The sequence below is a fragment of the Ranitomeya variabilis genome, chromosome 7, assembly GCF_051348905.1.
Source record: "Ranitomeya variabilis isolate aRanVar5 chromosome 7, aRanVar5.hap1, whole genome shotgun sequence".
NCBI lineage: Eukaryota > Metazoa > Chordata > Amphibia > Anura > Dendrobatidae > Ranitomeya > Ranitomeya variabilis.
This window is the reverse complement of record NC_135238.1, coordinates 189,085,654-189,197,318: the sequence shown is the minus strand read 5'-3', so window position 1 is coordinate 189,197,318 and position 111,665 is coordinate 189,085,654. Positions and strand designations below refer to the sequence as shown.

The 111,665-nt window shown below is 46.0% G+C and overlaps 1 pseudogene; it reads right to left on the bottom strand.

Moving 5' to 3' along the window:
- Positions 1-200: 200 nt before the first annotated feature.
- On the bottom strand, positions 201-82,826 carry LOC143784358 (FAST kinase domain-containing protein 1, mitochondrial-like; annotated as a pseudogene).
- Between the last annotated feature and the right edge of the window lie 28,839 nt (positions 82,827-111,665).

The window sequence follows — 111,665 nt, the reverse complement described above, 5'->3', positions numbered from 1 at the left end:
GTCACCTGCTCTGCTTGCTTCTCAATTCGACAGTGAACGGAGCAGAACGAACCCAATCTGCTGATAATATCTTGGTGCCAGATGCCAGCCATGTTTTTCTTACGTTATACAGCTATGTTTATTGACCTTTCGCCAAAAATCATGTTGTGCAAGTACTGCTCCTTTGTAAGAGAACACACATATATGAATGAATAAAAAAATATACTTTATTTACAGGGTGGCACAAAACATTTCACAGTTCACTAGCAAAAATCTTCTTCCGGAGGTAGTTAATCCACGTTTCCTTTGTTCCAAGGTCCATTGAATTCCATTCAAAACTAGGGATCTGTAATAGAGAACTAACATGTAACTGCGGGAAGTCATCTATAGAAATTGTCTCAGAGAAAATTATATATATATATATATATATATATATATATATATAGTGCCTTGCTAAAGTATTCGGCCCCCTGGAACTTTTCAACCTTTTCCCACATATCATGCTTCAAACATGATTTGAAGCATATGTGGGAAAAGGTTGAAAAGGGGCCTGAATACTTTCGCAAGGCACTAATATATATATATAAAACACACAGACTGACATAGGAGAAGATACTATTATACAGACATGAGGAACCCATCATGATTAGTGTTGAGCATTCCGATACCGCAAGTATCGGGTATCGGCCGATACTTGCGGTATCGGAATTCCGATACCGGGATTCCGATACTTGCCGCCTATCGGATACCGGAATCGGAAGTTCCAAGATTCAAAATGCAGAAATTCAGCCAATGAGAATGATTCCAAGTGTGGGCACATCCTGTTTAGCATGGAGGGCATGAAACTACTGGCAAGGCTGTGATTGGCTGCTGAAATGATGTCATGATGCAGTTTAAAAGTCGCTGGCGCCATTTTGCGATCACTCTGCTGTGAATTCAGTTAGTGACAGGACGCTGTTTGCTGACTGAGGGACAGTTTAGTGATAGCGATTTGCTTCTTTGTGCTTTCCAAAGGCTAATTTAGCAACCGCTGTGTTCACCTACTATTCACCTTGCTTTTGCCTTGTAGCGCTGTTTTCACAGCGATCTGCAAGGTCTGTGTGTGTGTGTGTGTGTGAGTGCAGCCCACTCTCTAGTCTGAGTGCAGCCACATAGGCCATCCATAGCTGGTTGTATTCAGTTCAGGGAGGGTGGTTCATTGCCTCATACTGTTCTTTTTTTTTTTTTTTTTCAAGTAGTGTAGTCTGCTGCTAATTTATTCAAAAAAATCCTATTAGTGTCTTTCCACCCGTCTCCAGCTAATTTGTGGAAAAACACTACATAGGATAAAGTAGGAGGGTTTTTGGGCCTTGCAGCGCCGTTTACGGCTGTCTGCACGGTCTCCGTGTGATTGCAGCTCGCCCTGTAGTCTGTGAGCAGCCATAGCCTGGTTGTCTCCAGCTCAGGGTTCTTCACTGCGTCATACCGCCAAATCAATTTTCATTTTGTTTTAAGTAGTGCAGGCTGCTGCACATTTTTTCCAAAAAATCCTATTAGTGTCTTTCCACCCGTCTCCAGCTAACTTGTGGAAAAACACTACATAGGATAACGTAGAGGAGGGTTTTTGGGCCTTGCAGCGCCGTTTACGTCTGTCTGCACGGTCTCCGTGTGACTGCACCTCTATCTGTTGTCAGTTCAGCCCCCCAAAGAAGAAATAAATAATAAAGTTCACCAAACACACCAGTTACACCACTTTACATTTGTGTAGGCCACATTAGCTCATATTAAAGTCTAGTCCACACTTTAGAAAATTAGTGTTTCTTATACCTGTTAGGAGGAGTTGCTCAGGAATAAGCACACAAATCCGTTAGTACTTTTCTGCTTATCTTTATCAGTCAACCAAGATGAAGAAGGCAGTGAGTAAGGCACGTGGGCGTGGGAGCCGGCGCGGAGCAGGGAGGGGACGTGGGGATTCTGTGCCTGCTGCGGGCACCGGTGACTCATCAGCACCCACTTTCACCAGGCAACAGTCATTCATGCGCAGCTTTGTGTCAGAGCGCCATACACCGCTGCTGCGTGAAGAACAAATTGAAGCTGTTGTCGGATGGATGGCAGCTAATGCATCAACTTCCATTAGTGCCACATCCTCTCAGACACAGAGCACTGGAGAGCAGCCATCTGTCTCTTCACCACCTGCCAAATTGCCCAGGCAGACAGAGAGCCCAGGACAGGACTTCTGTTCTCTGAATCTCTTGGCTTGGAAACAGGGGGCCAGCCAAGCAGCATTGGAGAAATGGAAGAAGAGGCAGGGTGCAGTGATGCCCAACAGCTTTTTCTGTCTTCCTCTGAAGAGGCGGGTGGGCCAGTGGCTCCGGTCACCACATCGCAGGCCGCATCAGCTGATGATGACACTCAGGTGCCACTTACTGGTGCGTGCTCTGCTGCTGAGACTACCCAGGAGGAGCAGTTGGGGGCAGAGGGTAGTGTAGATGATGAGGTCCTTGACCCATCTTGGCGTGAGGGACAGGAAGGTGGTGGGAGCAGCTCTGAGGAAGAGATTCCCCGTACGGCCCAAAGAGGGAGAGGGAGGGGGAAGACTGCGGATCCTGCAGCCTCCGCTTTGGCACCCGTTAGGAGCATGTCTCTTCCAAAAGCAAAAAAGGGCGCTCCCAAGACTTGCAGTGCCTGGTCCTTTTTTGACACAGTTGCAGATGACATTTGCTATGTCAGATGCAAGGTGTGTCATCAAAAAGTCAAAAGAGGTCGAAATGTCAGCAACCTCAATACCTCCAACATGTGGAAACATGTGTGCAACAGGCACCCGGCGGAGTTAGAAAAACACACTGAAGAGGTAGGCCAACCAACAGCGGCAGCTACCACCTCTTCAGCTCGTGTTGCCTCTTCCTCTAGCTCACACGCAGCTGGTTCGGCTTCCTCCCAGGATCGCCGTGGAAGAACCTCTGGCCCTGTTCTCCAGAGACCCGCTGTAATTCCACCCGCAGCACCACTTTCCCAGTCATCCACACACTCCCAGCCCAGTCTACAGCCATCGGTAGTACAGGCATGGGAGAAAAGGCGGCCTTTCTCGTCAAACCACCCACGAGCACAGGCTCTGACTGCAGGCATTGCCAAACTTCTGTCACTGGAAATGCTGTCATTCAGGCTGGTGGAGACTGACAGCTTCTGTGACTTGATGTCATTGGCAGTCCCACAGTACAATGTGCCCAGCCGCTTTTACTTCAGCAGGCAAGCCGTCCCTGCCCTGCACAAGCATGTGGAGGGACACATAAAACACGCGCTACTGAACGCCGTCAGTAGCAAGGTCCACCTCACCACCGATGCGTGGACCAGTCAACATGGACAGGGGCGATACCTTTCCCTCACTGCCCATTGGGTTAATGTCGTTGAGCCGGGTACAGACCGTGCGAGTGGCGCAGGACGTGTCCTGCCCACTCCAAGGATTGCAGGAATCCATTCTGTACGCATTGACTCCTCCTCTTACACCAGTTCCTCAGAATCATCGCTGCAGGAGCCGTCACAGTCCACCTCCACATGGACCCGTGATGAACGTGTACCTGTTACGACCGACATGAGCACAGCCATGGCCAAACGTCAACAGGCCGTCTTGAAATTAATTTTTTGGGGGAATCGTAGCCACACAGCGCAGGAGCTCTGGAATGCCATCAAGCAGGAGAGCGATGTGTGGTTTGTGCCAGCGAATCTCCAGCCAGGCATGGTAGTGTGTGATAATGGCCGAAATCTGGTGGCAGCTCTGGGCCTCGGCAACCTCACTCACATCCCATGTCTGGCACATGTGCTCAATTTGGTCGTGCAGAGCTTTTTGAGGGACTATCCGAATCTTGATGCACTGCTGCACAAGGTCCGCCTAGAGTGTGCTCACTTGCGGCGTTCCAGCACGGCAAAAGCGCGCATTGCGGCTCTGCAGCGCCGACACCGCCTGCCGGAACATCGCATCATATGTGACCTACCTACCAGGTGGAATTCCACGTTACATATGTTGGAGCGGTTGTGTGTGCAGCAGCAAGCTGTAATGGAGTACCAGCTGCTTCAGGCGCAAAGAAGTCGCAGTCAGCGCCGTACAGACTTCACAACCACAGAGTGGGCCACTATGAATGACGTCTGCCAGGTTTTGCGTCCCTTTGATTATTCCACGCTGATGGCAAGTGCAGATGATGCACTAGTCAGCATGACTGTCCCCCTTATCTGCCTGCTTGAAAAATCACTGCAAGCGCTAAGGGATGATGTTGTGGAAGAGGTGGAGGATGAGGATTCACCATTTCCATCATCTTCTGGACAGTCAGCGCCACGTGGTTCCTCACAAACGCGTAGGCAGGGGACAGTTTGTGAGGAGGATGAGGAGGAGTCAATGGAGGAGGAAGACATCCGTCCAGAGGAGGGAGTTACCGAATTGTCCAGTACTCAGTGTGTACAGCGAGGGTGGGGTGATGACGAGCGGGCAGAGATCACGCCTCCAGCAGGGGACAGCGTTTCTTGGGCAGTTGGCAGTCTGCAGCACATGGTGGATTACATGCTGCAGTGCCTGAGAAACGACCGCCGCATCGCCCACATTCTCAACATGTCTGATTATTGGGTGTTCACCCTCCTCGATCCTCGCTACCGGGACAACGTAGAAAGCCTCATCACACCGTTGAACCGGGAGCGAAAAATGCGGGAGTACCAAGACACACTGGTCAATTCCATCATCTTCTCCATTCCAACTGAGAGAAGTGCTGCTAGTGCATTCCAAAGCAGCTCAGTGCGTCCAGGCAGTGGTGGAGGCTCTGCACAAAGAGGGAGCAGAAGCAGTGCCTCTGCCCAAGGCAAGACCAGTATGGCCCAACTGTGGCACAGTTTTCTGTGCCCGCCACAAAAGTCTACACCATCACAGACGGCTCCAGTCAGCAGGAGGCAACGGTTCCGTCAGATGGTGACAGACTACATGTCTTGCCCTCTTGCTGTACTCCCAGACGGCTCTTCCCCTTTCAAGTTTTGGGTCTCAAAGCTGGATACATGGCCAGAGCTAAGCCAGTATGCATTGGAGGTGCTGTCTTGCCCTGCGGCCAGTGTATTATCGGAACGTGTCTTTAGTGCTGCAGGTGGTGTACTAACTGACCGTCGCATGCGACTATCCTCCGATAACGTTGACCGGCTTACTTTCCTGAAAATGAACAAGGCCTGGATCTCGCAGGAATTTGCCACTCCTCCTCCTGATTAAATAATTAGGTCACTGTATACGTTATCCAGGTCTCCTGTTGTGTTCATCTTTCTACCACCTGAACTTAAATTCCTGGGCTCCAACACCGCCAGTTGAGGCTCAGAAGTGCCGTCTGCACAGTCAAAACATACGACCCAGTGTTATTGGGTTTCAGTAACGTCAGCTGATCGACAGCTGTGTAGCCGGCAATGTGTCATGCGACCGCCACGCTGACACAACAACTGAAATGTAAGGGAATCTGTCCCCCCCCCCCCCCCCCAAGGCGTTTGTTACTGAAAGAGCCACCTTGTGCAGCAGTAATGCTGCACAAGGAAAAAGGTAGCTATTTTGGTTTTGCTCCTTGCACACGCAAAACTTAACACTTATTAAATGTGTTCACTGATACCGTAAAACCGTCCTGGAGGTGGGACTTTCCTTCGTAATATAATTGAAAAGAACCTAGCACTCAACTTAATGCTTAGAGTGAAGTTTATTGTAGTGGTACTCAAAACGTTTCGGTCCTACATATGGACCTTTGTCAGTAACTACATGTGGAAAAACAACCAAAGTGAAAATCATAACAAAAAATAATAATACAAATAAAGTATGTACATGGGTATTCAGAAGAAATTTAACAGCATAAATACATTATATCTGGTCTATTGTATATAAGAAATATATGCCGGGTAAGACTCAAAGGATCTAGGCGAAAAAACGTTCCACTGTAGTTAGAGCGTGAGGCAAACCACCCATACAGCAAAGTGAGTGAGAAAGGAATGGTTACATACCGTACTAGAAAATAGACAAAGGACGACAGGGTCAAATGGCTCTAAGGAGCGGCATCTGTGGGTGTATAGAAAGTCCCCTATGTATATGAGATTCCTTTCTACTTAGTGCACAGATAGTGTGGGGAGTTACACAAAAAGCTGTACCTGGTATATGGTCAATTGAAGCGGTACTGTTGATATAAGGTGAAACATTGAGAAAAAGAGATTACCGAGTGGTGATGGATCAACAGAGTAAGGTATGCGCTGGTGCGGGTATTACCTGTGGAGACCGTACATAGAAGAGCTGTGGCAGACGCGGATTCCACCGCTGGTCTGTCTGAGTGTGTGAGTGCCGCCGTGAAAAGGGGAAGAGGCGGGACAGAAGACGCTCGTAAGCCAATCAGCGGCCGGGCCACTGACCGGAAGTGACGTGGTGTGCGGTCCGCCGCAACTTAGTATGTAGCTGAAGAGTCCTGTGAGCGGAAGTAGCGTCACGTTGCTATGGAGACTGTCCGATGCTGGATGGTAGTTGGTGCACAGAGTAGGAGGAAAAATAATAAAGAAACTAAATACATAGATGTGGAGATAATGCGTAGATTGCGGGACCGGGTGACTAAGAGCTGGGGTGCCCAAAGCGAGATCTCTTAGAAGGTGGACGGAATCCTGGTGTTGGTGCTCCTATGTCCTAGCATTTTGCTCCGTGACCCGATAAGTAGGAGTGTGACATACGGAGTGAATGAAATTTCAGTATAGGCGACTCTAATGAAAAGGAAAAAGAGAATTAGATCACAGTATAAAATACATACAGTATTAGAGCAATAACTTAAAAGGAGTCCAAGATGACCTGTAGGAGAAATCACGTAATGCCACAATAATAAGTAATTAGTTTCAGAGAAAAGAGGCTAAATCATAGTCTCTGTTGAGCCCCCGGGGTTGGAGGGTCTCCAGTGTGTGAATCCAAAAAGCCTCCCTTCGTTTTAAACGGGCAACCCGATCACCACCCCGTCGAATGGGGGGGATATGCTCTATCACCTGAAATTGTAACTGTGAAACTTTATGGCCTTGATTATGAAAATGAAGGGGGATAGGTAATAATAAGTTCTCTCGGCGTATTGTGGATTTATGTTTAGAGACTCGATCTCTGATCGGTTGTGTAGTTTCCCCTATGTATAGAAGTCCGCAAGGACACTTGATTAGGTATATAACCCACGAGGATGAACATGTAAAGAACTCGGGAATACGAAATGACTTGCCGGACCGGGGGTGATGAAAAAAGGAGCCTTTGAGGACGTTGTGACATTGGGCACAACTAAGGCATGGGAAAGTGCCAGTCCGTGGGCTTTGTAGAAAGCGTTGGCGGGGAACTGAAACACCTGATCCCAGGTCAGCATGAACTAGAGAATCCTTGAGATTAGGTGGACGTTTAAAACAAGGAAGGAAAGGATTCTGGAACTCCGGTATTTTGGGGTATCCCTGGGATAACAGGTGCCAGTGTCGACGAATGGACCTATGTAAAATGTATGTGCATGGATGATATGAATGGACGAATGGAATACGGTTGGAGGCTCTGTTAGGTCGTGGAGTAGGGGGAACAGCAGCTTTTTCTAGTATAGAAGATGGGTAACCCCGTTGGGTAAATTTGGAAGCCATTTCTTGGAGGCGGACTGGTCTAAGGTCGGTGTTTGATACAATTTTGGAGACCCGATGAAATTGTGATTTGGGTACTGAGTTTTTGGTGGCCGGGGGATGGAAACTTGTGAAGTGCAACAAGCTGTTGCGATCCGTACTTTTTACATAGAGGTCTGTCTCTAATGAACCATCTGGTTGGAGAGTGACAAGAGTGTCAAGAAAATTGATTTTAGTCGTGCTGTGAGACATGGTGAAAGAGATTCCAGGCCAGGCTGTGTTGAGCCAATCAAAGAATACCGTGAGGGCTTCCAATGAGCCCCCCCATATGCAAAAGACATCATCTATATAACGTTTCCACGTTATGACGTTGTCGTGAAAGAGAGAGTGGGGGTATATCAGACTCTCCTCGAAGTCAGCCATGTAACAATTTGCATACGGGGGTGCTACATTGGAGCCCATCGCGGTGCCACGGATCTGTAAATAAAAATCGTCCTGAAAGAGAAAGTAATTCCTGGTAAGAATGATAGTTAGTAGTTCTGTACATAGTTGAATCTGGTTGGGTGAAAGGCCGGAATGGGTCAGGAGTTTGTGGACTGAGTTGATGCCCTCTGTATGAGGGATGGATGTATACAGGTCCCTTACATCCATGGTGACAAGTATGGAATGTGAGGGAATAGGACTTATATCCTTCAGGATGCCGAGAAAAGAGCCTGTATCCAGAATAAAGGATCTAGATGACTTGATCATAGGGGTGAGGATCTTTTCTAAGTAAATGGCCAACGGGGAGAGGATAGAGTCGGTGGATGCGACTATGGGCCTGCCCGGAGGTTTCTCCAAGTTCTTGTGGATCTTTGGAATAGTGTAGAACACTGGAGTAATGGGATAAGATTTGGTAAGGAAGTCTCGTGTTTTATGATCAAGGACACCTAACTCGGTGTATTTCATAAGTGTGTCCGAGATAATTTGCCGAGTTATTGGTAAGGGATCCTGTTTTAACAGTGTATAGACCATGGGGTAATCGAGTTGGCGTTTTATTTCTTGAAGGTAATCACCTCTATTCATTATTACGAGGGCGCCCCCTTTATCTGCAGGTTTGAAGATGAGATTATTATCATTTTGTAAATTCCGAAGGGCCTGACGCTCAGTGGGGGAGAGATTCGGGGGAAAGAAAAGTTTACCCTTTCTAATGTCATCACATAGTGAGTTAAATGACTCTTTCACAAAGCCAATAAAAGACTCCATGGCATGTGAGCCTTGTGGTGGTCTAAAATAACTCTTAGTGTAGAGGCCTAAGTTTCGTGCCGAGAGGGGACCATCAGGAGAAGCTGTTGTAGTCTCAGTGGAGGGTGGTGCAGGGGAGGTGGAAAAAAAGGCTTTTAATCTAAGGGATCTAAAGAATCTTTGAAGATCCATTTCTAAGTCAAATGTATGACATTGGTAGGAAGGACAGAATGAGAGGCCCTTCTGTAGAACCCTATATTCTGCAACACCCAATAGTCTGTCGGAAATGTTAATTACCAACGGGTTCGTACACACCCCACCTGAGATCTCGTGATCCTCACTTGAGCCGGATCTCCTCCTCCGTCCATGGCCGCGCCTCGTGGCCTTCTTCTTGGGAAGCGGTGTCGTTGGCCTAAAAAACGTGGTGGGAGGGTAGCAGTGGTGCCCAACTCTTGTTCTGAGCCCGACGTTGAATAATCGGGGGAGGTACGTGAAACCTGGCGAGATGTATTTCGGCGACCGGAGAAGGAGTCCTGCCATCTGTATACCTGTTGGCGCTCGTAGTCCTCCGTATCCCTGTTGAACTTGCTGCGTTTTCTATCCTGTGTTTCCCGTCGGTGTTTGTCAATGTTCTTGGTTATTTGATCCTTAAGGGTGGTGAGTTCCTCGAGAGATCCAGAAGTCGACAGTTGAGCCTCGATGGTTTTGATGGTCTCGGAGCTGGCAGTAATCGCCTTCTGTAGATGCTCGATTGTCAAGGTAATGATATCAAAAGAACACTTGTTAAGTATTTGTTCGTACTTAATACAATATTCCGGAGAGTCCCGAAAGAGTGTGGGACGGAGTGAGACACGTAGACCCCTGGGGATCCGTTGTGCTCGGAGATATTCAGAGAGTGTAGCACAGTGAAGTTCAAGGTTTGTGAAGTGACGAAGTTCCCGTTCTAGATCTCTCCCTCTTGCCTCTTTAGGGGGGATTTTCAGAAAATCACTACTAAAAGTGGAACGTGCCAGGATACTAGAGGTCTCCTCAGCATTATATGAGAATGTGGACATGACCCGTCAGTGTGCTCCACGTAAGGGCAGAGATAATTGTACAAAATACCGTGTGCACTACTGGAAAGAATGGTGCTAAGGTTAGGTTCCCACACCTTGTAGAACTATAATTGAAAAGAACCTAGCACTCAACTTAATGCTTAGAGTGAAGTTTATTGTAGTGGTACTCAAAACGTTTCGGTCCTACATATGGACCTTCGTCAGTAACTACATGTGGAAAAACAACCAAAGTGAAAATCATAACAAAAAATAATAATACAAATAAAGTATGTACATGGGTATTCAGAAGAAATTTAACAGCATAAATACATTATATCTGGTCTGGTTTAGAGTCGCCTATACTGAAATTTCATTCACTCCGTATGTCACACTCCTACTTATCGGGTCACGGAGCAAAATGCTAGGACATAGGAGCACCAACACCAGGATTCCGTCCACCTTCTAAGAGATCTCGCTTTGGGCACCCCAGCTCTTAGTCACCCGGTCCCGCAATCTACGCATTATCTCCACATCTATGTATTTAGTTTCTTTATTATTTTTCCTCCTACTCTGTGCACCAACTACCATCCAGCATCGGACAGTCTCCATAGCAACGTGACGCTACTTCCGCTCACAGGACTCTTCAGCTACATACTAAGTTGCGGCGGACCGCACACCACGTCACTTCCGGTCAGTGGCCCGGCCGCTGATTGGCTTACGAGCGTCTTCTGTCCCGCCTCTTCCCCTTTTCACGGCGGCACTCACACACTCAGACAGACCAGCGGTGGAATCCGCGTCTGCCACAGCTCTTCTATGTACGGTCTCCACAGGTAATACCCGCACCAGCGCATACCTTACTCTGTTGATCCATCACCACTCGGTAATCTCTTTTTCTCAATGTTTCACCTTATATCAACAGTACCGCTTCAATTGACCATATACCAGGTACAGCTTTTTGTGTAACTCCCCACACTATCTGTGCACTAAGTAGAAAGGAATCTCATATACATAGGGGACTTTCTATACACCCACAGATGCCGCTCCTTAGAGCCATTTGACCCTGTCGTCCTTTGTCTATTTTCTAGTACGGTATGTAACCATTCCTTTCTCACTCACTTTGCTGTATGGGTGGTTTGCCTCACGCTCTAACTACAGTGGAACGTTTTTTCGCCTAGATCCTTTGAGTCTTACCCGGCATATATTTCTTATATACAATAGACCAGATATAATGTATTTATGCTGTTAAATTTCTTCTGAATACCCATGTACATACTTTATTTGTATTATTATTTTTTGTTATGATTTTCACTTTGGTTGTTTTTCCACATGTAGTTACTGACGAAGGTCCATATGTAGGACCGAAACGTTTTGAGTACCACTACAATAAACTTCACTCTAAGCATTAAGTTGAGTGCTAGGTTCTTTTCAATTATAGTTCTACAAGGTGTGGGAACCTAACCTTAGCACCATTCTTTCCAGTAGTGCACACGGTATTTTGTACAATTTCCTTCGTAATATGACGCAGCACAGCCGTCATTCCTACCCCCCGGCGCCGCGCCCCGGCTCATCAGCGTTGTTTGATTCCGTCCCGGAGCCTGCGCTGTTATGTTATCCCGTGGCCAGGCACACTTAGCGCTGCCCGTCTTCTGGCATCATTTGGTTTCAGGCTGGCTGCGCCTGTTCTGCCGCGCTGGCCGAGAGCCCGCCTCGCAGTGTCTTCTGATTTAATCCCACTGGGGGCCTGGGATCCATGGACATGCGCAGTGCATATCTGAACCTCCACCTCTCACTCATCTCCCTATGGCTTCTTCAGACTGTTCGGTGTCAGCTGGTCCCTAATAGCATGCCACGGCCGTGACACCGCACAGTCTTAAGAAGCCGTAGGGAGGGGAGTGAGAGGCGAGGATATGCACTGCGCATGGCCATGGATCCCAGGCCCCCAGTGGGATTAAATCAGAAGACACTGCGAGGCGGGCTCTCGGCCAGCGCGGCTGCACAGGCGCAGCCAGCCTGACACCAAATGATGTCAGAAGATGGGCAGCGCTAAGTGTGCCTGGCCACGGGATAACATAACAGCGCAGGCTCCGGGACGGAATCAAACAACGCTGAGGAGCCGGGGCACGGCGCCGGGGGGGTAGGAATGACGGCTGTGCTGCGTCATATTACGAAGGAAAGTCCCACCTCCGGGACGGTTTCACGGTTTCAGGGGACACATTTTATAAGTGTTTAGTTCTGTGTTTGCAAGGAGCATGATGAAAAGAGCCACCTTTTCCTTTTGCATCTTTTGTGCTGCACAAGCTGGCTCTTTCAGCTACAAACGCCTTGGGGGGGGGTTAAAGGTTCCCTTTCGACTTTCTCAGGCTTCGGCCTACATTGTGTTCCTCTGCTTTTCCACCTGCCCCTGGGCTCCAACACCGCCAGTTGCCGTCCAGAAGTGCTGTACGCACAGTCAACAGTCCCTCCTCTGTTATTGGGGTTCAGTAACGTCAGCTGTTCCCCTGCTGTGTGTGTGGCAATCCCTCCTACCTCCTCCTACCTCCTCCTCCTCCTCCACCTGTCCCTGGGCTCCAACACCGCCAGTTGCCATCCAGAAGTGCTGTACGCACAGTCAACAGTCCCTCCTCTGTTATTGGGGTTCAGTAACGTCAGCTGTTCCCCTGCTGTGTGTGTGGCAATCCCTCCTACCTCCTCCACCTGCACCTGCCCCTGGGCTCCAACACCGCCAGTTGCCGTCCAGAAGTGCTGTACGCACAGTCAACAGTCCCTCCTCTGTTATTGGGGTTCAGTAACGTCAGCTGTTCCCCTGCTGTGTGTGTGGCAATCCCTCCTACCTCCTCCTACCTCCTCCTACCTCCACCTGCCCCTGGGCTCCAACACCGCCAGTTGCCGTCCAGAAGTGCTGTACGCACAGTCAACAGTCCCTCCTCTGTTATTGGGGTTCAGTAACGTCAGCTGTTCCCCTGCTGTGTGTGTGGCAATCCCTCCTACCTCCTCCTCCTCCACCTGCCGTCCAGAAGTGCTGTACGCACAGTCAACAGTCCCTCCTCTGTTATTGGGGTTCAGTAACGTCAGCTGTTCCCCTGCTGTGTGTGTGGCAATCCCTCCTACCTCCTCCTACCTCCTCCTCCACCTGCCCCTGGGCTCCAACACCGCCAGTTGCCGTCCAGAAGTGCTGTACGCACAGTCAACAGTCCCTCCTCTGTTATTGGGGTTCAGTAACGTCAGCTGTTCCCCTGCTGTGTGTGTGGCAATCCCTCCTACCTCCTCCACCTCCTCCTCCTCCACCTGCCCCTGGGCTCCAACACCGCCAGTTGCCGTCCAGAAGTGCTGTACGCACAGTCAACAGTCCATCCTCTGTTATTGGGGTTCAGTAACGTCAGCTGTTCCCCTGCTGTGTGTGTGGCAATCCCTCCTACCTCCTCCTCCTCCACCTGTCCCTGGGCTCCAACACCGCCAGTTGCCGTCCAGAAGTGCTGTACGCACAGTCAACAGTCCCTCCTCTGTTATTGGGGTTCAGTAACGTCAGCTGTTCCCCTGCTGTGTGTGTGGCAATCCCTCCTACCTCCTCCTCCTCCACCTGTCCCTGGGCTCCAACACCGCCAGTTGCCGTCCAGAAGTGCTGTACGCACAGTCAACAGTCCCTCCTCTGTTATTGGGGTTCAGTAACGTCAGCTGTTCCCCTGCTGTGTGTGTGGCAATCCCTCCTACCTCCTCCTACCTCCTCCTCCTCCACCTGTCCCTGGGCTCCAACACCGCCAGTTGCCGCCCAGAAGTGCTGTACGCACAGAGCCAAACACCTCGCCAATGTGTTAGTGGGGTTCAGCACCGCCAGCTGTTCCCCTGCTGTGTATACGGCAACGTGTACTGCGACCGCCACGCAGGCACAACAAGTTAAATTTAAGGGAACCTGCCCCCCCCCCCCAGGCGTTTGTTACTGAAGGAGCCACCTTGTGCAGCAGTAATGATGCAAAGGGAAAAAGTGCCTCTTTTCGTGGTGCTCCTTGCACATGCTGAACCTAACACTTATGAAATGTGTCCCCACACAGCGTTAAACCGTCCGGTAGGTGGAACTTTCCTTTGTCGTGTGACGCAGCACAGCCATCATTTTTACCCCCTTGGCGCCGTGCGCCGACTCCTCAGCGTTGTTTGAATCTGTCCCGGAGCCTGCGCTGTTAGGTTAGCCCTTGGCCATGCACACATGTTGCGCTGCCCGTCTTCTGACATCATTTGGTGTCAGGCTGGCTGCGCCTGTGCGGGTGCGCTGGCCGAGATCCCGCCTCGCAGTGTCGTCTAATGTAATCCCACCGCGGGCCTGTGATCCGTGCCCATGCGCAGTGCATATCCTCGCCTCTCACTCCCCTCCCTACGGCTTCTTCAGACTGTGCGATGTCAGCTGATCCCTAATAGCATGCCACGGTAGTGACACCGCAGAGTCTGAAAAAGCCGTGGGGTTCAGCACCGCCAGCTGTTCCCCTGCTGTGTAGCCGGCAACGTGTCCTGCGACCGCCACGCAGACACAAGAACTGAAATTGAAGGGAACCTGTCCCCCCTCCCCCAGGTGTTTCTATGTTTTACAGCTACCTTGAACAGCAGTAATGCTGCATGTGTTCAAGGTGGCTCAGAAACTTATTCTCCTTGCCCATGTTGAAGTGAACACGTCTAAAAATGAGTCCTCTGCGACCATTAAAACGTCCCTCAGGTGTGATTTTCCTTTGTATTGACACACGCAACAAGCTCCTTGGTAGCGCTGCCCGTCTTCTGGCATCATTGTTTGGCTGGCTGCGCCTCTGCGGCCGCCTTGCCCCACACAACGCCCCTCGGTGTCTTATTTATTTGTACTGCGAGGGTGTGATTGATGGGCATGAACGGTGCATTTCTTCGCCTGTCCCTCATCTCCTTCCGCCTTCTTCGGACTGTGCGTCTTCATGGCCGTGGCATGCGATAAGGGATCAGCTGACGCCGCATAGTCTGAAGCGGGTGTAAGAACCCAAGCGAGAGGCGAACATATGTACTGCGCCAGGCCATGAATCCCAGCCCCGCAGTGTTTTAACAATGTTAAGACACTTGGGGGCTGGGATTCATGGTCATCGCAAACCGCAACAGCCGACATAACATGATGTCAGAGGATGGTCAGCGCTAACAGCGGAAGGCCAAGGGATAACACAAAAGCGCAGACTCCTGTGCAACAAATAACGATGCTCAGGAGGCCGCGCAAAGCACCAAGGTGGCATTTTTGCCAGCTGTACTGCGTCTCTTTACGAAGAGAACTCACGCCTCCAACACAGTTTGACTGTATAAAGGGCTAAATGTTATACGTGTTTCATTCAGCGTGTGCAAGGAGAAAAATTAAAAGAGCAACCTTTGACTTGTGCAGCACTACTGCTGCATAAGCTGTGGCTCTTCTACTTTGTAACCCCTGAGGGGGGGTTAAAGGTTACCTTTGAAATTGGTTCAATTAGGCTTCGGCCTACACTCTGCTCCCCCTGCAGAGCCCGGGCTCCAACACCGCCAGTTGGTGCCCGGTACTGCTAGCTGCACAGAGAAAAACACCAGCCAATGTGTCAGTGGGGTTCAGCACCGCCAGCTGTTCCCCTGCTGTGCAGCCGGCAACGTGTCCTGCAACTGCCACGCAGGCACAACAGACCCAAAGCTGCCGCCAGTGCAGGCTTCGGCCTACACTCTGCTCCATCTCCTCCTCCTGCTGACCCCGGGCTCTAACACCGCCAGTTGGGGCCTGGTACTGCTAGCTGCACAGAGAAAAACACCAGCCAATGTGTCAGTGGGGTTCAGCACCGCCAGCTGTTCCCCTGCTGTGCAGCCGGCATCGTGTCCTGCAAAAGCCACGCAGACACCAGAACTGAAATTGAAGGGAACCTGTCCCCCCTCCCCCAGGCGTTTTTACGTTATCCAGCCACCTTGTACAGCGGTAATGCTGCATGTGTGCAAGGTGGCTCATAAACGTATTCTCCTCGCACATGTGGAACTGAAAACACGTCTGAAATGTGTCCTCTGTGTGACCATTTAACCGTCCCGGTGGTGTGACTTTCCTTTGTAATGACACGCTGCAACCCCCTTGGTAGCGCTGCCCGTCTTCTGGCATCATTGTTTGGCTGGGTGCGCCTCTGCGGCCGCCCTGACCCACACAACGCCCCTCGGTGTCTTATTTATTGGGACTGCGAGGGTGTGATTGATGGGCATGATCGGTGCATCAGTTCGCCTGTCCCTCATCTCCTTCCGCCTTCTTCGGACTGTGCGGCTTCATGGCCGTGGCATGCGATAAGGGATCAGATGACGCCGCACAGTCTGAAGCGGGTGTAAGGACCCGAGTGTGAGAGGCGAACATATGTGCTGCGCCAGGCCCTGAATCCCAGCCCCGCAGTGTTTTAACAAATGTTAAGACACAGAAAAAAACAAAGTAAACACTGGCGCTCACCCAAACAAGTACCAACTCCTTAAGCTGCGAGCTTCAAATCCGGGTAGTGCCCACCCGCATATACATAAAAAATAAACAAATAAACTAGAAACCGCGCTTTAAGGAGGGGAGGGTTCACATGCAATATCGGATGCAGACACAGCTGCTGCTGTACCTAAAAATATCTGTAACAATACTCTGCCCGTCTTTTGTTAGCTAAAGCACAGAATTCTCCAAGAGTAAAAAATATAGCTATTGCGCTTACCTATAAAAATGTGTCAGTGAATCCCGGAGCTTCCAATTATATCCACGGTGCGTGACACGAATGACTATCTGTAATATCTGTCGAGCGCTGTATCAGATGTGGAGGCACACTGCGGCACCAGGAGCGCCCCGGCCGGTAGCGCTTCCTGGACACCACGAGGAATGAAGGGAAAGCGAAAGTGGAATGGCTGGTAGGCTCCGCCTACTAGTGACGTCACTAACAGTACGGATCGCCGTAGCGCTCCAAAGGAAGGGAAGAGGAAGGTTAAACCAACGCGTTTCGAAGAGACTAAGCTCTTCTTCATCAGGGTTACCTGGATACCTCGCCCCACTAGATTATATACAGCCATACTCACATCCCGCCCCTCCTATTTAACCCCGGGCTTCCCAGTGTTAAATGCCACACATGTGCGCACAATAGGATTGTTGGTAGTGTATTATATTGTGTACAGAATCTTTAAGCCACCATACATGCACTAATTGCCATGATAATACTATAATTATACTGTGATTAAAACCATAAATCTTTATTAGATAAAAATTAAAAACATAAATAGCACCTATTAAAATCAGAGTACAAACTACTAAAGTCCCGCATAAAATCCACCTATACCCCAACAAGGGAAAATAGTCCTTGCCCAATAAATGACCTAAAAAATATATATAAATGTCCGAGGACCTAAAAACAAACCCAATATGTACTCCATGTTAAGTTAAATCAAAATAAAGATCCTACTGTTCTGCACTGTAAGTATATTAGCATCATTGGCAAACCCCTCTAAATTCACCCCTGTGCAGGAGTTTTCTAGTGCCTTCCGCACGTTTGATACATTGGTGACGGCGGACATTAGGAAAATGGGGAGAAAAAAACGCTACAATAATGTGACCCATAACCTCACTATGCATGAAAGAGTAGCCATAAAGGCTTTGCAGGACAATAATGACATCATAGTACGGCCGGCAGACAAGGGCGGGGGTATAGTGATTTTAAATAAATCTATGTATCGGGAGGAGTCCATGAGAATACTTGGGGATGAAGTGACATACAAGAAATTGGGCTCTGACCCAACTTTATATTTCGTTAAGAAATTGGACATTTTGTGTTCAAGAGGAAAATCTTTGGGTATCTTGAGCAAGAAAGAATTTGAGTTTGTAATGAACCGTACCCCGAGCATAGCAGTCTTCTACCACATTCCCAAACTGCATAAAGATCCAATATGCCCCCCTGGGAGGCCAATCATTTCAGGAATCGGTAGTCTTACCTCCAATCTCTCCAGATATGTTGACACCCACTTGCAGAAGTGTATGTCCCTAATCCCGGCCTATTTGAAGGATACGGGTCATGCGTTACAAATTTTAGAAACAGTGAAGTGGAAACCTAATTACATTCTAGGAACGTTGGATATTAAGTCCCTGTATACGGTGATAAATCAGGATAGGGGCTGTGAGGTGGCCGGGTATTATTTAGAGCTATTAGGCATCTATACCCAAACCCAGACCCTATTTATTCAGGATTGTATTAGATTTATTTTACATCATAATTATTTTCTATATGAGGATCAATTTTTTTCTCCAAAGCTGGGGCACGGCTATGGGGACTCGGTTTGCCCCTAGCTATGCAAATTTATATGTGGCCAATTGGGAGGAGTCAAAAATTTATTCAAACGGACAACTCCATGAGGGCTTGATCCTTTGGCGTAGATTTATTGACGACATTTTGTTTGTATGGGAGGGCACACAAAATGATCTTGACATGTTCATATTGAACCTAAATAAAAATGAATATGGCCTGGAATTTACCCCCACGGTCAGCAGTACCAATGTTAATTTTTTGGACCTCAACATTTTTGTTGAGGGCAACCAATTGTGCACTAAATGTTACCGTAAAGAGGTGGATGTGAACAGCTTTATCCACGTTACTAGCTGTCACCTCCCTATATGGCTCACTAATGTCCCTAAGAGCCAGTTCACCCGCATAAAGCGTAATTGTACAAAGGAGGCGGACTATAGAGAAGAGTCGGAGATTTTGACCCAACAGTTTCTCGAAAAGGGTTATTCACCCACCCTATTGGAGCGAGCTAAAAGGGAAATGGCATTGATACCAAGGAAGGGGTTAATTTACCCGACTAGACCAGCCACTTTGGAATCAGGCGGTATTAGGGACCAAATAGGTCAACTACCATTTGTCACCCAGTTCTATATGGGGCACTCTCATTTTAGAAAAATAATTGAGAGACATTGGGCAATTCTACGTAATGATAGACTGGTGGGGGAACACCTGCCCACTCACCCACGGTTTATATTTAGAAAAGCCCAATCCTTGGGCCTTATGCTGGCCCCTACTACCAAACTGGCCATAGGGAAGGGGTTAAAACGATCTACCACATCCTCTCAAGTTAATGTTGGTTTTACACCATGTGGTACCTGTTTTGGGTGTATAAACACCAACTTTAAGAAAGAGCGACAACTAACATTTAGGGACACATGTGACAGTAGGGAGTTCACCATCAAGGAGAACATCACCTGTTTCTCAAAAGGGGTTATCTATTTGATTCGATGCCCCTGCAACAAACTGTATGTGGGGCGGACCAAAAGGTGCCTAATGACCCGAATCAGGGAACATCTGAAAAACATTCAAAAGGGCCACCTAGGTCATCCTTTATCAAAACATTTTGTGGATAAACATAATGGACTGATTAAAGGGGTATTCTTTATGGGTATAGCAAAGGTTTATCATAATCCGAGAGGGGGGGATTTCATTAGGAAAATGTCGAGGGTGGAAACACAGTGGATCTTCACCCTGGACAGCCTGGCCCCGGGGGGTTTAAATCAGGAACTAGAATTATTTGCATTTTAATGACAAAGTTTTTTGGACCGTACCCCATTGGGAATAATAGTGACACCACGGCACTATTCTTAATAATTCAATTACTTTTTAATATTGATGCTAATATACTTACAGTGCAGAACAGTAGGATCTTTATTTTGATTTAACTTAACATGGAGTACATATTGGGTTTGTTTTTAGGTCCTCGGACATTTATATATATTTTTTAGGTCATTTATTGGGCAAGGACTATTTTCCCTTGTTGGGGTATAGGTGGATTTTATGCGGGACTTTAGTAGTTTGTACTCTGATTTTAATAGGTGCTATTTATGTTTTTAATTTTTATCTAATAAAGATTTATGGTTTTAATCACAGTATAATTATAGTATTATCATGGCAATTAGTGCATGTATGGTGGCTTAAAGATTCTGTACACAATATAATACACTACCAACAATCCTATTGTGCGCACATGTGTGGCATTTAACACTGGGAAGCCCGGGGTTAAATAGGAGGGGCGGGATGTGAGTATGGCTGTATATAATCTAGTGGGGCGAGGTATCCAGGTAACCCTGATGAAGAAGAGCTTAGTCTCTTCGAAACGCGTTGGTTTAACCTTCCTCTTCCCTTCCTTTGGAGCGCTACGGCGATCCGTACTGTTAGTGACGTCACTAGTAGGCGGAGCCTACCAGCCATTCCACTTTCGCTTTCCCTTCATTCCTCGTGGTGTCCAGGAAGCGCTACCGGCCGGGGCGCTCCTGGTGCCGCAGTGTGCCTCCACATCTGATACAGCGCTCGACAGATATTACAGATAGTCATTCGTGTCACGCACCGTGGATATAATTGGAAGCTCCGGGATTCACTGACACATTTTTATAGGTAAGCGCAATAGCTATATTTTTTACTCTTGGAGAATTCTGTGCTTTAGCTAACAAAAGACGGGCAGAGTATTGTTACAGATATTTTTAGGTACAGCAGCAGCTGTGTCTGCATCCGATATTGCATGTGAACCCTCCCCTCCTTAAAGCGCGGTTTCTAGTTTATTTGTTAATGTTAAGACACTGCGGGGCTGGGATTCAGGGCCATCGCGAAACGCACCGGCCGACAGTAAATGATGTCAGAAGATGGGCAGCGCTAACAGCGCTAGGCCAGGGGATAACACGACAGCGCAGACTCCTGTACAGCAAATAACAACGCTCAGGAGGCTGCACCCAGCACCAAGGTGGGATTCTTGACATCTGTGCTGCGTCTCATTACAAAGGGAACTCGCGCCTCCAACACAGTTTGACTGTATAAAGGGCTAAATGTTATACGTGTTTCATTCAGCGTGTGCAAGGAGAAAAATTAAAAGAGCAACCTTTGACTTGTGCAGCACTACTGCTGCATAAGCTGTGGCTCTTCTACTTTGTAACACCTGAGGGGGGGTTAAAGGTTACCTTTGAAATTGGTTCAATTAGGCTTCGGCCTACACTCTGCTCCCCCTGCAGAGCCCGGGCTCCAACACCGCCAGTTGGGACCTGGTACTGCTAGCTGCACAGAGAAAAACACCAGCCAATGTGTCAGTGGGGTTCAGCACCACCAGCTGTTCTCCTGCTGTGCAGCCGGCAACGTGTCCTGCAACTGCCACGCAGGCACAACAGACCCAAAGCTGCCGCCAGTGCAGGCTTCGGCCTACACTCTGCTCCATCTCCTCCTCCTGCTGACCCCGGGCTCTAACACCGCCAGTTGGGGCCCGGTACTGCTAGCTGCACAGAGAAAAACACCAGCCAATGTGTCAGTGGGGTTCAGCACCGCCAGCTGTTCCCCTGCTGTGCAGCCGGCAACGTGTCCTGCAACTGCCACGCAGGCACAACAGACCCAAAGCTGCCGCCAGTGCAGGCTTCGGCCTACACTCTGCTCCATCTCCTCCTCCTGCTGACCCCGGGCTCTAACACCGCCAGTTGGGGCCCGGTACTGCTAGCTGCACAGAGAAAAACACCAGCCAATGTGTCAGAGGGGTTCAGCACCGCCAGCTGTTCCCCTGCTGTGCAGCCGGCATCGTGTCCTGCAAAAGCCACGCAGACACTTGCTCTTGTACCTTCTGCTCCCCATCCTGGTTCCAGTACCGTCAGCTGGTTCTGGGCAGAGCCTTTGGCTTAGGTGCCTCCCTCTGGGTATCCGAGTTCCACCAACGTCAGGTGGTCCTTGGTAGTGCTTTCAGGCACGGGTACCTCCTGCTTAGTAACCGGGTTCCAGTAACGTCAGCTGGTCCTCGGTAGTTCCATTGGCTCTTGGACCTTCGGGTAGCCATCCGAGTTCCAGTTCCATCAGCTGGTTCTTGGCATTTTCTCAGCCTTCTTGTACCTTCTGCTACATTTCCAAGTTCAAGAGACTAAACACGATGACCCGGAAGACCACCCCTAAGATGACGACGACACTAGAGACGACAACCACCGTGATGACGACGACCCTGGAGACGATGACCCTGAAGACCACCCCGATGACGACGACCCCGGAGACGATGACCCTGAAGACCACCCCGATGACGACGACCCCGGAGACGACGACCCTGAAGACCACCCCGATGACGACGACCCCGGAGACGACGACCCTGGAGACGACGACGACGACCTGGAAGACCGAGAAGCAGAAGAACAAGAGGCTGCAGAACAAAGAGCAGAAGAACATTAAGCATAACACTAAATATCAGAGCAAAAATATTATCTAAATTATAAGCAGAAGAAGACTAAGCAGTGTATGGGGGTGAGTCCGTTCCTCCTCGTGGTGCCCCTGGATAAAGCCTGATGCTGCAGGCCAAACTGAACGCGGACAAATGTAACTGTTTTGTGACAGGCAGAACGGAAGGTGTAATCTTCAAACTTTTATAGATAACTACGGGAATGCCTGTCACAAATAAGAATATGATGAAGAAGTAGAATATGATGAAGATAATAGTAAAATAAAAAGAATATGAACAATGTAACCAAAAAAATAATAGGTAGAAGATGAAGAAGAAGATGAATAAGGTGAAGAAGTTGATGTCAAAGAAGCTGATGATGAGGATAATGAAGAAGAAAGCGTGGGAGAAGTTATAAAGAAGGTGAAGGGCGTGGAAGTAGTGAAACATCAATATCTGACATAGAAAAAAAAAAAATTAACATAGTCAAATTCTTTCTAACGCCGAACGTCATAAAAAAAAAAAAAATCCTGCTATTCTATTACATTGGGCTAAACCTCTGTGCCTTTAATGTCTCCGCCACGTCCCCCAATACATCCTACATTATTCTTAGTTGTTTTCCTTCATGTAGAATGAACCTACAAGTTTATAAAGGGTTTATTTTAATTCCGATATTTTCGTCCCATTGACTTGCATTGGGATCGGGTATCGGTATCGGATTGGATCCGATATTTTGACGGTATCGGCCGATACTTTCCGATACCGATACTTTCCGATATCGGAAGGTATCGCTCAACACTAATCATGATATAATATCCTAAAACACAACTCGAATTGTAACCAACCTGAACTACATAGTACCCCAGGATCTCCAAATGTCTCTTCTTCATGGCATTTAAGCCTTTAATCTTGGAAGAGTTTCTGCAAAATGCCACTGGATTAAGAAAGTCAATGGCAACTCTATAAAGATGAAAGAAATAATATGTTAGAGTCCAACAAACAAAATCAAGAGGAATTGAATTCTACTAAAATTTTTCCAAAAAAACATCCATTTGCCCAAACCGCTATTTTTCTGAACCGGAAAAAGCCATTCATTTGTAAAAAAAAAAAAAATTATACTGATTTTACTGCTCATCTCTCTAGCTCCTCTGTTCCTCAATGGAGAAACCGCCCTTTTCTCCTCCTCGATTAAGATAGGAGATGACAGTTGGTGCTTTTAAAATTCTATGGAGGGGGGGGAGAGGAGCTAGCGGAACACATACATTCTGCTATATCAGTCTCCATAGAACTTTGTGAGCACTAACTGTCATCTCCTATCTCAGTAACGGGAAAATCTGTATTCACGGAAAACAGATTTTACTTGGAAGTTGAGAATTTTGAGAATGAACGATCAGTTCAGGAGGAGAAAGAAGCAGATTTCTATGATCAGACATATTACAAAGTTTCTTATTTGCATGTCTTCTATGGATTTATGTAAGAAAACTTAAAATGAAGGCTATTTTTTAAGAGAATGAGGCTGCGTCGTGATCTAGCACCACGTGTCTACACACAGAATCACCGACCTCTGGGCTCCTTGAGGTAGAGACTTGTTATCACACATCTGACTGTCCTGGCCCCACTGGACTTCGGCCACATTGGCGGACAGCTTGTTCTCCTCTATGTAGGCGGTAGGCTTTTTATTTTTGCTCAGGATGCACTCGAAGTCTATAGAAAGCAAGCATCAAATGTTAGGAGAATCACAGTCCAACACCTTCCAAAAACCCTCCCTGGGTCCACTCAGCGAGCTCCTGGTGTGTGCAGTGCTCAGGTCACATCAACAGCCAATTAGTGTCATCAACTTGACCAGAGCCGCTGAGCTCACTTATGGTCAACATAATGGCAACAGCGGCAGAGGCTCAATGCTGGACCTGGGGAGGGTGAGCCAGGCACACTTTGTTTGTTTTTAAAACAAACTACAATCAATTGGACACTTGTTTTCAAAAGCCGGAAAAACACTTTAAGGGTATGTGCACACATCCGGAAAGTATGCAGAAATTTCCTGAGAAAATCCTGAGGTTTTCCGCAGGAATTCTGCACGCGTTTTTATCGCGTATTTTGCGCGGATTTTTCGCTTTTTTTCCGGAGGTTCCCAATGTAATAATATAGTGGGAAATCCGCTTAAAATCCGCAAAATTAATGAACATGCTGCGTATTTTTCCGCATGCGTTTTTCGCGGAAAAATACGCAACATGTGCACAAAAATTGTGGAAACCATTATAAATGATGGAATGCATATGTATGCGTTTAAGCGTTTTGGTTGCGAAAAAACGTGCAAAAAATCTGCGAATAATCTGGAACGTGTGCACACAGCTTAAAAAGGGTTTTTAAAAGTTATCCCCTTTCTATAAAACAGGAGGCAAGTTACTGATCTCTTGGGGGTGTCTGACCGCACTCAGCCATTTCAAGCAGTCCGGTAAAGAATAAAAAGGAGTGGGCGACCCCTGCTCAATTACGATTCTGTGCAGAATATTGATTGACTGTATAGACTTTTGTTTTAATTTTTTTTATGGCAACAACCGTATGAAGAACTAAACAAATAAAGGAACTGCGGGCTTTTAGACAACGATCACCAGTGGGTCCTCCGCTAAGAAACGTGATATAATATGAAGTAGATGTGTGTGGAAGTCATCCTGTGATATCATATACAGGTCCTTCTCAAAAAATTAGCATATAGTGTTAAATTTCATTATTTACCATAATGTAATGATTACAATTAAACTTTCATATATTATAGATTCATTATCCACCAACTGAAATTTGTCAGGTCTTTTATTGTTTTAATACTGATGATTTTGGCCTACAACTCCTGATAACCCAAAAAACCTGTCTCAATAAATTAGCATATCAAGAAAAGGTTCTCTAAACGACCTATTACCCTAATCTTCTGAATCAACTAATTAACTCTAAACACATGCAAAAGATACCTGAGGCTTTTAAAAACTCCCTGCCTGGTTCATTACTCAAAACCCCCATCATGGGTAAGACTAGCGACCTGACAGATGTCAAGAAGGCCATCATTGACACCCTCAAGCAAGAGGGTAAGACCCAGAAAGAAATTTCTCAACAAATAGGCTGTTCCCAGAGTGCTGTATCAAGGCACCTCAATGGTAAGTCTGTTGGAAGGAAACAATGTGGCAGAAAACGCTGTACAACGAGAAGAGGTGACCGGACCCTGAGGAAGATTGTGGAGAAGGACCGATTCCAGACCTTGGGGAACCTGAGGAAGCAGTGGACTGAGTCTGGTGTGGAAACATCCAGAGCCACCGTGCACAGGCACGCATTCCCCAGGTAAAGCCACTTTTGAACCATAAACAGCGGCAGAAGCGCCTGACCTGGGCTACAGAGAAGCAGCACTGGACTGTTGCTAAGTGGTCCCAAGTACTTTTTTCTGATGAAAGCAAATTTTGCATGTCATTCGGAAATCAAGGTGCCAGAGTCTGGAGGAAGACTGGGGAGAAGGAAATGCCAAAATGCCTGAAGTCCAGTGTCAAGTACCCACAGTCAGTGATGGTGTGGGGTGCCATGTCAGCTGCTGGTGTTGGTCCACTGTGTTTCATCAAGGGCAGGGTCAATGCAGCTAGCTATCAGGAGATTTTGGAGCGCTTCATGCTTCCATCGGCTGAAATGCTTTATGGAGATGAAGATTTCATTTTTCAGCACGACCTGGCACCTGCTCACAGTGCCAAAACCACTGGTAAATGGTTTACTGACCATGGTATTACTGTGCTCAATTGGCCTGCCAACTCTCCTGACCTGAACCCCATAGAGAATCTGTGGGATATTGTGAAGAGAAAGTTGAGAGACGCAAGACCCAACACTCTGGATGAGCTTAAGGCCGCTATTGAAGCATCCTGGGCCTCCATAACATCTCAGCAGTGTCACAGGCTGATTGCCTCCATGCCACGCCGCATTGAAGCAGTCATTTCTGCCAAAGGATTCCCGACCAAGTATTGAGTGCATAACTGAACATTATTATTTGATGGTTTTTTTGTTTGTTATTAAAAAACACTTTTATTTGATTGGACGGGTGAAATATGCTAATTTATTGAGACAGGTTTTTTGGGTTATCAGGAGTTGTAGGCCAAAATCATCAGTATTAAAACAATAAAAGACCTGACAAATTTCAGTTGGTGGATAATGAATCTATAATATATGAAAGTTTAATTGTAATCATTACATTATGGTAAATAATGAAATTTAACACTATATGCTAATTTTTTGAGAACGACCTGTACTAAAATGCAACTCAAACTGTCCCCACCCTGAATTACATCCCCCCAGGATCTCCCATTGCCTCATATGTCAGTGTTTTGCTTGTGGCTGTGTTGCTTTTATTTGCACAAAAGTTATTAAACAGTCACAATATTTGATGAATTTTGACATATCTTTAAATTATAACATTTCTTTCCAGAGCAGAGCGGCGTTTGTGATTTCTTAGTGCAGCAAAATATATATTTTTTTACATTTCACAATCTTACCTACTGTGTAATAATATGGAGTAGTCAAACATCTTGGCATAATTAACTCCCCCAAAGAGATCTCCGAGAAATAAGTGGATTTGATGGTATATGGATCTCTTACTGTTACCTTCTGAGCAAAAAAAGAAAACAAACAAAAAACAACTTTTTAATATTCTAAGGATTATTCCTTATTGCATATCCATAAATCGCACAATATACTTTTGCAGTGGAGAATATTAAAGGGATTGTTCACTTTCAGAAAAGTGGACCCCAAACACTCTAAAATAACAAACAGAGCAGGTACATGTCCTCCCCGGTTTCAGTGCCGGTTCCCTCTCGCTGCTCCGGTCTCAGTTTGGGCTGCAGAGATGACGTTATGTCCGACAGCCCAAATCACCGCTGTAGTCAATCACTAAGGCTGGTTTCACACTTGCGTTTTGATCTGCAGCGTTTTAAAAAAAAAACGCGTGTGGTGAAAAAACGCATGTAAACGCGGCAAAACACCACGTTTTTTAGACGCATGCGTTTTTGCATGCAGAAAAAAAAACGCGGTGTTTTGCGGCATTTACATGCGTTTTTTCCTGCGTTTGCGTTTTTTAAACGCAGGCTGAGAAGTGTGTGACAGCTGCCAATCATCAAAATCAACTAGAAAACCCACTAAAAACAGAAATAGCTAGGGTTAGGGTTAGGATCCCTAGTAACCCTAGGGATCCTAACCCTAACCCTAGGGATCCTAACCCTAACCCTAACCCTAGGGATCCTAACCCTAAGGGTTAGGATCGTAACCCTAACCCTAAGGGTTAGGGTTAGGATCCCTAGGGTTAGGATCCCTAGGGTTACTAGGGATCCTAACCTAAGGGTTAGGATCCCTAGTAACCCTAGGGTTAGGGTTTTCTTGTTTTTTCTTGTGGTTAGGGTTTTCTTGTTTTTTCTTGTGTTTTTCTATAAAAACGCATGCGTTTTTAACGCAAGCAAACGCATGTGCTTAAAAACGCATGCGTAGACAGCAATGCATTTTTTTGCCGCGAATAAACGCATGCGTTTTTTGCGGGGAAAAAACGCAGCTAGAAATTACTGCAGGTTGCATTTCTGCAAATGAACGCACGCGTCAAAAAACGCATGCGTTGCCGAAAACGCGTCAAAACGCATGCTAAAAAACGCATGCATTTTTTTAATGTTAAGTACAGAAAAAAAAACGCATGCGTTTTTTAGCGCTAAAACGCTGCAGATCAAAACGCAAGTGTGAAACCAGCCTAAGCTCAACGAGGTAGGCGGCAGAGCCTCTGTGCTCAGTGATTGGCTGCAGTGGTGCTGAGCACTGTCAACGCAACATCACTGTTAAAACACTGAGACCAGAGCCTCAGCTGGGAGCCGGCACTGGAATTTGAGCGCTGATTTTTTTTTTTTTTTATCATGTGTCACTCAATTTTTTTTTTTTTTTCTTAAGCATACAAAAACAAACTAACAACTAAATGAATAAAACGAGCCCCGCACCTCTATGCTTCATCTGTCGACAGTATTCTTCATGAAACCATGGGGCTTGGTATTCCGGGCACTCGAGACAAACCGCCCGATTTAATTGCATCAGGCGCATTCGTATCTTGGCACTTTTGTCAGGCAGAAAAGCTAAAAAATAATATAATTAGTGAAGAAAGAGAAAATCTACAACACACAGAAATCAAAAGCGTTCCCAACATGTGATACTGAGCCTGCGCCGTACATAGCGGGTGCCAGCGGCGTTACACAGCCAGCACCCGCCTGTAACACTATGACTGGCGCTAGCCTCGATTGCCCACTGTACCCCACCCCCCAAGAGACCATGGGGTGGCCATGGGTTATTAGTGCAGTGGGGGTCTATTAAAGGCTATTATTGTCATCAGTTTAGTACTCCTGTAAAGTTTTAGGCATCATAGGAGACTGAGATTTTTACTTTGTACTACTATCCAGTTTTAAAATACAAAAAAATCCCAAAATAAAAATTACATTATATATATATTGACCTCCCAGAACCATGTATGACCTTGTCAACTGATCGTGCATCTTTATTTCAATGGAGTAAAGGATCAGGTTGGTTGATATCAAAGATCCTCATTTCCCAAACATTTGATTAAAAAAAACAAGGCCTAATACATTGGTTCCAATAATGGAACAATGGGAAAAACAAAACAAAAAACTTCCAGATCTCAGAAAAAGTCACAAACTTAAAAATGTTCATGCACAAAAAGTTCTGATTTTCTTGTTGCCACTGAAATATAAAGAACCTAACCCCCACCATTGGTGAAAAAAAAGAAAAAGGAACTAAAACAAACAAGACAACTATAAACGTTCGGACTTGAAGAGTCACACTGCTGGGTTATTGTTTAAAAAAAACCAAACAACAACAATGGCAGAATTGCGTCTTTTTCACCATTTCACTGCTCTTGGAATTTTGTGTGTGCATTATACGGTTAACTGAATTCATTACAATTTGTCTTGTGCAAAAATAACAAATTAATATTGAAAATTGAAAGTAGAATGATAAAAAAAATAACAGAAAATAAATAATAATTAAAAACAAAACAAAAAAAAATTGCCCAGTTGTGTAAGGGTTAAATAAAAGCTTTATTAAATTTTATAGGGTATTAGGCTTTTTGTGCCGGGTCTCGCACCAGGATGGGTAATGCAGGTAAAGCTGCAAAGAAATATTCGATTTATATTAGCCGACCCTGATGACAGATGTTGGGGAAATGAGGATGGGGCATATTTGCAAAGTGATCCCTTACCCCATTAAAATAAAGATGCACGCTCAGAAGACACGAGCATACATGGTGCTGGGAGATCAGAGAAGACAAAGCCTCTCATATGTACGGCCAGCCTAAGTCCTAGGGGCAACATGAGCAATATAGAACCTAAATGGATAAAGGTGGAGCATTCGCTCACATGACACTTACTGTCCAGTTCGGAATCCAGTTTAGTTAGGAAATGAATATTGAAAATGGCTTTAATCAGATCTTCTGGGAAATACTGTGCAACAGCAAGAGTGAAGCCCACCAGAACCAAGAGATGAGGAGGGAAGGAGTCTGGAAGGTAAAATAACACAACCACTATCTTATACATTTTTTTTTTTTCATTCCTGATCTGATATTAGACGAAGCTGAAGTATTAAAGAGTTTTCATTTTTATTTCATAAATCAATAGCACTCATAAAAATAAGTCTTATCAGACAAATCGGCTTTTTTTTTCCTCTCCTCCTGGACTGATCTTTCACGCTCAGTTCATGAGTAAAATCTTCCATTACTGAGATAGGAGACAGCTGGTGCTCATAAAGTTCCATGGAGAAGTGTAACTGACGATTCAGAAGAACTTACAGCGGAAAGTCTGTGTCCGTCTCCACCTCCTCTCCATAGAATTTTATAAGCACCAACCTATCTCACAGTAATGGGAAAATCTGTCTATATAGAGAATGGAGATTGAAAGAAGGGGAAGTAGCACATTTCTCTCATAGAATATATTACAAAATCGCCAGTCACTCTTTAAGAATAAAGGTATGTTAGCAGGAGGAGGAATCAGCCTGACCCCTCTGGGCAAATTCCATTCATTTTTACGGATCTGTTCACATCTGCACCGGCGGCTCGGCTACTGGTTACGGAGTCTTTAATGGAAAAGATACTGCTGTCAGAAACCAATGGGAAATGACAGCCGCCGCTGGGATCAGATGACACAGAGGTGAACGGAGCCTTATGGAATGTGTCTGTTTCCTAGGGCTTAAAATGCGTAAATGCGGCGATGTCACTCAGCTACAATACCTTCATTTTCTTTGTGAAAAAGGAAGAAATAGATTAGAAAATGGTAGAATTCTTGTGCAGAACATGTTTTTTTTTGTTTGTTTTTTTTAAGGGGAAGCGGTGTAGAGCAATGACTGCTGTACGTGGCAGCCTGTATTCTGATGATAGGTTGGACAGCGGCAGGGAAAAGAAATAATCTGCAGCTCAGGATCATAATATGGGATGACGTAGCAACTTTATTAACAATTATTTTAGACAAGGGCCCAATCCATAAAGATAAGGAAATTATAACATTAGGGCTACATTTTTTAGATGAAAACGGGACAATTCTTTTTTTTTCTCTTTTCTTCACTTGCCCGTGTGACCACAGTCTATAATATGGGAAATTCATCACTGAAATTCTGATGTGATTATCTGCACAATAACCACAATGTACTAAAAATAATAAAAAAAAGTTGTGGGGTTTAGGTTTTCTAATCTGCAGCTTGTTAATGATAATGTGGAATTTTTTGCATATTTTCACTTTTTGCAACGCGGAGGCGGAAATCACAGTTAGAAAAATGTGTCTCTTTAATCTTCCAGGGCTGTGATTACTCCTGGGGTGAAGCGTGGCCAGATCTCCACTTATACTGAGAATACAATGAATACTTACTTAAATTAGCGAGAATATGCTGAATACACATTGTAAAGAATTCTTCTTCTCGCGGGGGATCATAGCCCAGATTGACAAAGGCAAATAAAACTCTGTTCAAGTCTGTGGGATGGATCTTAACCCCTTCCCGACCCATGACGCCACATAGGCGTCATGAAAACCCGTGCCAATCCGACCCATGACGCCTATGTGGCGTCATGGAATGATCGCGTCCCTGCAGATCGGGTGAAGGGGTTAACTCCTATTTTACCCGATCTGCAGGGAGAGGGGGAGTGGTGCTTCAGCCCAGGGGGGGTGGCTTCACCCCCCCGTGGCTACGATCGCTCTGATTGGCTGTTGAAAGTGAAACTGCCAATCAGAGCGATTTGTAATATTTCACCTAAAAAACTGGTGAAATATTACAATCCAGCCATGGCCGATGCTGCAATAACATCGGCCATGGCTGGAAATACTAAAGTGCCCCCCCCCACACCCACCGATCGCCCCCCCAGTGCTCCGTTAGTCCTCCGGTCCCCTCCGTCCGCCTGCCGGCTCCCCCGTCCTGCTGTCCGCTCCCTCCTTGCTCAGATCCCCCCCCCCTGTGCTCCGATCACCCCCCCTGTGCTCCGATCCACCCCCCCACCACCCCTTCATACTTACCGATCCTCCCGGTGTCCGGCCGTCTCCTCCCTGGGCGCCGCCATCTTGGAAAATGGCAGGCGCATGCTCAGTGCGCCCGCCGAATCTGCCAGTCGGCAGATTCCTTACAGGTACATTTTGATCGCTGTGGTAGGTTCTATCACAGCGATCAAAATAATAAATAACCCCCCCCCCCCTTTATCACCCCCATAGGGACAATAATAAAATAAAGAATTTTTTTTTATTTTTTTTTTCCACTAGGGTTAGGGTTAGAACTAGGGGTAGGGTTAGGGGTAGGGTTAGGGTTACGGGTAGGGTTAGGGGTAGGGTTATGGCATGTGCACACAGAGCGGATCGGCCGCGGATCCGCAGCGGATCGGCCGCGGATCCGCAGCGGATCGGCCGCGGATCCGCAGCGGATCGGCAGCGGATTGGCCGCGGATCCGCAGCGGATCGGCAGCGGATTGGCCGCGGATTGGCAGCGGATCCGCAGCGGATTGGCCGTGGATCCGCAGCGGATTGGCAGCGGATTGGCCGCGGATCCGCAGCGGATCCGCAGCGGATTGGCCGCTGCGAATTCGAAGCAGTTTTCCATCAGGTTTACAGTACCATGTACACCTAAGGAAAACCAAATCCGCTGTGCCCATGGTGCGGAAAATTCCGTGCAGAAACGCTGCGTTGTATTTTCCGCAGCATGTCAATTCTTTGTGCGGATTCCGCAGCGTTTTACACCTGTTCCTCAATAGGAATCCGCAGGTGAAATCCGCACAAAAAAACACTGGAAATCTGCTGTAAATCCGCAGGTAAAACGCAGTGCCTTTTACCTGCAGATTTTTCAAAAATCGTGCGGAAAAATCTCACACGAATCCGCAACGTGGGCACATAGCCTTAGTGTTAGGGTTGGAATTAGAGTTAGGGTTGGAATTAGGGCTAGGGTTTGAAATAGGGTTAAGATTAGGCTTGTGGTTAGGGTTACGGATAGGGTTAGGGGTGTGTTGGGGTTACAGTTGTGGTTAGGGTTGGGATTAGGGTTACGGTTGGGATTAGGGTTAGGATTAGGGTTGGAATTAGGGTTACGGGTGTGTTGCGGTTAGGGTTGTGGTTAGGGGTGTGTTGGGGTTAGGGTTGTGATTAGGGTTATGGCTACAGTTGGGATTAGGATTAGGGGTGTGTTGGGGTTAGTGTTGAAGTTAGAATTGAGGGGTTTCCACTGTTTAGGCACATCAGGGGTCTCCAAACGCAACATGGCGCCACCATTGATTCCAGCCAATCTTGCGTTCAAAAAGTCAAATGGTGCTCCCGCCCTTCCAAGCCCCGACGTGCGCCCAAACAGTGGTTTACCCCCACATTTGGGGTACCAGCGTACTCAGGACAAACTGGGCAACAACTGTTGGGGTCCAATTTCTCCTGTTACCCTTGCAAAAATAAAAAATTACTTGCTAAAACATAATTTTTGAGGAAAGAACAATTATTTTTTATTTTCACGGCTCTGCGTTATAAAATTCTGTGAAGCACTTGGGGGTTGAAAGTGCTCACCACACATCTAGATAAGTTCCTTCGGGGGTCTAGTTTCCAAAATGGGGTCACTTGTGGGGTGTTTCTACTGTTTAGGCACATCAGGGGCTCTGCAAATGCAATGTGACGCCCGCAGACCATTCCATCAAAGTCTGCATTTCAAATGTCACTACTTCCCTTCCGAGCCCTGACGTGCGCCCAAACAGTGGTTTACCCCCACATATGGGGTATCAGCGTACTCACAACAAACTGGGCAACAAATATTGGGGTCCAAATTCTCCTGTTACCCTTGTGAAAATAAAAAATTGCTTGCTAAAACATCTTTTTTTGAGGAAAGAAAAATGATTTTTTATTTTCACGGCTCTGCGTTGTAAACTTCTGTGAAGCACTTGGGGGTTGAACGTGCTCACCACACATCTAGATAAGTTCCTTGGGGGTCTAGTTTCCAAAATGGAGTCACTTGTGGGGAGTTCCTACTGTTTAGGCACATCAGGGGCTCTGCAAACGCAACCTGATGCCCGCAGAGCATTCCATCAAAGTCTGCATTTCAAAACGTCACTACTTCCCTTCCGAACCCCGACGTGTGCCAAAACAGTGGTTTACCCCCACATATGGGGTATCAGCGTACTCAGGAGAAACTGGACAACAACTTTTGGGGTCCAATTTCTCCTGTTACTCTTGCAAAAATAAAAAAATTCTGGGCTAAAAAAATATTTTTGAGGAAAGGAAACACATTTTTTATTTTCACGGCTCTGCGTTATAAACTTCTGTGAAGCACTTGGGGGTTCAAAGTGCTCACCACACATCTAGATTAGTTCCTTGGGAGGTCTAGTTTCCAAAATGGGGTCACTTGTGCGGGAGCTCCAATGTTTAGGCACACAGGGGCTCTCCAAACGCGACATGGTGTCCGCTAATGATTGGAGCTAATTTTCCATTCAAAAAGCCAAATGGCGTGCCTTCCCTTCCGAGCCCTGCCGTGCGCCCAAACAGTGGTTTACCCCCACATATGGGGTATCATCGTACTCAGGACAAACTGGACAACAACATTTGGGATCCAATTTCTCCTATTACCCTTGGGAAAATAAAAAATTCTGGGCTAAAAATCATTTTTGAGGAAAGGAAACACATTTTTTATTTTCACGGCTCTGCGTTATAAACTTCTGTGAAGCACCTGGAGGTTATAAGTGCTCACTATGCATCTAGATAAGTTCCTTGGGGGGTCTAGTTTCCAAAATGGGGTCACTTGTAGGGGAGCTCCAATGTTTAGGCACACAGGGGCTCTCCAAACGCGACATGGTGTCCGCTAACGATTGGAGCTAATTTTCCATTCAAAAAGTCAAATGGCACGCCTCCCTTTCCGAGCCTTGCCGTGCACCCAAACAGTGGTTTACCCCCACATATGAGGTATCGGCATACTCAGGAGAAATTGCCCAACAAATTTTAGGATCCATTTTATCCTGTTGCCCATGTGAAAATGAAAGAATTGAGGCTAAAAGAAATTTTGTGTGAAAAAAAAGTACTTTTTCATTTTTGCGGATCAATTTGTGAAGCACCTGGGGGTTTAAAGTGCTCACTATGCCTCTAGATGAGTTCCTTGGGGGGTCTAGTTTCCAAAATGGGGTCACTTGTGGAGGAGCTCCAATGTTTAGGCACACAGGGGCTTTCCAAACGTGACATGGTGTGGGCTAAAGATTGGAGCCAATTTTTCATTCAAAAAGTCAAATGGCGCTCCTTCCCTTCCGAGCCCTGCCGTGCGCCCAAACAGTGGTTTACCCCCACATATGAGGTATCAGCGTACTCAGGACAAATTGGACAACAACGTCCGTGGTCCAGTTTCTCCTTTTACCGCTGGGAAAATAAAAAAATTGTTGCTAAAAGATCATTTTTGTGACTAAAAAGTTAAATGTTCATTTTTTACTTCCATGTTGCTTCTGCTGCTGTGAAACACCTGAAGGGTTAATAAACTTCTTGAATGTGGTTTTGAGCACCTTGAGGGGTGCAGTTTTTAGAATGGTGTCACTTTTGGGTATTTTCAGCCATATAGAACCCTCAAAATGACTTCAAATGTGAGGTGGTCCCTAAAAAAAATGGTTTTGTAAATTTTGTTGTAAAAATAAGAAATCACTGGTCAAATTTTAACCCTTATAACTTCCTAGCAAAAAAAAAAAATGTTTCCAAAATTGTGCTGATGTAAAGTAGACATGTGGGAAACGTTATTTATTAACTATTTTGTGTCACATAACTCTCTGGTTTAACAGAATAAAAATTCAAAATGTGAAAATTGCGAAATTTTCAAATTTTTTGCCAAATTTCCGTTTTTTTCACAAATAAACTCAGAAGTTATCGACCTAAATTTACCACTAACATGAAGCCCAATATGTCACGAAAAAACAATCTCAGAATCGCTAGGATCCGTTGAAGCGTTCCTGAGTTATTACCTCATAGGGGGACACTGGTCAGAATTTCAAAAAACGGCAAGGTCATTAAGGCCAAAATAGGCTGGGTCATGAAGGGGTTAAAAAAACAAACAAAAAAATACATTATTAATCTGACAAATAGTCTTTACTAACACAGTGTGTACATGACATAGTCCAGTAAATGAGAGGGATTTCTGCAATCACAGCATTGATGATCTTTCCTAAGGATACCCCATCAGTGCAAATCACAGCTCAGAGGAGCACTACACCCATCAATCTGCTACTGCTGGGTCATCAGTGATAGCTAATGATAAAGTGATCGCAGAGAAAATGGTCTGTTTGCCATTAATGTGCTGGATCAGATTTTCATCCATTTTTAATCTGTAAGTCCGTTGTTTTTTTGCTTTTTCCTCCATTGTGGCATTTTATTTTCTTGTATTTTTTTTTCACAGACCAATAGACTTGCATCAGAGAATTTGATCCATGATTCAGATCAAAAGTGGCCATATCTCAGTTTGGTTTTTTGCAGGCACTGCAAAAAAACAAAACATACATGTAAACAGCCCCATAGACTATAATAGGTATGTAATGACCAGAGGTCCGAATAAGATCCAGTGAGTCACAAACCAAGACTAAGGCAGAAATCTCCAACGGTATTTTTACTCAAAGGCAAAATAATAAAGGTAATATGGAAAATATTTAAGTATATGCACCCCAAAGATACACCAGCTCAGCAGCAGCTGAAATCACTGTGCCACTCCAAGGTCTCCTGAGAACTGTATGCTACAAAGACTAGTAAGAAATTTACCTAACAGGGCAACTAAACAGGAACAAGTGTAAATTGATTGTAGTGTTATAAAGGGAGCCCCTGGAATGGCACACTGAGTATAACTTACACAACTCTAATATAAGATACACCTCTAAGTAACAAGTAAACACTATGAGCAGGGATACCCGGGTATCTATAACTTATGGTACCGTATCTTAAGATGGATCTCCTCTCAGGTAGGAATCCGCACAGGCTGCAGCCCAGTCTATATCTTCAGCGCCAATAAGTTACAGCAAGCTCCTCTTGTCTGATCGGCGGATGCCGAGCCCAAACGCCGGGGACTTAGTTAGTGGCCTCACGATATTGTCTCTTCTTCTGTAGCTCCTAGGAATGCTTCCACGACAACCCGTCCGTCTCTGTATCAGCAATCTGTCAGACTTGTTCTCCAATCAATGCACAGGTATTCCACAGACTCTCAAATACGTAGTGGGTTTGCAGTGAAGTTTCAGTCTTCCAAAATAAAAGGTTAGCAACAAAAGTGTCTCACAGAGTTGAACAAAAGGTTAGCTTTTCTCCAGGACAACGTTAGCAATGCAAAGTCTCTCAATAGCTTCTTTTTCTCCAAAAAAACTCACAGTAAAATCCACAGTCTCTTGGTTATATCACATTCACAGCAGCTTCTGCTCTCTCTTCCCGCCTTTCTCTCTCTCCTCTCACTTCCTTGTTTCACTTTACACACGAGATACCAGACCCCACCCCCCAGCACACATTGTCTCTCGGAGTCTTCCAGGGTCTGTTCTCTGCTGCAGCAGGCAAAAACCACAGGGTCCTAGTGCCCTCTCAGTGGGACTACAGTTCACCCTCTTACAGGTACCTGATCTGTGAGAAACACTGAGAACATGTATGAAAAAAACCAGACGTCTGAGACCTAAGGGCGCAGACGACCATATAAATTGGACTGTGATTGGACCACAATGCAAAGACTGTCCAGCGGCTCTACCGACCTGAGCATGATGGCTGTACAGGAAAACATGAAGCGGTCACGCTCAGGTCGGGAGAGCCGCCGGCCAGTCTGTGAATTGTGGTCCGATCACAGTCCAATTTATTCGGTCATCTGATTGTGTCCTAAGAGTACAAGTATTGACTGGTAGAACAGTAACACCAAATCCTTCATTTAAAGGAATTGTCTCATCTATAGTGGCCAAAAGTGCTTGTAAAAACAATTTACTTCTTACTTTAAAATCCTCTCCGTTTGCAATAATGGAAGGAGTTTTAATTCTATAGTTTACTGCTCATTGTCTAGGTTACCAGCCACTCCTGCAGCTTGTCAGAAGTGTCCAGTTTCCCAGACAAGCAGCATGCACATCTGCCTCTGCAGGCCATCTGGACCTTAGGAGCGCACCACTGTCCCCTGTCCCCTTACCCCATTGCAAGCGAAAAATCGGGAGGCAGGGGAGATGGGTGCTACCAAAGATACATGATGAGAGAATCCCTTTAAGGATTTCCTGGAGGAATAACAGAGGAACAACAATGAAAAGATGCCCCAGAATAATTATTACATGGGGGTACTATAGTGTAACACACAGGACTGGTGCTCTTTAAGCCGCCCCTAGACAGCTGTCAGGTGCACGCACTGAATAGACCTTTGGCCACCAGATGTTTAGTTTGGGCCAGTGACTGGCCTTCCAATCTGAACCCACGGGGCTTCTACCTTTGTGACATTCTCCATGGTGACTTCTGCGATCTTGTCCAGAACCGGAGGACACAGAGTATTACAGTAACTAATAACCAGCGCCAGAAACGGTGCGTTCCTCCAGGTGACCTGGTGCAGCAGGCGCTGGCAGGTGAGCAGGATGTCGTCTATCAGCATATTCTGCAGCCACTGCCCGTTCATCACGTACGTCAGCTCATTCAACAGATGATCAATGTCGTCCATATTCTTCACTCTCTCCAGTCCGTATCGGCTCACTTTATGGAGGAGTTTCTCATACATCCCGGATTTATTCTGCCTGGACAGCTGGGCGGGCTGTAACCACCGGATGACGCTGTTCGCGATGCTATTCAGGTCGCTGAGGTCACACTGGGGAATGACGTCGTCAATCTTTCTAAGGACGGCTTCATCCACTCTAGTAAGGGTCAGCAGCGACAGTGACCTGGTCATCATAACCACCATAGATGGGACATGAGACGTCTTCATAAAGCTACGGGAAGGGACATTTCAGGCACCAAAAACAAGTCACCATCTCAGAATCAAATCATTTATACATGTGACAAAGGGAACAAAAAGAAGCCACCAAAACCCTCAAAACACATTAATGTGGGCTTTATTTTTGTGGTTTCCCCAGGCAAAAGATAAAATAAAAGGTCCATAGAACAAAAATGTCACGTATTTATTAAAAACAAACAAAAAAAAAAACACTTTGTGATGAGTGTCACTCCAAAATTACTAATTAAAATAAGCCTTATAAAATAGTCCTTATACAACCCATATGTTTGTAGTAATAAACTATTATTGTTGAGCATATTTATGTTAAAATCCGGGTGTCCGTTGTTGGCACGGCCAAGATATTTTTTTGCCTCCTGTGTTGATTGACAGCGCTCGCTTGGAGAAAGCACACAATGTAGCAGCAGGAGCCAGCGCACGCGCTCACAGATCTCTCTCCTCTCTGCTGCGGCCATGCGATTTTCCTCCCTCTTCTTTCTTTAACGCTTCTTGCTCGCCACACTTCTGCATCTTTCCGTGGAGCGAGCAGCCACAGCAGAGGAGAGAGGTCAGTGAGCGCGGTCAGTGAGCGCGCACAGGCCTCTGCAGTTACACTGTGCGCATGCACGCTGGAGGACTCCCCAATGTCACCTTGACCAGTAGCGGACATACCATTGGTGCAACCAGTGCAGCCGCACAGGGGCCCGAGAGGTCCGGGGGCCACTGCTTTCCCCAAACCAGGTGGCATTGTGCATTATAAGGAGCTCTCCGGCTGCAAATGGTCCATATATTGTTCTTGCACAGGGGCCTCTGCTGTCTGTGTCCGCTCCTGGCCCTCACGGTATACCAGTCATATGTTTGTATTCTTAATAGTGACCTTGTCTTACCCGCATGGTAAACCCAGCGCCATTCTAATAGGGCCGTCCACATGTCCCTTTAACCCGATTACTCACCACACATGCATGGAAATTGCACTTACGCAGTTAGACGTTTCTGTAGATCCGCAAACAGTTGATAGTTTTGGCAGGGCAGGCAAACCACGGCATCTGTGAGCTTACATAGATACAGGCGATGGTAATGATCCAGATTGTCCTGGATGGCGGAGCAGATCCTGAACGGAGAGAAAAAGATCACACGTCATCAAGCAACATAACGAGACTCCATCCACCGCCGTGCCACGTCCTCATCCAGAAGGGACGCTCCCACGCAGGGTGTCGTGTGTGGCAGAACATATCTCACCCAGACCACAAGCCCCACTGATGTACATATGGGTTTTTGTAACTTTGATGGCAAAAACGACACAACACACTGCGCCAGTGTCATCAATAGGTTAGGAAACGGCCGACAGAGTCTCTAATAAGTGGTGGACGCTCCTTGTTCCAGTGTAAAGATGCTTCAAGAATGTGCATGAACGTCGAGTGTGCACCATATAAAATGGCTCATAGGTTTGTAAAGGCCCCATATACCGTAAGGGTCGGCCAAGCGTTCATCTGGCCATCAGCTCGCTCTCACTCTATTCCCCCCATGGACATGAATGCTCAGTAGGGTGGCTCATGCATTGAGGAGTGGAGAAATCCACCATCGGACTCATCGGTCTGTACATCAAAGGGATCAGGAAAAAAACATTAAAAAAATAAAACCTCTCAGTACTTATTTGCTAGGAGGAGAATACTAAGAGTCTGAAATAGCTGATTACAGGGAACAACAGCATCCATCTGAACAGTAAATGGAAATATAGCAGGATTCAGACGTCCATATATTATGATCCAGGTACGGACCGAATTGGCCGAGGATCTCCTGGCCTCACACATGTATAGTTGGGTCAGCAGACCCTCGCCGGGGTGCAGCCCGTACCCGGACCGTGATAATATGGACAATGTCAGATTGGACAGGAAGGATCCAGCTCCAAACCATTCACGGCTTAGAGGATCCACTTACTTCTGAATGAGGATTGGGTTCTTGCACTCGGCCTCCGCCATGGTCTCCAGGACGTACACCAGACTGATGTGATGGATCTTATCTGCCAGTATGACAAGGTCGTCTTCAAGCCTGGAGGGAACAAAGGAGCTCAAACCTTTACAAATCCAACATTTGGCAATTGTTTCCAGTACTGAATTCCTAGATTAGACTACAAAATAATCAGGAGCTTCCTCTAATTAGGGAATACGAGTTCTATTTGAGTATTATCATTGCATTACGGGATTTTTTCTGTTGGTTCAGGGCTGATATGTAGTATCCCTTTAAGGGGCCGATTCATCACATCCCTTTAAGGGTGTCCGTGCTCATTTTATTCTTGTCCCGCACAAAAATCTGATTGCATTTATCCAAGAGGGGCTGGTAGTCATACTTCATAAGGCACAGAAACTGGACGACCCGGCGCACGCTGTGCACATCTATGTAGTTATCCCCCTCCATTAAGGATTCTGCCTTGCTGATCAGTCGGTGCTGCAACCGCTTAGAGGTGACCGGGAATGTCTTCATCATAAGGCTGGACAGGTATCTGGAAAAGGATTAAAAAGGATCATGAATGTGATCTATAGCACATATGAAGTGTGTGATATAGAGAGTGGCTTGCAAAATGAGTTAACTGAGAGTCCATCAGTGAGCTTATCCTGACACCCTACGCAGAAAGCAGCCAATCAGAGGTGTGGGCCGGGTTATACAGAGCTCAGTATTTAGAGCACTGCAAGATCTGCAGCAGAGAAAACAGGAACTTTATCAAAACTACAGCAAGCAGCCCAGTAAGTGACACATCGCTGGAATCAGAGTCTCTGCCCCTCCATCATACTGCACTCAGATGGGTCAAAATCAGACATAACCCACATTTTTTCCCGCAGAGTCCGATAAAAAGATTAAATAAATTTTGGACATGTGCACAGCCCTATTGAATATCATAGTTACGAGCGCTACAAGTGAAAACTACACATAGCACTCATCTGAGAAAATACGTCTTATGCACGAGCCCAAATAGCAAGTTAATCAAATTAATCTCCCTGCTCTAAGTATCAGCAGAGAGGTAACGCGGGATCGGCATTGGCTTCAGCAGGGAAGTTATACTTATTTTGTTATTTTACAGCATTTCCAGATTTGGCTTTTTAAAAAAAAAAAAAAAAAACAGTTAAGCACGTTAATTTTTTTCCCTTTTCAGCATTCTAGAATTTTTTTTCATTGTTTTCATTCGCGTGTCACCACAGGTCAATATGGTCTTATTTTTGTAGACAAGTACTATTTTGCCTTACGCATTTATTAGTAATATTTTTAACATCATAGGTTGCTTCAGACAGTAAATGGAAGTATTAGGGTATGTGTCCACGTTCAGGATTGCATCAGGATTTGGTCTGGATTTTTCATCAGTATTTGTAAGCCAAAACCAGGAGTGGAACAATTAGAGGAAAAGTATAATAGAAACATATGCTCCACTTTTGCATTTATCACCCACTCCTGGTTTTGGCTTACAAATACTGATGAAAAATCCTGACCAAATCCTGATGCAATCCTGAACGTGGACACATACCCTTAGGGTATGTGTCCACGTTCAGGTTTGCTTCAGGCTTTGGTCAGGATTTTATGCAGGTAAAATCCTGACCAAAAATGCACCTGAGGTCACTGGCAGGTCACCTGCGGTGTTCCTGCGTGTTTTGCTCATAGTAGCAACATGCTGCGTTCTGAAAAAACGCTCCGCATGTGCGTTTTCGCAGGAAAAACGCATGCGTTTTTTAATGCACAGTGGAGACGGGATTTCCTTAAATCCCCTCCACTATGCTGGAACATCTGGACGCTGCGTTTTTGATGCTGCGGCTCAGCGCTGCGTCAAAAACGCAGCGTTTCCTGAACGTGGATACATACCCTTACATTTAAAAAATGATGTTTTATTTTTATTTATTTTTTTTTATTTAGTGTGTGGGGTGATGACATTGAAGGATAGTTGCACCAGTCTCTGCCTATAGAAATCCATGGGTGAAAAAGAAATTAAAACAAATATACATATGCAAGATTCAGTAGAAAAATAACAACAAGGCTGGAATTTGGGGGCGTGTCCTATTAGAACACCAGAGGCAGAGCTGACGGAGCCAAGATGGCTGCTCCCATGAGCTGTATTTACCACGACTTTGGCGGAACTAAAATGACTGTTTAACAGTCCTATTGCTTCCAAAGGTAATTTATTGTATATTTAGTTATATGTGCTATCTCTCCGCTGTAAAATAACTTGATATGTTTGACAGTGATGCGTCCACTTTAAGGGGTCAATGGGGACCACTCCTCGTTAGCTTCTTAAAGGAAACCTGTCAGGTCACTCAGGACTCGCAAACTGCTGACATGATGATTTACTTGCCATAATCCAGCAATAAAATCATGCCCTTCCTGTAGCATAAAGTTATGCATATCCTCCACATTTGTATTGCCCTCATTCACTATCCGGATAGTTCTATGAAAACAACACCTCTGGTCAGAGATAACTCACATCCTGAGGAGGAGTTTTCCCCTTTGGAGTCGACCCATCACCAAACATATCAGGTTATACTACAATAGGGAAGTAGTAGATATAAGTAAATAGGAATAAATTACCTTTGGAAACATAAGGACTGTGAAGACAATTATTTCAGCTCTGAGAGAGCCACTGTGACCTGACAGGATCCCTTTAAATCACTTCCAGTAGTCTTAGATACTGGTGACCGCTTACCTAATATTTTGTATGTTCTCCAGGCCCGTGTTCAGGGCATTGGCTACCTTTCCCATTAACGGACTGCTGCCCAGATCTAGTTTTTCCAAACAAACTGAGAATTTCGACAACGTCTCCGGTTCAAACCTGAAAGAGGTAAAAACATACAATCAATCATATAAATACAAAATAACAAACAATGCGCCATACAGTTATATAGGATAAAATCCAAAAGATTTCTTTATAAAAAAGTAATTTATTGATCTAACTTTTTAGGTTTCGTTTTTCCAGTCCGCAGTTGCAAAAGTGCAGGACTCCACTGTCCTGGCTGTGCATCTTGTCTCATGTTTACGATGCTACAATGAAATGCTATGACGTGTATACTAGTGGGAGAAGAGGGATACAATGCGGAAAACCTTTGGGCAACACACAGCATGACGAACCTCAAGAGCCAAAGAGCTAATGCTGGGCAACTAAATGGCAAAATGGCTGCTGGGATTGGTAATCAAACATTCCACCAGCCTTACTTTTCCAGTCTTCTCCAGCCTTCCATTAGCAGCTGCTGCACCAAAGAGTCGTGCGCTTCCACATTAAACCTTGAAATACAGAATACAACAATGGTAAACGAGATGCAACATAAGGACCGAGCAATGGAGCAAGTGGCTCGTACCTTATAACGGCATACAGCGTATTCACCAGGGTGGTGTCGCTCATAAAGTCAATTTTATTTTCTGCCAGGATCCGAAGAGCAATAAATTCCGGGTGATTTCGGACGGTTTCATGATTTGCGTTTGCACTCGGCTTCCCCTTCTGAAGCTCCCATAATGTATTGATGGCGCAACCCACATGATGTACTGTAAGCTTAGACTTATGGATGCCAACGAGTTGAAAAATCTGGAATTGGTTTGTGCTAGTCATCAACTGATCCAGGAGCGGATCCGAACTGATACTACGCATCTGAAAGAAGCGCAGAGAAAGAGGCAAAGCCCTCCTCCAGCAGAACATGTCTGGACTGTACGAAAGGCTTAGGACCTTAGAGAAATAAAAATATTCTATGTCTTTTCTTCCAACATCTTCTTAGAAAGTGGATATTCCTCTCTCCGGAGAAGATCTTGTTACTTCAAGATATGATAAGACACTTTGATTAAAGCCATCTGTAAAGGAAGAGATAAAAAAGGAATAATAATAATAGTGGACCCACAACTTATATGTAAGGCTGTGTTCTTTCCACATACAGATTATACAATCAGCATTTTAACATACTTATTATATGGTATTGGTATACAGGGGGTGCAGAAGTCGGTGTACAGTTTAAATAATAGTTGAATGTTATCAATTGTGCATGATTTTCTTAAACAAACCTCATTTTTTATAACTTCCCAAATAAAAATCAAGTCAATCTGGGTAAGGTCTGGTGACCCTTCTGGCCATGCAACCGGCAGGACAGCATCTACCTATCCACATAGTATAAAAATAATAATATGAATAGACATTTATGCCAGCATATGCACCCCTGTATATTAGAATATGAAGCTTAAAGTTATTTGTCCAGAGCATTTTTTAGCATCTGGTGATAAAAACAAACCTATTGAGGCATAAGGACATCAAAGAAGATCGCACCCTACCCTCCCTTTGAATGATCGGGTGGAGAACGTGTCAGACCCATTTCATCCATGTAATTACATGGTGAGTTTAAAGGGTGATTTCTAGTTTAGTAAATCGTCCCCTCTTCTAAAGATAAGGGTTGACTTACTGGCTGCTGGAGTCCCAACTTCTCATACCCCAAAAAAATCTCCAAAAAAGAACACTGGAGCTTATAAACCAAGCTTAGCACTCAGCTATTTCCAGCAGTCCCATACACAATGAATGGTGCGGAGGTTGAGCATGTGCACCTACCGCTCATTTCGAGATTGGACTATGCCAAGCCTCGTTCCCTTTATCAAGAGCCCCATCCTCAGGATCGCCAGGGATCCTAGAACCCCAAAGACCAGCATGCTATGGGAAGGAATAATGCAATATCTTTGGAATGTTTAAAGCCTTAAACTTACACTTCTGCCCAGTAAGAAGGAGAGTGATCTTTAGTATCATAATCAGCCCGCCTTATACAGTGGTGGTATATAACTAGGATATGTCACCTATGCCGATTGCCTGGAGGTGAAGTCACTGGGACCCCTACAGAATGCTAGGAAAGCACTGAGCCATTTTATTTATAGTAATCCTTGCTGGCTTTCTTCGGGTTACCATTAAAAGAAACCTGTCGCTTGATTTATGCTGCCCAAACAATAGGCAGCATTAATCAGAGCCTGGCTGCCTGATTACAGCCAGTGATATTTTTTTCAGAGATAATATACTTTAAAGATCCGGCCGTGGACCATAGCAATAGAGAAACCAAGTCCAGAAAGTCCAAGTGCCACAGCAGGTGATTGACGGGTCCCACGACTGCGAATCACCTGATGCAGTGCTGCAAAATACCAAGAAGAGTCAGACTAGTCTCACATCCAACTATGGTCCTCAGCTGAAGACCATGGCTCGGTCTGCCTATGGTGAAAGACCTGAAGAGAGAAAATACAAGAGGTGCTCCCTGTGTAACACTGTGGGCAACAGGTCAGGGCTAGTGATGAGCGAATATACTCGTTACTCGAGATTTCCCGAGCATGCTCGGGGGTCCTCCGAGTATTTTTTAGTGCTCGGAGATTTAGTTTTCCTCACCTCAGCTGAATGATTTACATCTGTTAGCCAGCATAAGTACATGTGGGGGTTGCCTGGTTGCTAGGGAATCCCCACATGTAATCAAGCTGGTTAAGAGATGTAAATCATTCAGCTGCGGCACGAAAAACTAAATCTCCGAGCACTAAAAAATACTCAGAGGACCCCTGAGCGTGCTCGAGAAATCTCGAGTAACCAGTATATTCGCTCATCACTAGTCAGGGCAAGTCAGAGGGTTGGTCGCTCATCTGAACAGGTTGTGTGCGGCACAACTATGTAAAGAGTTAGATATTATCCAATATCCGCCGTATGCAGACCAAATGGAAAGAGGACACAACAAGGAAAGGAAAGATCAGTGAGGTGGATCCCGGAACAGAGGATAAATAAAAATGTTTGCGTAGAACCTACTCCTCCCTTAAGCATACCTGAGGATTAACCTTAGTAGCAGCAGCGCCCGGGATCCACTGCACTCCTCTCTACTTTAATGGTGAAAGATCTATAACATGAAACTGTCTTCCACAACCTCACCTTTGTATAGAGTTCGGCTGTTCTTCGCCCAGTATTAAGCCTCCTACACAGCTGTTTCTGTTTCAGTCAACGACTGTATTTTAACCTTCCTATGTAAATGATGATCATTCCCCCCCGTTTTGTATAATGGTTTATACACCCGGCTATAATCCTACATCATCCATGACTTTGTGCGAGTGTACACAGAAGAATACGTTCTTTGATGCGATTTCGAAGGATGCCGAATCCTGATTTGATTTCCTTCTTTTTCATTCTCTTTGCATTTTGTTCATTTATAATAATAAAGTATCAACACTTCTATTTATTAAAGCATTCTAACTTTGCAGTATTTCTTTCACACACGTCTAAAACTCTTAAAAATCACAACTAAATTCTCCCAGCGATTCCTACTGGCCACCGACCGCGAGCGGTCTGACGAATCAGCAAAAGGCAAAGCGCTGGAAATTTAGCTCGCGGCGCCTACGTCTAATAACGCCATTTTTGAAGTCCTTATGACATTTAATTGTATTGAATTGTTATTGTTACTAATTATTATTATTATTGTTATTAATTATTGTTACCACAGGTCCTGGACCCCGTCCTCCACCCGTTACCACAGGTCCTGGACCCCGTCCTCCACCCGTCACCAGGGCATATGCGCTTGTTACTGGCCATGATTTGTCACAGTCACCCCCAGAATCTGTGTCACACCCCACAGTCTGATGACCCTGCAAGTCACTCTCTGTCTGGGTGTCAGCTCCACGTGTTTTATCCAGCAGACCACTATCAGTCGTATTGTGGCACACTTCAGGTGACGTCAGGTCAGTTAGTTGGACAGTCGCACCTTTCCCTCTGGTCAGGCCTGCCTTCTCAACATTACTAACTGACATCCACATTATATCCACAAACACTTCAGCCTTTTCCCACAGTGCTACCAAATCTTGTCCTATTACCATAGGATACGGCAAGATCGGGTCTACAACCACCTCATGGTATGTGGAAACCTCCGCTGCGACAATGTAGATAGTGGCTACCTGGAGATATTCAGTGTCGCCAGGTGACACAGAATCTCCTGGACGGGTTCCCAGCACAGACGCTTCTCTCCCCGGGTCTATCAACCCTTGCACACACTTTCCATCCAGCCAAAAAGGACACAGTCGTGACACCTCACTGATTGCCGCCCCTTTTTTGGCTCTGCCCCCTTTCTGGGCAAGTGCTCCGCTTTTTGATACCACCCCGGTTCGAGATTCAGCCCCCCTTCGGGATTCCACCCCTTTTTGGGCCATTACCCCTATTCGGGTTACCGCCCCTTTTTGGGTCTCCGCCCCCTTTTGGGCAACCATCCCCGTTTAGGCCACCGCTCACTATTAGGGATACTCCCCTCCCTGGGATACACCCCGTGGACTCCCCCACGGCACTCAGGCCCCAGTTCACACAGTACACCCCAATGTCTCTGGGCTTGTACTGGCCTTTTAAGAGTCTGCACAAAAATAATTTTTTTTTTTTTTTTCTCTATGTCACTTTCACCAGCTCCTGCTGGTACCGCCACAGCTCCCGCTGCAGTCACACACAACCGGCACCTCCAGGTGCTGCCAACCACAAGCCACTACAGCTCCGCCTGCTGTGGAACCTCTCGCTGCAACCACGGCTACTCTCCACACGGCTCTGCACGGCTCCACCGCTGCCGCTTGTCACCTTTGTGACCCCGCCGAGTCACAGCAGACGCTTGTCACTTTCGTAACCCCGCCGAGTTACCGCTAGACGCTTGTCACCTTCGTGGCTCTGCCACAGCAATTAACTCCACGTGTGCTAGCGGGATTGTTGCCAAAATTATCCACCAATTGTAAGGTTTCTCTCACTGAGAGTGTTGGGGGACACTCACTTGGCCGCGATATTCAAGCACACGGGCACGGGTTTATAAAACAAAGCAGTCCATGCGGTTTATTAAGCCTCATAAACCGGGTTACGCACAGTTCATAACATGAAACACAACAGGCACCAACTGGTAATATTTACTTGCAGCTTCTAACACTTCAGTGTACGGCTTTGCCTCACGGACACTAACACGCTGGTCCTCCCTTAACCAGTTCCCAAGGGAGACCACATAGTTCATAGACTTCACAAGCACTACGGCCTGTACGATACCTGACGGGAGCTCCGGCTCCACCTGCTGACTCCTCGCCAGTCCACACCTCCGGGTAAGCTGCCTTACAGGGATCACCAACTTGCCTGGCCGGCACACACTAGTCAGTCCAGACCTCACCGAAGGACTCCAGCTTCCCCAGTTCCACTGTGCACGGCTCCGGGATCCGGTCCTCCTACTAGGACCTCCCACGCCAGCAGGTGCTTTCCAGGAAGCCTCCTCCCAGGCTTCCAACACAGGAACACACCGAGCCCTCAGGAACTCCCTCAGGGATTTTGCACTTGGACCCTTCAGGTCCAAACACTGGAACCACACAGGAACATGTGACCCACACTCTGGTCACGTTATGTACCTGTAACCACACCCACAGTAATGGATCACATGGACTGGTCACGTGATCCTGACATCACTGCAGGTCAATTCTCACGGCCTCAATACAACTCCGTGCAGATTCCGGGGAGACCATGCAGCGCCCCCTACCTGTTACAGGGGTTACTGCATCACATATATCACAGAGCTTACATACATAACTGGGAAAAAGACCTTGATACTGAATTTCAGGACTGGGAGGTAGATCAAATTTACAAAAATTCGCATGGCCCATCTAGTTGTATAAGAGTACAGGAAATTCGTATAAAATAGTCACTAGATGGTACACTACCCCAACTCTATCTCATCTTTGGTATCCTAATTCTTCACCAACCTGTTGGAGATGTACTAAAGACGTTGGTACTTTTCTGCATATGTGGTGGTCTTGTGAAATACTACAAACGTTTTGGAAAGAAGTATTAAAACATATAACTAAAATATGCAAAATTACTACATCCACCCTCCCTGACACTCATTTTTTTAACCCCTTCATGCCGCGGCCCTTTTTCGTTTTTGTGTTTTCGTTTTTCGCTCCCCTCCTTCCCAGAGCCATAACTTTTTTATTTTTCTGTCAATATGGCCATGTGAGGGCTTATTTTTTGTGGGACGAGTTGTACTTTTGAACAACATCATTGGTTTTAGCATGTCGTGTACTAGAAAACGGGAAAAAAATTCCAAGTGCGGTGAAATTGCAAAAAAAGTGCAATCCCACACTTGTTTTTTGCTTGGCTATTTTGCTAGGTTCACTAAATGCTAAAACTGACCTGCCATTATGATTCTCTAGGTCATTACGAGTTCATAGACACCTAACATGACCAGGTTATTTTTTATCCAAGTGGTGAAAAAAAATTCCAAACTTTGCTTAAAAAAAAAAAAAAAAAAAAAAAAGTGCCATTTTCCAATACCCGTAGCGTCTCCATTTTTCGTGATCTGGGGTCGGGTGAGGGCTTATTTTTTGCGTGCTGAGCTGGCGTTTTTAATGATACCATTTTGGCGCAGATATGTTCTTTTGATCGCCCGTTATTGCATTTTAACGCAATGTCGCGGCGACCAAAAAAACGTAATTCTGGCGTTTCGGATTTTTTTCTCGCTACGCTGTTTAGCGATCAGGTTAATGCTTTTTTTTAATTGATAGATCGGGCGATTCTGAACGCGGCTATACCAAATATGTGTAGGTTTTTTTTTTTTTTATTGTTTTATTTAGGATGGGGCGAAAGGGGGGTGATTTAAACTTTTATATTTTTAATGTTTTTTTCACATTTTTAAAAACTTTTTTTTCCCACTTTTGCCATGCTTCTATAGCCTCCATAGGAGGCTAGAAGCAGGCACAGCCCGATCGGCTCTGCTACATAACAGCGATCATCAGATCGCTGTTATGTAGCTCAAATGCAGGTGTGCTGTGAGCGCCGACCACAGGGGGGCGCTCACAGCCACCGGCGATCAGTAACCATAGAGGTCTCAAGGACCTCTATGGTTACCTTCCTGACTCATCGCCGACCCCCGATCATGTGACGGGGGTCGGCGATGACGTCATATCCGGCCGCCCGGCCGGATGCGGTAGTTAAATGCCGCTGTCTGAGTTTGACAGCGGCATTTAACAGGTTAATAGCGGCGGGTGAATAGCGATTTCACCCGCCGCTATTGCGCGCACATGTCAGCTGTTCAAAACAGCTGACATGTCGCGACTTTGATGTGCGCTCACCGCCGGAGCGCACATCAAAGCAGGGGATGCGACATGCGCAGTACATGTACGGCGCATGTCGCGAAGGGGTTAAACTGGAAGGGGGACAACTCGAAATATAAAAATAAATCCCTGTTGGCTTTCCTTCTATCAGCAGCTAAGCTTCTTATCCCAGTCCACTGGTTGACTAAAAACTGCCCGAGCATTTCGGATTGGGTCAACAAAGTGGACCAGTTATACTATATAGAAGAAATTTCTGCTTTCACTTTTTTCTCACAAGAGAAATTCCACACAACATAGGTCCCCTGGAAATCTTTCAGATCTAGTGATGAGTATTTGGCTCTCATTAACAATTAGAAATCTCTTTAGAGGTTTGGATCTCTTCCTAATCCAGAAATGAACGTGTCGATGTCCCCCCTCTAAATCCCTTGCACCTATTTTACGATAAGCCGAACCCTCCCCTTCTAGTGAATCTATCACCTACCCCCTTTCTCCTCTTCTTTCTTTCTTTCTATTTACAGTATGTGTGTATTGGTTAAATGTCGCATTAATGTGGAGTTGTTTTTGGTTTCTGATCTAGAAAGGCCGTACTGGGCCCCTGGCAATTAGGGGAGGCCGCCATGACAGGGGAACGTGCGACGTAAATGAGCTTCTTAGGACTGCTGGGGGTGATAAGGTTAAAGGATCTGAGGGGAGGGGAAGAGTTTTTTGAATTTGAAAACGGAGGAGGGGTTATGGTCAGGGGGGGGGGACCTTATAAAAAGGGGCGGCCACGTGAGTGGGGCAACCATTTTGGGTACTCACCGGCCACAGACGAAGCTCCAGAGTACTCACCACGATGGATGTGGAGGCCTTACTGCAGCAGTTGAGGGACGCAGCGGGCACTCAGGGCGCTGATTGGCTGCAGGCTTCGGTTTCCAGCCTGCTCCAGGGGACAGTAGCCGGAGCCTCCATCGCTCCTCCAGCAGGACGCTGGCCGCGGAGTTCCCGCCCTCCGGCGCGCTTAAGCCCTGAGGCTACCCCCCGGGTCCGGCGCCGCGTTAGGAGCCCCTCCGGGGACCCTCCAGCCAGGGCCGGCGGGCGCACTCCCCCTGCCCCGCGCCCACAGGCTGGGAGGAATCCTTCCTCCAGGCGGGACCCACAACAGGGGCCGGGTTTCTCCCCCCCCGCAGCACAGAGGCGTCGGGATTCAGGACCGGGAGCGGCAGGTGCGAGCAGCCCGGCTGGCCCTGCTCGGCGTGGAGCAGCGCGAGGAGCCAGGGGACGGGCCCCCATGCGGAGGAGATCCAGCGGCCGGCAATCGGCCGGCCTGTCTTCAGGTGCGCAGAGGAGAGTGGCGCAGGACGGACACCGGGGACCGGACACAGCGGCAGCGGCTCCGGTGAGAGGCGGGCAGCAGCCGGCTGCCTCTGTCAGCGGTGCTCCAGCATCGTTACACGGCCGGAGTCTCAGGCAAGATGGCGCCGCAGCAGGGAGCTCGGCGTCACGTGACCAGGATCTTCACCAAGATGGCGCCGCATCCTGGAGCTCTGCATCTATAATCCAGGACTCAGGACCTCCCCAAGATGGCGGCGCCCTGTGGACAGCGGCGGCAGCTCCGAGGGGCCCTGCCACTATCGCCGGTTTGCCTGCTTCTGGCGGTGGGCAGCTGGTGAGGCAGGTTGACCCGGGAGCTGCGGAGCCAGCGGTATCCAGACCCAGCATGGAGCCAGCACTCATTCATCAGGATCCAGGATCTGCGGCTGCTGGGTTCACAGCACCCAGGCAGCCAGGTGAGAGCCAGCAATTTTCTATATTTAACCCCTGCTTAGCTCCTAATGAGGTTAGGGACCGGGAGGCATTTATGGGGGGGGCTAGTGGGGGGATGAATTTAATTTTACATGGCCTTAGAGATTTGGCTAGAATTTGGTACGGGGGTCCTATTGGGGTGGGGTCACCTACAGCGGCTTGGCTAGGGAGCGCAGAAAGGGCGACGGGTGTGGGTCTGCTATCGGACACTGAAGCGCTTTCACAGGGTGGAGGCCGGGGTACGACAGGCTCAGCTGCGTCGGGGGGGAGGCAGCAATGATGCGGAAAGGGGGTCTGGGTCAGCTGATTTGGGAAGCGGGGCTCAGAGCGCAGGGGCTAGCAAAGAGAAGGAAAACGAGGAGGCAGTGCGTTTGGACGATTCAGCAAGGAGCGAGGTATACGTGTGCTTTGAGGGGCCTCTGGGGTCACATTTAAAGGGGGAGGTGAAAGAAAAGATTTGGAAAGGGGACTATGTGGATATCTTTTCATTGCTACCGTTAGAGAGATTCAATCTTGATAGGTTACGGAGAGATGATTCAAAAAAAGAGGACGAGGAAAAGAAGAGGTATCGTCTGATCCCTCGTTCTTTTTCGAATTGGTTACAAGCTTTTGCTATATTGGCGAGCGTCATAGGGGAAAAGGCACCGGAAAATTGTTCCGGTCTCTTTTGCTACATGGATGCAATTGGTGAGGCTTATAGGGTGTATGGAGGGCAAGGCTGGCTGCGATATGACGAGCAATTTAGGCAGCGTAAAGCAGTCCGCTCGAGCATACGTTGGGACCATAAGGACATTGCGTTATGGATGAGGGTTATGGCACCGGCTAGAACAAGCCAGGGAAATCAGCCATTTCATGGGGGCGCCGGGAGTTCAGGGCAGTCGGGACACTCGGCCGCAATGCAGAAGGGACTGTGTTTTTCCTTTAATGAGGGGACCTGTAGGTTTGGGAGCAAGTGTAAGTTCAAGCACGAATGTTCAACTTGTGGGGGCACACATGGGGCAACCAGATGTTTCAGAGGTGGGAAAACAAGAGGCGGGGAAGTTGCTGAAAAAAGGGGAGACGCCGGTGCGACTGGACGCGATGGAGGTGTATCTAAATAGATACCCTGATAGAGCGGCAGCGTCACTGTTGAGGGAGGGTTTTGGTTACGGCTTCAAAATTCCGTTTATTGAGCAAGTTGTTGGTTTGTCAAAAAAGAATTTAAAGTCGGCATTGCAGTTTCCTAATGTAGTTTCGGAGAAGTTAAAAAAAGAGGTTGATTTAGGACGGATGGCAGGACCTTTTTCAGTGGCTCCGATCAGCAATCTGAGAGTGTCACCGCTTGGAGTGGTTCCAAAAAAGGAACCTAACAAATTCAGGCTTATTCATCATTTGTCATTCCCGAAAGGTCTGTCGGTGAATGATGGGATTGACCCTCAACTGTGTGCGGTTTCTTACATGTCGTTCGACGCAGCAATGAATTTGGTGCGGCTATGCGGTAGGGGGGCTCTGATGGCGAAGACGGATATTGAAGCGGCTTTTCGCCTGTTGCCAGTACACCCGGAGAGTATGCATTTGTTGGGGTGTTTTTGGGACGGAGGTTTCTTCATTGATCGGTGTCTCCCCATGGGCTGTTCGCTATCATGTGCTTACTTTGAGGCTTTTAGTACATTCTTAGAATGGGTCGTTAAGGATGTATCTGGTTTGAGTAATTGCTTACATTACCTCGATGATTTCATGTTTGTGGGCCCACCGCAGTCTGCAATTTGCTCGATTTTACTACACACAATGGAGAGAGTAGCTCGGGGATTTGGAGTTCCTTTGGCGGCGGAAAAGACTGTTGGGCCAATGACCACGCTGAGTTTTCTAGGCATAGAAATTGACACCATAGCGATGGAATGCAGATTGCCTGAGGACAAGGTGGTTGCGTTTCGGGAAGAAGTTCAGAAAGCGTGTACACGGCGTAAGATAACGCTGCATGATTTACAATCTTTGCTGGGCAAGCTGAACTTTGCTTGCAGGATTATGCCGATGGGCCGTCCATTTTGTCGGCGTTTGTCTTTGGCTACGGTGGGAGTGAAATCTCCTCTGCACTTCATCAGATTGACGAGAGATTTGAAGTAGGACTTGAAGATATGGGCCCTGTTCTTGGAGGACTATAATGGCAGATCCATCTGGATTCAAACAGTTGAGAATGCGGTGGATTCAGGTTTTTGCGTTAACGTGAGTGAAATGTTTGGCTTCAATGTGCAATATTGCGGTCAGAGCGTAGTAGCGGAGTGGCCACCTAGGTGGCGTGAGCACGGCTTGTTGCAAAATCGGGTTTTGCTACAATTGTTTCCTCGAGTAGTGGCATTGTCAGTTTGGGGCGGAATGGTGATGAACAAAAAAATCCGTTTTTCTTGCGAACATGTGGGCGTTGTGGAAGCCATCAACACACTATCGGCAGCATCTACGGAAGTGGTTAGGGTACTGCAGCATCTGGTGTTCCTGGGCCTCAAGTTTAATTTGTGGATAGTAGCAGATGGCAAGGCAACCATGCCTACTAACGCTGATAATGTCTTTTTCCATCCACAGTGGCATCAGTCTCAAGGGCTGAGACCTTGCTTGGATTCGGCGGGCCAGGATTGTCCAGCGGAACTGTGGAACCTGCCCTTCGGGCTGTAGGGGAGTTATTTGCTAGATCACTTTCGGATAGGTCTTGGTTGCAATACAATCAAGCTTGGAGCACTTGGGAGAATTGGAAGGGGTCATATGGGGCTGGTATGGACGATGAGTATAAGCTGTTGTTGTTGTTAGGGCATGTATGGGAGTCGGGTTGGTCGGTGTCCAAGATGAGTAAGTTCCTAGCCGGTCTAGCATTTGGCTTCAAGGCCAGAGGTTTGCGGGATGAGACGAAATCCTTTTTGGTTGCGCAGTTAGTAAGAGGTTGGAAGAAAGGGCAGAAGTCGTTGGACGACAGACGACCTGTTTCCTTTGAAGTGTTGTTAATAATTGGTAGGCACCTGAGTTCTGTTTGTTTCTCAGAATGGGAAGTAGCGTTGTTCCATGCGGCTTTTTCGTTAGCCTTTTTCGGAGCATTTCGTTTGGGGGAGTTGGTTAGCCCTTCCAGATACAGGGGAGGGGGTTTGAGGAGAGAAGACGTGGATGTTTCATCAGATAGGGTGGTTGTGTTTATTCGGTCATCAAAAACGGACGTTACCGGTAAAGGTTGTAAAATAGTGTTATTTGAAGTTCCGAGTTGTCCGTTGTGCCCGGTAATCTGTGTGAGTAACTTGCTGAGAAGAGAAGGGGTTCTATCTGACCCATTGTTGGTTCATGCGGATGGTTCTTTCTTATCTCGTTTCCAGTTTGTTTCCATATTTCGGCAGTGTTTGGAGTTAGGGGGAATTTCACCGGCGAAATACAGCGGGCATTCATTTCGTATTGGGGCTGCGACGGAGGCGGCCAGGAGAGGTTTGGGGGATGAGGTGGTTAAACGAATCGGGCGGTGGGAATCGGAGAGATTCCGATCTTATGTTCGCCCGAGTTTGATATAACCGCATGGTTCCAATGTTTCGGGGTCTTTTTTGTATTGAGTTTGATAGATGTTCTCCTTTATTCTCTTACAGAACACGGCACAAGGCTAGTTTGGATTATGGGACATTCATTCGTGTTCTGGGCGGCAGAGAGGGCAGCGGTTCGTCCTGATGGTCGGCAGTTGGGTTTTTCACGGGACGTGGCAACCTTACGATTGATTGGAAAAAGGGGAATGACGTGGAGCCAATTTTTACCTGAGTTTCACCGTTTTGTGCGCTGGGATCAGTTTCCGCAAATTTTGGTTATTCATTTGGGAGGAAAGGCCTTGTAGAGAACTTATAAAAGACATTAAGTTCGATTTGTTAATGTTGTGGGCAATGTTTCCTAAGGTTTTGGTAGTGTGGTCCGACATCGTCCCGAGGAAGGTTTGGCGGGGTGCTAGGTCATTGGAGGGGATAAACAAAGCACGGATTAAGGTGAACAAAGCTGTTTCGCGTTTCATGGCAAGGAACGGAGCAGTAGTGGTGCGGCACGTCAACTTGGAGTCCGGTACGGGAGGTTATTGGAGATTGGATGGGGTGCATCTGAACGCGGTTGGTACCGATATGTGGTGTTTGGCGATCCAGGAGGGCATCGAAACAGCTTTGAAGGTTTGGCGGGACATAAATGTCTAAGGTTTTAGGGCATTTATGTTTGTGGCATGGGGTGGTGATCCTCGAAGTTGGTGGAAGTGGAAAATGGCGGATGGATGGGGGGGGGGATCTCAATAGGTCCTGGACTCCCCGGGGTGATTTTAAATTGGTCAAAGGGGGACAGATAATCCCAGGAAGGGATTAGTAGGGGAACAAAAACAGGTGTACGGGTTTGGCCTGGCGGGTGGAGTTTGCCCCTGAGCTGGTGCATAGCGGCTGGGGGTAAGGCGGATATAAGGCCAAAATAGGCGGGACGTTTGGCGGAAAAATGTTGGACATATGTTTCGGGCTTCGAGGGTCACCCACCTCCGGGGTTTATTGTTTCATGATTTTGTATGTTTAAATGTTAATAAACGGCTGCTGTGGCCAATTAATCCAACCCAATTGTTTGTGTTTAATGGCGTTTTCTGTTTCTTCTTAGACAATGGGGTGGCGGCTGTTTTTGTCAGGGGTAATATGAGGTAAGGTGAAGGTTTTAATACTAGAAGCTCACAGGAGTCACGGATACCCGTTGTCAAGAAAGGCCGTACTGGGCCCCTGGCAATTAGGGGAGGCCGCCATGACAGGGGAACGTGCGACGTAAATGAGCTTCTTAGGACTGCTGGGGGTGATAAGGTTAAAGGATCTGAGGGGAGGGGAAGAGTTTTTTGAATTTGAAAACGGAGGAGGGGTTATGGTCAGGGGGGGGGGGGACCTTATAAAAAGGGGCGGCCACGTGAGTGGGGCAACCATTTTGGGTACTCACCGGCCACAGACGAAGCTCCCACCCACCCTCCCTTTTATTGTTATTAGCCTAAGATTATTGATCGGATGTTAGTAACTTTGGACTAAAAATAGGCTTATAGTTTACGAAGATATTTAATTATGACTAAGTATGGTAAATGATCTGTCGCGGCAGCATGGCATGGGGTGGTGATCCTCGAAGTTGGTGGAAGTGGAAAATGGCGGATGGATGGGGGGGGGATCTCAATAGGTCCTGGACTCCCCGGGGTGATTTTAAATTGGTCAAAGGGGGACAGATAATCCCAGGAAGGGTGTCATGATTACCCCAATGGCAGGGAAATAAAAATAACAAAACGGACTAGCTCTCGGGTGATGGAAACTAAAGTTGACCGTGACCTGAACCTGACACAACACTGGAAGTAGCCAGGGAGTGTTCCTACGATGCCCTAGACACCACGCGCCAGCCGGAGATCTAACTACCCCTATCAGAGGAATATACAGGCCTGCCTTACCTCCAGAGATGAACCCCAAAAGGAGATAGCAGCCCCCCACAGATATTGACGGTGAGTTCAGAGGAAATGACATACGTAGGATGAACAGCAGATTTAGCACAGTGAGGTCCGCTTTCTAGATAGCAGAAGGATAGGAAAGAGTTACTTCACGGTCAACTTCAAAACACTACTCAAAAACACCATCCTGAAATTACTTTAAAACTCCAGTGACAATTCATGCCACTGGAGTGGCAATTTCAGTCCACAAGAGCTTCCAGCTACAGAGAGTCACATAGCAGCAAGCTGGACAAGAAATACATTAACTAGAAACAAAAATTCAACTTAGCTGAACAGGAACTTGAGGCAGGAGAATGCAACAGAATGCTACTGATACATTGTTGGCCGGCATAGGACTAACAGCCAAGCAGCCTTAAATAGGAAACTCCCCTAATGGGTGGCAACAGGTGATCAGGGATAGAAGAAGGCACATAAGTGGCACTACCATAAAACACCACCGGGGGAGCCCACAAACAGAATTCACAACAGTACCCCCCCCTTAAGGAGGGGGCACCGAACCCTCACCAGAACCACCAGGGCGATCTGGATGAGCACTATGAAATGCACGAACCAAATCAGGAGCATGAACATCAGATGCTGTCACCCAAGAATTGTCCTCCTGACCATAGCCTTTCCACTTGAAGTTTCCGTCTGGAAACACGGGCGTCCAAGATCTTTTCCACCATATACTCCAATTCACCCTCAACCAGCACAGGAGCAGGAGGATCAGCAGAAGGAACAACCGGTACCTCATACCTCCGCAATAATGACCGATGAAAAACATTATGAATATTAAAAGATGCTGGGAGGTCCAAACGAAAGGACACAGGATTGAGAACCTCCAGAATCCTATAAGGGCCGATAAACCGAGGCTTAAACTTAGGAGACGAGACCTTCATAGGAACAAATCGAGAAGACAGCCAAACCAGGTCCCCAACACAAAGACGAGGACCAACACGCCGATGACGATTAGTGAACTGTTGAGTCTTCTCCTGGGACAACTTCAGATTGTCCACAACCTGTCCCCAAATCTGATGCATCCTATCAACCACAGCATCTACTCCAGGACAATCCGAAGACTCCAATTGACCGGACGAAAAGCGAGGGTGAAACCCTGAATTACAAAAAAATGGAGAAACCAAAGTGGCAGAACTGGCCCGATTGTTAAGGGCAAACTCTGCCAATGGCAAAAAATCAAGCCAATCGTCCTGATCAGCGGACACAAAACACCTCAAGTAAGTCTCCAAAGTCTGATTAGTACGCTCAGTCTGGCCATTAGTCTGAGGATGGAATGCAGACGAAAAAGACAAGTCGATGCCCATCCTGGCACAGAACGCCCGCCAAAATCTAGACACAAACTGAGTACCCCTGTCAGACACTATATTCTCAGGAATACCATGCAAACGCACCACATTCTGAAAAAATAGAGGGACCAGCTCAGAGGAGGAGGGCAATTTGGGCAAAGGTACCAAATGAACCATCTTGGAAAAACGGTCACACACCACCCAGATGACAGACATCCTACGAGAAACAGGAAGGTCAGAAATAAAGTCCATAGAGATGTGCGTCCAAGGCCTCTTAGGAATAGGCAAGGGCAACAACAACCCACTGGCCCGAGAACAGCAGGGCTTAGCCCGAGCACAAACATCACAAGACTGCACAAAAATACGCACATCTCGAGACAAGGAAGGCCACCAGAAGGACCTAGACACCAAATCCCTGGTGCCAAAAATTCCAGGATGACCTGCCAACGCGGAAGAGTGAACCTCCGAGATAACTCTACTGGTCCAGTCATCAGGGACAAACAGTCTACCAGGCGGACAGCGATCAGGCCTATCCACCTGAAACTCCTGCAAAGAGCGCCGCAGGTCTGGGGAGACAGCTGACAATATCACCCCATCCTTCAGGATGCCAGTAGGTTCGGAATCACCAGGCGAGTCAGGCTCAAAACTCCTAGAGAGGGCATCCGCCCTCACATTCTTAGACCCAGGCAGATATGAAACCACAAAGTTAAATCGGGAGAAAAACAACGACCAGCGCGCCTGTCTAGGATTCAGACGCCTGGCTGACTCAAGATAAATTAGATTCTTGTGGTCAGTCAAGACCACCACCTGGTGTCTAGCACCCTCAAGCCAATGACGCCACTCCTCAAATGCCCACTTCATGGCCAAGAGCTCCCGATTTCCAACATCATAATTTCGCTCAGCGGGCGAAAACTTTCGAGAGAAAAACGCACATGGTCTCATCACTGAGCAGTCAGGACCTTTCTGCGACAAAACTGCACCTGCTCCGATCTCGGAAGCATCTACTTCAACCTGGAAAGGGAGCGACACATCAGGCTGGCGCAACACAGGAGCAGAAGAAAAGCGGCGCTTAAGCTCCCGAAAGGCCTCCACAGCCGCAGAGGACCAATTAGCAACATCAGCACCCTTTTTGGTCAAATCAGTCAAAGGTTTAGCAATGGCAGAAAAACCCGCTATGAATCGGCGATAGAAATTAGCAAATCCCAAGAATTTCTGAAGACTCTTTAGAGAAGTAGGTTGTATCCAATCACAAATAGCCTGAACCTTAACAGGGTCCATCTCCATAGATGAAGGGGAAAAAATATATCCCAGAAAGGAAATTCTCTGAACCCCAAAAATACACTTTGAGCCCTTCACAAAAAGAGAATTAGCTCGCAAAACCTGAAAAACTCTCCTGACCTGTTGAACATGAGATTCCCAGTCCTCCGAAAAAATCAGAATATCATCCAAATACACAATCATAAATTTATCCAGATATTCACGGAAAATATCGTGCATAAAGGACTGAAAAACGGAAGGGGCATTCGCGAGACCGAAAGGCATTACCAAATACTCAAAATGGCCTTCAGGCGTATTAAATGCGGTCTTCCACTCATCCCCCTGCTTAATCCGCACCAAATTATACGCACCACGTAGATCGATCTTAGTAAACCACTTAGCCCCCTTTATGCGAGCAAACAGATCAGTCAGTAAAGGTAACGGGTACTGGTATTTAACTGTAATCTTATTCAGAAGTCGATAGTCGATACAAGGTCTCAATGAACCATCCTTTTTACCCACAAAGAAAAACCCTGCCCCTAGTGGAGACAAAGAGGGGCGAATATGACCCTTTTCCAAAGATTCTCTGATATACTCCCGCATAGCAGTATGTTCAGGTACAGACAAATTAAACAAGCGACCCTTAGGAAATTTACTACCGGGAATCAACTCAATAGCGCAGTCACACTCTCTGTGAGGAGGGAGAGAATCAATCTTAGGCTCCTGAAAGACATCATAAAAATCTGACAGAAATGCTGGGATCTCAGAGGGAGTAGATGAAGAAATGGGAACCAAAGGTGCATCCCCATGAATCCCCCGACATCCCCAGCTCAACACAGACATTGATCTCCAGTCCAAGACTGGATTATGAATTTGTAACCATGGTAATCCAAGTACTAAAACGTCATGTAGATTGTATAACACAAGGAAACGAATAATCTCCTGATGGTCTGGGGTAAGATGCATAGTCACTTGTGTCCAATATTGTGGTTTATTGCTAGCCAAAGGTGTAGAATCAATACCCTTTAGGGGAATAGAAACTTCCAGAGGCTCTAAATCAAACCCACAACGCTTGGCAAAGGACCAATCCATGAGACTCAGAGCGGCGCCAGAATCCACATAAGCATCCACGGTAACTGATGATAAAGTACAAATCAATGTCACGGACAAAAGAAATTTAGACTGCAAGGTACCCATAGAAAAAGATTTATCAACCTTTTTATCAACCTTTTTTATGCGTTTAGAGCATGCTGATATAACATGAGCTGGATCTCCACAGTAGAAGCACAACCCATTTTTGCGCCTGTAATTCTGTCGTTCGCCTCTAGACAAAACACTATCGCATTGCATATGCTCTGGTGCCTTTTCAGAGGTCACCGCCAAATGGTGCACAGATTTTTGCTCAGAAGATACCGCCATATGGTGCACAGGTTTTTGCTCAGAAGATACCGCCATATGGTGCACAGGTTTTTGCTCAGAAGATACCGCCATATGGTGCACAGATTTGCGCTCCCGTAAACGCCGATCAATCTGGATAGCCAATTTCATGGCATCATTCAGACCTGTAGGCACAGGGAACCCCACCATGACATCCTTCACGGCATCAGAGAGACCTTCTCTGAAATTAGCTGCTAGAGCGCACTCATTCCATCTAGTAAGCACCGACCATTTACGAAATTTTTGGCAATATATCTCAACTTCATCTTGCCCTTGGGAAAGAGCTATCAAGGCTTTCTCAGCCAAAATCTCTAAATTAGGTTCTTCATAAAGCAACCCCAAAGCCAGAAAAAACGCATCTACATTTAATAACGCAGGATCCCCTGGCGACAACGCAAATGCCCAACTTTGTGGGTCACCCCGCAGTAGAGAAATAACAATTTTAACCTGTTGTGCAGGATCACCAGCAGAGTGAGATCTCAGAGACAAAAACAATTTACAATTCTCTCTGAAATTCAAAAAACGGGATCTGTCTCCGGTAAAAAATTCAGGCATAGGGATCTTAGGTTCAGACATTGGAGCACGTATAACAAAATCTTGTAAGTTCTGGACCTTTGTAGCCAGGTTATTCAGACCTGCAACCAAACTCTGTGGATCCATGATTCAAACAGGTGTAACCAAAGCCATTCAGAGATTAAGAGGAGAGGAAAAAAAAAAAGGCTGAAGACTGCAGTTTAAGCAAGGAGTACAAATGAGCAACTAAGGTGCACTTTCCAAACACAGAAAAAAAAACCTTTTCACATCCTTTCCTGCTTTAGTGCATAGTTTTAACACATGTGGGCCGGCCAAACTGTCATGATTACCCCAATGGCAGGGAAATAAAAATAACAAAACGGACTAGCTCTCGGGTGATGGAAACTAAAGTTGACCGTGACCTGAACCTGACACAACACTGGAAGTAGCCAGGGAGTGTTCCTACGATGCCCTAGACACCACGCGCCAGCCGGAGATCTAACTACCCCTATCAGAGGAATATACAGGCCTGCCTTACCTCCAGAGATGAACCCCAAAAGGAGATAGCAGCCCCCCACAGATATTGACGGTGAGTTCAGAGGAAATGACATACGTAGAATGAACAGCAGATTTAGCACAGTGAGGTCCGCTTTCTAGATAGCAGAAGGATAGGAAAGAGTTACTTCACGGTCAACTTCAAAACACTACTCAAAAACACCATCCTGAAATTACTTTAAAACTCCAGTGACAACTCATGCCACTGGAGTGGCAATTTCAGTCCACAAGAGCTTCCAGCTACAGAGAGTCACATAGCAGCAAGCTGGACAAGAAATACATTAACTAGAAACAAAATTCAACTTAGCTGAACAGGAACTTGAGGCAGGAGAATGCAACAGAATGCTACTGATACATTGTTGGCCGGCATAGGACTAACAGCCAAGCAGCCTTAAATAGGAAACTCCCCTAATGGGTGGCAACAGGTGATCAGGGATAGAAGAAGGCACATAAGTGGCACTACCATAAAACACCACCGGGGGAGCCCACAAACAGAATTCACAACAGAAGGGATAAGTAGGGGAACAAAAACAGGTGTACGGGTTTGGCCTGGCGGGTGGAGTTTGCCCCTGAGCTGGTGCATAGCGGCTGGGGGTAAGGCGGATATAAGGCCAAAATAGGCGGGACGTTTGGCGGAAAAATGTTGGACATATGTTTCGGGCTTCGAGGGTCACCCACCTCCGGGGTTTATTGTTTCATGATTTTGTATGTTTAAATGTTAATAAACGGCTGCTGTGGCCAATTAATCCAACCCAATTGTTTGTGTTTAATGGCGTTTTCTGTTTCTTCTTAGACAATGGGGTGGCGGCTGTTTTTGTCAGGGGTAATATGAGGTAAGGTGAAGGTTTTAATACTAGAAGCTCACAGGAGTCACGGATACCCGTTGTCAAGCCTTCGGGAAGTCACAAGACTTCAAATCTGAACTTTCTTAATGATTGCATCTTACTGTAATCTTATGTTTATCCACATGTTTATCTACATGTTCATCACTAATGTTACATGTTATTATTGAACTAGCCTTCCCGAGATTGGGTTATATGTCATACTGATGTATCTCAAATCCACATGTTACCATTTACCTATCTGTTATTTGTGTAAAACTAATAAAAAGAAACTTAAAACAAACGAAGACTGACTTCCAAACTGTTTTGTTCACCGATGAGTGCCGCGCAACGCTCGATGGTCCAGATGGATGGAGTGGAGGATGGCTGGTTGATGGACACCCCATGAAAACACGGCTAAGGCGCCAACAAGGAGGTGGAGTAATGTTTTGGGCTGGAATCATGGGGAGAGAGATTGTCGGCCCCTTTATGATCCCTGAAGGGGTAAAGATGAACTCCATAATCTATGTGGAGTTTCTAAAACAACACTTCCTGCCATGGTTCAAGAGGAAGAACCGCAGCAAGATCATTTTCATGCATGATAATGCACCATCTCATGCTGCAAAAAACACATCTGCATCTCTGGCTGCTATGGGCATAAAAGAGGACAAACTTATGGTGTGGCCACCATCTTCCCCTGACCTCAACCCCATTGAGAACCTCTGGAGCATCATCAAAAGGAGTGTCTATGATGGCGGGAGGCAGTTCACATCTAAGCAACAGCTCTGGGAGGGTATTCTGTCCACATGCAAAACAAATGAAGCAGAAACCATCCAAAAACTGACAAAGTCAATGGACGAGAGAGTTCAGAAGCTTTTTTCGAACAAGGGGTCCTATGTGCAAATGTAACATCACCTAGAATAAAGTTTTCACTTGAAAACTGTTTGATTTCATTTTGTAATAAGCTGATAATGCTTATAACTTCACAATTGACCTTTTTTTGTTCAAAATAAAAAAAAGAGGTTGAAAACTCTGCTGTGCATAATAATTTGGAACATGCATTTTGAGTGTTTATTTTTTTTTTAAAAGATACTGTTTTCATAGGCAGTTTTTTCCAAAACATTGCAATTATACTAGAATAGTAGATGACTGGAAAATAACAATGACTGCAATTCAGATAGGTAATTTAGAGAAAATATGAGGAAATATTATTTGCATAATAATTTGGAACACAGTGTATATATAGACTGTATATATGTTATAAGGAATATTTGAGGCCATGGAACCATTCTATGTCCATTTTGCAAGCCGTCGAGAAAATTTCGCCATACGGATGCCACACGGATGGCACACGGATAATTGTAGGAGAAAAAACTGCATCCTCGCATTGAATACGGATCACTGTTCAGGAAATTTTCTGCTTATCTCGGCCATCAAAAACGGACTGTATTTTTATATGTTGTGTGTGACTCCGCCTAACTCCCAAACTGATTGCATTGTTTACTGACAAGGTATAAAACATTTTGAAAACACACCTAATACATTATTAACGACATTTTACCATGTTTATTTTCACACATGGAAATAAGTGATTTTTCCTTTTCACTTCTGAACTATACAGAGTTCTGATATTTTATTTCAGATTATGTGCAGAACTTGAACTTGTTTCATTTGACTACTTGTGGTTCAAGGTAAGCTGATTCTGTGAATAATTAATGTCTTACTGGATGTAGTTGACAACATTCTGGCCATGAAGTACATTTTGATGATAGTTCTAGCAAGTTACTGGTGAAACTCTTCCAAGGTTCTGTTAACATACAAAAATAAGCGATTTACGTGAATAACTTCTGAACTACACATAGAGTTGATCATTTTTTTGGCAAATATTGTTCAGGACATTGAGCTGGTCATTTTGAGTACTAGTGGTCTAGAGTACCTGTTTTCAAATTGAACTTACGTATGATTGAGTGTGTTTGATTATGCGCGACATAAGCGATTTACGTGAATAACTTCTGAACTACACAGAGTTGATAATTTTTTTGGTAAATATTATTCAGGACATTGATATGTTCATTTTTAATACTAGTGGTCAAGGGTACCTGTTTTCAAATTGAATTTACGTACGATTGAGTGCGTTTGATTATGTGCGGCATAAGCGATTTACGTGAATAACCCAGGACCACAAGTAGTCAAAATAAACATCTCAAAGTACTGATCAAAATTTTACCCAAACAATATCCACTCTATGTATAATTAACCATACATGAAAATCGAATAGCTAACTAATAACAAATAGCTAACTGCCATATATGAAAATCGAATAGCTAACTAATAACTAACAGCTAACTGCCATACATGAAAATCGAATAGCTAATAACTAATAGCTAACTGCAGACTAACTTGAGTCCGGTGAGTCCAGGCTGGAACTTCAGACTTAAATAAGTTGTCCACTACAATAATTTTTTTTTTTTCATAAATCTTGCAATTATGTGCTACTGAAAACATCCACTGTCTTTATTTTAGCTATATTACCTTTTATCATGCTGTAGCAGCACATCTTCAGTGCTGGATCTAGCTCTCATGGGGTTAATCGACAACTTCCTTTCTCCTGAGTTATTGTGCTCTAATACTACAAGTTCCATGATGCATTGCACTGCCACTAAGCAGGAACCTCCTCTAGCTTCAAAAAGATTTGTGATGTCATTTCTGTCCAACCTCCTCTTTTACATTTGTCCAACGCACACTCCATTACACACAGATGTCTCTCTCTAACATCATGTCCTCCCTCTATCTGAAACTGAACCTGTCAAAAACTGAACTCCTCGTGTTCTCTCCCTCTACTAACCTACCTTTGCCTGACATTGCCATCTCCGTGTGCGGTTCCACCATTACTCCAAAGCAACATGCCCGCTGCCTTGGGGTCATCCTTGATTCCGAGCTTTCATTCATCCCCCACATCCGATCACTGGCTCGCTCTTCCTATCTGCATCTCAAAAACATTTCTAGAATTCGCCCTTTTTTTACTTTCGACTCTGCAAAAACTCTTACTGTCTCACTTATTCATTCTCGTCTGGACTATTGTAACTCTCTACTAATCGGCCTCCCTCTTACCAAACTCTCCCCGCTCCAATCTGTCCTGAATGCTGCTGCCGGGATCATATGCCTCACCAACCATTACACCGATGCCTCTACCTTGTGCCAGTCATTACACTGGCTACCCATCTACTCCAGAATCCAGTACAAAACTACTACCCTCATCCACAAAGCACTCCATGGCTCAGCACCACCCTACATCTCCTCTCTGGTCTCAGTCTACCACCCTACCCGTGCCCTCCGCTCCGCTAATGACCTCAGGTTAGCATCCTCAATAATCAGAACCTCCCATTCTCGTCTCCAAGACTTTACACGTGCTGCGCCAATTCTTTGGAATGCACTACCCAGGTTAATACGATTAATCCCCAATCCCCACAGTTTTAAGCGTGCCCTAAAAACGCATTTGTTCAGACTGGCCTACCGCCTCAACGCATTAACCTAACTATCCCTGTGTGGCCTAAAAAAAATAAAAAAAATAAATAAATAAAAATAAACATTATCAGGTTCCTCTCATCATGTTCTCATACACTTTATGCAGTTAATAGCCCTCTGTGTCTGTACTGCTACATACTTAGGCAGTTAACTGGTTCATGCAGCTTTACATGAACACCCGAGCCTTACACTATGGCTGGTCCGAACAACTAAAGCAATTGTTACCATCCACCTCTCGTGTCTCCCCTTTTCCTCATAGTTTGTAAGCTTGCGAGCAGGGCCCTCATTCCTCCTGGTATCTGTTTTGAACTGTGATTTCTGTTATGCTGTAATGTCTATTGTCTGTACAAGTCCCCTCTATAAGTTGTAAAGCGCTGCGGAATATGTTGGCGCTATATAAATAAAAATTATTATTATAGATAGATAGATAGATACAGAGATATAGGATGGATAGATAGATACATACAGATATATCTATATATCTATGTCTATTTCCATAGATATGTCCATATCCATGTTTCTAAACCCCCTTCACCCCTGGAGCTTTTTTCGTTTATCTCTCCCCTTCTTTCCAGAGCCATAATGTTTCCATCAATATGGCCATGTGAGGGCTTATCTTTTGCGGGACAAGTTCTACTTTTGAACGACACCATTGGTTTTACCATGTCGTGTAACAGAAAATGTGAAAAAAAAGTCAAAGTGCGATGAAATTGCAAAAAAAGTGCAATCCCACACTTGTTTTTTGCTTGGCTTTTTTGCTAGGTTCACTAAATGCTAAGGCTGTGCACACGTTGCGGATTTGATTGCAGATCCGCAGGGTTTTTTGCTGCCCAGAGTTGCATCAAATCCGCAGTGTAGTGCTCAACCAATGTAAGTCTATGGGAGCAGCAGACTTGTTGTGCACATGCTGCGGAAAAAGACACACCGAAACGCAGCTTTTTTTTTTCAGCAGCATATCACTTCTTTTTTTGCCAAACTGCAGCGTTTCTGTACCCATAGACTTTCATTGAGTCGGGCACATCTGCAGCAAAACCGCAGATGTAAAAAAGAGCTGCAGTTTAGATGCGGATGTGGGTCTGAGAAACGCTGCAGTTCGGGAGGAGGGAAGTGTGTGGGCGGTGATGGTGTGCGTGTATGTGTGTGCGGACGGGGTCTGCGGGACTGTTCGGGTGTGTGCGGGACTGTTCGGGTGTGTGCGGGGCTGTGCGGGGGGTCTTTTGGGGTGTGTGCAGGCATCATCTGATGGGACTACAAGTACGCAGCATCCAATTTGCAGCTAATTTGGATGTAATCTGGACAGTGGACACGCACCCTACACTATCCATACATCTATCAATAGATATCTATCCAGATATATCTATAGATAGATATAGGAATAGATAGATGTATGCATCTATAGATCTATCTATATGTAGCTCTGTCTATCCATTTCATCTATCATCTATATGTCTATCTATCTGTGTGTAATTGAGTGTGGGTTGGACAAATGTAAAAGAGGAGGTTGGACAATAATGACATCACAAATCTTTTTTTTGTTCAATAATACATCTTTATTTAGCTTTCAAAAATGCATACAAAAACGCACAAAAAACACGCAAAAACCGCACCAAAAAAAATTAAAAAATGCATCAAAAGCGCGAAAAAACTCCACAAAAAACTGCATCAAAACTGCAGCAAAAACTGCATCAAAACCGCACCAACAACAGCATCAAAACTGCACCAAAAACTGTATCAAAACCCCACCAACAACAGCATCAAAACCGCACCAAAAAACTGCATCAAAACCGCATCAAAACCGCACCAAAAACTGCATCAAAACCGCACCAAAAACGGCATCATAAGGGTATGTGCACACGCTGCGGATTTTGCTGCGGAACCGCAGCGTTTCCGCAGCTGCGGGCCCGCAGTGGTTTCCCATGAGTTTACAGTACAATATAAACCTATGGGAAATGAATTCCGCAGTGTACATGCTGCGGAAAAAACGAGCGGAAACGCATCGGTTTATATTCCGCAGCATGTCATTTCTTTGTGCGGATTGCGCTGCGGGTTTAAACCTGCTCCAATAGAAAACTGCAGGTGTAAATCCGCAGCGGAAACCGCTATAGAAACCGCGATAAATCCGCAGTAATAACCACAGCGGTTTTGCACTGCGGATTTATCAAATCCGCTGCAGAAAATTCCGCAGCGAAATCCGCAGCGTGGGCACATGGCCTAAACGCACAAAAAACTGCTTCAAAACCGCACCAAACACTGCATCAAAACCACACCAAATACTGCATCAAAACCGCACCAAATACTGCATCAAAAGTTCGCCAAAAACTGCATAAAAAAGCATCAAAAACCTGAATCAAAACCACGCAAAAAAGCACCAAATACTGCAGCAAAAACTGAATCAAAACCGCGCAAAAACCGCACCAAAAACTGCATCAAAACTGCTCCAAATATTGCATCAAAAATGCACCAAAAATGCATCAAACCCTCACCAAGAACTGTATCAAAAACTGCAGCAAAACGGCACCAAAAACAGCATCAAAACCGCACCAACAACAGCATCAAAACCGCACCAAATACTGCATCATAACCGCACCAAAAACTGCATCAAAACAGCACCAAATACTGCATCAAAACCACACCAAATACTGCATCAAAACTGCACCAAAAACTGAATCAAAACCGCACCAAAAACAGCATCAAAACCGCACCAAAAACTGCATCAAAACCGCACCAAAAACTGCATCATAACCGCACCAAAAACTGTATCAAAACTGAATCAAAAACTGCATCAAAACTTCACCAAAAACTGCATAAAAAAGCATCAAAAACCTGAATCAAAACCACGCAAAAAACCGCACCAAATACTGCAGCAAAACCACACAAAAAACCCGCATGAAAACCACGCAAAAAATATGAAAAAAACGTGAAAAAAATGCATAAAAAACGCAGCTGCGTTTTCAGCAAGGAGATGCAGATTTTGTGCAGAAAATGCGGAACCCAAATCTGCAACGTGTGCACATAGCATAAAATTGACCTGCCATTATGATTTTCCAGGTCATTACGAGTTCATAGACACCAAACACGTGTAGATTATTTTTTATCTAAGTGGTAAAAAAAAATTCAAAACTTTGCTAAAAAGAAATAAAATAATTGCGCCGTTTTCCGATACCCGTAGCTTCTATATTTTCTGAGATATTGGGTCGGGTGAGGGCTAATTTTTTGCTCGCCGAGCTGACGTTTTTAATGATACCACTTTTGTGCAGATACGTTCTTTTGATTGCCCATTATTGCATTTTGATGCAATGTCGCGGCGACCAAAAAAACATAATTTTTTTTGTTGTAATGAAAACAACTGACATGTTGCTCACCGCCGAAGCCCACCTCAAAGCGTGGGGATAATGCCAGCTAATGTACTATTCCGTCAGCTGGCAGAAAGGGGTTAATGAACAATATGTTTCAGTTAAAAAAAAACGAAGAAAAAAAAATATGGCGTGGGCTCCCGCGAAATTTTCTGCGCCAGAGGGGGAAAGCCGACAGCCGAGGGCCAATATTTGTAGCCTTGTTGTGAATTTGGTTTTTGGGCTCCTCCGGTGGTCACTGGTGGTACTGGACTTGTGTGCTTCACCTTCTCTGTTCACCTGTTTCCATCAGGATGTGGGAGTTTTCTATTTAGCCTTGCTCCTCAGTCATTCCTATGCCGGCCATCAATGTAACCAGAAGCCTTTCTGTTGCATGTTCCTGCTACTAGTCAACTATCAGCTAAGTTGGACTTTTGTCCTATGTTTGTTTGCATTTTTGTTCCAGTTCTCAGTGATTGATTATTTCTGTGGCTGGAAGCTCTTGTGAGCTGAAATTGCCACTCTGGTATCATGAGTTGATATTAGAGTCTTAAAGTAATTTCAGGATGGTTTTTTGTAAGGGTTTTCAGTTGACCGTGAAGTTCCCTTTTCTGTCTTCTTCTATCTAGTAAGCGGACCTCCCTTTGCTGAACCTATCATCATACTACGTTTGTCAATTTCCTCTGCATTCACCGACAATATATGTGGAAGGCTTCTGTCTGCCTTTGGGGAAAAATTTCTCTAGAGGTAAGCCAGGTCTGTACTTTCCTCTGCTAGGGTTATTTAGTCCTCCGGCTGGTGCTGGGCGTCTAGGGATAAAAACGTAGGCACGCTACCCGGCCACTGCTAGTTGTGCGATAGGTTTAGCTCACGGTCAGCTCGAGATTCCATCTTCCAAGAGCTAGTCTGTATTTATGTTCTCTTGCCATTAGGGAACCATGACAGTATGGCCGGCCAAGGGTTAAAATAATTGGCAGAAGAAAGGAGAGAAAAAGAAGTCTGCAGGAAATTTTTTTTTTTTTTTGGTAGAGTTTGCTCTATAGTTGAATCACTAGCATCCCTGTGTATATTGCAGCCTTCGTCTCTCTCTCCTTCTAATCCTTGAATGGCTCTGATCTCACCTGATTAAAATGGATCCTCAGAGTTTGGCTACAGGTTTGAATAATCTCGCTACGAAGGTTCAAAGTTTGCAGGATTTTGTTATTCATGCTCCTGTATCTGAACCTAGAATTCCTTTACCTGAATTTTTCTCCGGGGATAGATCTCGCTTTCAGAATTTCAAACATAATTGTAAATTGTTTTTGTCTCTGAGATCTCGCTCCGCTGGAGATCCCGCACAGCAGGTCAGGATTGTAATTTCCTTGCTCCGGGGCGACCCTCAGGATTGGGCATTTGCATTGGCACCAGGGGATCCTGCGTTGCTCAATGTGGATGCGTTTTTTCTGGCCTTGGGGTTGCTTTATGAGGAACCTCATTTAGAGATTCAGGCTGAAAAAGCCTTGATGGCCCTGTCTCAAGGGCAAGATGAAGCTGAAATATACTGCCAAAAATTTCGTAAATGGTCTGTGCTCACTCAGTGGAATGAGTGCGCCCTGGCGGCGAATTTCAGAGAGGGTCTCTCTGATGCCGTAAAGGATGTTATGGTGGGGTTCCCTGTGCCTACAGGTCTGGATGAGTCCATGACAATGGCTATTCAGATTGATCGGCGTTTGCGGGAGCGCAAACCTGTGCACCATTTGGCGGTGTCTACTGAGAAGGCGCCAGAGAATATGCAATGTGATAGAATTCTGTCCAGAAGCGAACGGCAGAATTTTAGGCGAAAAAATGGGTTGTGCTTCTATTGTGGTGATTCAACTCATGTTATATCAGCATGCTCTAAACGTACTAAGAAGGTTGATAAGTCTGTTTCAATTGGCACTTTACAGTCTAAGTTTATTCTGTCTGTGACCCTGATTTGTTCTTTATCATCAATTACCGCGGACGCCTATGTCGACTCTGGCGCCGCTTTGAGTCTGATGGATTGGTCCTTTGCCAAGCGCTGTGGGTATGATTTAGAGCCTCTGGAAGTTCCTATACCTCTGAAGGGTATTGACTCCACGCCATTGGCTAGTAATAAACCACAATACTGGACACAAGTAACTATGCGTATTAATCCGGACCACCAGGAGATTATTCGCTTCCTTGTGTTGTTTAATCTACATGATGTGTTGGTGCTTGGATTGCCATGGCTGCAATCTCATAACCCAGTCCTCGACTGGAAAGCTATGTCTGTGTTAAGCTGGGGATGTCAGGGGGCTCATGGGGACGTACCTTTGGTTTCCATTTCGTCATCTATTCCCTCTGAGATTCCGGAATTTTTATCTGATTATCGTGACATTTTTGAGGAGCCTAAGCTTGGTTCACTACCTCCGCACAGAGATTGCGATTGTACCATAGATTTGATTCCGGGCAGTAAATTCCCTAAGGGTCGTTTATTTAATCTATCTGTGCCTGAACATGCTGCTATGCGTGAATATATTAAAGAGTCCTTGGAAAAGGGACATATTCGTCCTTCATCATCTCCCTTAGGAGCCGGTTTTTTCTTTGTATCTAAAAAAGATGGCTCCTTGAGGCCATGTATTGATTATCGGCTTTTGAATAAAATCACGGTTAAATATCAGTATCCTTTGCCACTACTGACTGATTTGTTTGCTCGAATAAAGGGGGCCAAGTGGTTCTCTAAGATTGATCTTCGTGGGGCGTATAATTTAGTGCGAATTAAGCAGGGGGATGAGTGGAAAACTGCATTTAATACGCCCGAGGGCCACTTTGAGTATTTAGTAATGCCTTTTGGTCTTTCAAATGCCCCTTCAGTCTTTCAGTCCTTTATGCATGACATTTTCCGTGAATATTTGGATAAATTTATGATTGTGTATCTTGATGATATTTTGATTTTTTCGGATGACTGGGACTCTCATGTCCAACAGGTCAGGAGGGTTTTTCAGGTTTTGCGGTCTAATTCCTTGTGTGTGAAGGGTTCTAAGTGTGTGTTTGGGGTTCAAAAGATCTCTTTTTTGGGGTACATTTTTTCCCCCTCTTCCATTGAGATGGATCCTGTCAAGGTTCAGGCTATTTGTGATTGGACGCAACCCTCTTCTCTTAAGAGCCTTCAGAAATTTTTGGGCTTTGCTAATTTTTATCGTCGATTTATAACTGGTTTTTCTGATGTTGCTAAACCGTTGACTGATTTGACTAAAAAGGGTGCTGATGTTGCTGATTGGTCCCCTGCTGCTGTGGAAGCCTTTCGGGAGCTTAAGCGCCGCTTTTCTTCCGCCCCTGTGTTGCGTCAGCCTGATGTTGCTCTTCCTTTTCAGGTTGAGGTCGACGCTTCTGAAATCGGAGCTGGGGCGGTTTTGTCGCAGAAAAGCTCCGACTGCTCCGTGATGAGACCTTGTGCGTTCTTTTCTCGAAAATTTTCGCCCGCCGAGCGAAATTACGATATTGGTAATCGGGAGCTCTTGGCTATGAAGTGGGCTTTTGAGGAGTGGCGTCATTGGCTAGAGGGGGCTAGACATCAGGTGGTGGTATTGACCGACCACAAGAATTTGATTTATCTTGAGTCTGCCAGGCGCCTGAATCCTAGACAGGCGCGCTGGTCGTTATTTTTCTCTCGATTTAATTTTGTGGTTTCTTACCTACCGGGTTCCAAGAATGTGAAGGCGGATGCCCTTTCTAGGAGTTTTGAGCCTGATTCCCCTGGTAATTCTGAACCTACAGGTATCCTTAGGGAGGGAGTGATATTGTCTGCTGTCTCCCCAGACCTGCGACGGGCCTTGCAGGAGTTTCAGGCGGATAGACCTGATCGTTGCCCGCCTGGTAGACTGTTTGTTCCTGATGATTGGACCAGTAGAGTCATCTCGGAGGTCCATTCTTCTGCATTGGCAGGTCATCCTGGAATCTTTGGTACCAGGGATTTGGTGGCTAGGTCCTTCTGGTGGCCTTCCCTGTCGCGAGATGTGCGAGGTTTTGTGCAGTCTTGTGATGTTTGTGCTCGGGCCAAGCCTTGTTGTTCTCGGGCTAGTGGATTGTTGTTATCCTTGCCTATTCCGAAGAGGCCTTGGACTCACATCTCGATGGATTTTATTTCTGATCTCCCTGTTTCTCAGAAAATGTCTGTCATCTGGGTGGTGTGTGACCGTTTCTCTAAGATGGTCCATTTGGTTCCCTTGCCTAAATTGCCTTCCTCATCCGAGTTGGTTCCTCTGTTTTTTCAGAATGTGGTTCGCTTGCATGGTATTCCGGAGAATATCGTTTCTGACAGGGGGACTCGATTCGTGTCTAGATTTTGGCGGGCGTTCTGTGCTAGGATGGGCATTGATTTGTCTTTTTCGTCTGCTTTCCATCCTCAGACTAATGGCCAGACCGAGCGAACTAATCAGACCTTGGAGACTTATTTGAGGTGTTTTGTGTCTGCGGATCAGGATGATTGGGTTGCCTTTTTGCCGTTGGCGGAGTTTGCCCTCAATAATCGGGCTAGTTCTGCCACCTTGGTTTCTCCTTTTTTCTGTAATTCGGGGTTTCATCCTCGTTTTTCTTCCGGTCAGGTGGAGTCTTCGGATTGTCCTGGAGTGGATGCTGTGGTGGAGAGGTTGCATCAGATTTGGGGGCAGGTGATGGACAATTTGGAGTTGTCCCAGGAGAAGACTCAGCATTTTGCTAACCGCCGTCGTCGTGTTGGTCCTCGTCTTAGTGTTGGGGACTTGGTGTGGTTGTCTTCTCGTTTTGTCCCTATGAGGGTTTCTTCTCCCAAGTTTAAGCCTCAGTTCATCGGCCCGTACAAGATATTGGAGATTCTTAACCCTGTGTCCTTTCGTTTGGACCTTCCTGCATCTTTTTCTATTCATAATGTCTTCCATCGGTCATTATTGCGCAGGTATGAGGTACCGGTTGTGCCTTCCGTTGAGCCTCCTGCTCCGGTGTTGGTTGAGGGTGAGTTGGAGTACGTAGTGGAGAAGATCTTGGACTCCCGTGTTTCCAGATGGAAACTTCAGTATCTGGTCAAGTGGAAGGGCTACGGTCAGGAGGATAATTCTTGGGTGACAGCCTCTGATGTTCATGCCTCCGATTTGGTCCGTGCATTTCATAGGGCTCATCCTGATCGTCCTGGTGGTTCTTGTGAGGGTTCGGTGCCCCCTCCTTGAGGGGGGGGTACTGTTGTGAATTTGGTTTTTGGGCTCCTCCGGTGGTCACTGGTGGTACTGGACTTGTGTGCTTCACCTTCTCTGTTCACCTGTTTCCATCAGGATGTGGGAGTTTTCTATTTAGCCTTGCTCCTCAGTCATTCCTATGCCGGCCATCAATGTAACCAGAAGCCTTTCTGTTGCATGTTCCTGCTACTAGTCAACTATCAGCTAAGTTGGACTTTTGTCCTATGTTTGTTTGCATTTTTGTTCCAGTTCTCAGAGATTGATTATTTCTGTGGCTGGAAGCTCTTGTGAGCTGAAATTGCCACTCTGGTATCATGAGTTGATATTAGAGTCTTAAAGTAATTTCAGGATGTTTTTTTGTAAGGGTTTTCAGTTGACCGTGAAGTTCCCTTTTCTGTCTTCTTCTATCTAGTAAGCGGACCTCCCTTTGCTGAACCTATCATCATACTACGTTTGTCAATTTCCTCTGCATTCACCGACAATATATGTGGGGGGCTTCTGTCTGCCTTTGGGGAAAAATTTCTCTAGAGGTAAGCCAGGTCTGTACTTTCCTCTGCTAGGGTTATTTAGTCCTCCGGCTGGCGCTGGGCGTCTAGGGATAAAAACGTAGGCACGCTACCCGGCCACTGCTAGTTGTGCGATAGGTTTAGCTCACGGTCAGCTCGAGATTCCATCTTCCAAGAGCTAGTCTGTATTTATGTTCTCTTGCCATTAGGGAACCATGACATAGCCTGCTATGAATATCAGCCCGCAGCTGTCTGCGTAGCCTTTACTGGCTATTAAAATAGGGGGACCCCCCCAAAAAAATGACGTGGGGTCCCCCTATATTTCATAGCCAGAAAGGCTACGCAGACAGCTGCGGGCTGATATTCATAGCCTAGAGAGGGGCCATGGATATTGGCCCTCCCCCCAGCTACAAATACCAGTCCGCAGCCGCCCCAGAAATGGCGCATCTGTAAGATGCGCCAATTCCGGCACTTAGCCCCTATCTTCCCACTCCGGTGTAGCGGTGGGATATGGGGTAATAAGGGGTTAATGTCACCTTGCTATTGTAAGGTGACATTAAGCCGGGTTAATAACGGAGAGGCGTCAATAAGACGCCTATCCGTTATTAATCCAATAGTATTAAAGGATTAATAAAACACACACACATTAGGAAAAAAGTATTTTAACCCCTTCACCCCCAGAGCTTTTTCCGTTTTTTCGTTTTTGTTTTTCGCTCCCCTACTTCCCAGAACCATAACTTTTTTATTTTTCAGTCAATATGGCCATATGAGGGCTTATTTTTTGCGGGACGAGATGTACTTTTGAACGATACCATTGGTTTTACCATGCCATGTAACAGAAAATGGGAAAAAAATTCCAAGTGTGATGAAATTGCAAAAAAAAGTGCAATCTCAGACTTGTTTTTCGTTTGGCTTTTTTGCTAGGTTCACTAAATGCTAAAACTAACCTGCCATTATGATTCTCCAGGTCATTACGAGTTCATAGACACCTAACATGTCTAGTTTATGTTTTATCTAAGTGGTGGATAAAAATTCCAAAGTTTGCAAAAAAAAAAAAAAAGTGTGCGATTTTCCGATACCCGTAGTGTCTCCAATTTTCGTGATCTGGGGTCAGGTAAGCGCTTCTTTTTTGCATGCCAAGCTGTCATTTTTAATGATACCATTTTGGTGTAGATACGTTCTTTGATCGCCCGTTATTGCACTTTAATGCAATGTCGCGGCGACCAAAAAACCGTAATTTTGGCGTTTTGATTTTTTTTCTCGCTACGCCATTTAGTGGTCAGGTTAATCCTTTGTTTTTATTGATAGATCGGGCGATTCTGAACGCGGTGATACCAAATATGTGTAGGTTTGATTTTTTTTTAATTGTTTTATTTTGATTGGGGCGAAAGGGGGGTGATTTAAACTTTTATATATTTTTTATATTTTTAAACACTTTTTTTTTTTTTTTTTTGGCATGCTTCAATAGCCTCCATAGGAGGCTAAAAGCATGCACTACACGATCGGCTCTGCTACATAGAGGTGAAGTACAGATCACCTCTATGTAGTAGAAATGGTGGTGTACTTTGAGCGCCGACCACAGGGTGGCGCTCAAAGCAATTGGCCATCAACAACCATAGAGGTCTCAAGGAGACCTCTGGTTGTTATGGCAATGCACCGCTGACCCTTGATCATGTGACGGGGGTCAGCGGTGTGAGCACTTCCGGCCGTGCAGCCGGGAGCGCTAGTTAAATGCCGCTGTCAGCGCTTGACGGCGACATTTAACTAGTTAATGGGGGCGGGCGGATCGCGATTCCGCTCGCGCTCATTGCGCACACATGTCAGCTGTACAAAACAGCTGACATATTGCGGCTTTAAGGTGGGCTCACCGCCGGAGCCCACCTTAAAGCAGGGGATCTGCCAGCTAACGTACTATTCCGTCAGCTGGCAGAAAGGGGTTAATATTCTTCATTTAAGCATACTTACCATACTTCGGCGCCTGCAAAAAATGTAAAATAATAAACCGTATACTACCTGTCCACCGTAGTCCAATTAATAACGAGTGTCCCATGACGATCTCCCCTATAGAACAGTGACATCGGGTGATGTCACTGCTCTATAGGACCCTATGTGACACACTGACAGGAGACAATGGCTCCTGCAGTGCATCACTGAGAGGTTACTATAGTTCACTGGTCTCACTTTATGGCAAAAAGCTGCGTGGGAACTTTCTCACACAGCAATGCCAAAAGTGAGACTAGGGACTATTATCTCACAGGGGCGTAGGAATACATTGTGGGGAAAACATTGTGGAAGGATACCTTCCATCATTGTATTCCTGGAGCCCCTGGAGAGCGGTCGCATCAGCTGATGCTCCTGCTCTCCACGGGAGATCGGCGAGGGACACTCGTTTTAATTGGATTTCTGCGGATCAGGGAGTATAGTGTTTGTTTATTATTTTAATATTTTTTACAGGTAACACTGGCTTCGAGGAACAAAGTGACAAGTGATAGTGAGTATGTACTCTATGTTTTATGTACTGTACGTCTGTATGTATGTTGTATGTATGTACTGTATGTATGTACTGTATGTGGCATGTTGCATGTCGTATGTTGCATGTCGTCGCATGTTGCATGTTTCATGTCACATGTTGCATGTCGTCACATGTTGCATGTTCTCGCATGTTGCATGTTGTCGCATGGTGCATGTCGCATATCACATGTCTCATGTTGCATGTTGTCGCATGTCACATGTTGTCACATGTCGCATGCCCTCGCATGTTGTATGTCGCATTTCGTCGCATGTCACATGTTGCATGTTGTTGCATGCCGTCGCATGTTGCATGTTGTCGCATGTTGCATGTCGTTGCATGTCGTCGCATGTCACATGTTGCATGTCATTGCATGTCGTCGTATGTTGTCGAATGTTGCATGTCGCCGCATGTCACATGTCGCATGTCGTCGCATGTTGTCGCATGTTGCATGTCGTCGAATGCTGCATGTCGTCGAATGCTGCATGTCGTCGCATGTTGCATGTCACATGTTGTCATATGTCGCATGCTGCCACATGTTGCATTTCGCATGTCATCTCATGTCACATGTCGCATGTCGCATGTTGTCACATGTTGCATGTTGACGCATGTCACATGTCGTTGCATGTCACATGCCGTCACATGTTGTTGCATGTTGCATGTGGCATGTTGCATGTCGTCGCATGTTGCATGTAACATTTTGCATGTCATATGTCGCATTCCCTCTCATGTCGCCACATGTTGCATGTCACATGGTGTATGTTGTATGTCTGTATGTACTGTGTCTGCATGTTGTATGTACTGTATGTCTGTATGTATGTACGTGTGTGTGTGTGTGTGTTGTTTTTTTTTACATTCAACACATTAGCTGGATGATGGGACTACTACTGTCCCATCATTGGCTAATGTGTCACTCACTGTCACTGTAGCAGGCATCGTCCGATAGGACTTGTAGTCCCATCGGACGACGCCTGCACACAGAGACACACACAGCAATGACGCCTGCAGCAGACCCCAGCACGGCCAGCGGACCCACCGCACCGCCCGGCGTAGCCCCACAGCACATCCCGGCGCCGACACATGCCGGCGCAGGCACCGGCAGATGCCGGCACCACGGCACATCTCGGCGCCGACACATCCCGGCGCAGGCACCGGCACATGCCGGCACCACAGCACATCCAAGCATCACGGCACATCCAAGCATCACGGCACATCCCGACGCGGCACAATGGCAAATCCAGGCACAGCACCACGGCACATCCCGCAGACTCCTCTGCGCCCACCCATCCCAGAACACAGCGTTCACATCCCTACCTACTACCTAGCCCTCTGCTGGATGTCCTCATATGAACTCGAGCGTGGGAACTTTTCACAGGCTCCAGTTCATGAGGACATCCAGCAGAGGGCGCATCACCGCAACTCAAGGTAACTACAGGTCACCCTGCTTTCCATTCATTCCCCTGGTTTTTACAGGCAGGTGCGGCTGCATTAACAGGCTTCTGCTTGTAAAATTAGTTAACCCTTTCAGATGGATTTGCAACGTGGGACAGAACGACAGAAGGTATGGAATATTGTTGTTTGTTTTTTTTTTACTTTGTTTCAGGTGACAAGGGTCTTCAGGTGGATTAAGAGTCTAATAAAATATTACAACAACATCTGTCTTTATTTCATTAAAATACTTTGTAATAATGTGTGTTTTCTTAACCATTTCATACTATTGGATTAATAATGGATAGGTGTCATAATTGACGCCTCTCCGTTATTAATCTGGCTTAATGTCACCTTACAATAGCAAGGTGACATTAACCCTTCATTACCCCATATCCCACCGCTACACGGGAGTGGGAAGAGAGTGGCCAAGTGCCAGAATAGGCGCATCTTCCAGATGTGCCTTTTCTGGGGTGGCTGGGGGCAGATGTTTTTAGCCAGGGGGGGGGGCAATAACCATGGACCCTCTCCAGGCTATTAATATCTGCCCTCAGTCACTGGCTTTACCACTCTGGTGGAGAAAATTGTGCGGGAGCCCACGCCAATTTTTTCCGTGATTTAACCCTTTAATTTAATAGCTAGAGGGCCCAAATTTTGCACATACACACTACTAACATTATTAGTGTGGAATATGCAAAAAAAAAGGGATATGAGATGGTCTACTGTATGTAAACCATGTCTCATATCCTGTCGGGTTTGGGAAGGAGATAGCAAAAGCCGGCAATTGAATTGCCGGCTTTTCTCTATAACACCGTTGCGTATTTCTTGCAAGTCACACTGCTGGTTCGTGAGAAATCCATATTTTTCTCGCCCCCATAGACTTTCATTGGCAATTTTTTTGCGCAATACGGTGACAAACGCAGCATGCTGCGATTTTCTACGGCCGTATAATACAGATCCGTAAAATACGGCTGATAGGAGCTGGGCCATAGAGAATCATTGGGCCGTGTGTAATGCGTATTTTACGGACGTATTTTCTTGCGCTCATACGTCTGTAAAACTCGCTAGTGTGACGCCGGCCTAACTGTCCTAAAACCTCTGCCAAACCCGTCACATTTTTGCCCTATGTAATACATTTGTGGTCTTCCCTAGAATTATTAGACACTTTCCCATTCATCTATAAATTAGCTTAATAAACTTGGAACTAAATTAATTAATACAATTGATAATTATCAACGGCTCATTCACACGTTATATTTTCTTATACTAGTGATGATGATATTTTTATTTCTATAGCGCCAACATTTTCTGACCACTTTACAATTAAGCAGGGACATGAACAGACAATAAATATATCACAAAGTGACACAGATCAGCAGGTACAGGAGGAGTGAGGGTCCTGCTCGCAAGCTACAATCTATAAGGAAATAGGGTGGGATGTGCTATCCGTGCTTTTCACAGATAACACTTGTGCCTAAAATAGTGAATGGGGCAGTTCACATGTCCGGGATTGTTTGTAGTCCATACAAAATCATGGAGATATGTTCCATACTGATCCAAACGTCAGAACAAAATTGTCAATGCAAGTCTATGGGTCTGTGTAAAAATCGAACAGAACTGTCATCTTAGTGATGTCCGAGTCCGATCTAAACGTCAGATCAAAATACACATATAGCTCAGCCGTGAGACCACCATCGATCCTGGTCAAGTATCCAACATCTTTGGCTGTGAGGCTATGTGCACACGTCAGGATTTCTTGCAGAAATTTCCTGACCAAAACCGGACATTTTCTGCAAGAAATCCTGTGTGTTTTTTCATGTTTTTCTCGCATTTTTTGTGTGGATTTTTTTGCAGATTTTTCCGGGGGTTCCAAATGCAATAATATGGTGGGAAATCCGCAAAAAATCAGCAAAATTAATGAACATGCTGCGTTTTTTACCGCGATGCATTTTTTTCGTGGGAAAAAAAAGTGACATATGCACAAAAATTGCGGAATGCATTCTAAATGATGGGATGCATATGTATGCGTTTTTATAGCGAAAAAACGCAAAAAATCCGGAAAGTGTGTACATACCCTGAAACAACCCCATATGATCAGGTTTCCTCTACCAAAACTTGACAGTTCCTTCAATGATTGCAGCCATTGGCCCCGTTTTCCCTTGTTTCTTCCAGACCCATTTGCACCCATCAGAGACTAGTCTGTTGCCTTTCATCTCATCGCTCCAAATCACCCATCTTCAATCTTATACTGTCCATTTGTCATACGTTTTTGCAAACTCAAGCCAACGCTTCTCATCACAATAGTGAAGTTGAAGTCTCTCACCTTATTTGCAGCTTCCAGACTTGTGTAACGTCTGCAGGACAATTGATTGATTTTTGTATGGTTATCCTGAGGAAGGAGTCGGTGGAATCTGAAACGCATCAACAATAAACAATACATTTGTGTATAAGACAGCCAAGATGATTGTCTATAAAATGATGGGAGTCTCACGTTGGAAGCAGTAGTGGATGGTGAGATATGGAGCCTGAAAGTCAAAAGGTCAAAACATTGTTACTCTTTTGCTCGTCAGTGTGTTTGTCTTAGGGTATGTGTCCACGGGCCGTTTTACATCCGGAATAGCAGCGGATTGAACGCTGAGCAGAGCCGCAGCATTCAATCTGCCGCGTCCAGATGTTACAGCATAGTGGAGGGGATTTTATGAAATCCCGTCTCCACTATGCGTGCTAATACGCACCCGGCGGCCCTGCGATTCCGGACATGCGGCGCGTCTTTTTAGATCGCAGCATGTCCGTTTACCTTGCTGCGCCGCTGCAAGGTAAATCACAGGGCCCTATGTGTGGGGTGCGATGATGCCGGATGTGTGCAATGAACACATCCGGCATCATCGTGTCTCCAGAAGGGGGCGGGGCTTAGGGCAGAGCGAGTTTTCCGCTCCGTCCAAAGCGCCGGCCATCCTGAACGTGGACACGCACCCTTAGGATCTTCTTGTGTTTTTAGGGGGTTGATTTGTGGTCTGTTTATTTTATACTTATTATTGGTAATTTTTTAAATATATTTATTTGTGTTAATAATTTTTGATATATTATATTACTACTATATTTTTAATACAGATTGTTATATGGAAAAAAATACATTGAAGAAAAAAAACCTGATATAAACAATAGGTCATTTTCTCATGAGGCCTTCAGCGTAACCTCATTATAATGTGATATTTGCAGGTGATTCATGTTTCGTCCTGAAGGTTTAGAGCTGGAGTGGCCTCTGCTGGTAACACCTAGTACTGCACAACAGATGGAAGCATTTTATTGGTTTCGCCAGTAGGTGTCAGTAGCGCTCAGTGTAACCGCATCACAGAGAGATAAGGAGACGTAATATCAGAATCTGGGGAGATAGTGAGAAAGTACAGGAGGAATATATATATATATATATATATATATATTTACATTTTCATATTTTGCATAGTTCATTATTTTTACCTTCAAAGCAGCAACCGAATAATAATTATTGCAGATGTGACTGAGGGTTAATAATGATCTGGTGAAAAAAGAAAAAACAGCTCCGACTCTAGGGGCATTGTAGCACGGAAGCCAAGGGATCAAATGTAGAAACAATTCAGCGTCTTAAAATGTCGATGTTTATTAGAGAACTAAGTACAAAGTTCAATGCATAGTATTTACATAGACAGTCTTGAATGTTTGCATTGAATTTTCTAATAAACATCACAATTTTAAGAAATTGGATCCTTTTCTACATTAATAATGATTTCCCGATCTAAAATGAATATTTTCTGTGTGTATAAAAAGTGGTTGTCACGCTGTGTTGTCCAGCCTGCTCCCCATTGTAGACTCTACAACGAGGGCTATGGACGGGGCGATCCGCACCGCTGATCGGCATGGGGTCTCCTGGGCCGCGTCCGGCCTCCTCCCACTTCAGGACCACTGGTTAGTTCTGAGGTCCCCCAGGGTCACAAATACCGACCTGATGTTGACACCCCAATCGGCATAGCACAGGGCAGCCCAGAACACCTGGACTCAAGCGCTCCAGCACTCAGCCTCCCTGGTAACTAGGATTACAGGCGCACGCCACCGCGCCCGGCGATTGTCTAGTGCTGCTATTACTGACTAGAGGCTGCAAGGAGCCGTGACGTCATCGGGAGCCACAGCGCCATCTAGTGTCTGCAGGATGAACCTGCCATAAAGTCAGTAACATAAGTCAGTATACCGCTGCAACATGGTCACAAATCACAGTAACATCAGAAATAACCTCAGAAATACTCTGACACCGGACTCTGATACTTGATTCTGATACCTGACTTTCACATATCAAAGTCACAAATGAAAGTCAAACCTCAGAAATACTCTGTCTGATACCGGAGTCTGATACTTGACTCTGATACAGGAAATTAGTAAAATTAGTAAAATTAGCAAAAATTAGTACCTGGGATCACTTGACCTTGTGGTGCAATGGTAAGGCCGACGGCTGTAGTCTCTAGACGCAGGATCCATTTTTTGTCGGCCGGATCCTTTTTTTTTTCCGCCGGATTGGTTTTATCTTTCTGCCGGATCCGTTTTTTCTGCCGGGTCCGTTTTTTTCCGCCGATCCGGGTTTTTTTTGCCGAATCCGTCGTTTTTTCACCAGTCGGTTTGTTTTTGCGCCGGATCCGGTTTTTTACACCAGATCCGGTTTTTTTCGCCGGATCCGTATTTTTCCGCCGATCCGTTTTTCCGCCGGATCCGTTTTTTTTCCGCCGGATTCGTTTTTTTTCCGCAGATCCGGTTTTTTTTTGCCGAATCCGTTTTTTTTCCCGCCAATCTGTTTGTTTTTCCGCTGGATCCGTTTTTTTTCCGCCGATCCGTGTTTTTTTGCCGAATCTGTTTTTTTCCGCCAATCGGTTTGTTTTTGCGCCGGATCCGTTTTTTTTACGCCAGATCCGTTTTTTTTCGCCGGATCCGTATTTTTCCGCCGATCCGTTTTTCCGCCGGATCCGTATTTTTCCGCCGATCCGTTTTTCCGCCGGATCCGTTTTTTTTCCGCCGGATTCGTTTTTTTTCCGCAGATCCGTTTTTTTTTTGCCGAATCCGTTTTTTTTCCCGCCAATCTATTTGTTTTTCCGCTGGATCCGTTTTTTTCCCACCGATCCGTGTTTTTTTGCCGAATCTGTTTTTTTCCGCCAATCGGTTTGTTTTTGCGCCGGATCCGTTTTTTTACACCAGATCCGTTTTTTTTCGCCGGATCCGTATTTTTCCGCCGATCCGTTTTTCCGCCGGATCCGGGTTTTTTTTCCGCCGGATTCGGTTTTTTTCCGCAGATCCGTTTTTTTTTGCCGAATCCGTTTTTTTCCGCCAATCTGTTTGTTTTTGCGCCGGATCCGTTTTTTTTTTACCCCAGATCCATTTTTTTTTCGCCGGATCCATGTTTTTCCGCCGATCGGGGTTTTTTTGCGCCGGATCCGTTTTTTTACAAGCCAGATCCGTTTTTTTTTCGCCGATCCGTTTTTTTTTACCTAATCCGTTTTTTTTCGCCGATCCGTTTTTTCCCACCTAATCCGTTTTTTTTACGCCAGATCCGTTTTTTTCCGCCAGATCCGTTTTTTTCCGCCAGATCCGTTTTTTTCCGCCGATCCGTTTTTTCTTTTTGCCGAATCCGTTTTGTTCCCGCCAATCGGGGTTTTTTTTGCGCCGGATCTGTTTTTTTGACAAGCCAGATCCGTTTTTTTTCCAACGGATCCGTTTTTTCCGACGGATCCGTTTTTTCCTGCTGATCTGTTTTTTTTTGTGCCGGATCCGTTTTTTTCCCGCCGGATCCGTTTTTTTCCGCCGGATCCGTTTTTTTTTCGCCGGGGATGTGCATGTCTTCAGTGCCATCTCACAGATCTGCGGAGCATCATTTCTCTCTGTAAGTTATACCTTGATTCAACTTGGCCAAGTGTTTTTGCAGTACCATTATATCTCCATCCATGATTTCTCAAGCACTTTTCCAAAATTGTGTAGTCAAGCTAAGTGAATTCACTATCTACCTTTCTGTTATTTCATAAGCAGTTGCGATGATCGGCATCTTCTCTGAAGTACTGATGAAAACACAATCATTTTACTTCTTTTCAAGAACAGGTTAGTGCTTCTCTTGATTTCTGTTCTAACTTGGCTTGTCCCATGACTTCTATCTCACTAATGCTACAAGGGGTTTTCCATTCTCTCCCAATGATGTAGCAGCATGTCTCCCCAGTGTCAGACCGGGGTGTTTAGAGCCCAATAGACGAATGCGAAGGGTCACCTCACAGCTGCAAGAAAAGATTTTCTTTTTGCTCTTATGCTCAAGGACCAAGTGTTCTACCATCTGAAGTTGCCTGCACTATTACAATATATTTTTGGATTCCATACGGCAAACAGCATAATAGAAAAGAAATCTAAATGGCTGATTCTCCTTTTGGTTAGTGACGTCACATCTGTGAAAATATCGAATCAAAATTATTCAAAAAGTGATACACACTATATAATCATATAATTAAAAAGTAAAGGCTGTGACACCAAAAAATGAGCTCTCACACAGATCCGGAAATATAAAAAAAATATATTAGAATATGGCAATGAAACAAGCAGAATAAAAATGTTCCCACGTTTAGTTTTTTTCTAGTAAACACAAGTAAAGCTCTACTTATTGTTGTGCTGCTGTAGTCATACTGACCTGGAGAAGGACGTCAAAGGGAACCTGTCGGCAGGATTGTGCACAGTAACCGACACACAGTGTCAGGTCGGCGGCGTCATACTGATTACAATGATACCTGGTGATGAAATCTATCTTGTTGTTTCTTAATCTTTATTCTCAGTTTTGTGGTGCTGATATGCTCGAGTCCTAACACGGGGTTCATGTATGTGGTGCTCTGATTAGGTATTCATAATGCAGACTGCTGACAGGTCACTGATCCCTTGGCGATCCCCGACAGCTGCTACTGCGCAAGCGGCGCCATATTTGATGAGGATTTTTAAAATCTTCTCTAGTAAGATGGTGACGCTGGCGCATGCGCAGTTGCAGCTATCGGATCTCTATACAAACCGATAGCTGCTATTGCACAGGTGCCCCAAGTGCCACTGACAAAATTGATATTTTATTTTTGCTCAAGGAAATCTGCAAAAGGGATTAAGTGCACAGTAACCATGCGATTATGCTGCAGTGCAGGGGCCAAGGCTGGCATCTGCCTGCAAAAGCGTTTCTTTTTTTTATTCACTATGTGATTGTATTCATTATGGAAACTAGGGGGCGGGTCAGTGAGGGATCAGTGACCTGTCAGCATTTTGCGTTATGAATAGCTAATCAGAGCATCACATGAAGACCCCCACAGGCCGCCCCGAAGCACAAGCATATCATTAACTCAATACTGAAAATAAAGATTAAACAACAACCACAAGACGGATTTCAGCACCAGGTCTCACTGTGATCAGTATAACGGCGCCGACCTGACACTGTGTGTAGTTTGCTGAACACAATCCTGCTGACAGGTTCCTCAGAGCACGTGGGGAACGGCATTAAAATAAAAGCCATAAAATTGTGACAAAATTGAATTTTCAAATTGCACCCCATTTTGTTTTTTTTTCTGCTTTCCACTTGAACCTAATATTAAGTGCAGCCATTAGAACTTACAAATTGTCCTGCAAAAAGATAAGCTGGTCATAAAACTATATGAATATATAAAGCTATGGCTGCGAGAATGGCGGGAGTGGAAAGCGATAAACCAAAAATATAAACTTTTGTTATTTTCCCCTTTTTTTCTCAAACTTCCTTTGTCCCTTTTTTGCTTCTTAAACGGGCTGCTTCACATTAATAAATGATATTGACTGTGTACAGAAAGTAAATCTATGGCACTTACTAGTATTTTGTAATTGTCCACATTGCCTCCTTTGTTGGGTTGACTCATCTTTCTATTGCAGTATACACTTCTCATTTCCATGGTTACAGACTACCCTGCAATACAGCAACAGTTGCATTAGGCTGCTTTCACACTAGCGTCGGTACAGGGTCGTCGCACTGCGTCGGCCCGACGTACCGACGCATACTGTGAAAAAAATGCCCGACGTGGCAGCGGAAGCAGTCTTACGACGCTTCCGCTGGCCCATTGCAAGGTCCGGGGAGGAGGGCACGGCGTTTCGGCCGCGCATGCGCGGTTGGAAATGGCGGACTAGATGCACAAAAAAATGTTACATGTAACATTTTTTTGTTGCGGCGGTCCCCAAAACACGACGCAACCGTCGCACGACGGTTGCGACGTGTGGCAATACGTCGCAATTAGTGTTGAGCGATACCTTCCGATATCGGAAAGTATCAGTATCGGATTGGATCGGCCGATAATCAAAAAATATCGGATATCGCCGATACCGATACCCGATACCAATGCAAGTCAATGGGACCAAAATATCGGAATTAAAATAAACCCTTTCTTTCCTTGTAGGTTCATTCTACATGAAGGAAAACAGCTAAGAATAATGTAGGATGTATTGGGGGAGGTGGCGGAGACATTAAAGGCACAGAGGTTTAGCCCAATCAAATAGAATAGCAGGAATTTAAAAAAAAAATTTAAGACGTTCGGAGTTACAAAGATATTGACCATGTTAAGATTTTTTTTAATTTGTCAGATATTGATCTTTCACTACTTCCATGCCCTTCACCTTCTTTTTTACTTCTCCCACACTTTCTTCTTCATCATCCTCAGCAGCATCTTTGACATCAACTTCTTCTTCACCTTATTCATCTTCTTCTTCATCTTCTACCTATTATTTTTTTTGTTACATTCTTCATATTCTTTTTATTAAACTATTATTCTTCTTCATATTCTACTTCTTCTTCATATTCTTATTTGTGACAGGCATTCCTGTAGTTGTTGTCTATAAAAGTTTGAAGATTACACCTTCCGTTCTGCCTGTCACAAAAGAGTTACATTTGTCTGCGTTCAGTTAGGCCTGCAGCATCAGGCTTTATCCAGGGGCACCACGAGGAGGAACGGACTCACCCCCATACACTGCTTAGTCTTCTTCTGCTTATAATTTAGATAATATCTTTTGCTCTGATGTTTAGTCTTATGCTTAATGTTCTTCTGCTCTTTGTTCTGCAGCGTCTTGTTCTTCTGCTTCTCGGTCTTCCGTGTCGTCGTCTCCAGGGTCGTCGTCTCCGGGGTCGTCGTTGCCATCGGGGTGGTCTTCAGGGTCGTCGTCTCCAGGGTCGTCATCTCAGGGGTTGTTGTCTCTGGTGTCCTTGTCATCTTAGGGGTGGTCTTCAGGGTCGTCGTCTTTAGGGTCTTGAACTTGGAAATGTAGCAGAAGGTACATGAAGGCTGAGAAAATGCCGAGAACCAGCTGATGGAACTGGAACCCGGATGGCTACCCAAAGGTCCAAGAGCCAATGGAACTACCGAGGACCAGCTGACGTTACTGGAACCCGGTTAGTAAGCAGGATGTACCCGTGCCAGAAAGCACTACCAAGGACCACCTGACGTTGGTGGAACTCGGATACCCAGAAGGAGGCACCTAAGCCAAAGGCTCTGCCTGGAACCAGCTGACAGTACTGGAACCAGGATGGGGGCCTATTCAAGATTGTCATCCTACAGCCCCTAGCGGTGTTGGAGCCCAGGGTCAGCAGGAGGAGCAGAGTGCAGGCCGAAGCCTGCACTGGAGGCACTTTAATATCTGATGGAGTGTCAGCATGGCGGTCGCAGGACACATTGTCGGTTACACAGCAGGGGAGCAGCTGACGTTACTGAACCCCACTAACACAGGAGCAATTGTTTTTCTCAGCACTTCCAGGCAGCAACTAGCGGTGTTGGAGCCCAGGGTCAGCAGGAGGAGCAGAGTATAGGCTGAGGCCTAATTGGAGCAAATTGAAAGTGAACCTTTAAACCCCCAGGCTTTAGTAACTAGAAGAGCCAGCTTGTGCAACAGTAATGCTGCACAAGGAAAAGGTTGCTCTTTTAATTATGCTCCTTGCACACGCTGAACGAAACACTTTTAAAATTGTGCCACTCATACCGTGAAACCGTCATGGAGGCGGGACTTTCCTTCTTAATGACACGCAGCACAGCTGTTAAAAATACCCCCTCGGCGCTGGGCGCAGCCTCCTGAGCGCTGCTTTTTTGTGTACCGGAGTCTGCGCTGTTATGTTATCCCTTGGCCATGCGCTGTTAGCGCTGCCTGTCTTCTGACATCATTTGATGTCAGCCTGTGCGGTCGCGCTGCCCATGAATCCCAGCCCCGCAGTGTCTTGTGATTTATTCACACTGTGGGGCTGGGATTCATGGCCTTGCGCAGTAAATATGTTCGCCTCTCACTCACGTCCTTTCGCCTGCTTTAGACTGTGCGGCGGTAGCTGATCCCTAATCACATGCCACGGCCGTGAAGCCGCACAGTCTGAAGAAGGCGGAAGGAGATGAGTGAGAGGCGAATATATGCACCGCGCGTCACGGCAGTGGCCCAGTCTGAAGAAGGCGGAGGGAGATGAGTGAGAGCCTGAGGTGAAGATATGCACTGCGCATGCCCATGGATCCCAGGCCCGCAGTATGATTAAATCAGAAGAGACTGCGAGGAGGGATCTCGGGCAGCGCGGTGTTGTGAATTTGTTTTTAGGCTCCCTCTAGTGGCTACTAGTGATTTGACTCTGGGTATGTCTGTTATCCCTTGTATGTTCACCTGGGTCGTTAGCTCAGGGGTGTTGCTATATAAGCTCCCTGGACCTTCAGTTCAATGCCTGGCAACGTTGTAATCAGAGCTAATCTGCTGTGCTCTGGTCTACTGATCCTGGTTCCTGCTAAATTAAGCTAAGTCTGCTTTTTGCTTTTTGCTATTTGTTTTTTTTGTTTGCATTTTTGTCCAGCTTGTACTTAATCAGTATCCTGACCTTGCTGGAAGCTCTAGGGAGCTGGTGTTCTCCCCCCGGGCCGTTAGACGGTTCGGGGGTTCTTGAATTTCCAGCGTGGATGTTTGATAGGGTTTTTGTTGACCATATAAGTTATCTTACTACTTTCTGCTATTAGTAAGTGGGCCTCTCTTTGCTAAACCTAGTTCATTTCTGTGTTTGTCATTTCCCCTTACCTCACCGTTATTATTTGTGGGGGGCTTGTATCCTACTTTTGGGGTCCTTTCTCTAGAGGCAAGAGAGGTCTTTGTTTTCCTCTTCTAGGGGTAGTTAGTCCTCCGGCTGGCGCGAGACATATAGCGATCAACGTAGGCATGTTCCCCGGCTACTTCTAGTGTTGGCGTTAGGAGTAGATATATGGTCAACCCAGTTACCACTGCCCTATGAGCTGGAATTTTGTACTTTGCAGACTTACATATTTCTCTGAGACCCTCGCCATTGGGGTCATAACAGTTTGCCAGGCCAGTATTAAATGTTTAATGCATTGCAGAAGCGGGATTATAAGAAAGAAAAATTCTGAGTTTTTTTTCCTCTTTCTCATTTTTTTTTTTTCTTTTCCCCTTTACATCTGAGTGGCTTAAGTTTGCTGCAGACATGAATGTCCAGACCTTGATTACAAGTGTGGACCAGCTCGCTGCTCGGGTGCAGGGCATACAAGATTATGTTACCAGACATCCTATGTCAGAACCTAAGATACCGATTCCTGAACTGTTTTCCGGAGACCGATTTAAATTTAGAAATTTCAGGAATAATTGTAAATTGTTTTTTTCCCTGAAACCCTGTTCATCTGGAGACTCCGCTCAGCAAGTAAAAATTGTTATTTATTTTTTACGGGGCGACCCTCAGGATTGGGCCTTCTCGCTGGCGCCAGGAGATCCTGCATTGGCTGATATTGATGCGTTTTTTCTGGCACTGGGTTTGCTTTATGAGGAACCCAATCTTGAGATTCAGGCAGAAAAAACCTTGCTGGCTATGTCTCAGGGCCAGGACGAGGCTGAAGTGTATTGTCAAAAATTTCGGAAATGGTCCGTGCTGACCCAGTGGAACGAGTGTGCACTGGCTGCAAATTTTAGAAACGGCCTTTCTGAAAACATTAAGAATGTTATGGTGGGTTTTCCCATTCCCACAGGTCTGAATGATTCCATGGCCCTGGCCATTCAAATAGACCGGCGGTTGCGGGAGCGCAAAACCGCAAATCCCCTCATGGTATTGTCTGGACAGGCACCTGATTTAATGCAATGTGACAGAATCCTGACTAGAAATGAGCGGAAAATTCATAGACGCCAGAATGGCTTGTGTTACTACTGTGGTGATTCTACACATGTTATCTCAGCATGCTCTAAACGTCTTACCAAGGTTGTTAGTCCTGTCTCTATTGGTAATTTGCAACCTAAATTTATCCTATCTGTAACTTTGATTTGTTCACTATCGTCCTATCCTGTCATGGCGTTTGTGGATTCAGGTGCTGCCCTGAGCCTTATGGATCTGTCATTTGCCAAGCGCTGTGGTTTTGTTCTTGAGCCATTAGAAAATCCTATCCCTCTCAGGGGTATTGATGCTACTCCGTTGGCAGAAAATAAACCGCAGTTTTGGACACAGGTCACCATGTGCATGACTCCTGAACATCGGGAGGTGATACGTTTTCTTGTTTTGCATAAAATGCACGATTTAGTTGTTTTGGGGTTGCCATGGTTACAGACCCATAATCCAGTCTTGGACTGGAAGGCAATGTCAGTGTCAAGTTGGGGTTGCCGTGGGATTCATGGGGATTCCCTACCCGTGTCTATTGCTTCTTCTACGCCTTCGGAAGTTCCGGAGTATTTGTCTGATTATCAGGATGTCTTCAGCGAGTCCAGGTCCAGTGCAATGCCTCCTCATAGGGAATGTGACTGTGCAATAGATTTGATTCCAGGCAGTAAGTTTCCTAAGGGAAGACTGTTTAATCTGTCGGTACCTGAACATACCGCTATGCGTTCATATATTAAGGAGTCTCTGGAGAAGGGGCATATCCGTCCTTCTTCTTCCCCTCTTGGTGCGGGATTCTTTTTTGTGGCCAAAAAGGACGGATCTTTGAGGCCTTGTATTGACTATCGGCTTTTAAATAAGATCACTGTCAAATTTCAGTATCCTTTGCCACTGTTGTCAGACTTGTTTGCCCGGATTAAAGGTGCCAAGTGGTTCACCAAGATAGACCTTCGTGGTGCGTACAACCTTGTGCGCATTAAGCAAGGTGATGAATGGAAAACCGCATTCAATACGCCCGAAGGTCATTTTGAGTACTTGGTGATGCCTTTTGGGCTTTCTAATGCGCCTTCAGTTTTTCAGTCCTTTATGCATGACATTTTCCGGAAATACCTGGATACATTTTTGATCGTTTATCTGGATGATATTCTGGTTTTTTCTGATGATTGGGACTCGCATGTGGAGCAGGTCAGGATGGTCTTTAAGATTTTGCGTGAAAATTCTTTGTTTGTTAAAGGCTCAAAGTGTCTCTTTGGTGTACAGAAGGTTCCTTTTTTAGGGTTCATTTTTTCCCCTTCTGCTGTGGAGATGGACCCAGTCAAGGTCCGAGCTATTCATGATTGGACTCAACCCTCGTCAGTTAAGAGTCTGCAGAAGTTCTTGGGTTTTGCTAACTTCTACCGTCGTTTTATCGCTAATTTTTCTAGCGTTGTTAAACCTTTGACGGATATGACCAGGAAAGGCTCTGATGTAGCTAACTGGGCTCCTGCTGCCGTGGAGGCTTTCCAGGAGTTGAAGCGCCGGTTTACTTCGGCGCCTGTTTTGTGCCAGCCTGACGTCTCACTTCCCTTTCAGGTTGAGGTGGATGCTTCGGAGATTGGGGCAGGGGCCGTGTTGTCACAGAGAGGTCCTGGTTGCTCTACTATGAGACCTTGTGCCTTTTTCTCTAGGAAGTTTTCGCCGGCAGAGCGAAATTATGATGTGGGCAATCGGGAGTTGTTGGCCATGAAGTGGGCATTTGAGGAGTGGCGTCATTGGCTCGAGGGTGCTAAGCATCGTGTGGTGGTCTTGACTGATCACAAAAATCTGATGTATCTCGAGTCTGCTAAACGCCTGAATCCTAGACAGGCCCGCTGGTCATTGTTTTTCTCCCGTTTTGACTTTGTGGTCTCATATTTACCAGGTTCAAAGAACGTGAAGGCCGATGCTCTTTCTAGGAGCTTTGTGCCTGATGCTCCTGGAGTCGCTGAACCTGTTGGTATCTTTAAGGAGGGAGTTATCTTGTCCGCTATTTCTCCGGATCTGCGACGAGTGTTGCAGAGATTTCAGGCTGATAGGCCTGACTCTTGTCCACCTGATAGACTGTTTGTGCCTGATAAGTGGACCAGCAGAGTCATTTCCGAGGTGCATTCCTCGGTGTTGGCAGGGCACCCGGGAATTTTTGGCACCAGAGATCTGGTGGCCAGGTCCTTTTGGTGGCCTTCCTTGTCTAGGGATGTGCGGTCATTTGTGCAGTCCTGTGGAACTTGTGCTCGAGCTAAGCCTTGCTGTTCTCGTGCCAGCGGGTTGCTCTTGCCCTTGCCTGTCCCGAAGAGACCTTGGACCCACATCTCAATGGATTTCATTTCTGATCTTCCGGTGTCTCAGGGCATGTCTGTCATCTGGGTTATATGTGATCGTTTTTCCAAGATGGTCCATTTGGTCCCTTTGCCTAAGCTGCCTTCCTCTTCCGATCTGGTTCCTGTGTTTTTCCAGAACGTGGTTCGTTTACACGGCATTCCTGAGAATATTGTGTCAGACAGAGGATCCCAGTTTGTGTCCAGATTCTGGCGATCCTTTTGTGGTAGGATGGGCATTGATTTGTCGTTTTCGTCCGCTTTTCATCCACAGACTAATGGACAAACGGAGCGAACTAATCAGACTCTGGAGGCTTATTTGAGGTGTTTTGTCTCTGCTGATCAGGATGATTGGGTGGCCTTCTTGCCGTTGGCTGAATTTGCCCTTAATAATCGGGCTAGTTCCGCCACCTTGGTTTCGCCATTTTTCTGCAACTCTGGTTTCCATCCTCGTTTTTCCTCGAGACATGTGGAGTCTTCTGACTGTCCTGGGGTGGATTCTGTGGTGGATAGGTTGCAGCAGATCTGGAATCATGTGGTGGACAACTTGAAGTTGTCACAGGAGAAGGCTCAGCGTTTTGCCAACCGCCGCCGCGGTGTGGGTCCCCGACTTCGTGTTGGGGATTTGGTGTGGCTTTCTTCTCGCTTTGTTCCTATGAAGGTCTCCTCTCCCAAGTTTAAGCCTCGCTTCATTGGTCCTTACAAGATATTGGAAATCCTGAATCCGGTATCCTTTCGCCTGGATCTTCCGTTGTCGTTTGCCATTCACAACGTGTTTCATAGGTCCTTATTGCGGCGGTACGTTGTGCCTGTGGTTCCTTCTGCTGAGCCTCCTGCTCCGGTGTTGGTTGAGGGCGAGTTGGAGTATGTGGTGGAGAAAATCTTAGATTCTCGTCGCTCCAGGCGGAGGCTTCAGTACCTGGTCAAGTGGAAGGGCTATGGTCAGGAGGATAATTCCTGGGTGGTCGCCTCTGATGTGCATGCGGCCGATTTAGTTCGTGCCTTTCACGCCGCTCATCCTGATCGCCCTGGTGGTCTTGGTGAGGGTTCGGTGACCCCTCACTAAGGAGGGGGTACTGTTGTGAATTTGTTTTTAGGCTCCCTCTAGTGGCTACTAGTGATTTGACTCTGGGTATGTCTGTTATCCCTTGTATGTTCACCTGGGTCGTTAGCTCAGGGGTGTTGCTATATAAGCTCCCTGGACCTTCAGTTCAATGCCTGGCAACGTTGTAATCAGAGCTAATCTGCTGTGCTCTGGTCTACTGATCCTGGTTCCTGCTAAATTAAGCTAAGTCTGCTTTTTGCTATTTGTTTTTTTTGTTTGCATTTTTGTCCAGCTTGTACTTAATCAGTATCCTGACCTTGCTGGAAGCTCTAGGGAGCTGGTGTTCTCCCCCCGGGCCGTTAGACGGTTCGGGGGTTCTTGAATTTCCAGCGTGGATGTTTGATAGGGTTTTTGTTGACCATATAAGTTATCTTACTACTTTCTGCTATTAGTAAGTGGGCCTCTCTTTGCTAAACCTAGTTCATTTCTGTGTTTGTCATTTCCCCTTACCTCACCGTTATTATTTGTGGGGGGCTTGTATCCTACTTTTGGGGTCCTTTCTCTAGAGGCAAGAGAGGTCTTTGTTTTCCTCTTCTAGGGGTAGTTAGTCCTCCGGCTGGCGCGAGACATATAGCGATCAACGTAGGCATGTTCCCCGGCTACTTCTAGTGTTGGCGTTAGGAGTAGATATATGGTCAACCCAGTTACCACTGCCCTATGAGCTGGAATTTTGTACTTTGCAGACTTACATATTTCTCTGAGACCCTCGCCATTGGGGTCATAACAGCGCGGCCTCACAGGCCCAGTCTGCCTGACACCAAATGATGTCAGAAGACGGGCAGCGCAGACTGCGCATGGCCAAGGTTGAACAAAACAGCACAGGCTACTAGACAGATTCAAACAACGCTAAGGAGGTGGCGCACGGCGCCAAGGGGGTAGGGATGACGGCTGGGAAAGTCCCGTTACGAAGGAAAGTCCCACCTCCGGGACAGTTTTACGGCATCAGGGGACACATTGTATAAGTGTTAAGTTCAGCATGAGCAAGGAGCAAAACTAAAAGAGCTACCTGTACCTTGTGCAGCATTACTGCTGCACAAGGTGGCTCTTTCAGTAACAAACGCTTGGGGGGGGACAGGTTCCCTTAAATTTCAGTTGTTGTGTCAGCGTGGCGGTTGCAGGACACATTGCCGCATACACAGCTGGGGATCAGCTGACGTTACTAAAACCCAATAACACTGGGTCATGTGTTTTGACTGTGCAGAGGACTGTGCTCTCGCATCCGATGCAATATGCCAGTGTGACGTCGGCCTTAGGTCATTAGCAGAACAGAGGGAACAGGTAGGGTGATAGACAGACATACATTTTTTAATTTTATAAGATATTACTTTACAATATGTTATTAAAAGTAATTAATATTTGTGGCTTGAGGTGGAATGCTTTTGTGTAACACAGCAAAAAAATATATTGGATAGATCTGAAACTGCATGCAAACAATATTTTCAACTCAATTTTATTTTCCACGCGTATTTTTACTCTTTATAACACTCATTGTGTTGTAAGACACACATAGTGCAGTACCTCATGCCAGTGGGCGCATTCAGGATGTATACATCGAGAAGTCAGGAAGAAAATAAGGAGGGAGGAAGCTTGCGCACTACACTGCCAAAACATGAACCAAAAATATCAGTCATGTGACCCTATGGGACATCCTGCACCTGCAAGGGAGATATCAAGACCGTCATATGACATGACGGTCCTGATAAATGTTCCCCCAACAGTGTATTATGAAATGTACGGAGACAAGAGGCTGGCCTACATTACAATTAACAGGAGAAAACTGTGATGAGTTATGAAAAAGGTGGAAAGGGTATGCAAAGACTTTAAAAGAAATAGCAAATCTAGGTTTATACATATTTGTACAACAGTAACAATAAACTTTACCTTGATTTTTTCCAGCACACAGCAGCACTCCCTGCCATTATCGGCCTAACCGACCGCTGCGCTCTGCAAAATGACTTTCGACTAACCTCTGCACTAATCCGTACCTCCCACTTCCGACTCCAAGACTTCTCCCGTGCTGCGCCAATCCTCTGGAATGCTCTACCCCAAGATATTAGGACCAGCCACAACTTGCATAGTTTTAAGCGCTCGCTCAAAACAAATTTGTTCAGAGCGGCCTGTCACGTTCCCTAATCAAACTCATTTTATGTTTGTGTGTGTGTGTAGCCCATTCACTATCTCCATCTACCCCCCACCCCCTGAAGATGGCTGGACCATCATTGTAAATAAGCTTCTGTACGTTGTATCTCCCCACCTCATTGTAGATTGTAAGCTCTCACGAGCAGGGTCGTCTTATTGTGCTTTATTACTGTATTGTTAACGTTGTTACCTATGACTGCTGTGTTTGAAACTGTTAAACTGTAAAGCTCTGCGGAATATGTTGGCGCTATATAAATAAAGATTATTATTATTATTATTATTGGCAGTGGAAGTTGTTAAAAAAGGGTTTTAATTGCTTGATGGACACCTAATTTTTAACTTGGAGCATGTACATTAGGGTCCTGTTTTGCACATGTACTGAATGGTAGAACACTTGGTCCTTGAGCATAAGATCAAAAAGAAAATCTTTTCTTGCAGCTGTGGGGTGACCCTTCGCATTCGTCTATTGGGCTCTAAACACCCCAGTCTGACACTGGGGAGACATGCTGCTACATCATTGGTAGAGAATGGAAAACTCCTTGTATCATTAGGCCGGTTTCACACGTCAGTGGCTCCGGTACGTGTGGTGACAGCTTTCTCACGTACCGGAGACACTGACTCACGTAGACACATTAAAATCAATGTGTCTCTGCACATGTCAGTGTGTTTTCACGGACCGTGTGTCCGTTTGAAAAACACGGAGACATGTCAGTGTTCGTGGGAGCGCACGTATCACACATCATTAAAGTCAATGGGTCCGTGTAAAACACGTACCGCACACGGATGCTGTCCGTATGCCATCTGTGTGTCCCTATGGGAGGTGGAGCCGCATATTCATCACTGTAATGAGCAGCACTATGTGACCGCTCATACAGGACAAGCTGCGGCGCTGAGAGGACGCATCGAGGGAGCTGGGTGAGTATTTTATTTCCAGCGGGCGGGCGCACAGTAGGTGGGAGGGGGTTGGTTACAGGGTACTTTATTTTAACCGGAAAAAAAAAATAAAAAAACAATGATTTTTCATTCTTTCTCTCCAGCGAACGCTGCTGGAGAGAAGAAATGAATAGCGGCTTCAGCACCCAAAGCAGGGGACAGCGCTTACTGTAGCGCTGTCTCCTGCACGGTTCGTGTGGTACCCAGTTGGCACACGGGCGGCACACGGCTGCCGCACGTGTGCCACACTGATGTGCCACGTGAGCTCATGGACACACGGACACGGATAACTCCGGTACCGATTTTTCCAGTGCCGGAATTATCTGGACGTGTGAGACTGGCCTTAGTGAGATAGAAGTCATGGGACAAGCCAAGATAGAACAGAAACCAATAGAAGCACTAAACTGTTCTTGAAAAGAAGTAAAATGATTCTGTTTTCATCAGTACTTCAGAGAAGATGCCGATCATCGCAACTGCTTATGAAATAACAGAAAGGTATATAGTGAATTCACTTAGCTTGACTACACAATTTTGGAAAAGTGCTTGAGAAATCATGGATGGAGATATAATGGTACTGCAAAAACACTTGGACAAGTTGAATCAAGGTATATCGTACAGAGAGAAATGATGCTCCGCAGATCTGTGAGATGGCACTGAAGACATGCACTTCCCCTGCAGAATCAGATCGTGTAGGACACTCCCATAGTTCCTGTTTTTGCTGCCCAGAAGGACCACGCCTCGCAGACTGTGGACAGTGGATTAGTGAGACCCCTAGTGGTCATGAATTTGCAACCAGTTCTTGGGTGGATGCAAAGAAAACAATTGTATAAAGTCATTTGAGCATTAGACCCTTTCCTATGACTTTAAGTAAATGTACAGTCACTTGGAATTAGATATATAGTAAATCAGTGGCTCCCACCCAATTTCTTTGGCCATGTGATGTAAATACACAGCATGTCTGAAACTATTTGCTAACAAGGCAGGGGGATAAGAATGTCAGATATTAACCCCTTTGTGACATCCGCCGTACTAGTACTGCGCTGCCGGCACTGCATTTGTGCCAGCCGCAGTACTAGTACGGCGGACCGATCACCGCGGTCTCACGCTGAGCGCCGCGGTGATCGGGTGCGGGTGTCAGCTGTATATGACAGCTGACACCCCGCAGCAATGCCCACGATCGGCGCTATCGCCGATCACGGGCATTTAACCCCTCTGATGCCGCTGTCAATAGTGACAGCGGCATAGAGGGGGATCGCGCAGGGACGGGGGCTCCCTGCGCTCTACCACCGGAGCAACGCGATGAGATCGCGCTGCTCCGGTGACCTGGAAGGAGTCCCCGGATCCAAGATGGCTGCGGGACTCCTTCCGGGTCATTTACTGACCTGGCTTGCCGGCGCCTGCAAGAGCTGCTGAGAGCAGGCGCCGGCAAGCCTCTGCCCTTGTCTGTGAGATCGGTGATCTGACAGAGTGCTGTGCACACTGTCAGATCACCGATCTGTGATGTCCCCCCCTGGGGCAAAGTAAAAAAGTAAAAAAAGGGTTAGGGCTAGGGTTAGGGCTGGGGTTAAGGTCGGGGTTAGGGCTAGGGTTAGGGCTGTGGTTAGGGTTTCAGTTATGATTGGGGGTTTCCACTGTTTAGGCACATCAGGGGGCTTTCCATACGCGACATGGTGTCCGATCTCAATTCCAGCCAATTCTGCTTTGAAAAACTAAAACAGTGCTCCTTCCCTTCCGAGTTCTCCTGTGCGCCCAAACAGTGGTCCCCCCGAACATATGGGGTATCAACGTTCTTAGGACAAGTTGGATAACAACTTTTGTGGTCCAATTTCTCCTGATGCCCTTGGGAAAATAAAAACGTGAAAAATCATTTTCGTGAAAAAAAAAAAAATTTTTATTTTCACGGCTCTGCGTTATAAACTGTAGTGAAACACTTGTTGGTTCAAAGTTCTCACAAAACATCTAGATAAGTTCCTTGGGGGGTCTAGTTTCCAATATGGGGTCACTTGTGGGGGGTTTCTACTGTTTAGGTACATCAGGGACTCTGCAAATGCAACATGACGCCTGCAGACCAATCCATCTAAGTCTACATTTCAAACAGCGCTCCTTCCCTTTCGAGCTCTGCCGTGCGCCCAAACAGTGGTCCCTGTTGTGTATTCCGCTCTTGGGCTCCCTCCGGTGGTTATAAGTAGCATTTTTGTGAGTTCTGCTCTTGGGCTCCCTCCTGTGGTTTTGAGTGGTATGGCTGCTTCTTGGATTTAGCATCAGCAGCCGTTTTCACTGATCGTCTTTCTGGCTCTGCTATATTAGTCTGGCCTTTTCCCTAATTCAATGCCAGTTGTCAATTGTTGAGCTTGGAGTCATGGCTCTCTGAGGATTTCCCTGTCACTCTGACCATTTCAGCAAAGCTAAGTCCTTGCTTGTCTTTTTGCAGTTCACTTGTTGTGGACTTTGTTGTTTTGCACTTTCTATGTTTTGCTCATTTGTCCAGCTTATCAGTATGTATCTAGTCAGCTAAGCTGGAAGCTCTGGGCAGCAGAGTTTGCCCTCCACACCTTTAGTCAGGTGTGGAGATTTTTGCATTTCTCTGCGGTGGACTTTTTCTAGTTTTTATTACTGACCGCACAGTGTTCTGTCCTGTACTAATTCTTTCTAGCTAGTAGTGGCCTCCTTTGCTAAATCTTGTTTCATACTACGTATGTCATTTCCTTCTCCTCTCACAGTCATTATTTGTGGGGGGCTGTCCTATCCTTTGGGGATTTTCTCTGAGGCAAGATAGCTTTCCTGCTTCTACCTTTAGGGGTAGCTAGTTCTCCGGCTGTGACGAGGTGTCCAGGGAGTGACAGGAACATCCCACGGCTACTGCTAGTGTCTGTGTTAAGATCAGGAACTGCGGTCAGTATAGTTACCACCTGCTCAGAGCTAGTCGCATGTCGCTCCTTAATCACCAGACCATAACAGGTCCCCCCCCATATATGGGGTATCAGCGTACTCAGCTCAAATTGGACAACAACTTTTGTGGTCCAATTTCTCCTGTTTCCCTTGGGAAAAAAAAATGTGGGGGCTAAAATATCATTTTCGTGGAAAAAAAATATTTTTTATTTTCACGGCTCCGCGTTATAAACTGTAGTGAAACACTTGTTGGTTCAAAGTTCTCACAACACATCTAGATAAGTTCCTTGGGGGGTCTAGTTTCCAATATGGGGTCACTTGTGGGGGGGTTCTACTGTTTAGGTACATCAGGGACTCTGCAAATGCAACATGATGCCTGCAGACCAATCCATCTAAATCTGCATTTCAAACGGCGCTCCTTATCTTCCGAGCTCTGCCGTGCGCCCAAACAGTGGTTTCCCCCCATGTATGGGGTATCAACGTACTCAGGACAAATTGCACAATAACTTTTGTGGTCCAATTTCTCCTGTTACCCTTGGGGAAAAAAAAATTGCGGGCTAAAACATCATTTTGTGGAAAGAAAAAATGATTTTTTAATTTTCACGGCGCTACATTCTAAACTTTAGTGAAACAATTGGGGGTTAAAAGTGCTCACCACACATCTAGATAAGATCCTTAGGGGGTCTTCTTTCCAAAATGGGGTCACTTGTGGGGGGTTTCTACTGTTTAGGCACGTCAGGGGCTCTCCAAACGCGACATGGGTTCCGATCTCAATTCCAGCCAATTTTGCATTGAAAAGTCAAATGGCGCTCCTTCCCTTCCGAGCTCTGCCATGTGCCCAAACATTGGTTTACCCCAACATGTGGGGTATCGGCGTACTCAGGACAAATTGTACAACGACTTTTGTGGTCCAATTTCTCCTGTTACCCTTGGTAAGATAAAACAAATTGGATCTGAAGTAAAAATTTTGTAAAAAAAAAAGTTTAATGTTCAATTTTTTTTAAACATTCCAAAAATTCCTGTGAAGCACCTGAAGGGTTAATAAACTTTTTGAATGTGGTTTTGAGTGCCTTGAGGGGTGCAGTTTTTAGAATGGTGTCACTTTTGGGCATTTTCTGTCATATAGACTCCTCAAAGTCACTTCAAGTGTGAGGTGGTCCCTAAAAAAAATGGTTTTGCAAATTTTGTTGCAAAAATGAAAAATCGCTGGTCAACTTTTAACCCTTATAACTCCCTAACAAAAAAAAATTATGTTTCCAAAATTGTGCTGATGTAAAGCAGACATGTGGGAAATGTTGTTTATTAACTATATTATGTGATATATCTCTCTAATTTGAGGGCAGAAAAATGAAAAATGCTACATTTTCATAATTTTTGACAAATTTCTGTTTTTTTCACAATTAAATGCAAGTCATATCGAAGAAGTTTTACCACTATCATAAAATACAATATGTCACGAGAAAACAATGTCAGAATCACCAGGATCCGTTGAAGCGTTTCAGAGTTATGACCTCATAAAGTGACAGTGGTCAGAATTGTAAAAATTGTCTCTGTCACTTAGGTGAAAACAGGCTTCGAGGTGAAGGGGTTAATTTAACCAAAATCAGGGAAAAAAAAAAAAATATCAGACTTGATAAAGGCTCACTAGTGACACCTCTAGCACAACATTTTACCATTATGGTCGTCCCGAAACAGGAGGATATAAATTGGTAGTAAAATTCTGATGACAGATTACCTTTAAGAAAACACTTGTCGGTGTTTTGTTTTGGTTTGTTTTTTGGGGGGCGTGGGGTATGGTTGTGCACAAGAAGATCAAAAATGATAAAATTGCTAAAAAAAAGTAAATTCCAGCTGTGATTAAGTCAGCACAGCTGTATGTATGGGGCTACAGACAGGTCATGGTGCCCGAGCTCACCCATCCTTTGCTGCAAGCATCAGTACTGGGCATGTTATGTCAGCATCAGACCCATACAATGAGGCAATGGAAGAAGGGGCCCTGGTTTGAGGGTTCATGTTTTCTTATATCTTATGTGGACTGCCGGGCTCAAGCGTCACTTACTAGGGATGGTGCAGGATGCACTATGGTAAGAAGACAGGCCGGCAGAGTGATGTGCAACATTCAGCTGGGAAACCTCAGATCCCAGCAATGATATGATGTGGATGTGACAGGTACCATCAAACTAAACATTATACAGCAAAAGTAAGTAGCCCCCTTTGCAGTGATGGAATTTCCTAATAGTAGTGGCCTCTTTCAGCAGGATAATGCCCGTACCACGCTGCAAAAACTTCATGTCACGTTGTGACGTCTTCAGTAAGGAAGGGGGGGCCTAAAACTGTCCCTGTAACTGGGACCCTAACTTTCCCTGTCCCGGAGGTACTCTTGAAGGTAGAAGTCTCCAACCTTACTATGCTCCTGTTAAACTCTGTTCTGTCTCCTCCTCCTCTCTGGGACAGAAATGTAAGGTAAACAGGACACAAAGACCAAACAGAGATAACAGTTAGGCTAGGTTCAGATTGCGTTAGCGCAATCCGCTAGCGCTAAACGGATTGCACTAACGCAATGTCTTTTTCGGGGCCGCGTTTAGGGGTCGCGTTAACGTCCCCGCTCTCGCAGATCCCCGATCTGCGAGAGTGGGGAACAGACCTCTGGCGCGCCGAACGCTGCAAGCAGCGTCCGAGGCGCGCTACAAAAGACCGGCACATCGCTAGCGCGTGCCGAAAATGACACGCGCTAGCAATGCGCTTTAACATTGCCGGCAATGGGAGCGCTAACGGACGCGGTGCACGGCGTTAATTTCGCCGTGCAACGCTGTCCGTTAGCGCTCTCCCATTAACGCAATGGGAACCTAGCCTAAGCAACAGAAATACAAACACTCACCAAAGGTAAAGAGGCATATAGGGAAGAATAGGAATGTACCAACCAAATGGGAATAGGACAATGAGGAAAGCATACACCCAAAAACAGCATGCAACAATCTCCAGCAGCAACAACGATCTACAACTCAGCACAGAGTCTCCAAGGAGCTAGGAAGGAAAGATTTCACTGGCAATGCAGAGAAGGTCTGGCCAGGTTTAACAGGGAGAGGCAATGACCAGATCAGAAGCAGCTGAAAATGGAGCTTGCAAGTTTCTGACCAACATAGAAAAAGTTGTTAACCTCTTCAGCACCAAATTAATTTAACATGGGACACAAATACACAGGCTAAATGGAAGATCTGCGATTCACAATACGTAGGGATCTTCTAACCCTAAATCTCCCAGGAGGACTTGACAGGTACATGACAAAAGTTCAAAGTGATGACTTGGGCTCCAAACTTCCCGGATGTCAATCAGATTGGGTGTTTGGGACGTGCAGGAAAAAACGAGTCTGATCCATGGAGCCCGAACCTCACAACTTTAAGGGTAGGGGTAGTTGACATCAGATTAGCCACCTGCTGGAACACGTGCCCCGATCTCCAGATGTGACGTCACCTGCTCTGCTTGCTTCTCAATTCGACAGTGAACGGAGCAGAACGAACCCAATCTGCTGATAATATCTTGGTGCCAGATGCCAGCCATGTTTTTCTTACGTTATACAGCTATGTTTATTGACCTTTCGCCAAAAATCATGTTGTGCAAGTACTGCTCCTTTGTAAGAGAACACACATATATGAATGAATAAAAAATATACTTTATTTACAGGGTGGCACAAAACATTTCACAGTTCACTAGCAAAAATCTTCTTCCGGAGGTAGTTAATCCACGTTTCCTTTGTTCCAAGGTCCATTGAATTCCATTCAAAACTAGGGATCTGTAATAGAGAACTAACATGTAACTGCGGGAAGTCATCTATAGAAATTGTCTCAGAGAAAATTATATATATATATATATATATATATATATATATATATATAGTGCCTTGCTAAAGTATTCGGCCCCCTGGAACTTTTCAACCTTTTCCCACATATCATGCTTCAAACATGATTTGAAGCATATGTGGGAAAAGGTTGAAAAGGGGCCTGAATACTTTCGCAAGGCACTAATATATATATATAAAACACACAGACTGACATAGGAGAAGATACTATTATACAGACATGAGGAACCCATCATGATTAGTGTTGAGCATTCCGATACCGCAAGTATCGGGTATCGGCCGATACTTGCGGTATCGGAATTCCGATACCGGGATTCCGATACTTGCCGCCTATCGGATACCGGAATCGGAAGTTCCAAGATTCAAAATGCAGAAATTCAGCCAATGAGAATGATTCCAAGTGTGGGCACATCCTGTTTAGCATGGAGGGCATGAAACTACTGGCAAGGCTGTGATTGGCTGCTGAAATGATGTCATGATGCAGTTTAAAAGTCGCTGGCGCCATTTTGCGATCACTCTGCTGTGAATTCAGTTAGTGACAGGACGCTGTTTGCTGACTGAGGGACAGTTTAGTGATAGCGATTTGCTTCTTTGTGCTTTCCAAAGGCTAATTTAGCAACCGCTGTGTTCACCTACTATTCACCTTGCTTTTGCCTTGTAGCGCTGTTTTCACAGCGATCTGCAAGGTCTGTGTGTGTGTGTGTGTGTGAGTGCAGCCCACTCTCTAGTCTGAGTGCAGCCACATAGGCCATCCATAGCTGGTTGTATTCAGTTCAGGGAGGGTGGTTCATTGCCTCATACTGTTCTTTTTTTTTTTTTTTTTCAAGTAGTGTAGTCTGCTGCTAATTTATTCAAAAAAATCCTATTAGTGTCTTTCCACCCGTCTCCAGCTAATTTGTGGAAAAACACTACATAGGATAAAGTAGGAGGGTTTTTGGGCCTTGCAGCGCCGTTTACGGCTGTCTGCACGGTCTCCGTGTGATTGCAGCTCGCCCTGTAGTCTGTGAGCAGCCATAGCCTGGTTGTCTCCAGCTCAGGGTTCTTCACTGCGTCATACCGCCAAATCAATTTTCATTTTGTTTTAAGTAGTGCAGGCTGCTGCACATTTTTTCCAAAAAATCCTATTAGTGTCTTTCCACCCGTCTCCAGCTAACTTGTGGAAAAACACTACATAGGATAACGTAGAGGAGGGTTTTTGGGCCTTGCAGCGCCGTTTACGTCTGTCTGCACGGTCTCCGTGTGACTGCACCTCTATCTGTTGTCAGTTCAGCCCCCCAAAGAAGAAATAAATAATAAAGTTCACCAAACACACCAGTTACACCACTTTACATTTGTGTAGGCCACATTAGCTCATATTAAAGTCTAGTCCACACTTTAGAAAATTAGTGTTTCTTATACCTGTTAGGAGGAGTTGCTCAGGAATAAGCACACAAATCCGTTAGTACTTTTCTGCTTATCTTTATCAGTCAACCAAGATGAAGAAGGCAGTGAGTAAGGCACGTGGGCGTGGGAGCCGGCGCGGAGCAGGGAGGGGACGTGGGGATTCTGTGCCTGCTGCGGGCACCGGTGACTCATCAGCACCCACTTTCACCAGGCAACAGTCATTCATGCGCAGCTTTGTGTCAGAGCGCCATACACCGCTGCTGCGTGAAGAACAAATTGAAGCTGTTGTCGGATGGATGGCAGCTAATGCATCAACTTCCATTAGTGCCACATCCTCTCAGACACAGAGCACTGGAGAGCAGCCATCTGTCTCTTCACCACCTGCCAAATTGCCCAGGCAGACAGAGAGCCCAGGACAGGACTTCTGTTCTCTGAATCTCTTGGCTTGGAAACAGGGGGCCAGCCAAGCAGCATTGGAGAAATGGAAGAAGAGGCAGGGTGCAGTGATGCCCAACAGCTTTTTCTGTCTTCCTCTGAAGAGGCGGGTGGGCCAGTGGCTCCGGTCACCACATCGCAGGCCGCATCAGCTGATGATGACACTCAGGTGCCACTTACTGGTGCGTGCTCTGCTGCTGAGACTACCCAGGAGGAGCAGTTGGGGGCAGAGGGTAGTGTAGATGATGAGGTCCTTGACCCATCTTGGCGTGAGGGACAGGAAGGTGGTGGGAGCAGCTCTGAGGAAGAGATTCCCCGTACGGCCCAAAGAGGGAGAGGGAGGGGGAAGACTGCGGATCCTGCAGCCTCCGCTTTGGCACCCGTTAGGAGCATGTCTCTTCCAAAAGCAAAAAAGGGCGCTCCCAAGACTTGCAGTGCCTGGTCCTTTTTTGACACAGTTGCAGATGACATTTGCTATGTCAGATGCAAGGTGTGTCATCAAAAAGTCAAAAGAGGTCGAAATGTCAGCAACCTCAATACCTCCAACATGTGGAAACATGTGTGCAACAGGCACCCGGCGGAGTTAGAAAAACACACTGAAGAGGTAGGCCAACCAACAGCGGCAGCTACCACCTCTTCAGCTCGTGTTGCCTCTTCCTCTAGCTCACACGCAGCTGGTTCGGCTTCCTCCCAGGATCGCCGTGGAAGAACCTCTGGCCCTGTTCTCCAGAGACCCGCTGTAATTCCACCCGCAGCACCACTTTCCCAGTCATCCACACACTCCCAGCCCAGTCTACAGCCATCGGTAGTACAGGCATGGGAGAAAAGGCGGCCTTTCTCGTCAAACCACCCACGAGCACAGGCTCTGACTGCAGGCATTGCCAAACTTCTGTCACTGGAAATGCTGTCATTCAGGCTGGTGGAGACTGACAGCTTCTGTGACTTGATGTCATTGGCAGTCCCACAGTACAATGTGCCCAGCCGCTTTTACTTCAGCAGGCAAGCCGTCCCTGCCCTGCACAAGCATGTGGAGGGACACATAAAACACGCGCTACTGAACGCCGTCAGTAGCAAGGTCCACCTCACCACCGATGCGTGGACCAGTCAACATGGACAGGGGCGATACCTTTCCCTCACTGCCCATTGGGTTAATGTCGTTGAGCCGGGTACAGACCGTGCGAGTGGCGCAGGACGTGTCCTGCCCACTCCAAGGATTGCAGGAATCCATTCTGTACGCATTGACTCCTCCTCTTACACCAGTTCCTCAGAATCATCGCTGCAGGAGCCGTCACAGTCCACCTCCACATGGACCCGTGATGAACGTGTACCTGTTACGACCGACATGAGCACAGCCATGGCCAAACGTCAACAGGCCGTCTTGAAATTAATTTTTTGGGGGAATCGTAGCCACACAGCGCAGGAGCTCTGGAATGCCATCAAGCAGGAGAGCGATGTGTGGTTTGTGCCAGCGAATCTCCAGCCAGGCATGGTAGTGTGTGATAATGGCCGAAATCTGGTGGCAGCTCTGGGCCTCGGCAACCTCACTCACATCCCATGTCTGGCACATGTGCTCAATTTGGTCGTGCAGAGCTTTTTGAGGGACTATCCGAATCTTGATGCACTGCTGCACAAGGTCCGCCTAGAGTGTGCTCACTTGCGGCGTTCCAGCACGGCAAAAGCGCGCATTGCGGCTCTGCAGCGCCGACACCGCCTGCCGGAACATCGCATCATATGTGACCTACCTACCAGGTGGAATTCCACGTTACATATGTTGGAGCGGTTGTGTGTGCAGCAGCAAGCTGTAATGGAGTACCAGCTGCTTCAGGCGCAAAGAAGTCGCAGTCAGCGCCGTACAGACTTCACAACCACAGAGTGGGCCACTATGAATGACGTCTGCCAGGTTTTGCGTCCCTTTGATTATTCCACGCTGATGGCAAGTGCAGATGATGCACTAGTCAGCATGACTGTCCCCCTTATCTGCCTGCTTGAAAAATCACTGCAAGCGCTAAGGGATGATGTTGTGGAAGAGGTGGAGGATGAGGATTCACCATTTCCATCATCTTCTGGACAGTCAGCGCCACGTGGTTCCTCACAAACGCGTAGGCAGGGGACAGTTTGTGAGGAGGATGAGGAGGAGTCAATGGAGGAGGAAGACATCCGTCCAGAGGAGGGAGTTACCGAATTGTCCAGTACTCAGTGTGTACAGCGAGGGTGGGGTGATGACGAGCGGGCAGAGATCACGCCTCCAGCAGGGGACAGCGTTTCTTGGGCAGTTGGCAGTCTGCAGCACATGGTGGATTACATGCTGCAGTGCCTGAGAAACGACCGCCGCATCGCCCACATTCTCAACATGTCTGATTATTGGGTGTTCACCCTCCTCGATCCTCGCTACCGGGACAACGTAGAAAGCCTCATCACACCGTTGAACCGGGAGCGAAAAATGCGGGAGTACCAAGACACACTGGTCAATTCCATCATCTTCTCCATTCCAACTGAGAGAAGTGCTGCTAGTGCATTCCAAAGCAGCTCAGTGCGTCCAGGCAGTGGTGGAGGCTCTGCACAAAGAGGGAGCAGAAGCAGTGCCTCTGCCCAAGGCAAGACCAGTATGGCCCAACTGTGGCACAGTTTTCTGTGCCCGCCACAAAAGTCTACACCATCACAGACGGCTCCAGTCAGCAGGAGGCAACGGTTCCGTCAGATGGTGACAGACTACATGTCTTGCCCTCTTGCTGTACTCCCAGACGGCTCTTCCCCTTTCAAGTTTTGGGTCTCAAAGCTGGATACATGGCCAGAGCTAAGCCAGTATGCATTGGAGGTGCTGTCTTGCCCTGCGGCCAGTGTATTATCGGAACGTGTCTTTAGTGCTGCAGGTGGTGTACTAACTGACCGTCGCATGCGACTATCCTCCGATAACGTTGACCGGCTTACTTTCCTGAAAATGAACAAGGCCTGGATCTCGCAGGAATTTGCCACTCCTCCTCCTGATTAAATAATTAGGTCACTGTATACGTTATCCAGGTCTCCTGTTGTGTTCATCTTTCTACCACCTGAACTTAAATTCCTGGGCTCCAACACCGCCAGTTGAGGCTCAGAAGTGCCGTCTGCACAGTCAAAACATACGACCCAGTGTTATTGGGTTTCAGTAACGTCAGCTGATCGACAGCTGTGTAGCCGGCAATGTGTCATGCGACCGCCACGCTGACACAACAACTGAAATGTAAGGGAATCTGTCCCCCCCCCCCCCCCCCCCAAGGCGTTTGTTACTGAAAGAGCCACCTTGTGCAGCAGTAATGCTGCACAAGGAAAAAGGTAGCTATTTTGGTTTTGCTCCTTGCACACGCAAAACTTAACACTTATTAAATGTGTTCACTGATACCGTAAAACCGTCCTGGAGGTGGGACTTTCCTTCGTAATATAATTGAAAAGAACCTAGCACTCAACTTAATGCTTAGAGTGAAGTTTATTGTAGTGGTACTCAAAACGTTTCGGTCCTACATATGGACCTTCGTCAGTAACTACATGTGGAAAAACAACCAAAGTGAAAATCATAACAAAAAATAATAATACAAATAAAGTATGTACATGGGTATTCAGAAGAAATTTAACAGCATAAATACATTATATCTGGTCTATTGTATATAAGAAATATATGCCGGGTAAGACTCAAAGGATCTAGGCGAAAAAACGTTCCACTGTAGTTAGAGCGTGAGGCAAACCACCCATACAGCAAAGTGAGTGAGAAAGGAATGGTTACATACCGTACTAGAAAATAGACAAAGGACGACAGGGTCAAATGGCTCTAAGGAGCGGCATCTGTGGGTGTATAGAAAGTCCCCTATGTATATGAGATTCCTTTCTACTTAGTGCACAGATAGTGTGGGGAGTTACACAAAAAGCTGTACCTGGTATATGGTCAATTGAAGCGGTACTGTTGATATAAGGTGAAACATTGAGAAAAAGAGATTACCGAGTGGTGATGGATCAACAGAGTAAGGTATGCGCTGGTGCGGGTATTACCTGTGGAGACCGTACATAGAAGAGCTGTGGCAGACGCGGATTCCACCGCTGGTCTGTCTGAGTGTGTGAGTGCCGCCGTGAAAAGGGGAAGAGGCGGGACAGAAGACGCTCGTAAGCCAATCAGCGGCCGGGCCACTGACCGGAAGTGACGTGGTGTGCGGTCCGCCGCAACTTAGTATGTAGCTGAAGAGTCCTGTGAGCGGAAGTAGCGTCACGTTGCTATGGAGACTGTCCGATGCTGGATGGTAGTTGGTGCACAGAGTAGGAGGAAAAATAATAAAGAAACTAAATACATAGATGTGGAGATAATGCGTAGATTGCGGGACCG